This window comes from Sabethes cyaneus, chromosome 3 (assembly GCF_943734655.1).
Source record: "Sabethes cyaneus chromosome 3, idSabCyanKW18_F2, whole genome shotgun sequence".
Taxonomy (NCBI): Eukaryota; Metazoa; Arthropoda; class Insecta; order Diptera; family Culicidae; genus Sabethes; species Sabethes cyaneus.
Window position 1 is genome coordinate 44,731,169 of NC_071355.1, and position 144,179 is coordinate 44,875,347.

A 144,179-nucleotide genomic window follows, 5' to 3' on the forward strand; every position below is an offset into this window, starting at 1 on the left:
TCGCAAATGTAAACAAAACGAGTAAGAGTTATTTTTTGCTGGACCAGCATAGGAAAATCAACCCTCACTCGGTTTGTTTACGCTTGCGACATTCGCCCTTTTGTTAATTCTATCTTCAAATATCCAGCTTTTTACGAGCCATAATGGCGGACGTGTTCGTAATATTTGAACAGCTTTTTTGACATTTCGCTAATACATGATACATCGCACGTTTTCTTTGCGTATACATTTCTTTAGTTTTACCGTGAACACACGGAAAGAAAACGTGCGATGTATTAGGGAAATGTCAAAAATACTGGTCAAATATTATGAACACGTCCGCCATTATGGCTCGCAGAAAGCTGGATAAAATCGGAACTCTATTTTAGGTATCGCGGTTAAAAGCAAATTACCTATTTTTGAGCTGTGCTTTGAGTACCAGCGCCTGAAACCGCTATTAGATAAATTTGAGGGCATATCAATATCAATAACAACGAAAAAATTTTTACGCGAAGAGAATTTTTTAGGTATAATATCCATCGTAATATCAGACGGTCAAAGGGTCATAAATGCTGTTTAAATATTACGATACGAACACGGATTATGTCGTTCGCCATTATTGCTCGAAAAAAGCTGGATAGTATTTTGTGTCATTGAAATTCAAAAATTTTACATGGGAATCCCATGATGGGATGGGTATATATCAAGTATATTTGAATATAATGACAATCACGATTTTATATGTGTCGTGGAACTTTCTTTCACGGCGAGGTTAAAAAAACACAATCTTTTAGCGCGACAATGTAAATTGCTTAAAGCTGTAATAATCAGTTTAATCATTTTTAAGAATACATTAATATAATAAATTCTAAACTCACATTTTAGTGTTCAAAGTGTTTCCGTACTTCGTAGCCGTATATATTTTAATTTTAACTAATTTTAACCAGATTTTAACTGTTGCTGCCACACGTTCAATACGTTTTAACTTGTCGTGACGTTTTGTGCTGTGAGCATGTTACGCTGTACGATTTGTAGAAGCTGGTGCAATAGAGATGCCGAAGCTGATAGAGTGGAGAACACGATTACTGCATCCGCGAGCTGTCATGATTCTGAAGGGTACTCGGATCCTCTTCGTTGTCCCGACATTCTCCGGCCCGTAAGACAGAGTTGTGCACCTCGCCAATCTCGGTTTTACCAAAATTCTCCTGACAGATGTCAATCACAGCGAGCTTTATGGCTGGACGCCGAATGATTCCGTTTTGCGTCTTCACCAACGCCTGCCTTGCAGTACCGTCTTTTCCTAGTAACAATTCGACGACCTGTCCACGTACCCAACTATTCCGCTTCCCTTCATCTACTATAAAGACCAAATCGCCGACTTTCAGCGGTTTACCACCCAAAAACCATTTCGTGCGCCTGGCTATCGTCGGAAGATATTCGCGTATCCATCTTTGCCAAAACCCGTCTAAAATGTATTTCGCTAAATTCCAATTGCTGCGCAGACACTGGAGCGCCTTCGTAGGCTCTTGCGGTGGTTGTCGTATACCATTTGAGCTTCCTAACAAGAAGTGATTTGGCGTTAACGCTTCTTGAACTTCCGATTCGAGCGGTATGTAAGTAAGTGGCCTGGAGTTTATCATACTTTCAGCTTCTAGTATGATAGTTTCGAATGTCTCTTCGTCTGGGACTCGTGGAGCATTTACAAAGGACTCTAGGGCTACCTTTACTGAGCGGACTAGCCGCTCCCAGACTCCGCCCATGTGGGGGGCCGCTGGCGGGTTGAAGTACCATTTGGTAGTGGTATTCGTGAAAGACTCAGCACATTGCTCGTTGATGAGTTGCAGTTGGTCCTGCAATTCGTTTGCTGCTCCTCGGAAATTTGTACCGTTGTCCGAGCAGATTTCGGACGGTGCGCCCCTTCGCGCAATGAATCTGCGAATACACATCTTGCATGATGCAGTAGACAGACTGTGTGCAACCTCCATGTGCACCGCACGCGTGGAGAAGCAGGTAAATAGGGCCACCCAACGCTTTACCTGGCTGCGCCCAACCTTTACCAGCAGAGGTCCAAAGTAGTCCAGTCCAACAATGGTAAATGGCCGTTCAAATGCGATAAGTCTGGTCTTCGGTAGCGGTGCCATTTTGGGATGAGTTGGCTTCGTTGCGTAGACCTTACACCACTGGCATCGTCCAGCTACCTTTCGGATAAGATTTCGTAAGCCTGGGATGTACGCCAGTTGTCGAACTTCGTTGCATACCGTCTCACGGTTTCGATGATTGAAGCGACGATGGTAGAAATCTACGAAGAGAAAGGTTATCGGATGGTTCGCAGCTAGTATAACGGGATACTTAGCTTCGATCGGCAAGTTGGGGGCGGCGCCGATACGACCATCCAAACGAACCACTCCCTCTTCATCGATAATTACTGTTGTTTTAAACTGCGGATAGTATATCGGTACCGCCCCCGAAGGCTTTATAGTTGTATTCTTCAGCAGCTCGGCAACCATGCCCGGGTAGGATTCTCGCTGGATAATTTTCCACAATGCAGTTTCTGCTTGCTGCTGGAACGTGCGTTCTAGTAGTTTAGGAGATCTACCCGAACGACGTTGGGAGATACTGATGAACAGGAACACGTACGCTGACGCTCGTAGCATTCTTTCCCACTTTGAGAATCGGGTGACTTCGATTAACGGTTCTGCGATTATACTATGAACATTCACTACATATGTTTCACTTTCTGGTTTGGAGATCGTCCAATTTTGCTGTGGCCATGACTCTTCAGGTTCCCAGAGGAACTCTGGTCCCCGAAACCATCTACTGCTTGGATCAAAACTTGGGCTTTGCCCCCACTTTGTAGCTTCGTCGGCTACATTTTGTTTTGTTGGAACCCATCGCCATTCACCAGGATTAGTATGGGTCAATATCTCGCCGACGCGACAACCTACGTATTGTGGGTATTTTCGTTGTGTTGAGTGTATCCAATGCATTACTGTGGACGAATCTGTCCACAGATATTTCTGATTAAATGGTAACTTGTGGTGATCGATAATGTACTGCAAAAATCTAGTACCTACAGTCGCCGCTTGCAATTCAAGTCTAGGTACAGAGAGAGGTTTTATTGGGGCCACTTTTGCTTTCGCACCAACTAGGGCGCATCGAGGTTTGCCTTTTCTTATTTCTTATTCTTATTCTTATTAATACCATCACAGCCACAATAAAGGATTCCTGGAAATAATTTTAATTATTTCTAATGATAGAAATATTTCAAATTATTTTCTTGTCTGTATTAACATTTGGAAAACATCCGAGATACATCTCAAATGTTAAATCGGCCAGGCCAACTGTGAAGTATTACCGCAAAGACGATTCTGTGAAATGTATCTTGTGTGAATACGTTATTCATACATACATATATTTCTGAATCAGCAGGGAAAGAAGAAACGGGGACGTCTCGTACCAACCGTTTCTGATAAATTATTAAGCTTTGTTTCGTTGGGAGTATTTAGCTAGTAAAGATTAAATAATAATCCGGACCCTCGAGGATGAACTTATGGCATTTAGGCCAAAAGTCCGGCTGCAATAGGCCAAGGTTATAGCGCCTAATTTCGCACTCTGCAAATAGATGAAAACATCCCAACTACCAAAGATGTAGTAAATAGTATAGATTATTCGTATGACATGAGTTACTTAATAAAATAACAAAAATTACTGTATAATGAAATTGAATCATTTGTTTGAGAAACCCCAAATGTGCTTTTGACACAATTGTAGGAAAACAACGAAAAACTGATTTTCTCGAAATATTTTCAACACCAACAAAAAGGGGTTTGTGGAAGCAATCTTTTACCAGGATTTGGAAGAAGGTGTAGAAATCCCCGAGGATTCAAAACTTTCAAAAACTCATGAAAATTGGCTCATGTCAAATGGCGCTTGTGGGGTTTCTCGAACAAACGGTTCAATTACTGGCTGACGTAAAAGCAGGTAGATAACAGAATGTTTTTGTAGAAAGCAAAATTGCTTAATATTAAGTTATTGTTTTCGTTGAACTTCATGACAAACAGAAAAACCAAAACGATCTCACCGGTATTTCCTGTTTGTTCCATCGTTCGTTCCATTAGTGTGCAGATTCATAAATCCGGTGTTCTCAAAAGCAGTGAACATTTTCCTCACACAAATTAAGGAGCTGAACAGATTATTCTGGTTATCACCGCCACTAGCGCATCCAACAGTACCGCGCTGTAATCTGTTGGTGTATCGACTGGACCAGAATCCGTGTGTATGTAGATTTCCATATCCTTGAACTGGGGACAACTTTGTTAACCTGATGAGGATAATCAGGCTCCACCACTGAATAACTCTTCCGATTGAATTTGACAGTGACACATTGAAGACTCCTCCGAAAGCTGTGTTTCAGGTGTTTCATGGCAGGACGCCTAGTCTGCAAGAGCTGCTTCCGTGTGAACGACTGAATCGCTAGCTTTAAGGCTATCGACATCCGCTAATGGTACTGGTAACTAGTATAATACATATCAGGAATACATGTATAGTTCTAATTGGTCTTTAACCGTTATGTGTGCGATAGGGTACCCGGGTACCTTTTCAGTTTTAAAATAGTTATAACTCATTCAATTTAAAACATACGTCATTGAAATTTTGCGACATCGTAAAACTCGTTGATCTTAAGTAGTTGAGGTTTTTTTGGTGCATATCCATGAAGGGGTTTAGCAATGAGAGTCACTTGATTTTTTTTATTACGTAGGAGGGCGACAAGGGTACCCGGGTACCCATGATTTGCTATCTTCATAACTTTAGTTATGTTGAACCGATTTGGATGAAACCAGTGGCATTTGATTCGTACATTTATCTAGTTTTGATTAGATAAAGCAATTGGCCATCAAATGACAAGTAGTTCCCGGGAATCGGTAATTCCGGAGCAACATCCGGTAAAACGTGGGAAGCCGCATGTTTTGAAAGAATATTAGCTTTCAGTAAACCTATTAGCTTTGAACTTGACACTGTGGACCCTTTTTTCATCTAATTATATAAATTGGTGACTTTAGATCGCATTGGCCACTCCAGAATTTGGTTCCTATAGGGATACAGATGGCGAGTTGGGTGCCTAATCCAATATTAGAATTGGTTTAGCGGATCTTTTAGATGTTTTGAACTGAAATGGTCAGTTTAATACTGATTGATAATTTCGGAACTGGTTCCAAATGTATAACGGATGGTTCTACGTTTTGAACGGTTCTGATAATGCTAAGCATTATCTTGAATCCTGCGGTATCATCTGTGACCCCGTAGAAACCATTTTCGAAATAACCAATCAAAATACATCGAAATGTAAAAAATATCACCTACCGAACTAATTCCAAGAACTTTGATACCCATATTGCTTGATTTTACCTCCAATCCTGGACTGGCCACCCATGACCCCACAGGAACCTACTCCGGAATGGCCAACCTGATTCATCTCATTATATGAAATAGTACATTGTATGAATTTTTAGAGTTTTTATATCCGCATGACTGATTTTCCTGCAATACAATCATTTCTCTTCCTCACAGCGGACACTCTGTCGGAATTCCGGATTTTCGGGCCCCGTATGTATTTTAGTGGCCAAATGGCCAAATGATTCAAAACTAGATAAATAAACGAATCAAATGACACCTATTTCGTCGAAATCGGTTTAAAATTGTTGATGTTATAACAATATCAATTTTGGGTACCCGGGTACCCTTGTCGCCCTGCTAAAGGTGTTTTTTTTGTCGCACACATAACGGTTAAAGGTCCAAAACCTGATTAATTGAATAATTGAATAATTTTCACAACTCAGAAGAAAAATTTTTGCTGCCGACCACCTAGGGCGCATCGAGGTTTGCCTGCTACCATAAACCGGATGTACACGACACTCGCATACGCTTCCGTACTCGCATCCACAAACATGTGCAACTGAAGTGGCTGGCATAGCTCTGGAATACACGAGCCGAAATAGGCTCGAGGAACTGTTACTTCGGTTATCTTAGGCAGAAGGTTAATCCAACGCTTCCAATCTGCATAGACAGAATCATTCACTTCTTCATCCCACTCGCACTTTGTTCTCCAGGTGTCTTGGATGATAATTCTACCGTGTATGAGGTATGCGGCTAGCAAGCCGAGGATATCATAAAGGCTCATTACAATCCGTAACACTTGACGTTTAGTCGGACGGACTTTGTCGCATACGAATTGACGAATATTCGTTATGTCAGCAGAAAAGGTCAACTCGTCTGTTTGCGGTAACCAGCAGTGTTACCAGGTCGATTGCCCATTTTCCCGCTGCCCAGAGCTTGATTTCCCGCTGAAATCCCGCTGGCCAGGATCAATTTCCCGCTAGAAATCCCGCTGAATCGAAAGTCATATTATTCTTTCGTTTCTGGTGCAATATTTCAGTAAGGCTTGCATTTGAAATTAGGATGATCTGCTGAAATTGAGAGGTTGCAATTGAATGAACATTATGCAAATTTACTGCATTCATGTTGACGAAGTTTTGGGATTCAGGAAACAGAAAACGAAATATTCTGTTATCCCTTATATAATGACAGTTTACTGCGAAATTTCGCAAGAATTATAAGATTAAGGAGTCTAAGAACACAGGCGAAAATTTCGAAAGAAGCTTTTAGCACAAATTCTTTTTCTGTGTCTAGCTATGATAAAAATCATGCAAAATTTCAGCAACGCTGGCAAATGGTTATGGTTTTTGGTGACAAAAGAAGATATGTTTCAATCTTTAGAAACACCCAAAAATCAAAAATATCTGTAAAGCGCATCGGCTCTTTGTTCTCGCCTTTATTTTGTTTTAGCACCGATTTGTTTTGGTTTTGTTATCATACAAACCAAATTATGGGCCCTATTCTGTAAGTCACGTCGAGTGTCACTTTGCTCGAATAGTCGACTTTTGCTATTATGTAAGTCACACGACCCAATTTGCTCGAATAGTCGACTTTTGCTATTATGTAAGTCACACGACCCAATTTTGTCGAGTAACACGACTAAGTCCATCGCCAAAAAGCTAGTGACTAAACGGTTAGCAAATGACGCCAGAGTTAGCTTTGTTTTGATCGTGCATTGAGCCGCTATGTTACCCATTCTTCTTGCACTCGACACACGACAGTGACTGAGTCGAGCCGAGTTGCTCGACGTGACTTACAGAATAGGGCCCTATGATGTATATAGATACATAAGTGTTGTTTTGTTTCCAATTCATGAATCAGTTGGATTTTGCCATCCATTGGCAACGAATTAGTGCAAAACGGATTTGTTTGGTGGTCTTCTTTTTCAGTAAGTTCTAATGAGTATTTGTCAGAACTATCCCATTCTAGGTAAAAACCACGGAATTTTATAATCAACAGAATATACTGAACCATCTGCCAATGCATGAGCAGACATTAGAATGTCACTAAACGAAGTGTTTTGCTGTCAACCTCTCTTTCAGCACTCTTTTTGCCTATCAAATATCGCTAAATCGAGATCCCGCTAAAATCCCGCTGAGTTATTTAAGAAAACCGCTAGATTCCCGCTAGCCGCTGTTTGGTTATTAAGTCCCGCTGTCCGACTTGAAATCCCGCTAAATCTAGCGGGAAAACCGCTGATCTGGCAACGCTGGTAACCAGCGTATGCCTAGGACAGACTCCGAACTACCACTCTCCGTCAGGTTCAGCACTTTTACAAGCGAAGGATCTACTTCTCCTAGTTTATCCAAAACTTCCACTGAGTTTGAGACAAAGTTCCGCAAATCAAACCCTCCTAGACTGTGCACTTTTCGTACATCCTCTGCCACGCGAAAGACCTCTTCGTTAGTGTCCCGGCTGTCTAGAAAGTCATCAACATAGTGGCCATTCTCTATGGCCTCTGAAGCATCCGGGTACTTATCAGCAAATTCCTTCGCATTGAGATTTTTAATATATTGGGCGGAGCACGGGGAGCAAGCAGACCCAAAAGTGGCTACATCCATGACAAAGATGGTTGGTCTTTCATTGCAGTTACTCCTCCACAGAAAGCGTTGTGACTGTCGGTCCTCGTTCCTTATTCTTATTTGGTGGAACATTTCCTTGATGTCGGCGCACACTGCTACTGCTCGTTGCCTAAACCGATAAAGCACTGCGGGAAGAGGAGTCACGAGATCTGGACCCTTTAACATCTTCGAATTGAAAGACACCCCGTTGACCTGGGCTGCCGCGTCCCAAATCAGTCTTATTTTACTGGGTTTTTTCGGATTGGTTACTACACCTAAAGGCAAATACCAAACCTTTCGTGGACTCGTTTGAACGATCTCTTCATTCGTAGCGACGTGAGCGTAACCCTTATGCAAGTAGCTAGTGATTTGTTCCCGAACTCGTTCTTCAAGTCGAGGATCCCTGGACAGTTTTTTCTCCAGGCATTTCATACGACTTACGGCCATGCTCCAACTGTCCGGAAACGTGATGCTATCACTTCTCCATAACAGCCCGGTTTCAAACCCACCTGGTACCCTTTTCGTAGTGGACTGCAACAGGGATTGTGCTCTCTCTACCTCTCGGGACACGGGAGTAACGCTTGATGCAACTCCTAAATTTTCTGCAAGAAAATACTGCTTGACCATTTCGTGCAGTTGTAGATCAGAATCGGTAACTACCGGACGGCTAACGTGGTATGCTCGAAAAAAATCTTTATTTGATCGCTCAGGGAGCCCCCCATAAATACACCAACCCAATCGCGTTTTCGTGGCCACAGGATGTCCTCGAGGTCCTTCACGAATTTTTAGCGGCGTGGTCAGATAAATATTTTCAAGTCCAATTAACAGCTGTGGTCTCGCCATATGATATTCTTCGAGTGGTAGACCACGTAAGTACGGATACTGTCGCTCGAGAACTGAAGGGCATACGGACTGTATTGGAAGGTCGAGCTGGTCAACTGTACGAGCGTTGATCAGGTTGAAACGGTGAGCTTTTCCCCTCCCGGAAATATTCACATCTGTAACACGAGAGTCCGCTTCAATGCGAGACACATTTCCAGTCCATTTAAGATGAAGCGGATCAGGCAAACCCTTTAATTCCAGTTCATCCGCTAAACCTTTTTCGATCATTGTTACTTCAGATCCTTCATCTAAAAGCGCAAATGTATTTAAAACCTTTGTTTGATTATACACCGTTACAGGAATTATTCGATACACAGTCGGCTGCCCAACGCTGTGATGATTTTGTCGGTTAACAGACACTTCGGTGTCTTGGGGAGAGTAATGGAGTAGGGGATGGTGTCGTAAACGGCACTCATCGACGGTACAATCTTTGGGTCTTCTGCACGGCCAAGGCGAATGGCTTTTTAAACAGGATCTGCACAAATTATGCTGACGAAGAACTCTCCACCTTTCATCTGGACTAGAATGTATAAACTTACCGCACAGCTCTAAACCGTGACCGGACTTTTCACACACCGGACAAATCTTCTCAAATCGTAAGGATTTCGGGCCATCCCTGTTTCTGTATTCACCGGTCTGATGATTGTAAGAGGATTTGGTCCTATAATTTCCACCATTGGCTTTGTGTTCCTCGCCTTGTGAGACCTTGGAAGACGACGGACAGTACGGAGTAACTTCGCTAGCTTTCCTCATTATTTCCGACATAAACTTCCCGAAGCAGCCTACGTTGGCATATCCTGCCGCTTCTTTATAGTCAACCCACTGCAACTTTATAGTGGATGGCAATTTCTCCACCATTTCCTGTAGCAACGTTGGATTTGCTAGATGATCTTCCATGTTGGCTGCAATAAGGTGATCACAGTAATTTTGAACCGCTAACCCATATGCAATTAGTGTGTCTAATTTTCCTTCTCTCGGCGAAGGAGTATTGCGAATATCATTTAAAAGCAAATTAATCAGCGTTTCTGATCTACCGAATAACATCCGCAATGTATCTATCACGTGGGGTACCGCCGCCGGTAGCAACAGCCTACTTCGCACGGCTGCCAGCGCATCGCCCTTCAAACTTCTTTGGAGGCGGATCAAATTTTCCGCGTTGGAGTATCCACATTCGCTTGTAGAATTCTCCCAGTTGCTATAGAATAGCGGCCAATCAGCTGGGTTACCAGAAAAGGTGGGTAAATCTTTTGGCAAAACCTGGCGTGCTGCCAGTTGTGCTTCCGTCAAAACACGGTGAGCGGCATTAGCGTTCTCGCTCGAATGCTTCCTTTCCTCTTGCGGCGCTGGATTGGGCGTCACCGGGTTTTGTCGTGTCATTCGCGATGCGGCTGATGGCGGTTGATCATCGTCTTTATCACCCGTTGGAAGAGCAGCGGGCTCAAGTGCAGTCGAGTGACGGAAAAAACCTGTACATTTTCGTACTATATCAATTTGTTTACCTTCGCCGGGTTGAATCTTCGGCGGATTCGGAGCCGGTGCATTTTGTTTTTCACTGCACTGCGCGGGTAACACAGGAAGGCCTGCTAGCCAGTCACTAGCCTTTCTTACGCCTGAATCGCGGCTCGATCCCTTTCTACTTCTTTCCTCATCCAAATGCGCGTTCATAATCTGATACTTTTTTTTAATGTACTCTTCCTCCAGTTTTTTTAGGGCTTTTTCACGCAACTGGTTCTCTTCCAAATGCTTTCTGGCCAACGCAGCCTCTTTCTCCCGTTGACGACGTTCTTCTTCAAGACATTTCCGTTCAAACTCCGCTTGCTTCTCTCGCTGCTCGGCTTGCCTTTGAATACGCTGTAACTCAAGCTGCTTTTTTTCCTCTAGCTGCTGCAATTCCAATGCAGCCTTAGCTGCTCGCGTAGTGGACGTACTGGATCTCGATCGTATCTCGTCTTGATCGCCATGTTCCGTTTGGCCGTTCAGGCATTTCGAACAGCTCCAATCTCGGTCCGCCACGGAATCTTCCACGTTGACACATCGAAAATGATACCACACGTGGCAAGCATCACAAGCTACCATCAATTCATTATCCGGATCGGAACAGATTCCGCAACTGTAAGTTGTTTTTTTCGGCATCTTTCCGTACTTCGGGTTACGGCTTCAGTTAGTCGGATTCACTTAAATTTCTGCCGTAAAATCTTTAAGAATGTCGTGGAACTTTCTTTCACGGCGAGGTTAAAAAAACACAATCTTTTAGCGCGACAATGTAAATTGCTTAAAGCTGTAATAATCAGTTTAATCATTTTTAAGAATACATTAATATAATAAATTCTAAACTCACATTTTAGTGTTCAAAGTGTTTCCGTACTTCGTAGCCGTATATATTTTAATTTTAACTAATTTTAACCAGATTTTAACTGTTGCTGCCACACGTTCAATACGTTTTAACTTGTCGTGACGTTTTGTGCTGTGAGCATGTTACGCTGTACGATTTGTAGAAGCTGGTGCAATAGAGATGCCGAAGCTGATAGAGTGGAGAACACGATTACTGCATCCGCGAGCTGTCATGATTCTGAAGGGTACTCGGATCCTCTTCGTTGTCCCGACAATATGGTTTAAATGCGTTTTTTAATTATGCTCGTTTTCAGCACAATAGTAACTCAATTGTAGATTATATCCGGCGTGAAATTAAAATATACGATTTAATATAGTTGAAACAATAGAACTCAGACAGAGGGATAAAACACTCATAATTTAATAAAAATTTCTTATATTCAGCTATTTTTTTTCAGGTTTACGGAAAGACTTCTTTTTGTTCTTTCTTTGTTCGGTCTTTTTTGTTGTTCTTTTTTCCTCGCTTAAATCGTAGTGTTCCTGTACGTTTCAGATTTTCGGGAGTCAAATACTCTTCTACCATTTGATCCTCTGCCTCCAAGGGCTTCGGCATACTGTACACTTTTGCGAGAATCTTGTCTAGCTTCGAAGTAAAGCCTAAATTATTACATTCTCGGGTAATCGGGTTTGTCGAGAAAATCCCATCTTCTGTATCCGATTAAATTACTAGACATGTTTTTAAGGGAGCTAGAACTCGAATTTGCAGCTCACTACCAGTGTCGATTTGCGAATCATTCCGTTCTTTGGAAAGACTCCGTGTGAGTTACCCATTTTGAATTATATGACTGTCGATCGATACCATCGCTTTTTGCAGGAGTGGGGAGAAGTGTTCCATACTGATGTGTTGTTTTGAGTTACTGAACTTCAGGTCGACGACTGTCAGGCACGCTGTTTTCAGCGACTTGAACACTGCAACATCCAATGGCTGTAAAACTCTTGTGCAGTTTGCATACAAGTAGACGAAGCATAACAGCAAGTCTTTTACATTCGTCTGTTGCTTCCCTATAGGCGTGTGTGACGAGTGCCCGTCGATAAAATAAATAACTGGCAGCACATTTACTTTGGCGAGCTGAATATGTGTTTCACATACTTTAAAAAACATTCCTTATTCATCTATCTGCTATCTGTTTTACCTAACCCTCATTCGTCTAGCACACTCTTGGTAATTTCCAAAAGATTCTTTTTGCACTGCAAATTCAGCTAACCACCATTGAGGATTCTTGAATCAGAAAGAATGTCTATCTTTTCTTCATGGAGATTTCCGAAAACCTCCTCAAACCACTTCCTAATGTCGGATTCGGTTACGTTAGTACTGACTTTTTAACTCTCCGGTTTTCATACAGATAGTTTAGATCTGTGACGGTTCAAAAAACAGCAAAATCGTTGGTCGTCTAAAATAATGAGAGTAAATGAATGTAAATAATGAGTCTAGAACAGAATATAAATCTAATCGCAATCGGTTGTATGTACTTGACTTTCCTTTCTTGAATCGATTTTTCTCCGGAAGCTCTTCACACGATTCGTGATAGGGTATTCAGTAACAAAGTATTTTTTGTTAGGGGTAACTTAAACTACTTTGTCCATTGAATTGAATTTTTGTAGTATAGTAGGCAGGATATCCTTCCGAACCATTTTCTTCACCCATTCAACAAGCTCAGGATCGTCGGTATGATCAAATGGTTGAGCAGCTCCCTAACGCTTTCAAAAGGTCCAATGTGCAAACGAGATATTCTCCTTGCGTCTTCTCTCTTACGCTTACGCACTTGAATGCGTCTATTTTTCATGAAATGGTTGCTGGCGTTATTGGCTAGCTAACCCTTGAGAAAAATTGGGTTGAAATACATTTATGCTGCCGTGATGAGCATAAGAGAGGAGACGCAAAGAGAATTTCTCTTTTGCACATTGGACCTTTTGACATGCTGGTCGAGATTTGAGTTTAAAATGGTTAATCTGAGGTTAATTTTAGCGCAGCAGTTTGATGTTAAATCCGTTGAATCCACTTCATCACTCACTTGCTGTATTGTACCTTGCAGCAATTTTACGAGTCCTACGTAATTCGTTTTTTAATAATAATTATCCTAAAAATAATTATACATTGAAAATATGCTTGTCAAGCAAGGAAGGGTGCAGTGGGGAGACAAAAATGAAAAACTGATGGTTCAAATAGCTAAATTGCAAACATGTGTGGTAAACACAGAAAATAACCACGCTTATAATTTTCGCGTCGGACCACAGTACAGAGGTGGAAGTTAAAATCCAAACACGTACATGCTTCTTTCTGCATATACTAGTGAACCTGGTGGTGGCGAGTCACTTTTTTTTTAGACTCTGTTACCAGTTTTGATCGCCGAATCGTTCGGACATCCACTTCTGTTCTGTGGTGGGACTGTAAATTGGTGGAAACTCCGCAATATATTGCTAATCTTCTGCGCTTACCACACATGTTTGCAATTTGAGCCATCAGTTCTTCGTTATTGGCTCCCCACTGCACCCCTCTTTGGTTGACAAGCATATTTTCAATGTATTTAGTAAGTACAGGAAAATTATTATTGCTAATGGCAAGGAAAATTGCCCAATCAATAAGTGCGCAATCGCTTATAAAAGTGCTTTTTTAGCTTAAATCATTTTGGCCTCTTCGGCGCACTTATTGCTTGGAATGTAACGAAAAAGTGCGCCGAAGATACCGAAACGATTTAATGTAAAATAGCACTTTTATGAGTGATATCGCACTTTGGATGGTTCCTTGCAATCCTTCAATTTTTCTTGCAATCAGCAATATTATTTAAGAAATGAATTTGCGTAGCTCGTAAAATTGCTGCAACGTAAATAAATACAATATTTGCATTTTTTTGAGTGTCGTTTTACATGTCACGTAATTTGTAGAGCATCCCACACATCGGGATGATGGGGTTTGCTCTTTTACAGTGGGGCAAAAGGAACAAGAAAATAAAAACAGAAAATCGCAATAAAACTGTCAAAATCGAGAAGGAAAGCCAGAAGAAAATCTTGTATGATTCGCTGTTCTCTCGGGTACATTGCCATTTTCGAATCGTACATAGGAGAAGTTTATATTCGTTTCGCTTGATCATTGGAAGATAAAAGTTTGTTTGGCAAATTTTACCGTTCTCCCATTTTCGTCACAACCATGTCCAAGTAATCCAGTCAGTGGAAACAGCCGTACGATGAATCTGCAAGCTCTGTTCCAGGACTTTAATCCGAGGTAAACTTGATTCCGTGCTCTTCGATATGTACTTTCGCTTTCGTGTCCTCCTGCCTTGTGCCACAGCTTTGGTATTGAATTCTTATGTTTTCAAGGTTTTCCATTAAAATAAATTCTTGAATAAGCTATTGATTTGTTGCCAACGTTAATTTTGTTATATTTTTTCTTAGCAAATTTGTGGTGCACTGCTGTTTGTTTACATTCACGGTTTTGTTCAGTCTTCGATTGGACGATTACATAGGTAAGCTGCCATAGGTGAGTTTATCGTGAATTTAAGATAAAATTAAATGCTTTCATTAATAGATTGGCCATACTGGGTAATATTTGTACCGCTGTGGTTATGGAAATCTGTGGCCACCCTGGGGGCGATCGTAGGTGCAGTAGTATGGTGTCGCTACCCACATTATAGGTATGAGAAATAAAACAATTTACTCTAATTCTTTTAAGTAACGCTATTCTCGTAATCATTTCGCAGGGTCGAAGGAGACTCTTATTCACATTTCAAAGCGATGCTAATATCGCTTTCACTTCATTTGATTCTACTAATGTTCGAGCTATTGGCCTGTGATAGGTTAACATCCGGACGGCATCTTTGGGTTCTGGTGTTTATTCCTTTGATTTTTGGTAGCGTTGCTAGCGTCGGTGCTTGCGTATGGGCTGTTAAGCACGATCGTTCATTTGAGGTAGATAGTGAAAAGAGACGTAACTGACTTTGTAATCGATTCTATTTCGTTTCGGCATGTTTTAGTTGGAGCTCTTCTGTGCAGTGAATGCGCTTCAGTTTGTGTTCCTGCCTCTCAAACTGGATGGATTCGTTTCCTGGAGTTGGGAAGTGGTGTTCGTTCCACTGTGGATTGTTCTTTGCCTAAGCTTGGTGGCGGTGCTGTACAGTATAATTTTCTGTGGCATCCTGCTGAGAACGCCCGAGGTTTCGTCGCAGCAAAAGAAATCCGCCATCAATTCAGCAATCGGCAATTGTGCTACTGTGCTTCCAATCCTTGTGTTTCAGGTGTTGCTGGCAGACAAGCTGGACGAAGATTTGGATTGGCCTTTTATTGCCGTTTGTGGGCCACTGTTGGTAGCACTGTTTGTTCTTATTTTGTTGAGTTTCAACGCCAAAGGTGGCAACAAATGTAAGTTTGATGGTTTCATTCAAAATAGTCGATTGATTATACCTTTTTTATCCACACACAGGGTGGTTTGGCATAAGAAAAAGCTTTTGTCAGTTTCTGCTGGGTGTTTTACCTTGCCTACAGGAATACGGAAACATATCATATCACACAGAAAGTGGGGGTCAAAACGTTCCCCTAGATACCACTGTGCAGTTGGAAGAGTTTGAAAAGTACGGCAGCAAAAAGGGTAAGAAGGCTTTAAGTAAGAAAAGTGACCACCTCAAACCGGTTGTGCCGATTATCAGTATCGATCTACCAGATTAATAAGGTCAAATTACTCAAAACGAGCTCTTAGGATTTTATTTAATTAAAAACCACTACTACAATTTTAGCGCAAATTAATAGGTCAGTAATTTAATAGGAATTTACTGCATTATCATTAGGTACGACCGTATGACATCGGGAGCTTAATAAATGGCGTTTAGATACGATCAACTGTTCAGCTAGCTGAACATTGAACTACAAGTTTACAGAAGGCATGTAACTGCTTAAAATTGTGATTGATAATAACTTCTTCATTTCAAACAAATGAAACTCGCCATATTACTAAATATTTTTTATCTGAACAAAAAAAAAATCTGCGCTATATTATTCATTTCAAATATTTTACTGATTAACCCTTTCTAGTAACTGCTATTACGATATGGTAGTGTAGGCTATTTGATAATTCTATTTATTTGTTCTCTTAGATCAGTTGAACTAAAAAAGCAAAACATCGGCGAATTGCAACATTTGATAATACATACAACAAATTTGTGGTCACTTTCGTAATAGGATTTATTGAATAGGACTCAATTCGTCGCTGTATAAAATGACAATACGCAGTACATACAGTGCAGTTTTTATATGAACTGAAACCAATGTATCGACACATGTATTAGTATTAGGCTTGGCCGTTTTGAATGGCGGGATGATGTTATAAAACATACGAAGCATGCCGCTAAATGTGATGGGAAAAGCGGTGTGTAAATAAACATATTCCTATGAATCGGATACCCGACTGTCTGAATAAAATGAAATTTTTGAAGAAGACCTTTCAACGCTAGTTTTGTAAACTTAGCAACTTTTGATTTAAACGTAGTTTACTATAAATACGACTGACTCTGGTGTGAGTCTAACTCTTTGTTAATAAACCGTCACTGCGTTAACAACTCGTGTTTCTGTACAGGTTATAGACCCAGCACGCTTCCACTGTTGTTCGCCCGTACCCATGCCAAGTAAAAGAAGCCTACCTCATTCAGAAGGTCTCGAAACCTGGGAGCAACTCATCACAGACTATTATAGTGATGCCACTATAATTCTTGATTGTTGCTCACATTTTTTGAATACGGTACAGTCCGGAATAAATTATACTACTGGGTAGGGCTAAATTGAATTTACGAGCGAAAGTGCTCTAGCAAAATTATTTAAGGGAAGAAAGCTTCAAGAAGTCTTACTTCTAAACGGTAAACGGCTTCGTTGGTAAACGGCTAGATAATGCGGAATATAGACCCCATAGTGGTCGTTAGCCTCTTATCCAGCAACTCCGATCCCGACCTCCTCGTGGTACCAGCCGGAATACGAGCAACCTTAGCGGAGATCGGGTAACCAATCCCGGTGGAAACTAAGGTCGTATACTAACCGGGAAGGAGGTAGTGAGTCTCGGCACTATAAGATGGCAGCCCCATCACGAGACTCGGTAGTGTTGCCCCAGTACGGCTACACACCTAAACAACACAAACTAACAACATTCAAGCATATTCGGAGCGGAATATTCGGCATCGACCTAGGCGACGAAATAAGGACGACGAATGGAGACTCGGGACTTGGAACTGCAGATCGCTAAATTTCGCAGGTTGCGAGCGGGTGCTGATTGAACAGCTGGAACCCCGCAAACTCGGCATCGTAGCTCTGCAGGAAATCTGTCGCAAAGGAGAGAAGGTATGGAAGATCCGTGGCGGAAAGGCCCAGTTTTACCAGAGCGGTGGCGCTACCAACGAACTGGGAACGGGCTTTGTAGTGCTGGGCGGAATGCAGGATCGCGTGATAGATTGGAAGGCGATCAACGAGAGAATGTGTTTATTGAGGGTAAAGGGTCGTTTCTTCAATTATAGCATCATTAACGTGCACTGCCCGCACGAAGGTAGACCCGACGATGAGAAAGAAGCGTTCTACGCGAGGCTGGAGGAAACGTACGACAGCTGCTCGTCACGGGACATCAAGATCGTCATCGGGGATATGAACGCCCAGGTCGGTAGGGAAGAAATGTATAGACCGGTGGTAGGACCCCATAGCCTGCACACCGACACAAACGATAACGGCCAACGATGTATAAACTTCGCAGCTTCCCGAGGCCTGGTGATCCGAAGTACCTTTTTCCCGCGCAAGGATATCCACAAAGCCACCTGGAGATCACCTGACCAACGTACAATGAACCAAATTGACCACGTTCTCATAGAGGGCCGGTTCTTCTCTAACATCACGAACGTACGCTCCCGTCGGGGTGCGGATATTGATTCTGACCATTACCTAGTAGCAGTACATGTGCGCTCAAAGCTGTCCACCGTATACCGGACACGTCAAAGCCGCCCTCCTCGGCTGAACATCAGGCAGCTAGATAACCCACAAGCTGCCGAGAACTACGCGCGAGTACTGAATGAGGCACTGCCTTCTTCCGAGGAGTTAGGTGCTTCAAACCTCGAAGACGGTTGGGGCAGAATACGCTCGGCCATCGGAGAGGCCGCTACCGCGGTACTAGGTATTGAGCCTCGGAGTACACAAAATGATTGGTTTGATGGGGAATGCCAACAAGCGGTGGAGGAGAAAAAAAATGCTTGGAGAAATTATCTAAGTATTGCCACTAGAGAGAACCTGGCCAAGTACCGACGAGCTAGGAACCAGTTGACCACGATCCTGAGGAGAAAAAAGCGCCAAAAGGAGGACAGAGATCGTGAAGAATTAGAGCAACTATTCTTAGCTAATGACACGCGCAAGTTTTATGAGAAGGTGAACCAAACTCGGAAGGGCTACACACCGAAACCTGACATGTGTAGGGACGAGGGAGGGAATCTAATTACAAACGAGCGCGAGGTGGTCGACAGGTGGAAGCAGTTCTTCGATGAACACCTCAATGGCGAAGTCGCAGAAGGAGGCGGAACGGAAATTAACCTAGGAGCGCCCATGGAAGATAGTGATGTCCTAGCACCTGATCTCCAAGAAGTCAAACGAGAAATCAGGCTGCTGAAGACCAATAAAGCCGCTGGGAAGGACCACCTACCGGCAGAGCTTTATAAACATGGCGGAGAAACGCTAGCAAAGGCTCTACACTGGGTTATTTCGAGGATTTGGGAGGAGGAAAAGCTACCGGAGGAATGGATGGAAGGAGTGGTTTGTCCCATCTACAAAAAGGGTGATCGGCTAGACTGCTGCAACTATCGTGGTATTACGCTGGTAAACACCGCCTACAAGGTACTCTCCCAGATCCTGTTACGCCGGCTGTCACCGATAGCACAAGGTTTCGTAGGGAATTATCAGGCGGGTTTCATGGGGGCTCGCGCAACTACGGACCAAATGTTTACTATCCGACAGATCTTGCAGAAATGTCGGGAGTACAACGTGCCCACGCATCACATCTTTATCGATTTCAAAGCAGCATACGATACAGTCGATCGAGACAAGCTATGGCAGATAATGCACGAATACGGTTTTCCGGACAAACTGACGCGACTGATCAGAGCTACATTGGATCGAGTGATGTGTTTCGTACGCATCTCTGGGACACTCTCGAGTCCCTTCGAGACGCGACGAGGGTTGAGACAAGGTGACGGTCTATCCTGCATGCTGTTCAACATCGCTCTTGAGGGGGTGATCCGACGAGCGGGCATTGAAACGAGAGGCACGATTTTTACCAAGAGTAGCCAACTTCTAGGCTTTGCAGATGACTTCGATATCATTGCCAGGAACTTTGCGACGGCGGAGGCAATCTACGCCAGACTGAAAGCGGAGTCTAGGAGAATTGGGCTAGAAATAAATGCGTCGAAGACCAAATACATGAAAGGAAGAGGCTCAAAGGAAACAAATGCGCGCCTCCCACGGACGGTAACCGTTGACGGCGACGAACTAGAAGTGGTAGAAGAGTTCGTGTATTTGGGATCGCTGGTGACCGCGGACAACAACACTAGTAAGGAGATCCAGCGGCGCATCCAAGCGGGAAATCGGGCCTACTTTGCCCTTCGTAAAACGCTGCGATCAGGAAGCATACGCCGCCGCACGAAGCTAACAATGTACAAAACCATTATTAGACCGGTAGTTCTTTATGGACTTGAAGCCGTGACGCTGCTTACGGAGGACATACGCGCCCTTGCCGTGTTTGAGCGGAAAGTGCTGCGGACGATATTTGGCGGAGTACAAACTGAAAGCGGAGAGTGGCGGAGGCGTATGAATCACGAGCTACAGGCACTGCTTGGGGAGACTCCCATCGTACATCTAGCGAAAGTTAGCAGGCTACGGTGGGCCGGACACGTCGTAAGGATGCCGGACGACAGTGCGACGAAAACGGTCCTCTTCAACAACCCCACCGGCACCAGGAACAGGGGGGCCCAACGTGCACGATGGCTCGATCAGGTCGAAAGCGATTTGCGACTTCTGAGACGACTAGGAAATTGGCGACGAGTGGCCCAAGACCGAGTTGAATGGAGACGAGTGCTTGAAACAGCACGAGCCACCCCGGCTCTATGCTGCTGAAGAAGAAGAAGAAGTCTTACTTTTTATTTATTACATCTATAATACAAGTACACACTTACGTGGTCTCAATGATGGTTTAACTTCTTTACTAGTGGTCAAGTGTATAAATAGTAATAAATTCACATAAATATAAATAAAACGGGTAGACAAATTAATTGGACCGGCTGAAGAAGCAGTTGAATCGCTCGCGTAGGGTTTGGTGCGATAGATGGAAATCGAATATGGAGGCTACTTTGTCAAACGTCCTCTGGAGACTGGAGGGCCCCGTATTTGCTCGTACGGTGGTGTGACATCCTCAGCATAGCAGTATTTCGATTCCCTCTATAGAAGTTGAGGGCAATCTATTTTCTATTTATATCGGCGACTAGCAGGGCTTTAGATGTATCCCTCCGTGTGAAGAGAGTATCCAGATGGATCAGCAGACATCGATTTTCGAAGCTCGGTAAGTGATACAGATTTCGCCGGATTTCGGCAACCGATGAAGAGCAAAACGTAGAAAGTGGCGCTGGACAAATTCGATTCGTTCAGAACTGTTGTGGTAGTTCGAGTCCCAAACCGCAGAACAGTACTCCAGAGTCGATCTGACCAAGAAGCAGTATAAAGCTTTTATACAGTAGTAGATGTCTGTGAAATCTTTGGTGATCCTAAAAATGAATCCCAGAGTCCTACAAGATTTGTTGACGATAAAATATACATGCTGTCTGAATGTTAACTTTGTATCGAAGATTACACTTAGGTCTTTGATATGATCGACCCGCTCGATGGTAGCGTGTAGTTGAAAATAACAGCATCTTTTTTACATGAGAAGGATATAACAGAGCACTTTGAGGGATTTACAACCATTCTGTTTAAGGTACATCAATTAGCGAAGACATCCAGCTGGCGATGGAGAGCGAGGCAATGTTCAGTTGAGCGGAAATGGGAGAATATTTTTAAATCATCGGCATATGATAACCTTGGTCCGTCAAGCATATGGTTCACGTCGTTGAAATAGCGCAGGAATATGAGCGGGCCGAGATGACTGCCCTGCGGGATACCTGAGGGCTGTAGTCTGAAAGCTTGCTATCCACCTTTTCGCGTGCGTAATGGCGGCTGGGGGTACTACTTTCGGAAAACGTCAGCATGCTTTTGGAAACTTTATTCACGTCAAGTTGATATTTCCACCCTTGATTGTTGTTGTCGAACTTTCAAGCGTACGTGAGCGGAGTTCGTAAAAGCAAAAAACATTTCCGAAAAGTGTACTCACTAGCCGCCATTAAGTGCGCGAAAAAGTGGATAGTGGCGTCTTCCGCCCGATACTGCGCCGTTCTCGAATCTCATCGAACACCAGCTGAACGTACATCATCATCGACAGCGTACACTCATAGGGTGCGGAATTTATCCTTGGCTCTACGGCCTCTTCCTGGTTTTTTGCTGAAAACAATTTTGGTTACCCTTTTGTCAGGCATTCTGGCTACGTGCCCAATCCACCGCAGCCTGCCACATTGTACTATCTTCACTATACCAGAGTATTGGTATACTTGATACAGCTCGCGGTTCATGCGTCTGCGCCACACATCAGTTTCCTTTAGCATCCATGCTACATGTGGGAGAGTTAGTGTGAGCCCAATTATGTTCGAAGTTGCAAACTACGGAACTTCAGCTAGCTAGATAATCCATAGGAAACCCGATTCGCGGCTAGAATACGTTGTTTTACTTCGCGGTTTACGTCGCTGCCACATGTCACTGGCGTACCATGGTATATGGATTCCTCCACTACTAATGGTGAGTCCCATTCTTGCTGCTTCTTATTTAAAAAGATTGTTCCACTACTGTGCGATTGTTTTCGATAGTATCGACGTCTTCCGCAAAACTGAGAAACATGTAAAATCTCGTGATCGTAGTCTCGATTCTTTCCATATTTTGAACTTTTCGTATTGCACCTTCCAAGGTAGTGTTGAATAGTAAGTGAGACTGCGTCAGCTCGCTTCAGTCCATCCAGTGGCAAGAAAGCGGCTGACACCTTACCCGTTATTCTGACGCACGATTTTCTTCCATCTAGCATCGTATCAATCTGCTTAAGTAGTTTCGTCGAAATATCATGTTCTGCCACAGCTTATTTCGTTTGACTGAATCGAACGCAGTTTTAAAGTCAACATACAGATTATGAATTCAGCCGGAACGCCGTTCTTCCCAGCAGCCTGCTTGTTTTTCGGTTCACTATTTACCTTCTTAACCTCCTCCTATGTTGGTAGCTCAACCGCTTGACTATCGCTCACAATTCTTAGCCAGTTTCTGTTATTCTCCATGTTTATCTTTCCACTCAACAGCGTCTGTAAGTGCTCCTTCCACCTGACCGTCACGGCCATTCTGTCAGTAAGCATATTGCTACAATATCATTCACATCACAGATATGGTCAACTTCCTGCTCATCACAGAAAATTAAGAGGATTTTCGTATCCGTTAATCGTCTCTGCTTTTTGTCATGCCCTAGACTGCTGTGCTGTGTGAGCCGTGCCTCACCTTGGCAACAGCTGCTTGAGCTCGCACCTCCAGCTCAGCTGCTCCAGTATGTATATGAAGCATTACTAGGTACGGCCATCGATTGTCATCGTTTGATTTAGATTTGTGAAGAGGCGCTAAGTAGCAGCTTGAGACAACCAGAGTTATGACAGCACCCCGCATTTCTTATGAGTATAAAATATACATTAATAAAATGTGGTACGTGTCGTGACCAGTCAAACTAATTTGCGCTTTCGCAAGCCGCTCACCGAACTGTTCATCTGTACGTCTGTCCAAAAACTGATCGTTCAGTCTTGTAAAGCATTTGGATTTACCTCGCTCTGTCTCGCTTGTCTGCATCACACATACGCACATATTCCTCGCGAATTTGTGTTGGTTCTAAGGTTATTAAAGGCAGCTTGTTACTCTTTCTCTCTCGTTCCTTTTTATTTTCAACCAGACCACACGCACACTCCCGCATATTGACGATAACTCTCCGCGGACCTAAGACGAAACATCATATGTTGTATGCTATACACTCTTCTTACGCTCGAGATACACACAAAGGCAAGGCAGAAGTCGATGTAACGTTAGTTCATTTTTTAGGACACTGCTAACCAAATAGTTATTTCTACCATTGTTATTTTTTTATTTTAACTATCTGGCATATCCTCTACAGTACGTTTCTTACGTATATTATTTACTCACTTTTTCGGTGACAATCCGCTTATCGAATTCATGCCGAATTCAGGACACGTCAACACGATTCTCGGTCTTGGGCTGTCTCCTTCGTCTAATATGCCGTCAAGAGTTGATCGAAGGATCTTACGCTCAAAAATGTCGCGTGTGGCTTACATAATAGCGGACTAATCGACCAAAGTGACACTCGACGTGACTTGCAGAATAGGACCCTATGGTAAGCCCTATCCTCGCAGCTTCCTTCTTAAGATGCGGGTACGTTTCTTCCACATCTCTACGGTAACACCACTGATATCGATGTCGTCCGCATCTGACGCATCTGACGATTTTGTGATGATGGTACTACTTCTCTGCACGCCTGCCCATCGAATAGGAATAGCATCTTCCAATGCAATGTTGAACAGCAAATTCGATAATCCGTCAGCTTAATCAAACCATCTAACGTCACAAATAAGTCCGCTGTCTTACCCGCTATCCTTACGCTTGATTTTGTACCATCAAGGGTGTCACGTATCGGCTTAATCAGTTTTGTTGGAAAATAATGTCCAAGCGTAATCTGCAACCACTCATTTCGTTTAACTGAATCGTACGCCGCCTTAAAGTCTATAAAAAATGGTGAGTCTGCAAGCTGAATTCCCGAAGTTTATCGAGAATCTGTCGCAAGGTGAACATTTGGTCCGTCGTGGAGCGTCCCTCTCGAAAACCGCACTGGTATTCGCCAACAAAGGTTTCCTGCAACGGCCTCAGTCTGAGAAACAGGATGCGGGGGAGAATTTTGTATGCAGAATGGAGGGGAGTAATTGCTGTATTCGAGGCGATGGGCCTTTTTGTAAATAGGGCATATGAGACCTTGGAACCAGTCCGTAGGTGGTTCTTCCCCAGTTCATACCTTTAGTATAATTTGATGAATTGCACAAAACAACCGTTCGCTTCCAACTTTCAAAAGTTCAGCGGGGATGCCGTCCTGCTTTGCTCGTTTTTCAGCTTCCACAGCTTGCCCATCATCTTTAATTGTTATCCTATTTCTGTTAACCGCTCCATCAATGTATCGAAGTTTTGTTTCCAACGCCTAACCACCTCCGATCTTTCGGTAAACAGGATCCCCTCCTTGTGAGCTTTTGCTTGAGTACGTGCCGATTATTCCGTTATACTTCATTTTCTGAATTTTTCCTAAGTAGTATAAGTTTTTTAAGCATGTTGCCTTACTATACCTAAGGAACATTTTTGTTGTATAAATAACAGCTTATCATGCGCTTGTTCCATTGGTTTTAACTATACTTAAATAAAAATGTTTGTTGGGGAGGACTGCGACGCATAGTTTCGCGGACAGGACTACCGTCTTGGGTATACCCCATCACCCCATAGCACATATGAATAACATTATTTATCGCTATTTCTAGAATAAATGGCAATAATATCGATAATTTTATAATTTGGAAACGGGAGTCGACAAAAGAAACAATACACTTTGTTTCTAGCTACCGATACTTTACCAATCCATAATGTTGCTCTAATCGCAGCCATATCGAACACGTCCCTACACAAAATAATTATAGCAAAATAAGTTGATACTTGACCTACATTCAGGCGTATTTATTAAAGATTTCACGAAGTGGAAAAATTCTTTCCGGAAATTCCTCCAATTCCGAAGGGTTGTCTACGCACTAATTGAAGAAAAAAAACACTATTCCTTGGTTTGGCACAGAAAACGACGTCTCGGATCCTCAAGTCTGTGTATTCACAGCTCGGTGTGTTGGGAGGGAAACTTCTTCAAAACGGCATGGTACAGATTGTAGAACGCATACACCGACACCGACAGAATGACTATCAGCGCCCCACCAAAGGCCATCGACAGAAAGTTCCCATCGATGATGCCACTGCAGCTGGATCGAATGGGTGGAGACCAAAGATCGGATGCGCTGCCACTACTATTTTGATTTTGTCTTTCGGCAATCAATCGCTTCATCTGATTCAACCGTTCCCGTAGCACCTCAACTGATTCGGACGACAAATCTTCTATAATGTTGAGAAATCCAAATAAAAGATTTAATGCATTAACAATTTATCAGATCACTAATATAAACTTTCATTGTTTACCATCCCTAGCACTGCTGGTATTTGCTTTTTGCTTTGTTGGCATTGTAACGTTATCGAAGCGAGTTTTTTATTTAATTCAGCGTCACTGCAAACAACTTGATTGATGGGGCTTGCTTTGTAAAAACTAAGATAAGAATCTGCAATCTGTGGATGCTGCAAGCACACGGAGCCGAAAATATCGATTTTTGAGTTGTCAACAAACACTATATAGTTTGCGCGCCGTCGCATTACAGATTATGGTAAGCATAGGTTCGCTTCTTTCGAAATCTGGAAAACTATACTGACTGTTCTATACCAGACACATATTTATTTCGAAATAATTGAACAGACAATAATTGCTGTTCATAGACTTATAATCTAGCACGAAAATTGTTAGATATTAAAAATATTTCATGATTTCTGCCGCAATGAACGGCTTACGTGTAGGTGTTAGCCAGCCGACGCATTCGTCGGGTGTTGCGGTCCTGATCGCGGATCTTTTTCTCCATTTCAGCATCGGTCAGCGTCTCTAGGAAGGGCGCCCATTGGTCTGCATCGCTTGGTGCCCTGAAGGGCACTTCGACCGTCGCCAGCGGAGCCTCACTGTACGCGTAGGTACGCTGATGCCAGGACAATTGACCCCGAATCGAGTAAGAAATGGCGGTTACAAACTCTCCACCCAACCCTAACTCAGCGCACAGCTTTACTGCAAAATCTTCCGGGTTGTTTTCTTTCTCGGCCATATCCCACTCGACTTGATCAACCAGCGATGTGTTTCCCACGTGAATATTAAGCTTAACCAGAACCCGTTGGTCGGAGCCTTCTTCCAAAACCACAGGTTCGCTGGGATAAGCTTCGATCTGTTGACGAATTGCAGCGGCTATAGCCGGTACAAATGGTGTCGGATTCAAGTCCAAATCGTCACACAACACCTCTGCAAACTGTTCCGGAGTAATCATTGATTCGTTTCTGTTCCAAGTAAAAGTATCACGCAACTTTTGACCTTCGATTTCCATATCCAACCTAACCGGAACCAGGATTTCTGTCTGCGAAGCATTTTCAATGTTCAACGTTGGATCCGTGTCGTCAAAACACATCGGAAAAGTTCTAATCTTCTTATTGTGCACCCGGTTTCGATTAATGGGAGTTGCCTGCGGAACCGCGTCCAGATGGCTGGAATTTGGCATAGTTGGAACCCATGGGGGTTGCTTTTTGCTGGACTTACTTTCCCGTGGAGCTGGTGGCTCGGACGTGGTGACCGACACGGCTTTGTATTTTTCATCGTTACCTTCGAGAATATCCTGAACTTCACTAGCTCGTAGTAGCGAAACCGAACTGGCCAGGAATTGATTACTAATTCCAGAATCAAGCAACTTTTTTCGTTCATCCGGACTCAATGTACGTCTTAGCATACCCGGGTACTTTTTGTATAGTAAACCACGAAACAGTCGAAGATAGTTTCCCACCTACAAAAACAAGCAGCAGCCATCATGCAATGAGCGGCCATAACACAACAGTATGAATGATGCTCTACTCACCTCCGAACCGATACAGAAATATTCTCCATTTTCTTCGATTTGGAAACTCACCGGCTTATCGCCGTATGTTTTAAGAGACATAATAAAGGTAAAGGATTCAATGAAAAGTTAAAATTCGTAGACGGACTGCAAATAAACACAATTTCAATCTATAAACGCGTCTCAAGCCTGCAGAAAGCAATCACGGCTGAAAAAAGGCGAAAGTATAAATGTCAGGCAGTGTGGTGTGACACAGCCTGACATTAAAATTTCGCCTGCTGGAATGATTTCGAAAGTCGAAAATATCTGCATCGAAATTGTGGTGTCGCAAGTTTACCCCATAAAAAATCTCTCCTATATTCTCGCCTCTGTTTAGAATGAAGTTACAGTGACTATACAGCAAAGTTTCGTTAATTGGTGGTTCGTTAATTGGGCGGTTCGTTAATCGAGTGTTCGCTAATTGGGCTATGTGACAACTTGAATGTCAAAATTGTATGGAATTTTCGAGTTTAGAAATTTCTAACAACTGTCAGGCGGCCCAATTAGCGAATCAGCTGGAGTGCAATCGTGGCCCAATTAACGAATTCAGGCTGTATACAGATTGCAAGAAAAATCCTCACATTGCGGTTATCTTGACAGTTGAACCACAGATATCTGTGGTTGAACCAAACCACCAAAAGATAGCCGCATGATTTATTATAGTAATTAAGTATTTGAAAATTTACCAAATCAATTATTTTCCATCACAAACACGTTACAAAATTGATATTTTGTCGAATCACAAACCAGAAAACCTAAATTTTAATTTTGCGGTTATCTCCTGAGCGCATTACCACCGTCGCAGCAGGAGGATTTATTATAAGTGCCGCAATATATGTAGGCAAGTATTGGCGCTGGCATCGCTGGTTATTTACAGGTTATGTTCTGTTTTGCTATGTATACTGTACTACAAATGTCAAACTTGTTTACATTTTACTTGCGCAGATCAATAACAATTATACAGCGTTGGTAGGTTAAACACACTTCAAGATTCTTCTTGCGAAAAATGGTGCGGAACTACTATACGAAATCAGCTGCAGACGTGGCTGCTGATTATCTAAACGATAAGCGGGTCCGGCGGCATCGTTTTATAAGTGTGTTCGAAACGGATTGAGTCCCGAGTGGATGCGGACAAAATGCAAGTGCTTTCAATTGTCGAGTCGATAACGTCCTGCGCCACAATTTGCAGCAGATTTTTACTGGTTAGCTGATACATAATTTCAAATATACGACTAAATAATGTGGACTACCGCTAACTTCATGCGCTGTTGTTCTTTTTTCCATCATTCTTGGTTTCCATCATTGGTGAAACTTTCCACAATTGAGCGCTGCATCGTACTTTCATTTTACCACAACCCAATAAACTAAAGGCCCAGACACAATGCATACGGATTTTACTACGTTACGGAAATTTGACAGAAAACCCATGGAAAAACTGTCAAATTGCCGCAACATAGTAAAATCCGTATGCATTGTGTTTGGGGCTTAACTGGGGCAGATATTCGGAAACTTCTCGGTAGTAAACATTAGCACGAAAATAACTGCTGCTTTAGCGACCTATTTCGGCGTGATAGCCGGTAACTCTGCAGGCGGCACAGACTGTACTTATTCCAACATCAGCAGCTGCTCCCGGCACCCTCAGCGATTTCGAAATAGATAGAAATTAAATTTAAGCACGGTCGAGTGTTTGATAAAAGGAATCCGTTTATACGATTTACACTATTCCGCAAACACCGACACCGAACAGCTGTTTTTGGGAAACGTTAACATACTTTTGACACTTGTAGCCAGAGATGCCATATTTTCTGAACAAAAGTCTGGAACTGCTCGAAAACCGAAAATATCGAGCAGTTTTCCGGCTACTCGAATTTTCTGGTTTGAAAATAATCTGCGAAAATCTGCACACTTTTTTAGGAAGTCTGGTGAAAGTTTAAAGAGCTTTGAACAAAAATCTGCACCAAAACAATTGACAAATTTGAGTAAAAACTGCCGGCGTGTCGCTACCTGCTGCGATGGTGAGAAAAACGAAAACAAATGTCAGATGCGGTACATTTCATAAAAAATTTTCAGTAAATTTAATTTTTAATTGGTTTTCGATTGAAAACTTTACTAAATTCTTGTCAGGTTTTGTAAGAAATTTGCTGTTTTACAAGTTATTTTAAAAACACTTTTAAAATAGTGAATTGAAAGAGCATAAATTTGAAGAATACTGTAAAAGTTAGTGTGGCGACTTAACTAATCGAACACATCAGTGATCCTAAAGCGGTTTTTGCATATTATTGGAATGTTTTTCTACTTTACAAGATCCTTATGCTTGTTTTGTCTCGGTTCAAGCACAGAGAACAGACATCCAAGCGAAAGGTCCCCACTTGGATAAAACTTATGTCAAATTAGTTGGGAAACTATAGTGATGATGTCGCTAAAGGCGCATAAAATTCTACACTAAACTCACAACAGCTAGCTTCTGGCGCTAGCATAACGCTTATAGTTCATATATACTAGCGCCAGAGGAGCCAAAGGTTGTCAGTGTGCAAATCAAAAGAATCATTTAGTTAGGGAACTATAGTAGTGGTGACGCTAGCATATTAGGTGATTTCAATTCGAAATTTTATCCAAGAATTCCTGAAAAATTTGTTCCTGAATGGATGTCTGTTCTCTGTGGTTCATGTCAATGTTCTGGAGATTCGAATATCTTTCAGTCTTATCGAACCGTGTTGCTCCGGCACTACATGAAAATATGAATGTTCTCTTTAGTTATCCTGTATCTTGCTTGCAATAGCCTGGTTTATATTAATTTCTCAAAAAACAAGTTTTTTACCACTCAAGCACGTGGATTTTTATAATTTAGCGTGATATGTAACCTGTTTATTGTCGCATAAATATACAAAAGCATTATTTTCTGGTATATACTGTAAACAAACCACTGACAAAGTATATACCAAAAATAAAATACTCAATTTTCTTACATTTTGCAATAATAATTTTACTTGTACATTGTCTCACTACATTAACAAAATTAAAAAAGTGATCTTTTTTCCGATTCTTCAAGCAAACTGTCAACTTTCTCACCGTTCGGCTAGTTCCAAAGACCACCACTGTCAGCGCATAAGTTTCTGTCGAACAGGTCAATACATTTTCGATATCCCACGCATAGAACCATTTCGAAAGTTGCTCTCTTCACTCCTACATGAGAAAGAGATAGCAACACACCATGCCCTTGGTGTGAACTACAGACGGTAGATAATCTACAGACGCGCAAAGAGCGTGGCATAAAACACCAATCGAACCGTCAAATCGAGACACCAAATGAGCAAAGTAAACAAACTTGTGTTTCGTATAGGCAGGGAAGACTAAGTTTTGTAATCTACCTGAAATATTAAAACTTTAACTATTGATTTACTAACAACATATGGATTAGTTACACTCGATATATCATATAATGCTTTGAAAAATTCAATTGGCTTGTTCAATTTGCAAAATATGCGTCGTAATTCGCGAAGTTCCATGGAACATACCTCGCGATTCACGCAACTTACTGCTGATTATAGGGAGATTGATCCAATTCTGACTGGTTGCCAAAACTGTTTAAATAAAATAAACAAAAAAAAGTGTTGCCGAATTGGTAATTTTTCTCTTTGCGCGTCTGTAGATTATCTACCGTCTGTAGTGTGAACCTGCCTAAAAATCTGAAAAATTTCGACCTAAGAGGCGAATCCCTGTTTACATTTGCATTCATTCGCCAATCGCCATTCGTTTTTAATCGGCTAGTCGTGTTATTGTGGTGGATAGTTGTGAGAAGCTTTTTTTAAATATTGTTTCTATTTTTATTAAGAAGTTCGAATTAAGAACATCTCAGTTAAACTATGTCTGATCTCAGTTCGGACCCAGAAAGCAATCCAAGCTTTCAGACAGAATCGGAGTCAGAATACGACTCTACATGGGGAGAGGTACTTTCCGTCGATAGTATGTGCATTGAGCAGACTAATACATAATAGCATTTTATTCCTTCCAGGATAAAGAGCACAAGGAGGTCGATTATACGGCCACTGCTAAAGAAATCATCTGCGAGGACGTAAACATTACAACTGAAAATGCGCTGAAATTAAATAGTGGTTACCATAACATGCTCAAGGTGCTGCGGAACAAGCTAGAAATACTGCTCGCCCATTGTCAGGAACGGCAGGCCGAAATTGAAAAGCAAATCGATGACTACCGGAACAATCGAAAGCCGGTCACTGGAAAGTCGCGAACTTCCGGTTACATTTGCGGACAACCGTTCTTCAAGGACGAAGACCTGTATCCCGGACCGCACAATGACGACTATCTGTATCGTAAGAATGTGCGAAAGGAATTTTTCCCGCTTGATTTGTTTGAGGTAACCGATACGAATTGGACGGTCAAAGATAAGGTTAATATTCTTAAGGGTGTCAAACAGCAGATTATCGAGTTTATCGATATGGAAAATCGATTAAAGATTAAAAAGATTGGTAATGGTTTGGAAGCGGAAAGGTTAAGGCGAGAGATAGTTTCTTTGAAAACTACAGAAATCACAGATCTGTGGGAGAAAGTAAAGAATTTTCCCAAGGAGTATCCTAATCAGAAATTTGAAATCGATTGGATGCGGATTTCGAACGTGAACATCAGCATGCGACATTCGGTGGAGGCTTGTATGGGAATCTGGAACAACTATATGATTCCAGGGTTGGTGCGAGATACTTGGAAAGCGGAAGAAGAAACACTGTTGCTGGAAGCAGTAGAACAACACCAGCGACAGGACTGGGAAGGCATTGCAAAATGCGTTCCTGGGCGGTCGCCCTACCAATGCTTTGTACATTATCAAACTACTTTCTCTGATCTGGCACAAATTAAGCACGAAAAGTGGACAGAGGAAGAGGATGCACTGCTGGTGAAGTTAGTCGATGAAAATCGGATAGGAACTAACATTGTGTGGAATAAGGTGGTGGAAAAAATGCCACTGCGGAACAAAATTCAGTGCTATAATCGGTATATGTTTACGTTGATGCGCCCGACGAAGAACACCAAATTTACACAGGAAGAGGATTGCATAATAATTGCTTATGTCCAGCAGTATGGTGACGATTTTCGTTTCATTCAACCGAATCTGCTACCAGGGCGAACGAATCGTCAGATTTGGGCTCGCTACAACCAGACGTTGAAATACGTGAACAAGCATTCTGGCTGGACTATCGAGGACGATATGCGATTGATGAACTTTATTAAGGAAAACTTAACGGATGAAGGGCCGCGAAAAATATCCTGGGCAGCTTGTTCGAAAGTTTTGGGCAATCATTCCAGACTTAGCTGTCGAACACGGTATTACACAATAGAAAAATTTCTGGAAAAATTCCCAGATGCCACCTTAGATGATGTTCCTCGGAAAGACAAAAAACTATCATCTAGTGTAACGAACGAAAACTGGGTAAAAACTATTATCGATATTCGCAATGATCCTGGTGGAGGCGAAGCTTCAGCTAACCAACCACAAGAGCAACCATCTTCCAGTGGCTCGAAGGAACATAATAAATCGCGAAATCATTCAACGTCGAAAAAGGAACGTCATTTTTCTAGTACTTTGAAGTGTGCCTTCAAAAAACATTTATACGAGAAAATGAAGTACTCGTTTCACTATAGCATGAACGACCAAAGTCATGCTGTGGAAAACCAAAGAGTTTTTAGTAACAATAGGGCAATTTTCATGCTACTGAATTGTTCCGCCACAGCAGACCATGTAGATAATTGTTCACAATGCCTTTCTGCCTCGGAAGCTTCAATGATTCGTAATAGTCTTGCCGTAGAGCTCAACCAAGGTTTAGTTAATTTCTTAAGAAGTGCCATGTATTGCTATTTGTTTCCTCCCAATTATAACACACTGCTGGGTTTGCGAGGAGTGGTTTTGAACGCTACATATCCGGAGGAACCGCTCGTCAAAAGCGCAAAGGAAGTTGCTTGTGAAAGCAATGACAATAATACGGACTATAAGTATGCTTTGGAAACTTTCAAGGAGCGATTTAAGATGCTTTTTACTTGGACCATGTTGCTGGTTACACAGAATCCTCGAGAAGCCGATTTTAAAACTGAAAATTCTAACATTTCTTATTCGCAAATTAAACGGTTTGAAATTGTGAATGAGCCCTTAGAAAAACAAGCGTCTCTAGAGCAGCTTTCCAAACTATATAAAAGTCCAAGATTACCCAGAAGTAAAAGACGTACAAAAAAGTCTGTAGAACGATCCACCGTCTGTTTGGATCAACTCAGTATCGATAATCGTCCTTTTGATGTAAGTGCTGTGCCCACTTCTAGTCAAATTTGTCAACCTCTAGTCCAGGAAGAATTACCTGATGCAAATGCCTCAGGTTCAATTGTTATCCATCAAAGCGAACTAACAGCCCAGGTGCTGGTAACATCTGCCGAAGTGGAAACAGCATATCCACTACAGTACGCCATTCTAGTCAGTCAGCCTTCGTGCTATGATTCCCAGCAAATAAATTGCAGTATTACGAATGTGGAACCGGTATCGGCCACTCTCGAAGAAGTCACATTCACCGACTGTACTTCTACACACGTGAATCCAGTAACAGAATCGACAGAACCTTCTCCTCCGCTATCTGTTGCCATGCCACAAACCGATCACCTTGATCTGGTTGCTCAAATAACCGTGATTGACCCCGACAATCTACCGCCAGCCGCACCTCCGCCGTCATCGTCGTTCGGCTTTGGAGCAGCACAGCAGCATAACAATCTGGAGGGTTGCGAAGAAAAATCGCCGCTATCTTCCCAGAGCATTGCAGAACCTACCCAGCAGGCCGAACCGCTGCTGGATAAATCCGGTGGTGAAACATGTGTCGCAGCTGAAGTTGATTGCTTTCAAGAGAACGATCACGGTCAACTGTCACGACAAGATCAGCAATCGTATTCGCCGCAACTTATTGAGGAACCGGAGCAGGATCATGATATCGACGAAGGTGAGTTGATAGTAAAAATAATAATTAATAATGGTGGTGCATTGTAATGCCTTTTTAATCAGCGTATTCCTACTTGTCACAAACGTACTTATGTGCTTACTTCATTGGCTTCAATTCTCATGACCAATGTATAGAGTTAAAAGGATCGTTGCACTAGCCCCGTAATTGTCCTGTACTGTCACAGCCTGCTGCGAAGTTTGTCGATAAAGAATGTCATGTTTAATGACGGTTTAAGCTCAAGGCTTTGCTAGAAAGTACGATTCGCGGCTGCAATTCGTCGCTTCATTTTGCGGCTTACATCGTTGTCACGAAGGTATATGAATTCCTCCACTACTTCATATCGGTTTTAATCCTGCCCCAGCTCGAGACGAACACCGTTTGGACTCGCACGATTCCATGTACTATGTTTTGGTAGTATTAATAGAGAGTCCCAATCTCGATGCTTCCAATAAATAAAGCCTCTTTCCCTGCTCTACGGTTGATCCCGACGATATCGACGTCATCCGCAAACCCTAGAAGCTTGTACGATTTCGTGATGATAGTCTCGTTTCGTTTCACTTTTGCTCTTCGTGTCTTCGTGCTCCAGTCCATCCGATGTCACGAAAGTGGCTAGAGTTTCACCCGCTATTCTGATACATGATGCACATGATTTGACCCATCTAGCGTCGTACGAATCAGCTTAACTAATTTCTTCGGAAAATCACTTGATTTTCCTACGACTACTTGAGCTTACAACCTGATTCTTATAGTGGTTATGAAAACATTCTGAGGACTGGGCCACTTGGTCAGAAATCAGTTTTGCGGTCATCAGAAAGTTCTAGTGGAGCTCATAGTTTTATTAGCGGTTTTATGGAATTGGTCATTAAAACCACTATACGAACGTAATAAAACTTGAAATTATTACTTGGGCGATAGGCTACGGTGGGCCGGACGCGTCGTAAGGATGCCGAACGACAATGCGACGAGAACAGTTCTTTTCAACCCTACCGACATCAGGAACAGGACGCAGAGAGCGCTCTTGGTGCACCACTCAATACTTAAGATAGACTAAGACTAAGATAACTAAGACGACGTAAATACTTAAGATAGAGCAATACTTAGTTCAGCAATCTTGTGGATAATAATTGACTCTATAAATGACCCAAACATAATATTTTCGAATTTTGCTTGACTGAGGTGTTACAGTTAAATAAGCAAGATAGGTGCACTGAGTGCAGGACAGCCCTGTTTACTGGTAACGGCGGACAATGTTACCAACCGTGAGATTCGGAGGTGTATTATCAGCGGAAGTCATGCTTAACTGTAGGCTTTACAAGCAATTGCGATCGAACAGACTGAGCCCCCGTACAAAGTGTGCTCTGTACAAGATGCTTATTAGACCGGTTGTTCTATACGGGCATGAAACATGGGCAATGCTCGATCAGGACCTGCGAGTGCTCGGAGTTTTCGAAAGACGAGTGTTAAGAACGACCTTCGGTAGCGTGCAGGAGAACGGAGTATGGAGGCAGATGATAAACCATGAACCCGCACAGCTCTATGGTGAACACAGTGTCAAAAAGGACTAAAGGCCCGCGAAAATTAGTATTAGTTTGCCTCAAATCCGGTAGGAACAAGACGACAGATGGTTAGCGCAGAGAGCAAAATGGTTAGTCCAGGTGGAGCGGGAAATTGGAGAGCGGTAGTCAACAACTGAGTTTATTGGAGAAACTTTGTTCAATAGGCTTTGTCGAAGAACGGCAAGCCAGTTAAGTTAGTGAGTAAGTAAGATATGACTGGGAAATTGGCGACGAATGACCCAACATCGAGTTGAATGGAGACAACTGCTTGAAGCAGCACGAGCCACCACGGCTCTAGGGTCTAGGCTGTTGACGACGACGACGATGACGACGCATCTCGCCTCTCACAAAAAACTTGTAGGATATGAAATACCCATTCCTGTAATATGTGCGTACGATCGTCCTCTTCCCCTTGCGACTCTTCACTTCTACGAAGGTCACACGGGTACTTCTTAGGAAATTCAGAAACCGACAGTTACATCTTATATGTTTCGAGTTTCAGTTCCAAAATTTGTTTTCATCGCACGGGCTTTTGCCGATTTTTCCGATCCAAATTGCTTCTTGCGTTGTTCATTGCTTGAGTTTTTAGTGGTACTGGTTTGCAAGACTGCCGACTAGGACTAGGACTTAGCGTGAAAACTCCCTTTCCGCAGTCCTACCGGGATCGACTACCCGATCTTCGCGTAGGTTATTCTCATCTCAGTTGGTTCGCACCATGGAGATGTAGGGGTTCGATAACTGTAAGGCTAAGAATCTAATCTAACCATTCGCCAGCCTTCATAATGTTTAGTGTAACTTTCGTATTATAAAAACTCTTTTTTAAATGGTTCAAAGCATGTTATGAGTTATAGTCCGTTTTTGTTTGTTTTCCTTTCAGATAATGTTGATACAACGGTATCGGAAACTTGCAGTTTAGCCTCAGAAAGTTGTTCCGGTAAAATCTTCGAAACCGGTATCGCTTATGTAACCACCGACGAAAATATCGTCATTGAAGAGTTGGACATAAAAAATGCCTGCAGCAGCCCTAAGCCAGATTTTACAGAAAACTATTCAATACAGTCCACCACTCTGGAGTTGGATGAACCATTAGATCTTCATATCTCTAAAGTTACAGAAGCTTGTGACATAAACTCGTCACAAATAACAGAATCTCAGGAACAGACGGTCGAGCTTGGTACGGATCCGTCGCTTTCGAGTGCCTCTGTAGTAGAAGCTGTAGATCAAAATGTGAATGTGGAACCTGCGTTAATAGAGGTTCCCAAAAAAACATATAGCCGAACGAGTAAAGTAAAATTACCAGCACCAGCAGCTAATAGTACTGAGCGATTTTGGCGATGGACACATTTGAGTGAAACAGATGAGGAAGAAATCGAATTGCATCGAGAATTGTGGGAAAAAAGTGATCCCATTCGGCTACGCTTTCAACCAACGCAATGCGATGAGGTTACTGAACATAAAAGTGAAATTATTGTGATTGACGACGATGAAATCGTCATCAAAGAAGAACTACCAGAAGTGGAAGCAGATGCGGAAATTGAAAACAAGGTGGAAAGTGTTGAAGCAGCCCTAACGGATGAGGCTTACCTCCAGCAAATCATTGAGAGAGCCGATAATATTGCACGCATCACAGAAGCTTATAAAAGGAATGAACACAACGTTGAGGTCGCTAATCATCCATTGAATTCCTCTTCCCTTCCAGATGATTGTTTAAATTCAAACGTAATGGACCACCCTAGCTCGCTTATCGTTCAAACACCATCGCAAATTTTCGACGAAGAAAACAATTGCTTCTACTATGTAGATGAGATAGAGGAAGATACCGCACACGATTACAACATACCGGTGGTTGAGATTCCACAAATGTCCATCGCATATCCGCGTGATTCGACGCTGGAAGATATTGTGCGTCACTCTTTGCAAAAAACTTATTCAGTGATTCCTGAATTTCAACCTCCTCGACCTTACTCGAGTCCAAATCGGGATATTGAGGACCAGTTGAACAAGCACTTCGTACCGACTGTGTCAATGCAAACAGCTGATAAAGGTTCCAAGCTAACAGTAAGAAACATCACAGGTAGCGCAATAATCTATTGTTTTTATATTTGTAATTACAATTTAATTTTCATTTAACAGGGTTACTGTCTAAAGCTCAGAAAGCTGAGCAATGCATACTGGATGTTCCTTCGCCTAGTGTGCCAAGAATCAGAGCACCAAAACGTCCACCTCGAAATGAAGTCAAACCCACACAGCCGAAGGATAAGAAGAAAGCTCTTTGCTTGCTAAACGATCTCTACAAAAGACCCCGTCTACCGCCTAGTAAGATTCCAGTATCGACAACAACAAACGTAAATTACAGAGAAGCAGCAAGCAGCTCCGCAACTGTTCATCAACTCCCCGTACTAACCCGTACTGAAAGTGACTCTACCCCACCGACCAAAAGACGTCCATCACCGCAGCGATTATCAGGGGAAGTAAGCTCAAAGAAAACCAAAACGAGTAGTTCGTTTGAGCGTACTTCCAGTGAAATTATACTAGAACCACAACATGACGAAATCTTGCAACTGGGCGGGGAAACCTGTAACGCCGTCGATATCATTGACGCACTGCACAACATGCGCGAACGAATGAAGCATGAAGTTTTTGAAGAAGACGAGTTTCCCCTTTCCGATGAGGAGGAAACCCAATTAGCTCGTGCAGCTAGCAGTTCTAGCAGCGTTGCGTCTTCTTCACAATTGCGCAGCAAACCATCCACCAGCACTGCAACCCACCGGAAGATCAATACCATTATCAAAAACACCTCCGGTCGGCCCGCTATGGATGTGTTCTTTAAAGTGGGTGGTCTTACCATTAAGAAGATACCGCATCATAAGTGAAAGTATTTTTTTAATTTTCATGTTCTGTGTGAATGTGTTAATCTTAATAATAACAGCATCTGATGACTAGTTTTCTCGAGTCTCTTAGGTTGCAATGTACGAATTGTACCGTTATCTAGACGAAGAAAAGTATAAACCTGAAGGGTATTTGTCAAGCTAAGATTACTCTATATGTAGACCATGTAACGGTTTCAAACTGTACAGCCATGTAACTCAAAAATTGTACAGTATTCAATGTCTGATTTGTGATATTACTAACAAAAAATACCTTTTGTTGCCAATCTCTATTGTAGCGTTTGACGAGAGAAAAGAAATCCCTTTGTCCATTCTAAATTTTGTTGATTAATCCACAATATGTATGTTGTATTTAAGGGGTCTGATCACAAACGAGCGCGAGGTGATCGACAATTGAAAGCAGTTCTTCGATGATCATCAAAGGCGAATTTGCAAAAGAAGGTCGGACGGAACATAACCTATGAATACCCATATTGTTGTTGCAGTTGAAACCGTAATAATCGACATGCGACATTCGGTTTTATTCTTGTTCTGTGTGTCGCAACTACGTCGCACGTGGTGCGCTGTGTTCGTACATTGATGCGCTATACAGCGCACCACCTGCGACGTAGTTGCGACACACAGAACAAGAATAAAACCGAATGTCGCACGTCGATTATTACGGTTTTCAACTGCAACAACAATAGTAATGCCCCAGTACCTGATGTTCAGCAGGTCATACAAGATATCGGGTTGCTTAAGACTAACAAAGCCGCCGATAAAGACCGCGTGTACGTAATACGCTACTGCACGACACTGGATGTTTCTGACAACCGGAGGAGCTTACAGGGAAGCAAACTACGCTGTTTGTTTGCCCATTTTATTTTGCTAGCGAAATGAAGAATACCGATCTGTCGGAATACAAACGTCTCTTCGGCAGCTTTAGCATCTCGGTATCTCTGTATGCTCTGGCTTGTCATAAGTGCAACCAACATGCAAAATCTGGCTCAATTCTTCTCATCAGTGACTGCCACTTTGCGTCGAACAACTCACTCACTCATTAGGCCGTATGAATAAAAGAGTTAGAGCAAATGCTCCCATACGATTTAAACGGGAAAAGCAAAGTCAACTGTTTTATTCATATGGCCTATTGTCTCTCTCAACCAGAAAAATCCTATCACAAAGAAAAGCCAAAAAATGCCCACAACGCTCTGTTGGAAGTGCGGTCAACAGCGCTATGTCCGTCCGCTTCTTCACACCTTCTCCAGATGCAAGCAACAAGCACACAAGGAAGACCATTGCTCCAGCAGCAAGCAAACCCGGCCCATCGAAGCAGTTGAAGCCTCGAATAAGTTGGCGTCTGACATCACCATCATTTCTAATTGAAGTTGCATCAGCATCGGACAATCACCCGCGGAACCGATTATAAAGCCTGCAGTAACAGCTTCCGGAGTTAACCTAAATATTCTTTCTGCGTTCCAGACCGAGATCACCATCGGCGACGCTATCAAAACAGGTGGTATCTTCATCTCGAACCACGTTGAACTCAACGTTCTGGGAATCGTATCTATGCATCTTTTGGATCCGCGGTCAGTGGATTTGCAGCCTGGTCAACGTCAACGCCTTCCAACAAACGCAAGATTAGTTCATCAACCATTTCAAGCACCAGTTCCTGGGAGTATTCCAAAGCACGCTGGGTAGCCCAACGGACGTCCTGTCTACTGTCAAGACTTGCATACGCTGCACTGCCAAAAGTAGACGCTGTGCTTGAAAGTTCCAGAAAAACGATATCATTTCTCCGGTTGAATGTATCAGTCCGTCTGTGCGGAGATTATTCGACGGGGTTGAACAACGCACTGGAATGTGACCGGCATTCTCTGCCAAACCCAGTCGACATATTGGCGGAACTGGCTGGAGGTCGTTATTTCACGCAGGTAGTGGTTGAAGAAGAATTCGCAAGTTACTCACCGTAAATGTACTGGGATGCTACATACATTTCTGTGCTTTTTGTTAGAAAAATCTGGCCATCTGTACAGCGAGGAAAAATATCTGTGCAAAAATCTGTCCCCCTGGAGTCGAGTCAGCACCAGGTCAGCATCCCTGGAATCAAGCCTTACTTGCACGATATCCGCATCGCTGCTCGCACGTGGCAGGAGCACGATTACTCCCTTAGATCGAGTTCCTGGAACACATCATGGACAAGGATGGTATTTGACTTGATCTTTAGAAAACACCAAGACGCAACCTCCAAAGGATGTCAAGCAGCTTCGTGCTATCAACTACCATGGTAGATTCGTCAAGTGAACTGAGGGCTCCCCTGGACAATCTGGTCAAGAAGGAGGTTCGTTGGAGCTGGATCAAAGACTGCCAGAAGTCATTCGACCAATTTAATTCTTCTGTCCGATCTGCTGGTGGCTGGTAAATGACTGGGTAATGCGTAACATCGGTACCTCGCGTACCTGCGTACCACAAACGACAATGGCCTGAGGCTCATCAACTTCGCTGCAGCCAGAGGAATGGTTATCTGTAGTACCCATTTTGCACGATGGAACATTGGGAAGCACACCTGGAAACACCCTAATAGAGAGGCCTGCTCTCAGATCGACCACGTTCTGGTTGATGGCCGGCACTTTTCTGATGTCGCCGACGTGCGATCCTTCCGGGGAACGTTGACTCGGACCACTATCTCGTAGTAAGCAAGATCCGCGCCCGGTTGTCCAACGTATTCAAATCGAAGCCAACGAGCAAGATAAGACTGAACATTCGGCGGTTATCAGCGGAGGGAGTTGCTGCAGAGTACTCTCGGAAGACTGATGAGCGGATCGGTGATATCTCGGAGAGAACCTGAACGAACAGTGGAGGCACATCCACGACGCGATCAGTACTACAGCGCGGAAAGTGTTGGGTACTACTGCTGCAACCATTTCCAGTGAGTGGTTTGACTCATCATCTGTTTATAGACTTCAAGGCGGCGTACGATTCAGTTAAACGAAACGAGCTGTGGCAGATTATGCTTGAACATGGTTTTCCAACAAAACTGATTAGGCTGATACGTGCTACCCTTGATGGTTCAAAATCAAGCGTCAGGATAGCGGACATGAGACATCGGACTCGTTTGTGACGTTAGATGGTTTGAGGCAACGTGACGGACTATCGAACTTGCTGTTCAACATTGCATTGGAAGGTGCTATTCGAAGGGCCGGCGTGCAAAGAAGCGGTACCATCCTCACGAAATCTCATATGCTCCTAGGGTTCGCGGACGACATCGATATCATCGGTGTTAACCGTAGAGCAGTGGAAGAAGCGTACACGCATCTTAAGGAGGAAGCTGCGAGGATAGGGCTTATCATAAATTCTACCAAAACAAAGTATATGGTGGCTGGTAGAGAGCGTGGTAGCCCTTCGGGTGTTGGAACTGCGGTGGTGATAGATGCAGATACTTTTGAAGTGGTCGACGAATTCGTTTACCTTGGTACGTTAGTGACATGTGACAACGATGAGAGCCGTGAAGTAACAAAGCGAATAGCGGCTGCCAACAGGGCCTTCTACGGATTACGTAGCCAGCTGAGGTCCCGTAGCCTACAACTCCGTACAAAACTCGCGCTCTATAAGACGCTAATTCTCCCGGTGGTACTCTACGGTCACGAAGCGAAGACGTTGAAAGAGAGCGACCGACGAGCTCTTGGCGTTTTCGAGCGTAAGATCCTGCGATCAATTCTTGGCGGCATATTAGACGAAGGAATGTGGCGCAGGCGCATGAATCATGAAATATACCAAGTATACAAAGATGCGGATATTGTAAAGCGACTAAAATACGGCAGGCTACAGTGGGCTGGTCACGTGGCAAGGATACCGGATGAGACCAGCGAAAACAATATTTAGCAGAGAACCCGACAAAGGCCGTCGACTTCGAGGCAGACCTCGTACCCGTTGGATGAGCGCTGTTGACGAGGATGCTAGAACAGCGGGTGTTAGGGGCGGCTGGAGAGTGGCAGGCCAAGACCGAGTAATGTGGAGACGGCTCCTCAATTCGGCATGGATTCGATAAGCGGGTTGTCGTCGAAAAAGTAAAGTAAAGTAAGTCCAATCTGCTGCTGATAACAGTAGCGCGACAAAACCATTGCTATCAATCGGAAGTCAATCAAAATAAACTTAGCTAAATACTTTCCGAGTTGGTAAATCGATTTATTTAGTTTAGCATTTTACTGGACTTTATTTCAATTGGATTCAATTGGACGCCTTGTGATGCTGAACACACCTATTCATACTTTAGATAGAAATTCAAGCCATGTGTAATCCATTTGAAGTAAATGTTTAGAATGGTTATTTTTTCGGGTAAATTTTCAGACGACTTATCACTAGTTTAATTGGATTTGCGCGCGCAGGAAGTTTAAATATCTTACCGTTTGATTAATCGCGTTCCCGTTCGACAAACTTTACCTTATCTTTGCTCCCTATGATTCGATTACTCTGTTACCATTGCTGTGGACTCAGTCGACGATTCACTCTCTTTGGACCCGTTTTGCTGCAGATGGCCGTAATGATTCGGATAGTGCTGCTTCAACTGGTCCAGTTTCAGTACCTTTTCGATGTCACAGACATCCAAGGTGGGATCGGCGAGACGAAGTTGTCGCACAATCTCCGACAGACCGAACGAAAGAGCGACGAGCAGTCGATCGCGTGACAAATCCGGTAGTTTAACGATTAGCTTCACCAGTGATCGGACTATAGCGGCTCGCTGTTCAGCCGGGTTTACCGCCGGCAGCTGTTCGATTGTTGTCTCGTGTGTGGCGGTGGGGGTCACATTTGTTGCTTCCGTCGCAAGCAACGGTGGTAGAAGGTGTTTCTTTTGGGGGAGGAAAACGTTTTGAATGGGTTTAGGTTTGAAATAACGGATAACTTTACCTGGATTATGTTGAGATAATTGGAAAGGCAACTCTTGAGACACTCATAGTGTCGCTCTTGTTCCGTCAAAAGCACCAAAATAATGAGCACTGCATCGCTGATATGTGGCAGTAAAAGTGGATCCCTTGCTAACCTTTCTGCTTCAGCGCTTGTGCACTGGACCAGCGTCTGTAAAAATGTGAAACGTCATTAAATTTGGAACCGTTTCCCAAAGTTTGGTCACCATTTACCTTAGACAGAAATAGTCGAACGTGCACTTTTGGCGTGTTCTCGTCTATATCACCCTGATAAAGGAATTTGGCAAAATCTTGTACGGTTTTGCCGGCAGAAAGGTCCGCGAAGGTCCGTTGAAAGTAAAACTTAGTGATGGGAGCAAAGCGCAACGTTTGCTCTTTGAAACGAAGTTTAGCTGCAAAACCAGAAAAGAAAAAAATAGTACAGGTTAGTTGCTTACCGTGATGTGACGTAAAACGACTACTCACATTCCTCTTTCAAAGCTCGTAGCATTCGCACCGGCCCCACGATTATCTTGAGCATTTTGTCCAATAGAAAGATACGTTCCACACCCTGCGGGTGCTCAGGCTGCAACTGGGTGACGTCGAAGCGCAGCTTCTCCGACAGTTCGGCCAGCTTGAGGACCACCTGTTTTAACGTGTCTAACTTGAACCCGTTGAGATTCTTCTCCACGACGAGCTGCATGATGCTGAGAACCTCCACCAGGGCCTTGAAGTTCGATTTGAGGAAGGCTTCGTCGGCGCCCTGTAACAAATAGCCCTGCAGGAAGTGGTTCCGCTCGAATAGGTCTCGTTCGTACAGTTTGAGAATGAACACGGTTAGCGAAGCGGACTTCGTTACATCGAACTCGTTTGACAGCAGCGTGCGCACCTGGGCGTTAAGGTAGGGCACCGACAGTGGTTTTGTGCTGCTGATTACTCGCGTAATGGCATAAATGTAATTGGCATTATTGAAACTAGACTCGTGAAGAGATCGTGTGAGACGATCGTAGAACAACGAGGGGCATTGGAATATTAATCGCATTGGGATAAGCGAATCGTCCTCACCTAGCTGATGAGAAATCGAGCTGAATCTATTCGTGAATTCGACGATCTGTCCGATTAAATCCGGGGTTCGATATTGATTGTACTCTAATCCGTAGGTAGCAATCATAAACTTAATCAAGGTAATCGCTTCTTCCGGTAGCAAATTATCTACGGCCTGTAGTATCAAAAGCTTTAATTTTAAGGTCTCTTCCGATGGATCGTCTTCTTCCATTTCGTCTTCCTCCGTCGGTCGATTATCATACTCAACCATCTTTCGCACATTGTCTCCCGAAACTAGATCCAAATTTTGCTCAATCAAGTTCAAACATTCGGCATTGCCGAACACCTGGTCTCCTCTTCGGATGAACTCAGTGAAGAATAATCTCCGCTCGAAAATATCCTTCGTTGTTTCGATTTTCTCCATCAAGACACGCATCGGCAGTTCCATAGCCTTTTCCGCCTGCGACTTGGGACGCAGTGCAATCGAAGGCAACTGCTTCAGTACGTTGTGCTGGAACAATTTATTATCCTTAAGCGTTTCCATCAGTTTAAAAGCCGACTCTCCAACCAACTGCTGTAAACTGCATTTCTCTCCTGCTTCCGTGACGATATCAATCTCAACCCAATACATGAAACTGTCGATTGTGACCTCCATTACGCAAGTTTGCAACGTGTTCAGCAAACAGTTGTTGATCTTCATAAGGTAAGAATCCGTCCCGTGTGAATACGCTTCAGGAATCTCTTTTTTCGCAGTGTGCTTCTCACCCATAATTTGATAAATGCTCATATTTTCATCCACCTCGAAGAGGCCCCGATTAAGGTACAGATCGAAACAATGCAGCACAACGCTGAACATGTGCTTCAAAGCAAACCCATAGTACCGATGCATTCGCAGTCTGGACCATCGCTCGAACTTGCTCATATCCGGTGTGTTGAAAAACCTTAACAGTTCCATCAAGAAATCAAACAGCTTCGCAAGGATCCGTTGCTGTTCGACGAATCGATTCCGATCCACGGACTTCCAATCATAATCCGTCCTACAGATGCTGTAATAGATTGCATTAACCATTGCTTCAACTCGCTCTAGGATTTCGAAGGGTTTGGAGAATTTCAAGCTGGTTACTGCCTGATCAATGAACTGCATCATGAACCATTGCGGACTGTACCGGATTATTTCGTAGAAATACGCATCCAAACTTGCACCCCAAATACAATTTATGAGCAAACACTTGGTTAACTGAGGAATAGTGTTCAAAACATGACAAATCTTGGTGTCTTTAGACAAATCGAACTTGTAGCTAACATCCGTGTTCAACACCATAAACAGGGTAATTTTACGCAACTGATTGTCACATTCTCGGATCGGTTTGTTATCCTCATTCAGATATCGCCGAATACGTAAATACTTCACCAACCGGGCAACAATTTCGATGATGTACGGCTCATTTCCTATTTCAAAAGATCCAAAAATTAATACTCAATCGTACATTGTGCATGATTGCCAGTAACACTTACCGCCGTGATACACGATCCGATCAAACGTACGAACGAATTGATTTGCGTGGTTGAATATGGTCTGCTGTTTGGCGAAATCTTCACAGAACTCCATTTTGTCCTCGTTCTCGGTACACTGTTTAATCTCGCGCAGTAGATCGGACAACTCTTTCATTCTCGTTTCCCACAAACCTACCGAAATAAAAATCCTGCCCCACCTAGCACAGATTCAGGATGCCTTGCCCCCAAAGCAGGCGAAGGGCGGAACGCTATATGCGATGATGTCCCGACGCAGCTCTGCCACTGTTTTCACCTTTAGCTTGTGTACACGCGTGCTGCGCGTATAACAAAACCTTTTGTTTACAACGCCGCAGCACACAGCACAAATTCACAGGAGTTTCCGCTAGCCCAGCGGAAACTACTTCAGAGGACAATCGAACACCGATAATCAGATGTCTTTTAACCAATAACCAGAGCTAGCTAATCTACTATTGCTCCAAAAAAAAGAAACTAACAAATTTTCAGTAAAATTTTCAGATAGCGCGGAACTTTACACTTGCAGAAAATGCTTTTCTCTGTTTGTCTTCTGTCGTCACACGTCAGACGACCAGTGTCGGCTGCAGAGATGCCATATTTTCTAAAAAAATGTCTTAACTGCTCGAATACCGAAACAATCGAGCAGTTTTCCGGCTACTCGAATTTTCTGGTTTAAAAATAAAGGCCCATACACAATGCATACGGATTTTACCACGTTGCGGAAATTTGGCAGTTTTTCCATGTGTTTTCTGTCAAATTTCCGCATCAACGTAGTAAAATCCGTACGCATTGTGTCTGGGCCTTAACCCGCTTGGCGCGTCCGGCAGAAATCGAACAAAAATCTGACAGTGAAAAACTTTTTCTGCCAGACATTCTGTCGGATTTCTGGCCGCCGTCGCCCGTGAAAACGTCAAAAGCGGAGCCAAACGTTTTTCAAAATTCGAATTGTGGAACTAATGTTATTGCAAATTGCATCAAAAACGCGAAATGCAAAAATCTTGCAAACAGTTTACAAGTAAAATGCTAGCAGCGAGCTGTCAAATATTTATGTCAACTTATTGCAAGTGTCAATCCCAATAAATTGACATGAATAATTGACGGCTCACCGCTGGAATTTTGCTTGCAAAATGTTTGCAAGTTTCTTGCATTTCGCGTTTTTGATGCAATTTGCAATAATAAAGACACTTTATTTTCATAGGGCTTTTGCTACACACACATGCAAGACATCTGTTGGGCACACATTGCATATTTTCCTATTAGATGCAGCAAAAACGTGCTGGATAGAATTATCATTTTTTTCGGAAATTATTCATCATTTTAAAGCAATTAATAGTTAATGTAACCGACAAATGAAATATATGCTGACTGTTGGTAACTAGGGTTTCGGTGAATTCGCGGTAAACCGGTGTCCCAAATATACTGTTTTTCGAAGCAGTATACGGCATAGGCCAAGTTGAAAGTAACGGAATATTAAATTGGTTTTAGCATAATAAATTGCTTTCTTAGCCGAAAGCAACTGCTGGCTTTTAATATTTGTTTAGTTTTATCCCGCTAACATAGTTCATAGTTACATTTTTGATCATTGCTACCGCGTCTTAGCTTATTTGTTGAAAATATTTTTTTTATTTAGTAAACAGATATATTACCTTGCCATATGTATGAAGCAATTTGTAATGTCTGTTTTAAATTAAGAAAATAAATCATTTAAAAAATTTTGCTCTTCCCAGCCCGTGTTCTTTATATGGAGCTGTCACTTTTGCCTGCCCAACAGATCACCAATACATATGCACTCTGCAAACACCCTATAGAACTAGTCAGTTTCAACACCCACTGGCGATTTCCGTAAAAACCTGCACATTTCTCCATAATTTCAAATTTAATTTCAAAAATCAGAGTCTTACGAGCTAGACAAACATATAGTTACTATATATGTCGACCAACATTTGAAAGGGGCGGATAAGCCAACTGTCAAGCAGAACGAGTGAGAGTTATTTCTTGCTGGAGCAGCATAGGAAAACGAACTCTCACTCGTTCTGTTTGACAGTAGGCTTATCCGCCCCTTTCAAATGTTGGTCGACATATATAGTAACTATATGTTTGTCTAGCTCGTAAGCTATTTGGATTTGCGGCGCTTATAATAAATCCTCCTGCTGTGGCGCTGGCAACGCGCTCAGGAGATAACCGCTATACAACCGCAAAATTAAAACTTAGGTTTTCTGGTTTGTGGTTTGATAAAATATCAGTTTTGTAGCGTGTTCATGGCGGAAAATAATTGATTTGGTGAATTTTCATATACTAAATTACTATAATAAATCATGCGGTTATTTTTTGGTGGTTTTGTTCAGCTGTCAAGGTAACCGCAAGGTGAGGATTTTTCTTGCAATCTGCAATATTGCTTTACTTGACAAAATAAACGATATTTGCCCCCGCGACGATTCTGGCGACGGTTTCGCCCGCGACGGTTATAATTCATCGCGTACGAAAGGGTGGGAAATTGATAATATTTATGTTTAAAAGATTAGATCGAGAAAATAAAATACTTCGGAGAAAACGGTAGGGTCCCAAATTTATGCATGCACAAATATCTGTATTTATGGCAGCTCTGGTCCTGTCTGTAGACTGAGTTTGTTTATGTCTCAGAAAATGACAGCTGCTAAAACTTGCAACTGCAAGACCGCCGGCCGGAGTAGAAATTCATATTAATAACTGTAGCGGCCTTAGGTTGGACACACTATTGAGGTGGTTATACTATACGTAGATCATTTTAATTTTTTGCCTATATCAAATATGTTACGGATTTGTGCATTGAATGAAGAATCAGACGATAGCTGCAGCAGTGATGATTCCCAAACCGCAGAATCGAAACCCGATGAGGTATGATATTGCACGCATTGCACGACAATGCTAGATGCATTTCTGTTAAATAATTTGCTAAAATCAATTTGGTACTTCATAGGAAACTAGCGTCATGACTGAGTACCTGGATGCGCTAAGATTTAAAGACCAAAATCAGCTGGAACATGCCTTGGCTATATTTTTGAAATTACTCGATGTCGAAATGCTAAAAAACGTAAGTAATCATTTCACTTAATCCATAAGGTTTGTGAAACAAATTTAGTCATCTCTTTTGCCAGATAAGTGACTCCGGCAGCAAGCTATACATGATAAAATATAACAGTCACCGTAATATCGGATTAATCTATAAGGACAAAGGAGATTCAAATTTGGCAATCGAACATCTGAGTAAAGCAGTGGAGATGGACGAAACAGACGTTCATACTGTGTATTGCCTGGGAAAGCTGGCTTTTGGTTCCGGACGGGTACACATAGCAAAAATATGCTACGAAAAATGTGTTGAACGAAATCCAGATCATTGGCCGAGCATAGAAGGGTTGCTTCAGGTGTTCTGTGTCACTGGTAACGTTATAGAGGCTTTCTCCTGGGCCATGCATTGCTACAAGAAGGACAGCACGTACCCGGGAGCTCTCAACGTGCTAGCGGAAATCAAGACACATTTCTTCTCTACGGTGCCTTTTTTGGAGGAACTGTTCGACGTTGTAGTGCGAAAGGATGAAATGTTTAGCAAATGTGCGGTATCTTCAAAAAGGAGTTATTTTCATTCTAGAATGATGGATATTTCATAATTAGACAATGATGTAAACAAGGCTTTTTTACGCTCATATAAATAAGTTAAATTAAGCTATTTAAATTATTAGTTTTGGAAAATCAATAAAATTGAAGGCTGCTTCTGCAAATTGGCAATATTTTTTCTCTGCAAAGTGAATATTTTATAGTTTGCCGTACCATGTTTGGAGTTTTGAATTACATTTTACCTTTATAGTCTGGAAAAGAAATGTGATCATGAATGTGACCGGAATTTAACTAATTGCGTGAGTCACTTCTTAACTTACAGATTAGGAAACCACTGTACCTATATGCATTACAAAAATTTATTAGAATGGAGAATATTGTTTGCTGACGGCCATTATCAGACCATGTACGTTTTTTTTTCATATTTAGTATGCCATATGAGTTATTAGTAAAGTTGTCCAGCAAGATTACCACCTTTTGAAAACTGTACCGATCTGATCCCTTGCGTGTCTATCCGTAAACTGCCGATTCTCTGCTCGGCTGTCAAACGCTCTTTCTCTCGATAACCATCACATAAGAGATACGCTGCACCTAATCCAATGTATTGTATCTAACGGTGCAAGGTGTGTTGTATCTCGCAGATGACTCCAGTACATCCCTCCCCAAATTAAGAACTGTACTCAGTCTTCGATAACATTCGATACTATATACTTGAAGAGCATTCTCCATAGTATTGTTATTGCACAAAGAAAGTAATTATTGATTCAGTTCGGAATCTTTATATTTTCCCGGAGCGCTCCGCCGTCTTCGGGGCGATTTACGTTTCCTGCAGAAACTCCTTGAACATGAGCGAACTCTGGCTCTAAATCTGTCCCCTTTCGATCCTCGGCCATGTCAGCGCTGGGGAGCCAGCAGTGATTCGCCAGTTGCTTTAAAGTCGAACATCTGTACCACGTAGCATGTTCGGAACAAACCTTTTGGCGTGCGTTCCATTCCATGCATACTCCCTCCTAGTTTCCATTGAGTTGGCAGCAATCTCACTCGCTTGCATACTGGCAACTTCCAACTCTTTCCCTTGAAAGTTTGGTTGTGTTGATCCCAGCTCTAAGCTTCGCATTAATACCGTGTCGCCAATATAAAAGTTACCATCTTTTGCATTTCTTGCACTTGCGTGCAGCTTTTTTCGCTCCTTGCCTAAGGAGTTACCTCTACAGCCCCTTCATGAAACATTCGGTGTACAGTACGGACAATACGGTGCTGTCAGGTTAAAATGGATACTGTAGGAATCAGAACTTCCTCAGCTCCATGGTGTGGAAATGCCACCATTACCATTAAACATGTAGGATGTTTCATTGGTTTGAGCATGGTATATCGGGTTGCATAGTAAACCACAACTAACATCGCGTAGTCGATAGGTAAACCTTCAATAAAATACACTGCCAAATCTTACCATGGCAGTGCTGATAATACTTGCGTCACAGGGTATGGTGGATCAGGTTTTGACATCAATTTCATATTCTTTACATTTTTAGGACCTTCTCGGTTGAGTCGTCTAATTAGAAAACCACAATCTCGATCTTTATGTGTTTCATAACAGCTACTCCTTGGTGACAAATGTGCTATATGTGTTACTCTCAGTTGCGAAGCCGGGCGATTCAATCGCCTCATAGAATTATTTACTTGTATGGCAAAGTTTCTCTTTAATCATCATCCTGTACTGAGCTGGAACATAAGCTCAAACACATGACGATATCGCCTCATGAATCGCCTTCAAATGAACAGTGTTGGTTTCCGCGTCTTCACGGTGTATAGCGTGTCTCAAAATGAAAACTCTGGAGATGCAGCATTCACCTTTCTAATCGACCGAAGTGCCTTGATCACACTCGCTCGAATAAGTAGACAAGAGATTTACAGTCTTTGATGGATGATTCGACAATTTCGATGTTCGACTATCTTTTTCGGTTTACGTACATTTTTTTCTCGCTTTGTCTATAGACAAGAGTACCAGTTCACCCTTTCGAACAGACATCAGTCATGGACACCCAACCGGTCGTGTCCCTGACCATCTCTATGACTTTCCGAGCAAACTTTCTTTACATCTGTCATTCCACGTCTACGAGACGAAAAGATCAATATACAAAGCAAAGCAAAGCCTAGGTGCTACACTCCGCTATCGAAACCTGACCCTCGGTTCTTATACGACAGACTTCGCAGCCAGCTGTTAGAGTGTAGAGCCAGTTTCTGCGATCCTATTGACTCTTTCTAATAGATCAATGTACATCCATAGTTGAACTTCCAATTCCGTTGGAAATGGAGCAGACGTATCCAGCTTAGGACCCGAAATCGCCCTGATTCTACAATCAATCCCAAGGATACCAGGGGCGAATACAGTAGACCATGATTTGTCCGTCCGCCCGGCGACACGAGGACACAAGCGAAAATTCCGTGATCCCCTCCTGCTATTCGCATCTACTTCAAAAGCTCTGCTAAATAGCATAGTATCTGACGAGTCATCGCCCTGGGACCGTCCACCCCATTGAATAGCCTCTCCTTAGCTGACGATCCTGGCGCCCGACCGTTGCAGCTCTCCCACTCAACTTGGTGGTCAATCAGCGAGCCTCCAAAATCAGATCATGACACTGGATCACTCTCTCCGACGCCCATACAACACAACCGCCTTCTGAATATCAGGTTCGGCCCCTTCAGAGGTTCCTCAACGCTTGGACAGCAAATCTTTAACCGATTCATCCTCTGCGAACCCACTAGAGTAGAGTAGTAGAGCACGTTTGCAATACAGGCATTGTTGGTCGTGGGATATGTAACCTATCCGATCGCATTTGAAACGTTCACTCGACTCCGTGACCGCTTGCATACGTCGCACGGAGTTTATTGTTATACATTTCGAACTCGTATAAGCCCCACTTTGAACAATTATATTATCTATTTCAAAGGTCTTTTATTCAGCTTTTGTTTGGGGGGAACAACCTGCAACAATCCGATCTACCCCAGCATCATTCTAGTCAACAAACTTGTTCTCGTAACCAGTTATCAACATCGTCAAACAGTTCATTCTTGTCTGGTCCAATGCTGTTCAAGTGTCCTTCGCTTGCCCGTTTTTGGGGCATAACAATTATTAACCTAAAAGGTAATTAAAGCGTACTCGTCCACTCAGTGGCTCCCGCTTCCATCTTTACCCGACAACCTAGTAGTGAACCTACTTTCCATACTGATCTTGCAAATCGATACGTCCTAGAACCAATCTACCATTCCGGGAGGATCTTCCACCATCCTCCTTTTCTGCGTTCCAGCTCAAACTCAAATAATATTCCTAAACGCGTCTCCACTTAATCCAACCATCGGGCGCCATGACCTGGTCCGAAAGGTCAAATACTGACGTTCGTAAACGCAAAATATGTTATAAATAAATCTCTTTATTTCCCACATGTCGTTCTACAACCACACGGTAGTTTATCTGTATGTGCTTCTCACAAATGCAGTGCTACGCAAACATGAACCATCCTCCAATGTCTACATTGACATGAAGCGACCCTACGGTGGCTTAGCCGTATGTACTACCCACATACATGCATCGGTGTGGTCCTCCAATGTCTACATTGACATGAACCCTACGGTGACTTATCCGTATGTGCTTCCCACAATGATCAGTCATGTAGTCCCCACATGCCTTACCTGTATGTGCTACCCACATACACCGGCCATGTGCTCCCCACATGCCTTATCTGTATGTGCTACCGACATACACCGGCCATGTGCTCCCCACATGCCTTACCTGTATGTGCTACCCACATATACCGGCCATGTGCTCCCCACATGCCTTACCTGTATGTGCTACCCACATACACCGGCCATGTGCTCCCCACATGCCTTATCTGTATGTGCTACCCACATACACCGGCCATGTGCTCCCCACATGCCTTATCTGTATGTGCTACCCACATACACCGGCCATGTGCTCCCCACATGCCTTATCTGTATGTGCTACCGACATACACCGGCCATGTGCTCCCCACATGCCTTACCTGTATGTGCTACCCACATACACCGGCCATGTGCTCCCCACATGCCTTATCTGTATGTGCTACCCACATACACCGGCCATGTGCTACCCACATGCCTTATCTGTATGTGCTACACCCACATACACCGGCCATGTGCTACCCACATGCCTTATCTGTATGTGCTACCCACATACACCGGCCATGTACTCCCCACATACCTTAGCTGTATGTGCTACCCATACACCTCACATGTCTAAATGTATTACTCACACAAACTATTCCATTAACAGTTCTTGCACCATCTAATTTAGGTATCTGATGACTTGATATATGCTGCCCATATCACACCACTCAAAAATTAGACGCTCCACAGGATTACCTCGTTTACATCCGGACAATCCCTACACTTCAACACCACACGGGAACAATCTAATACCGTTTTTATTTTTAGCAAGGTCCAACCTAGGTTCGCACTAGTTCCAATCAAGCGGTTGTTAAAACGTTTGTTTCTTTTTCCACTCCTGCTGAACTTTAGTTTCGTTCTGGGATGCACTCGACGTTTGTTCACTCTTCCGAAAATGCCTGTTCATTCGGTGGTCGGACTGGCACCAACCCATGTAAAAAAAAACAAAAACACTACAAGTGCACTCCATCCCCAACAGGCAAGCAAGCCACATTCGGAACGCCCGAACAATGGTTGTCGAAAGAACAAAAAAAATATCAACATCAACTTCAACTGAAGCTGAAATCAAACACGAAGTGCGTCGCAGCAGACCACTTCGAACAGAAATCAAGCTTTCCTCTACGAAAGCAAAAGCTCGCACTGATCCGTATCAGTAATTCACATTCCATGTTGAATTATTTGACCTGTTTTCACTGGACTTACCCATTTTTATTCTCGCCGCCATTTGTACCGATCTGATCCCTTGCGTGTCTATCCGTAAACTGCCGATTCTCTGCTCGGCTGTCAAACGCTCTTTCTCTCGATAACCATCACATAAGAGATACGCTGCACCTAATCCAATGTATTGTATCTAACGGTGCAAGGTGTGTTGTATCTCGCAGATGACTCCAGTACAAAAACTAACGCCAGAAATATCAGCAACTTTGTAGTCGCGGATATCCATTAGCCATTACCTAACAGCCATTAGGCAGATTAACGGATGTGCGTCGAAAATAATTTGGAACGTATTTATTAGATACAACACAATGAAGAGCAGACAGTATCCTAGATCCTGGATAAAAACTATAAAATATAGTAGAAACGTTGGAGAAAGCATAACCTCTGTTCTTATTTGACCAACATGACCTAACACCTAACAGCCGGTACCGGTAGGTCGTAGGTAAAAGAAAGCAAATTTCACCAATTTCTGTCTGTTAAACACCATGTTAAAATCAGTATGTCTGGCATTACTGGGTTGTACCGTACCGTTCCACTGATTTCAGTTTCAGGTACTTTGGTTCATTTTTCATTAGTTCCAGTTGGTTGTTTGGCAAGGTTGCCGTTATACTTCGAAATTATCATATTTATTGAGAACGACAAACTTATTCCCGCGCGCGACTGAAAAACTAAAAGCGAATTTAAAGGCGGCTTGCGCTTACATGAAGTTTCGTTATAAACTGTTAAAACTTGCATAAATTTAAAAACAAAAATACTTCAATCGTTTTATTTCTCGCATAAAAAACAAACAAAATTTTATTTCAGAAAATCTCAAGTCACGCGTACGTGAAGAACTTTCTGAAAATACTTGTAGGTAAAAAATACTAGCAACCTTGCCCATCCGTCTAGAACCATCTGGAACGCGGTGAAAATTGTATATAATCATTCGCGGCCGTGCCGCACGTTCACATTCACTGAACAGCATTTTTCGAGTAAACGCGTAACGCGAGTTCCTGTAGTGGAAAGTGATCATCTCCCGTTCGAGATAGAGGAAGTAAGAGAAGCAGTCAGTCAGTTCTAGAAAAGTTCTTTTGCAGTTAAGTGTTCTGTTTTCACGACAAATTAGTTAATCACACAAAGGTAAGCAACGGAGTGCCATTTTTTTAAAATTATCTAGTGATTAGATTTATGAATGTACAGCCTGTGAATCGAGTAGGGTTAGGGCGTGTAAATTATGGATGATTCATCGCTAACTCCCACATGGAAACAAAATGGCTTTCCGGTGGTGCGGTTTTTCTGTTAAATTTCGGTATTTTGTGCAGCTGGTAGTGTTTTGCCAGCAAAAAGCGGGAAACCGTGTGCGAATTGATAAAGCAGCCGGTTTCGTTTGGAGTTTAAATTCGGTTGTAAAAAAGGCGGAAGTAACCGCGTGCTTCCAGGCGTGTTCTAGAATGTGCTGGAATCGATTTTTTACGATGCTTACGCTACTTAACCTCAATGTGTGGAAATGGTGTGACCTAAATTCTCTAGAAAAAAGTTTTACGTAAGATTAATTTTTTGAATGAATAATCCTAGTTTGGAATTTCCATGTGCGAGGAAGCGTCTTCCGTAGACGAAGGTTTTCTGCCACTTAACCTTGAATATCCGTTCGATTATTAACGAACGAGACTGATGCTGTCGGGCCTTGTATGGAATCACTAAGGTTTTTCATGAGGAACTTATGCATAAACTATCAAGTCAGTTATTAAAATTGCGCAATTGAATAACGACGAAAACTTAGGAAGACAACCCTTTTTTCAGTACGATATGGACTTTGGTCATTTTTCATGTGTGTGCTATGCACTAAAAGTGCGCTCTTGCAGCGTTGTTGCGTTGAAGCTGCAGCTGTTGAGTGTTAATACGTGTGTGTGATGCATTCACTCTATGACAAACACTAGTACTTAATGCACTTATTCATTGCCATGAAGGTTCGCTGTAGTCAAATGTAGGTTAAAGCAGGAATAAAAATTGCATGTTATGAACTCAATCTCGCTTGTTTAACAGCGTGTTCCAACAACTTGTTTATACAAGCAGCTGCACATGCCACTGAACTAAATTACGGAATGTATGCGTCTTGGTTTTGTGTGATGTGCGATTAAATAAAAATTATTGATGAATTAGGCTGTACTCAGCTGCAGATTATATGACTGAAATACTAATCTATCTTCTTTGTTCCAGATGGCCAAAGCACCAGCAGTCGGTATCGATCTTGGAACCACCTACAGTTGCGTGGGAGTTTTCCAGCACGGCAAGGTAGAAATCATCGCCAACGATCAGGGTAACCGAACGACGCCGTCCTATGTGGCGTTCACCGATACCGAGCGTCTGATCGGCGATGCCGCCAAGAACCAGGTCGCCATGAATCCCACAAACACCATCTTTGACGCTAAGCGATTGATCGGTCGTAAGTTCGACGATGCCACCGTACAGGCCGATATGAAGCATTGGCCGTTCGAGGTCGTGTCGATCGAGGGCAAACCAAAGATTCAGGTCGAGTACAAGGGAGAGACAAAGAACTTCTTCCCGGAGGAGATCAGCTCAATGGTTCTGACCAAAATGAAGGAGACTGCCGAAGCTTATCTGGGCAAGACGGTAACCAATGCCGTCATCACCGTTCCTGCTTACTTCAACGATTCTCAGCGTCAGGCGACCAAAGATGCCGGAACGATCGCCGGTTTGAATGTGTTGCGTATCATCAACGAACCGACAGCTGCCGCTATCGCCTATGGTCTGGATAAGAAGACTGCCGGTGAACGCAACGTACTTATCTTCGATCTTGGAGGCGGTACCTTCGATGTTTCGATTCTGTCGATCGACGATGGTATTTTCGAGGTCAAGTCCACCGCTGGTGACACCCATCTTGGTGGAGAGGACTTCGACAACCGGCTGGTGAATCATTTCGCCCAGGAATTCAAGCGTAAGCACAAGAAAGATCTGTCGACAAACAAGCGTGCCCTGCGTCGTCTCCGTACGGCATGCGAACGCGCGAAGCGTACTTTGTCGTCGTCGACTCAGGCTAGCATTGAGATCGACTCGCTGTTCGAGGGCACAGACTTCTATACCTCAATCACCCGTGCCCGTTTCGAGGAGTTGAACTCCGATCTGTTCCGCTCAACCATGGAACCGGTCGAAAAGGCCATCCGTGATGCTAAAATGGACAAAGCTAGCATTCACGATATCGTCTTGGTAGGTGGCTCAACCCGTATTCCAAAGGTGCAGAAGCTGTTGCAGGACTTCTTCAACGGTAAGGAGCTTAACAAATCGATCAACCCTGATGAGGCTGTTGCTTATGGTGCTGCTGTTCAGGCCGCCATCCTGCACGGAGACAAGTCCGAGGAGGTGCAGGATTTGCTACTGCTTGACGTCACTCCTTTGTCGCTCGGTATCGAGACCGCTGGAGGAGTAATGAGCGTTCTTATCAAGCGTAACACCACCATCCCAACGAAGCAGACTCAGACTTTCACCACATACTCGGACAACCAACCTGGTGTGTTGATCCAGGTGTTCGAAGGTGAGCGCGCCATGACCAAGGACAATAATCTGCTCGGAAAATTCGAACTGTCTGGAATTCCACCAGCGCCCCGTGGTGTGCCACAGATCGAAGTCACTTTCGATATTGATGCCAACGGTATCCTGAACGTAACTGCCTTGGAGAAGTCGACCAACAAGGAAAACAAGATTACTATTACCAACGACAAGGGTCGTCTCAGCAAGGAGGACATCGAACGTATGGTAAATGAAGCCGAAAAGTACCGTTCGGAAGACGAAAAGCAAAAGGAAACCATTTCCGCTAAGAATGCTTTGGAGTCGTACTGCTTCAACATGAAGGCTACCATGGAAGACGACAAATTGAAGGATAAGATCAGCGACAGTGACAAGACTCTGATTATGGACAAGTGTAACGACACCATCAAGTGGCTGGACGCCAATCAGTTGGCCGAGAAGGAAGAATACGAACACCGTCAGAAGGAGCTGGAATCCGTCTGCAGTCCCATCATCACCAAGTTGTACCAGAGCGCTGGCGGTGCCCCAGGAGGCATGCCTGGATTCCCAGGTGGTGCCCCGGGAGCTGGAGCTGGTGGCGCTGCACCTGGTGCCGGGACCGGTTCTGGGCCTACCATCGAGGAGGTCGATTAAATGCAGCAATTAGAAAATACATTTTTAACTCAACAATAGCTGAAATTTCAGCAGTATTTTTGCTAGAAAAGGTAAACAATTTTTACAAACGTAATTTGTCACGTCATTCCGCTTTTGAATCGAATGCGAACGGTTGCATTTTAAAAGCATCGAGTTCAGTTTTGATTTTGTAAGTTTAATGCTACCATTTTTCAATTGCCAGAGAGAATAAAAAACAGTCCACAATAGAAAAAAATAAACTGTTCAAAATGAGTTAAGAATTAATACCAAATTGTTTGACTAGCTATCCGAAATTTTTGTACCTTATCAATCTTTTTCTGTCGTTTGTGTTTAGAAGCGTGATTCACCAATCTACTAACTTCTCCGAATGTTGACTGGACCGAAACTCTTACGATTCTGCATTCCGATCAGAAACGTCCCGATCGACGTGTGTTATAGCATACGATGTATTCCGATCGAAGCGCCATTTCTGATCGGATCCGGCTCCGGAATAGAGGCGATTATTTCGTAATCAACACGATCTGAGCATTGCCGTTAGATACAAGCACAACATGATTCATTTTTTCGATTAGTCCTCATTCTTACGCAATATCAAAAGAGCGCTGGACTCGGATGAAAGCTGTTTGTTTTGGACTTTTAGTTAAGCTGTGCATTTATGTTCAAAATTAGTTTAGCTATCTATGCAATTTTTTCTGCGAAATGGAAATGTTATTTTTGTCAAAACAAGGAAAATAACGGATTTAGGAAATTTATCAGGACATTTCGGAGTAAAATTCAATTCCCTATAGAATGTACAAATAGTAGACGAATTTACTGTCGTGAAATACCCAGTGAGGGATAAATTAAATATCATTGTAGCCCTCCTTAAGGGGCTCATCTAAATTTAGCTCCAATCAGTACCCTTCGTCGGACGTCTCAATCTGATATCCGGTGTATTTCGTCAGCAGAATGCGCCTCGATTCTTGATGGTCCGCCTTGCCGTACCCTTGAGAGTAGCCGTACACTTTGATTAGTTTCTCGTCCGGCCGGTGCTCGATCCGTCCTCCACCGAGGCATTCCGTTTCCAGTCCCAGACCGGCTAGCGATCCGCTTACCTCCTCATAGATGTCCGAGTGCCACTGTGCTCGGGCAAAACCACGTACAATATTCTTGCTCGGTTCGCTTCCGTCAGCTTTTTCTTTGCCGTAAACTTTTATCAGAATGTACTTAAAAATACCTTCGTCGATTTCAACCGGTGGTACAGCTTCCAACTTGGCATCAACCATTATGCAACGGTAACGAGTTCTTTCTATGCCGGCACCTAGAACCATTGAGAGATGCTATATTTAAATTATTTTTATTTTCATTTCATTACTACCTCGCAAAATTACACTTTTATTGCTAAAAATATGCCGTAACGCAATTGCGGATGTGACAAACGTGAGCATAACCAAAATAAAACAGCCGCTAACAAATAGAAAAAAAAATAAAATAAAATTTGGCAGCGAACTTGACGAAAACACAGTAAAAAATTTGGAAAACGAATTCGTAGTACTAGATTTTTCTTGATGGTGACCTGTCATATTTTTACAGTGTATTTCATACTTAACGAAATGTTGACATTCTCGGTGACTAATGGATTGCCACATTGGGACGACGATAATATTTAATTAATTTTTTGTTATAAACAGTTTGCAAATGTTAGATGAAAAAATCAACAAATTTGAGGAAAAATGGCTATTATAAAAGTTGAGAATGCTCCAGTGGTTTGGAGATTTTTGAATGGTGTAATAAATGTTTACAAACCAGCCTGTCTCACCGTACAACAAGTTCGGCAAACGATTATTGGAAATCTTTGCAGAGGTAAGCATTAACGAAATAGATATACATATATCTATTTATTGCTAAGTCGTAGTCCATAAACTAGAGATGGTCGGGTAGCGGAAAATTTGCCCGAAACCCGCCGGGTTCGGGTATTGAAAAAAAATAATTTGCGGGTTCGGGTCGGGTACGGGCTCTTAATTTTTGTTTTTGAAACCGGGTACGGGTCGGGTCGGGTATCTCTATCGACCACATTTAACACTAAAGATGGTCGGGTACCCGGGCCCGTCTCGTACCCGACGGGTTGCGGTCGGGTTCGGGTATTAAAAATAATAAATTTGCGGGTTCGGGTCGGGTACGGGTTTTTAATTTTTTCCTTAATCGGGCACAGGTCGGGTTCGGGTATTCAAATTTTCATACCCGACCATCTCTACCATAAACCTGTGACCGTTTCTGTTTTAGATCTCAACCAAATGAAGGTAAGGCCACCCTTGCAGCGAATTGCAATTGAATCGGTGGCGAATTCGAAGTACATTGTACGGCAGACCGAAGATCTGTCTGACAACGTGCTGGTTGCTGGTCCCCGATATCAACCCGAAGATGTTAAGGTCCGCATGAGTGCCAACCACGGTCGTTTGACTAGCGGTGTACTAGGTTGGTATAATTAGCAAACAGTTTTCTCCTATGAGTTGACGTTGTCCCTTTGAAAAACGCAGTTATAGGAATCAACAAAGGTATTAGCATGGCTCAACGAATTCAGGAGAATCGTCCCTTGCGAGTGTATAGGATAACTGGATTTCTAGGGAAGGCAACAGAAAGCCACTTCGAACGCTCAAGAGTGATAGCAAAAGCCACGGTTAAGCACATTGGATCGGACAAGATTGGACGTTTGCTGGCAGCAATGCAAGCCTCACATCAGAAAAAGATGTTCGAACTGTGCGGAATTGATATCCAGTCGCAGGCGGCATACGATATGGCAGTGAAAGGAACAATTCGACCGGCGGACAATACGCAGCCTATGATCTATGGCATTAAATTAGTTGAGTTTCGCAGACCGTTTTTCACTATTGGTAAGTTAATATCAGTTACGGAATATTACAGATTGAAAATTCAATCCATTTTTTTGTAGAAATTCACGCAATCAATGAAACAGAAGCCTACATAGGAATATTGATTCACGAAATTGGATTGGGCCTAAAATCAGTAGCTCATTGCGTTGGAATTCGCTGTATTCGGCATGGCCATTTTGATTTGGAGCATTCACTGCTAAGAAATAACTGGAATTTACAGTCTATTTTGGCTAGCATGGCTCACACTAACCAGCTAATTAAACAACATCCCGAGATTTTGAATCAGTCAATTTCCCACCTTACTAATCTTGATCCAAACCAAAGCAGTGAATCAAAAACTATCGGCGATAACATAAGTTAAGCTCGAGCTCGCTTTGCCAAATTTGGTAAATATATTAAGAATGTTGATTGTCTAACATCACAGAACTTTTAGATTATAGATCAATGTTCGGGTAGTTATATTTAGTTTTTCTTTTCTTTGTCCAGAACATCAGTCGTAATCGTTGCTTCGTCAGCCTTCTTCAAATCTCCAAAAATGTTCCTCAACTTGCGAAGAAAGGTATCGATTTCTTGGCGGCTGATGCCGATGGCAGCACTAGCCGTCAGATACGGTTCTGAGGCGAGATCGCTGTGGGCACCCCATGCTTGAAAAGTACGTCCAACTATAGTTTTACAATCCTTTGAATTCACTACCCGACATCCCGTAACTCCTTTAAGATGCAGCATAGCACCGAGCATATCGACATTGGACTTGAAATGATTCAAAGTCAATGCCATTGAAATAGGATTTTTACCAAATACCAGCGATTCTCCGTAATGTACAGCAATCTGGTGCAACTGCTCCGATAGGTACCGATGAAGCTCCTTACGCTCGGCGGTCAACTTCAAGTAACCGTTTTTCCCCAACGAGAGTAAAGTTATGAGTACATCTATGGTTTGTGAACCCGACGCCCTTCCGGGGTATGATGCTGAAATTTGATCAAGGAATGCTTTCTCAAATCCCGCTATAATTGCCCCACCGACTGGCACTAGCAGATTCTTATCAGTGCTCTGGATGAATGCATCTACACGACCAAGTCGACCGGCTTGTTCTATCTGATGCGTCAGATATGTGCTCTGCAGACCGTAAGCATTATTTACTATGTGTGGAATGTCATGTTCCTTGCAAAGCTGGGCCAGCTCGATGATGTTATCGCAAGTTCGAGGTGCAAAACAACTGGTTGTAGACAGGACACAACAAATGTTACTGGCTCCAAGCTCTTCAACTTTAGAGCGAAATTCGCTAACGTTAGTTCCGAATATGTCATGGCCATTTTCATGTCGAGGGACAGTATCGATAACAACCGGAGTCAGACCGGCTGTTGTTATACTTTTCAAGCATGATTTTTGATCGATTCGAGACCACAGCACATATCTAGATTCTGGTCGATTTGTTTTCAACGATAATAAAGTTAGCATTGCCGTCATTCCAGTCGCCAGCGGAATAAGAATAGCCACCTTACAACTTTTTATACCCATTTCTCGTATCAAATCGAGCAGTAAGCAATTAGTAAGATTGCTCATCAGTGTAGAACCGGCTGCTTTCGGTTGCGGCTCAGTTAAATTACCCGATCGGCCTATCCCGTGAGCAAAGTTGTAGTGTCGTCTACGAACCAGTTCTACAAAAATCATCATTGTTGTGAGTTGCGACAAACGTCTTTTTTACCAGGCTGGGATACTTACCCGAAATAATTCTACCTTCACGCTCTCCAATTCCGCAGGGTTTTATGAAATTATTACTATCCATCAAGGATAGTTCACTGATAAAATATTCTATGGAGGCGTTATCCCATCCATTTTCCGGAAGCTTTTTCTGAAATTTACAACTATCGATTAGATACAGACTAAGTAAGGCACTCAACAAATATATACCTTTTCCAGTAACGTTTTGATTTGTTTATCCCGGTGAACACGGGCGCCGTTCGCAACTGAAAGGTAGTTGGCTGGTACCAAATCTGGAGCAATTGTTTTAAGTGTAAACTCGTTCATGTTTGTAACGCAATTTACGCCGGCATTTTTTAAGTTACTAGACAGGTTGTTTTATATAGACTGTTTGCACCGTAACTTTGTCCTAATTCGCGCTTTTATATCAAATTATATTGTTAAATAATGTGACATGTAAGAAGTAAAAACGCAATCAGCACAATAAAGAATATTTCGCTACGGGCTATGATGGACTATACGACTGCGACCGATTCTGCCTGGCCGAATTTCTGAGCCCACGAGCACGACAGAAAAATTAAAGATTACAAATTTAAATTTTTGTTTACATGCTTTTGCCTTCTGCTTGGCAGCTTGGCACGCAGTTTAAGTTTCGGCTAGAGTGACTATATACAGAGTGGCGACAATGTCAAAATTGGAATGATAATTATCTGTCAGTGTCATTCCAATCGAGCAGACGACCTATCCAACGCGTATGCAGGCAAGAGAAAGAAAAACCTTGGAAAAGCCGCATTGCATACATTTGGGATGACTTGTCGCCACTCTGTATATAGTCACTCTAGTTTCGGCAACTTCTCGTAGTAACCAGTACGCGGCCATTATTGATGCATCGTTAAGTTCGATACCGATGTACCGTCAACGGCGTCAACGAGACATCACCGAAACAGAACGCACAGAACGTATTTTCAATCCACGTAAGATAAAGCAAAGGTTGCTCCCACGGGTTGCCCAAAGAATTTGATTGAATGATAAATAGATTATTCAACATTTGTATGGCTAATTACCGGGTAACAAGCGCACATGAATTACCGTGGACCCTCGTTCGTTTGACCGTTTTTAATCTGAACACTTTTTAATTTGAACCCTGCTGGTTTGCACGACGTGCAAATTAAAAATGGTTCAAATGTCATTCTCAACATGACATCATTTGCTTATGCAATGCACATGCATATGCACAATGCACATAAACACGATTTGTTTGTACTGTTCTAGCGTGTTTAATCTGTTTCACATTGCGTTTTCCCAACGATTATGATAGAAATCCGATCAGAGAATGAAATATTCGCTGCTAACAGCGTAAGATGTAAGGTGTGTCCGACCCACTTCCACGTTCCACCTACTTTCACAAATTCACAAATTGTGGCTATCGGCCGCTAACAACATCGACGATGGAACTCCTCGTTGGATATCCACTTGCTCACTACTATCCAGTGTTCACTACTATAGACTTAGTTTTTGCAACACTGACTGTGAGCCTGGGAGCTCTCGGAGAGGTCATCTAATTTGCTCTGCATATCGTTTCGGCGTTATGCGAGCAAGACAATGTCGTCGGCTAGGTCGAACTCATTTAGCTGCTCCATCGTTAGAGGATTGTAAGGCAATTCTTGATTTGTTCTACTGTGAATCGATCCAACTTGGCTGGCAAAGGCTGGCAACATGTGCATTCCATAACCTCTGTTCATTAACTCCTATTCCTACCTCCACGACGTGCCGGCTGTGGTACGCAACTTCGGTTGTCGTACGCTAACAGGAAAGGGGGCACAGTGGCTGCCGCCCACATTAAGATGGCAGCCCCATCAGCGGGATAAGGACCTTAGGTTAACAGCCTACTGTACCGGAACACTAAAAAGTTACCGAAAATGAAGAAGAAATCTCTCTGGATTATTGGCAACGACCTTTAGCATGAAAACACGGACACGAATCGGAACATGGAATATACTGACCCTTACCCAGCAGGGCAAGCTGGCTCAACTTGCAAGGGAAGCTAGCCGCCTGAAGCTTGAAATCCTGGGGCTGAGCGAGGTCCGCTGGCAGGGTACTGACGAACACAGGACGTCATCCGGGCAAGTCTTGCTCTACTCTGGAATACGAGGTGAAAATGCTACTCGAGAAAGAGGAGTTAGATTCCTACTGAGCCCAGGGGCACATGCGGCCCTGATGAAGTGGGAACCGATAAACGAGCGAATAATTGTTGCCAGATTCAGAACACGGGTTAGGAACCTTACAGCAATCCAGTGCTCTGCGCCAACAGATGCTGCCGACCTGCATGAGAAAGAGAGTTTTTACAGCCAGCTGAACAGCGTGGTTGAGAAAATCCCGAAGGGGGACATCCAATTTCACATGGGCGACTTCAACGCGAAGATTGGCTCAAACAACGCGGACCTTGAATGCGTCATGGGACGCCATGGCCTAGAAGAGATGAGCGAAAACGGGGAGCTGTTTACAGAATTCTGTGGTAATAACAATATGGTGATTGGAGGATCGCTCTTCCCCCATAGACCAGTACATAAAGTCACGTGGGTTTCCCGCGACGGCCGAACAGAAAACTAAATCGACCACATCTGCATCAGCCGGAAATGGCGAAGAAGCCTTCTTGATGGACGCAATAAACGCAGCGCTGATATTGCATCCGACCATCATCTTGTTATCGCTGAGATACGTCTGCGCGTCGCACGTGTCCAAGGACGGGAGGAGAAAGTTGGTTGCCGCTACGACCTCCGCCGATTGGTAGAATCCTAAGGTGAAAAGGGCCTTTGTCGAACAACTTGAATCTCGAGCTGCCACCTGGTGGAACCGTCGACGAGCAATGGACCGGCATCAAGAACGCCTTCATCACGACCAGTGATGAAACCCTCGGCAAAGCGCACAGCGGGCGGAGTGAATTTCGGATGAAACTTGGAGGAAGATCGACGAGCGGAGAGAGGCGAAAGCCGGCATTGAGCGAGCGCGGACCAGATCGGCTAAGACAGCTGCCCGTCAACGATACGCCGAACTGGAGAGGGCTGTTAAACGTACTTGTAGGCGGGACAAGAGAGCCTGTACTAACTCCCTAGCCGAACAAGGAGAAAGCGCCGCCACCAATGGTGATATCCGTTTGTTGTATAATATTTCTCGCCGCCTTAGTGATGCCAGGATGAATGCAAAGATGCCACTAAAGGACAGAGCTGGTCAGCTGTTGACTGACCGTGCAGAACAGCTTAAGCGATGGACTGAACATTTTGAACAACTCTTCCGAGTTTCAAATGTCGGAGACCAACAAAATCAGCAGCGTACGACGCCTACAGTTCGTCGAATAAATCGCGTGAACTCGGAGGCGCCATCGCTGGATGAAATTGTAGCAGCCATCAAGAGTATGAAATCCAATAGAGCGCCAGGGATAGATCGTATTTCAGCCGAAATGCTCAAAGCTGACCCATCTTTGTCAGCCCAGATGATGCATCAGCTTTTCAGCAATATTTGGGAAACCACAACTTTTCCGGTGGACTGGATTCAGGGCATATTGGTCAAAGTCCCTAAGAAAGGAGACCTAACTGAATGCGGTAACTGGCGTGGCATCACGTTGCTCTGTATTACTCTCAAAGTACGCTGTAAGGTAATCCTCAACCGCATCCAGGAGAAGATCGACGCTACTCTCCGGCGGCAGCAAGCTGGATTCCATGCTGGTCGATTATGTGTAGACCATATCACAACGCTCCGCATTATATTGGAGCAGATCAACGAATTCCAGATTGAGACCAGGCGTTAAGGAGAAAGACTCAAATACAGCCAAAGCAGCACGAACAGATCAACCGTGTTGCATTAGAAAAGCTAGCAGACCATAAGTTCCGATAGGCAGGGATGGCACAATCACTTTGACTCAAATGCATTCATTTGACTGTACCGTCTCAGCCAAGCAGAATTTGAAAAAGTTTCATGTGGGACGATTGAAGAACTAGTTACCTACAACTTTTCTGAATAAAGTTGGGCTGTATTTTTTATATTTATGGTGCTACAATGGTAGTAGCTCGTTAGTAGCTAAGTGAAAGTTCACTTAGCTACTAATGTGCAACTAGTATTTTGCACTGTAACTCAAGAAATACAGCAAAACTTTATTCAGATGAATTGTATATAATAACTAGTTCTACAAATGACCCATATATAATTTTGTCAACTTTTGCTTGGCTGAGACGGTACTGTCGAAAGAATGAGAATCAGGTAAAAGTGATCGTACCATCACTGTTCATAGCCTCTCAAACCATATTTCTTAAGGACTTTTATCTGTTTTATATCCTTGAAAATGTCTGCCACCAGCAATCTTACATCGTTAGCACCGTCCTGTATAGCTTGTGGGTTAGTGTTTTGTTTGTCTTGTGTCTTATCGCTATCTTCTTATATGTCGACAATCCGGCTCGTTTTTTAGCTGCACAATTTTAGACAAAACTCTCTACTTCGTGCGTGGCTACTTAATTCCCTAATAATGTGATCCACAGTTATTCGTGGCATTTCGTGTAAGTGTTAGCAGGACTCCCAGCTAATCTCGAGATAGGACACTGGTCTAATAAGCCAGTAGTCGTATATCCGAATCTCAACTGGGAGAAGCAGTAAGGGTCAATAGGATCGTAGCACTACTGCCGCAATTATCCTGCACTTTATCAGCCGACTGCGAAGTCAGTGAATAAAAACAGAAGGTTAAGTTTCAAATGCGGAATGTAGCACCAAGGCTTTCATTTGCTTTGTAAGCAGGTTTTAAAATTTGATAAGGTCGGGTCATCACATATTTACTCAGAGCACCAAAATACTTGCTAACAGTTTAACAATTAGGTATCCTAGGCAGAACATTGATTTTCTGAGACTGTGGTTATTTTGCTCTCCTCTTTCCAGAAAATTAAAACATATAAACGGATGTACCTACCTACCTGCCCAAAAACCGAATTGAATAAAAATTTGATGAACATTAATTCCACACATTTTTTCCCAAACCAATTTGTCGCCTACTTTGGGAACGGTGGGAAAAGCAGTTAGCGCTCATTGTAAATCCAACAGGATACAAATTACGATTCATTTTTCATTGACCTGACCCTTTTAACCAGCAGCGTTGCAGTCAGTTCGTTTTTTCGGGTTAAAATTAGCCTACGACACAGAACCGTTGGGAATAAGTTAATAAATTTCACCCCTCTTTGGCGAGCGCTGAAAAATTATCTGGACTGTCGCTTTCAACTGGTTACTTTAGTGTTCGACATCGGAACGAAAATTGAAGTCCGGGTTCCGGTCCGGTCCGGTCCGGTAAAAAATCGGAACGAAATTTTTAGGTCCGATTTCGTTCCGGTCCGATTTAGCTTTGTTCCGGTTCCGGTCCGATTCCGGTCCGGAAGTCCGAAATTGTCCGGATGCAAAATTTACCAATTTTTAAAAAATAGGTAAGTGTCAAAGGTAAAGCTTTGAATGTGTAGAACCTTCTGTAACTTCTAAACGCTAACCGGCCTGAAATGGATCATTTAAAAAAATTGAAAAATGCGGCACCATTAACTGGTGCTTGGTAGCTTACCCATCATGGAATGGTGCACTTTCAGACATAAAAGTCAGATTTTAATTAAAAAATTGTCTTTCAACCGTCAGTTTATGCTCATTTTAATGAAAATTAATTTAAATTCGCGATTTTTTATTTTCCCCGGAAATTTTAAATCAAATTTTCCAGTTTTCTCGGACATCACTTGCTTCAAAAGTTTATAGCTCTTGAACAATTTGTTTTATGAAACGGCGAACAAAATCTCAGCCATTTAGCAAAGCATATCAGCATATTTTTCAAAATTTTCCACGGTGGTGGAAAACTCCTGTAGAAAAATAAAATCACTGCAGTGAAATTTTTGACACTAACACTAAGAAAAAAATACAGTGGACTCTTGGAAAAGTTAACTCTCTGAAAAGTTAATTGTTCAGAAAAGTTAAGCGAATATTAGCTCCCATGCAACACTCTAAAAAGTTAATGTTTGCCTTAACTTTTCTGAGAGTTTAAATTTTTTGGTTATCCAAAGCGTTCATTCACACACCTGTGTTTTCCTTCAATCTTTATTTCTCATTTTTGAATTCCTAACGCATTTTCACAGTTTAATACAGGGTCTCATCATAACTGGGATTAAATTAAACTCTTGTAGCGGACAGTTATAGCAACAGTTCAATATGGGCACATACTTATCTTAGGATTTTTGGAAAAGCGCAAACTTAGATTGAATTTTAAATGCAAAAGAAGCAATAGCAGGGACGAAACCGACTATTTTAAATTTACTGAAAGGAACTAAGTATTATTTTATAAAGATGTTTTTTTCGTTTTGTTTTCTTTTTTTCGGGTTATCCAACTGGTCGCTTAATCTCTATACCTATAAAAATGGATTTCTGTCTGTCGGTATGTTCCTTACAGAATCGAAAACTACTGAACCGTTCGGCTTGAAAATTTACATGTAGGGGTTTTTGGGGCCGAGGAAGGTCTTATGATGGTTAGAGACCCTTTCCCTCACTAAGAGGGAGGGCTCCCATACAAATGAAACACAAATTTCTGCATAACTCGAGAACTAATCAAGCAAACGGAACCAAATTCGGCATGTGAAGGTTTTGGGAGCATGAGCATGAGCATGAACGACCACACACATCGTAGTTGCACCTCCGTGATTGATCTGAGCTAATGAAGTTGCACAGGGAACCACACAGATAGCATTTCGGGAAAGTTGACTATCGTCAATGTGTAACAATTCAGTAGCAGTAGCAGTAGTATAAAGTTGTATATAGATCAATAACGGCGTCGGCCACGTCCTTGTGATCGTTAGGAAAGGAAAGGATTGTTAGTTCAACATTCGCTGTTATGAGTCCGAGTTTACCTCTGCATCTCCACGAATGTCACGGGAAGAAGGATTGTGTTAGTATGAGTATGATCAGATCTGGATTCACTGTGGTAAGTGATGCGATCAGGTGATTTATTAAAAGTACTTCAAACAGCAAATAGAAACGAAACCCATGGCTTCCGGCCACTGGTAAAATAATCCGCGTAACGGCATGTGAAGGTTTTGGGAGGCAAGATTTTTTTTCTATGGTGAATTAGGACTCCTCCCCACTTTAGGAGGGGAATTAGGGCCCCTCCCCACTTCTCCTACACAAATGAAATACAAATTTCCTTTTAACTCGAGAACTAATTAAGCAAATGGAACCAAAGTTGGCATGTGAAGGTTTTTGGAGTCAAGAATTTTTTTATATGATGAATTAGGACCCCTTCCCACTTTAGGAGAAGGCTCCTATACAAATGTAATACATATTTCCTCATAACTCGAGAACTGATCAGGCAAATGAAACAAACTTTGGCATATGGGTATTTTTGGAGATAAGAGTTTTTTATGGTGCATTGAAACCCTTCCTTTCTTTAGGAGGGGAATTATGACCCCTCCCCCCTTTAGGAGGGGGGGCTCCCATACAAAGGAAATACAAATTTCCTCATAACTCAAGAACTAATCAAGCAAATGGAACCAAATTTGGCATGTGGGGGATTTTGCAGGCAGGATTTTTTTATGATGGTTTGAGACCCCTCGCCCCTATGGTAGGGGAATAAGAACTGTCATACAAACTCAGCTAATCGAACTCGAGAAATTTTAGACTCTTCCTTAAAACATAACAGACAATAACAAGACCACCAAAAATTTTCTGCAGCCGCCCGCAGAAATCAGCTATGCCCAGGTTTATTTGTTTTCCTAGGTCTACTGACCTCTATTACTTTCCTTCAGTTGGGTCCGGACGAGCGACAACGAGTAAGGAGAGGATCACCCCGAGGATCGAAATGGTACTTTTCATGAAAAGGTTTCCCGTGAAATGGTACATTCCGCGTAAAGTTTTTCACGAAATGGTATTCGGCAAAATGTTATACAATCACGGCGAATATTTAAGTGCTATCCGCTTTATTTTATCTGGCTAAGTAACAGGGGGATTGTTTTCTACTTTATTGTGAGGAAAAATTGAAAATTTGTAAATTAAATGCAAATGTAAATAGTGACGTTACTGCCAAAATGAGTTATCTTAGGTTGAGCACCTCAGAAACTTGCTAAACTCGAGATTGTGACAGATTCACGATTTATGTACAACACATTTTAATTTGTGGCAATACGAAGTTTGCCGGGTCAGCTAGTAGCGTTTAAAACTCTGCGCTGGGTCCATTTGTAATGTTAACGAAGTGTCAGGGAGACCTCAAACATCAGTTCTACTTGACGAGACAGGCAATGTCGCCCACTAAAACACAGGTAGAACCCCAAGCATAGTCGTCACCCCTATGCCCGCAGGCGGAGGCGTTCCGGCCCTGCGCGGACTCCACAAACTGACTCTAAGTTCTCTCTGCCAAAGGCCGGAATGCCATACTTTAAATATAATGATGATGATGATGATGATGATGATGATGAGAAGAAAAATGATAGATCGAATTTGTTAATGTGCTTTGGACTTTTTGTACTACTTGAGTTAGACTAATCTCATGTTTTTAGTCTTGACCTTGAAATGCGGTCATACTTGAGTTGTAAAATGTAGTATAGTGAAGAAGTGGAGGATTCGTCAGCCCCGTCTGACACCGATTCTCAACCGCGCGCCCGCTTTCAATTTTCTAACTCAAACAACCACAAATGATCTAATAGGAAAGACAAATTTCGGAGCATTAGCGGTTATCAACTTATCAGGGCAAATTGAATCTTTCATTCCCCCAGCATTTATGTACTGTCCCAAGATACAAAGTAAATTGAGCGCAGCACAACCCGGACGTTCGCGGTAGTCGAGAGGAGTTGTAGCTTATAAAGCTTTATAGAGACGCACTCGTCTTCCAACCCTCGAGAACAAAGAGCTAATGCAGTAAAGCTGTGGGCTTTAACGTCTCTCTAAGACTCAACCCCTCCCCATCGACAGACCCCGCGGCCGGCCACAGAGCACAGGACAGCCACGAGACCAGTGCGAAAATCCAGCAGCATCGCCCAGCCGAGACTCGAACACACGACACGAATTGACCTAATTTTCCCATCTGCTACCTAAGTACTTCTATTATTATACCAGTAATCATTGTAGAGTTGTCCTTCGGCATTCAACCGGATCTGGTAACCCGCTTACATCCCCTTACTAACCCTAAGTCCCCGATCGACCCAATCAATCCAACATTTTGCGGAGATATTTGTGACAGCTGTGATAAATAGAGATGAATCCCAGAAACATTCATCTATTTATTATCAAAGATTCCCATACTGGACACATTTGGTAAATTTTTACCCCGAGTCCCACTTGAAATTACAAAAGTATTTTGACATATACCCACATTCAGAAGTAAACGTGACCGCTGCTCATTTACTGATTAGTTAAAAAGCCCTACATCACGACAAGGTTCAGTTTTATCGTGGGGAAGCATTATTTCATAAAGATCTTGCTACATATTTCTTTGCGTTACAACTTCCAGATACCTAAAAATAAGTATCCTGCATCCGAGAATATATTTTTCGATTTTGTGTTTATCATTTTCAATGACTCTTAGGACTACTCAGAAAAGGTAATATTTCGAAAAAGCTAGCCGACCCATTCATTAACTTTTCCGAAAGTCCACTGTATTTCGAAATTTCTTAAGACTTAGATCATGGGTTTTCCAACATTTCCTTAAAATTTTTCACCGTCATAGAAAATCATGTGGAAAACTTGTTCCAACTAATATTTTTCCTGGATTGCTGAGAAAATTTTATTACATTTTCATAAAAAAATTGTTCTGCAATGCTTGATTTTAAAACTATAAACTTTCGAAATAAGCGATGTTCGAAAAAATCGAAAAATTTCTAGTGGAGTTTTCTGGGAAAATAGGATAACATATTGTTTTCATTAAAAAGTTAACATCCTATACTCGTAAGCAAAATTTCATGAAAATCTGAGCCTCTTCGGCCCAAACCTATACGATAATTTTGAAAAATCTGATGAAACTTATGATGAGTTATCTTTCATATTGGACCATAAGCGTCGGACCATAATATCGGTTACCTATGGCATTACCGAGAAGATGAAGTGCCATAATTACATAACTTTTAAAATTAGTTCTTTGAAATTAAATTTTGAGGGATCATAAGGCACGAGCGCACGAGCCGATGCTGCGAAACGTTCGGTTTTAAGACCCACAGATATTCGCTAATTTTTAAAAAATAAATCGATTAGTTGGACTTGTTTTGGAGCCTTAAATAGAAAGTGTATTACTGCTAGCGAAATTATGTCTTTCCTCAATACTGAGGAAGTTAAAGGAAATTAGTTTTAAACATATAAAGTAAGTCCTAGTCATCGTTTCCACTGCGGTCAGTTTTACGATTAAAAGTGCTCCGGACTTTTCCGGACTTTCAACGGAAGACCTGGTCCGGTCCGGTTCCGGAACGCTTCGTTCCGGTTCCGGTCCGATAAAAAATCGGACTCTAAAATTTCGTTCCGATCGGACTTCGGACCGGACATCGGACCGGACTTTCCGGACTTTACCCGGTCCGATGTCGATCACTAGTTACTATCTCTCGTATCAATCTATTACAACTCTTACTGAAGAATTAAGCTACGTAGCGTCATACATCGGTCAGTCAATGAATGTTATATTATTTCCAATGTTTTAGCAAAAGCTTGAATGTTTAGCCTCCGTAGAGCATTTTTAGTGTATATTCTAACAGGTTGCAGGAATACTGAATATTCTAGAGGCAATTGTTTCAATCATTTCCGATTCCGAAACGCATGAAAATCACAATATTATTGTTTCCTGACAGTGTCGAAACGTACCTATTGTGTGGACCCGGTTATAAATAAATAGTTAGCTTACAGCATTGAAACGCAATAAAAGCAATAATGCGTTATAAAAATCCTATCAAACCACTCCGTTAGGCTGAAAACAGGTCAAGATTTCCGCAATAAAATTCTGCACCCTAAGTTTTTATTGATCAGCCGGTGAAAAGCGAGCTGCCACTGACACTGGTATCGGTGAATGCCGGTTTTCTGGAACAATTAAACTTTTTCGACAAACATTGAATTGACTGCGACCGATTGCAGGGCGACATTGCAGGCTGAATTAATTTGGCAAGGGTGCTTCATATTCATTATAGTTCAGTCACAGTTTTGCCGGTTTTCGTGACATGTTAAGAAAGTTCTTAGTTAATATGGTTAAAAAGGCACTTAATGCTTGTCCAAAAAAATATTAGTAAAAAAAAAGATAATACTTATCTTATACCTCGAAACAAATAGTGATGAGGCAGTGGCTATTTTCCGTTTCATCCAAGATTTTTGAGTATCAATTTAATAAATCTCTTTTGAATTGCCTCAACGCACTGAATGCGTGTTATGTACTGTGGGCGCCAAAAGAAGAGCAAGTGAGTCCTAAGTGACTATCTTGTGGTACTCATGGATGCACAGTAAACGAGCAAGATTTTTTGCCACGGATTTTTACAAATCGTTCAAGCGATTGATTCTTTGTAAGCGATTTTGCAGGCACTGGCGTTCCCGGGTAGGAGCATATTAGGGTACGTGTCCGACCTTCTCTGTAAAATTTTATGTAAAAGATAATAAGCGATAATTAGTAATTGCATAAAAATAGTTCCAGTTTCAAGTCCAATTTCAATTCCAGATTTCAAGTTCAAAGCTCAATTTTAAGTTCAAATTCAATTCTAATTTCATGCTCAAATTCATGTCCAATTTTAACCCTCTAACGGGCAACACCGTAAAAACGATGCCATCAAGCTAATGACTATTTTATCATGAAAGTACACACAAAAAAACCTTACGTTCTGATTTTCATGCAAAAATAATTATCTGGAGGAGCGCCAGGTAAGAAAAAGTCCAATTTCTCCTTTTCTTTTTTCATGTCTAACACTCTGCCCAGATATTTTTTCAATTCAGATATATTACAAAATTAAAATACTGCATGAAATTTACTCATAGAAAAATTGTTTAGGTCAATCCTTTTGTTCTAGATGTCCTTTTCCTTCAAAAGTAAAAAAGGGAATATTCGCGCATTAATTATTTTCGGAATTTTTCGGAATTTTTGTTTTTGAAAAATGATAACTTTTGAATGCATGGTCAGAATGTTATTATATTAGTATCAAAATGTCAAGAAATCTGTTCTGAACACATTGACTGAATACAACATACATGCATATTGCCAATTAAAAACAAATTTCGTATGCGGCTCTGGAGCTCCAAAAGCGAAGGCCGTCTCTAGACGGTCTTACCCGTTAGAGGGTTAAGTATAGAGATTGCTGCCAGCTACTGTACACACACTTTGCCGTGTATACGTACACGGAATAATCTTTTAATGATAGAATATTCGTGATAACATTTGTTGTTGTTCCTGAATTATAGCTAAGTTATAGCTCGGTTTTCATGAATATTTACCTAATTCAGAAAATACATATTTAAGAACAGAAAAAGAGAAAAAACGGGAAAGAAAATAATGTGAAGTAAAAAACGGAAACCGAAAATAAAAGGAAAAGGACTTAGGAAAAGAGCGAGAGAAGAGAAGGAGTAAGGGAGAGAAGAGTAAGGTAACAGAGAAAGAGGAATCAGCGGGTAGAAAAAAGAAAAATGAGAGAGAAAGAGTGGAAAACGAGAAATGAAAGGGAATAAGGAACAGAAAGCAAGAAAAACCAACAAAAAAGATCGACAAAAACGGGAAAAAGTGGTGAAATGGGATATAAAAGGAGAAATATGGAACAAAACGGAAAAATAAAGGAAAAGAAGGAAACAAAAACAGGAAAAAAGGACTTATCAAAAAGCTAAAATGGGAGAGAAAAAGACGAAAAACAGGAGACAGAAATGGAGAATCGGAGTGGAAAGGGGTAAAGGTAAAAGGGAGCCAAAAATAGAATAAAAAGACAGAGAAGATGGAAAAACGAGGCATCAGAAAGGGGAAAAAGGAAAAGACTGAAAACGGGAAAAAATAACGAAAAACAAGTCGAAAGGATGAGGAAAAACACTACCGAAAATAAGAAAAAATGTAACAGAAATCGAAGACGAGTCAAGTTAGGAAGGTTTTCCGTTTTATTCTACTAAAAATTATACTACACAATGTTCACCTTAAGGATAATTACAAAATTTCACTATACTGTAATTACACTATAACTATAACATAGCCAAACCAGCCATCCCTAACGTAAACAATCCGCAGATACGTATTTCGACTGTTACATACACCTTCTTCAGTGCTTTTTAGTAGAATAAAACGGAAAACCTTTCTAACTTGACTCCCCGAGCAGGAGCGAAGAGCAAAATAATACATAAACAATATCAAACTGTGTTATAATTGTATATTTTGTTATTGAATAGATATGAAGATACATTGATAACACATTTTGTTATTGAGTAGATATTTAAAACAGTGGTTGTAAGATGAGTATAATAACTGATTTTGTTATCATATCTTATTCTAGCCTTAAAATGACATTCGATTTATTTCATACAATTTTTTTTATTGATTAAAGAAATTTTAGATTATAAATATTTTATAAAAGGATTTTTTAATATCTCATATACTACTGCATTTGTTATTCAAGACCTTAATAATACTAAAATATATTATTCTAAACTTTGAATACAGTCATGTTATTGCTTTGTTATTCAAATAACACAAGTAGTTATTCTTTTAGCCTTAAAGGAGTAAAATTTTGATATTATTTTTTGTTATTTTACCAACTATGTCAGCCAAAACAAGACCAAATTTTGATATGAGTTATTCGATTTCCAATGACACATTTTGATATTATTTTGCTATTCGCTCCTGCTCGGGTCGTATTCGAGATTCTGCTAAGACGCTCAACATAATAACTTTTAATTAGAAATCGAAGGTAAACGAAAGTATTAGACAGGAAACACGAAGGGACAGAAAAAAGAAAAACGAGTGAAAACAAGGGAAAAACAGATGGAAAGTGAGATCAAAAACCAAAGAAACGGTACAGAAATGGAAAAAACGGACCAAAAAAAGGAAAAACAGGACTAAAAAAAAGCGAAACAGAAAAGTGAGAGATTAAGATGAACAGTATCAATTTCAATTTCAAGTTAAACTTTGTGTTAAAGTCGAAATTTCATGTTCAACCCGATCATTTGATTCTAACAAAAATAATACAGAATTGTAGCTCCAGTAGATATTTCTATTAAAGTGTGTTATAAATGTGATAGCAAAACTTGCGACTGTACCAATAATGGTACTTGTTGTACCAATAATCTACCTTGTTCTGCTACTTATAACACGATTTGTTACAGTTTGGTTATAAAGCAAGGCAGAATCAGAATGGTTTTTGTAACACATGTTGAAATAAACTTGATCAAACTATATCATAATTTGATATGATTGTGATATGCCTAGTGTGAATTATGTTACAATTTTTGTTATTTTAACTACTAACGAGACCAAGTTTATAACAATACGCAAAGAACATCTTGTTATAAAATACTTGTTATTTAGAACTCATCCTGTTATAAATTTGTTATTTCCATTTGATCGGAAAATTAGTCTAAATTTAAGCCAAATTTAATGTCCAATGTCAAGTCTAATTTAATTCCAATTTTACGTTTAATTATAAGTCAAATTTAATGATTTCATGCACAATTTCAAGTATAATTTGAACTCCAATTTTAAGTGTAATTTCAAGTACAATTTCAATTCCATCTTAATTTCTATTTCCATCGTAATTTGAAATTAAATTTTAAGTCAAATTTTAACTTTAATTTAAAATCTAATTCCAAGTCTAATTTAAGTCCAAATTCAAATAAAATCTTCGAATTCGCATTTAAGTTCGATTTCATGTCTAATTACCAGTGAAACTTCCAGTTCAAATTACTTCAGGTTTAAGTCTAATTTCCAATCCAATTTTAAGTCAAATTTCCAGTCCAGTTTGAAGTAAAGCTTCAAACTAATCGGCTCGTATTTTTCGGTTGGATACAATCTTATATGATTCTACCCGTAAATAGGTCGGATTTAGCTAAAGCTAGGTTGAAACAACTCAAAATGCCCTTACTTTTAGGAAGCTATCTGTAGCCGCATGCAACTAGAGACTCTATTCGTTGCTGTAATTCCCTTATTTATAAAAACCACCTAGACTAAATCTTTCGTCCGTCAGTGTCCATTCGGGTTGTAATCGAGCCATAAACGCACCCGTTAGCCAGCGACATCCCTCGAGGGCAAATCAATTCGCCTGTCCCGAATTAAAATTTATGATTGTCAACAGTGGCAGATTTGCCGCAGTCTTACCAGAAGTAGGGGAGCGCAGTTGTTCAATGAAGGAAAACCTAGAAGGGAGAATTTCCTCCACGAAACGAACGAACGGTAGTTTAATTGAGGGGACATTATCATTCGCTGTGGCTGGTGAGTAAGATTATGTCCTTAGGACAAACCGTCACTCATACATCGCCACTTAATGCCTCGGGGATATCGATTGTAGTGGACTCTACCTAAGACTGAACTTTCGATTTGAATGCTCTTTTCCAGGTTTTATGTGAATTTTTATTGCGAATGATTAACACGTGGAACTTTTCGGTGCAGAACCCGTAGCGTAATAAATAATCTTTATTGCAACAAACTGGTTTGTAAATCATTTAACTAACCGTCCGATCGTGTTTCCTGTACGATTATTGTTCGAATATTTTCAAGAAGCCCGGTGGCACCCGAGCACCAACCGGAAAGCTCGAAAACGTGTTCAACATAAACAGCTGCCTAGTGAAATTTTTGAGCAAACGCTTAAATTGAGTCCATGAGGGATTAACCGAACGGCAGCCAAGAATAGCAATGTTTTGAAATCAGATTAAACAACATCGATAGGCCAGCTTCCTTTCAATGCCGTACCTGGTTGGTTGAGGCATGACTGATCCCGGCCAGGCTCGGCATCAGGCAGGACACCAAAATCGATGTATGTAATTTTATACCAGCTGATGGGTCGACCCGCCCTTTTCTCTTTCAGCATCCTCGCTAATCCTGTTTATCTGTATACGCTCCTACAATCACGCACGATCGATGGTCCGACCATCTGGTGTATCATTTTGGGTTCGATCCAATAGCAGTTGTTGTTCAAATGATCGAGTGCTGCTACTTGTGTGATTGAATCTGCCTTAGAGTAATTGAACTTTTTCCGTACTTAGTATGTCCAAATGGTTGAGAGATTCTCAACCATCCTCGCATATCGGTTCGAAAACAACAGTAAATTTAAGAATAAAGAATTAACGAACGAGAGAAAAAAAACCTTCTCAAGTTTCCAGGTGTTTCCTTTCTTCGGATTTATTCTTTGTTCCCACTTAATGTATGTGTACCTGAATACTGGATTGTGCTCCTTTTCAATCCTCATCTCCAGCCAGCAGCAGCAGCAGCGGTAGGCAGAGGCATCCTGTTGGTTGAAGTATTTGAACAAAGAAGAGGATTTTTTTCGGATGCTGTAGCTCTGTAGCTTAACAGAGTTACGAAGTAGAAATTACCAGAAACCTGGGTTAAATGTTCGAACCTGAATGATGGTACAATTATCCTAGTATTTCGAAACGTGGTCAATTTTCAAATTTATTCTGAAGTTTTTGAAAATTGCTTGTAGCGTTTTTTGAACGAAATTATGCGACAATTATCCGACTCTAACCGTAGGGATAGGAAATTATCCGGAAAAGAGGAAAATTGCTCCCTTTTTGATTTATTATCTGCTTGTGTATGCGTGAGGTTCTCGTGGGATTGTGAAGGATTTCAGAAGGAAACATTTATGCGGCGATGTAGCGATGTGTGAACCTGGATGATTTAAGGGGCAACTTCGGATGTTTGTACGATTGTTACGGTTGTTTGCTGGAAGCACCGCCTGGCAAAATTGCCTTCAAAAGAGGGTAGTTTTTCAAGGACACACCTTTTCTTTCACAGTCATGTTGCTAGGCAGACTTGGAGATTGCAAAATGAGCGAAAATGAGTATGACAGCTATCGGTCATTTGATGTGCCAAACTTTTGCAATGCGCAGTAGCTCTGTTTCGCTAATTATATTTATACAATATAGCTTCAATGTGGATTTAATTTCAATGACTTAAACATATTCTCAACTTTCTAATGGTTTCAATATTCTTTTGTATTCACTTAGTTTTACCGCTTCAATGTGAAATCGACCTCTGTTAAGGCTAACAGAAAAGTTTTAAAACTTGGAAAAATGTTGCTATATGAAACTATATTGTGACAAAGTTCAAACAAAATCTCAAATCAAAATTAGGCAAAACTGAAATGAAATTAGGCACAATCGAATCCGAAGTTGACCCAAACTGAGCTACAGTATTATTACGCAGTTGACGAAAACTTAACCTTAATCTGAAGCGAAACAAAGTTGTGTCAAGATTAATTTTAATTTGCCAAAATTAACTTCAACGAATCGAATGAGTAAAAACTAATGCCATGTTGTATTTGTGCCATTTTGGAGTCCTTTTAAAATTAGTATTGTATCTTTTCGTCTCTGTTTAATTTTTTTTGAAATTTTTTGCATTTTATGTCATTTTGTGTTTTTTGTATCATTTTTGTGTAGTTTTTGTGTCCTAGTTGATAATATTTTTATCATTTATTGTCATTTTTGTATCGTATCAGTCTACGAGTTGGCACAATTATTTAAAAGCACTGTCAGCAGTTCAGTAGTCATGTCCATGAGCTTACAGATAAATGAATATTACCAGGAGTAAAACTGTCTGCGCTGAACGCGTTTTATGGTCACGCGTTTATGGCGCTGGTTAAAATACACATTAGTTTTGAAGGCTGTTTTCTTCTGCTTTCCAGCCTCCCATATCTCAAGGCCATATGATGCTGGCTTAATAAGCCAGTCGTCGTATGTTCGAATCTCGGCTGGAAGACGCTGTTAGAGTTAATAGGATCGTAGCAACTGACCCTGCAATTGTCCTGTACTCTAACAGCTGCCTACGAAGTCTGTCGTATAAAAACAGAAGGTCAAGTTTTGAAAACGGAATGTAGTACCTAGGCTTTGCTTTTATTAGGTATCTTCTAAGATTCTAAACGATTGGGATTATGGGCTCATTTTTACTCATTGCGCATTTATTTAACAAGCTAGTCGTCGTATTTTCGGTAGGGAGAGGCTACTAGAGTCAAATGGATCGTGGCACTAGCCCCGCATATGTATACCTATAAAAATGGATTTCTGTCTGTCCGTATGTTCCTTATAGAATCGAAAACTACTTAACCGATCGGCGGGAAAACTTGCATATAGGGGTTTTTGGGGCCAGGGAACGTTCTTATGATGGTTAGAGACCCCTCCCCCACTACGAGGGGGGGGGGGCTCCCACACAAATGAAACACAAATTTTTGCATACCTCGACAACTAATCAAGGAAATGGAACAAAATTTGACATGTGGGTGTTTTTGGAGACAAGAATTTTTTCTATGGTGAATTGAGATCCCTCCCCTCTTTAGAAGGGGAATTATGACCCCTCTCCCCTTTAAGAGGGGGGGCTTCCATTCAAATTTCCTCATAACTCGAGAACTAATCAAGTAAATGGAACCAAATTTGGCATGTGGGGGGTTTTGGAGCCCCCTCGCCACTGTGGTAGGGGGATAAGGACTCTCATACAAATAAAACAGAAATTTTTGTGTAACTCAAAAACTAATCGAACTCGAGAAAGTTTAGACTCTTTCATAAAACATTAGTCTATAACAAGACCATCAAAAACTATAAATAGTAACATTAGATAATTCAGTGCGAGACGGCCACAGGCCGCGAGTGTTGCCGGTGACCTGCCATCGAAAGCATCACTGCGGGGGGGGGGGGGGGGGGGATGGAGGGGCAGCTCTCCGTAGAGATCACTTCTATCTAGGTTTATTCATTTTCCTAGATCTACTGACCTCTATTACTTTCCTTCAGTTTCCGGGTAAGCTTACTAGACTTATCATGGCTACGATGGATGGGATCCAGTGCTGTGTGAGAATCTCGGGTGGATTGTCGGACCTATTCGAATCTCGCAGGGGGCTTCGACAAGGAGATGGTCTTTCCTGCCTGCTATTCAACATTGCGCTTGAAGGTGTGATAAGACGAGCGGCGATCGGAATGCGGGGCACGATTTTCAATAAATTCAGTCAATGTATCTACTTTGCTGACGACGTGGATGTTGTCGGCAGAACATTTGAGGCAGTAGAAGATCAGTTCACCAGACTACGACGCGAAGCAGAGAAGATTGGATTGAAGATAAATACGTCTAAAACGAAGTATATGCTGGCGTGCGGGACCGAACACGACAGGGTCCGCTTGGGCAGTACCGTGGTAATCGACGGGGATGAGTTCGAGGTAGTCGACGAGTTCGTATACCTTGGCGCACTGGCAACAGAGGACAACATTACCAGCCGTGAGATTAATCAGCGGAAGTCGGGCCTACTACGGACTCGACAAACACTTGCGGTCGAACATTCTGAGCTCCCGTACAAAGTGCACACTGTACAAAACGCTAATTAGATCGGTTGTCCTCTACGGGCACGAAACGTGGTCACTGCTAGAAGAAGACCTACGAGCACTCGGAGTTTTCGAACGGCGGGTGCTAAGAACCATTTTTGGCGGAGTGCAAGAGAACGGTGTATGGAGGCGAAGAATGAACCACGAGCTCGCACGTCTCTACGGCGAACCAAGTATTCAGAAAGTGGTTAAAGCTGGACGGATACGTTGGGCAGGACACGTTACTAGAATACCGGACAACTATCATGCAAAAATGGTTTTCGCATCGAATCCGGTTGGAACATGACGGAGATGGGCACAGCGAGCGAGGTGACAGGATCAGGTGGAGCGAGATCTGGCGAGCACTGGGTGCTCGCGGAACTGGAGACCAGTTGCCATGGACCGAAACAGATGGAGAAATTATACCCAAGTAGCACACTTTAGGTCCATTTAGTTGAAGCAACCGGATTACGACTGAAATTAGTCATATTTCGGTTACCACAACAACTTTATAACAACCGTGCTAGTAGGGTACGTCGCAGGCCTTGTCGTAAGACGTTAACCCAATTAAGTAAGTAAGTAAGAATGAGACAAAATAAATAAAATAAATAAAATAAATAAAATACGAAATAAGGTCATAATAAAAGATAGAACGGATCAGACAAAAACAAAAAATAGAAAAGGAGCTAAATAAATGAGACTGGAAAAAGGAAAAGTGGGCTTAAAAATGGAAGAGAAAAGAAAAAAACGAATACAAAAGTTAAAAACAAGGGGGAAATCAAGACTGAAAAAGGCGAAAACCAGGACAGGAAAAGAAGAGAAAGAGAATAGCGGGCAGAAAAAAGGGAAAGCGAGAGAGAAGGAGGGAAAACGAGACATAGAGGGAAAATGGGAGAGAAAAAGAAAGGAAAAATGGAACAAAAACAAAAGAAATCCAAAAAACAAGGTAAAAGAGTTCAAAGGAGAAAATATGACTAAGTGGGAACGCGAAATGAGAATGGGATAGGAAATGCATGCCGAAAAATAAAAATGAATAATGGAACAGAAAAGAAGACCAAAAAAACGGATCAATGGAAAACGTAAAACTGGAGAGAGCAAAAGACAAAAAGGAAAAACGGAACAGACGAAGACGAAAAACGAGAAGGAGGAGAGATAGAAAAACATAACCGGATTTGAACCCACAATCTATAATCTCTGATTACAGCTTGGTTCGACCCATGCACCTTCCAGCATTGGACAAAAGATAGGAGTCACAACGACAACTTGTTAAGCATAGCTACCTATTACCCCCCCCCCCCCCTTCCTTTCCACCCTTCCCCTTCATTCCCGAAAAAAAAATCCTTCTTCATTACTTTCTCTTACCGTCCCTTCATCAATTGTAGAATCATCGTTTCAAAAAAATATTAATAAATGCCTGACCGCATTTCAAGGTCATGACTAAAGTCACGAGTTTGGTCAAGAGAAAAAGAGCCAAACGGAAACAAAAAGAGAAAAAGGTAAGAGCAAAAACCAAGAAAACGGTACAGAAAACAAGAAAAACGAAATAGAAAGGGCAGAAATGGGACTGCAAAAATCGCGGGACGGGACGAAAAATGGACGAGGACTGAAAATAAGAAAAAATGAGGCAAAACGGAAGGATAAAAAAGAAAAGTGAGAGCAAAAACCAAGAAAATGGTACAGTAAAGAAGAAAAACGAAACATAAAGGGGAAACCGGGACTGCAAAAGAGAATAAAAGGAGCAAACAAGAGATGGAACGTGTGAACCAGATAACGACGAAATTAGTCAGTCCTATTTTCGAGCAAAATTTCATGTCGATGTCTAAATACAAGTCTAATTTATTGTCCAATGCCAAACTCAATTTCAAGCCCAATGGATGGATGTCTGATTTTAAGACCAATTCAAGTCTAATTTAGGTTTTAATTTTAAATCAAATCTACAAGAGTTTAAATTCAAGTCAAGTCCAATTTATAGTAAAATTCGATTGCCAAATTTCAAATGCAGTTCTAAATCTTATCTCAATTTCAATTTACATCTAATTTTAAGCTCAATTTAAAGTCCAATTTCCATTTCAATTTAAAACAAAGCTTTAAACCCAAATCAGACCGAATTCAAGACTAATTTAATGTCCTATATCAAGTCCGATTTCATCTAAGGTCTAGTTTACTTCCAAGTCTAATCTCCAGTTCAATTTCAATTTTGATTTTGAATCCAATTGATTCCGGAGTTTTTAACCTAATTGGCTGGTATTTTTGTGATAAGTAATAATACATTAGCCATCCTACGATTACCAGATTTTCCAGGCCGAAAAATTCTTCTAGAAAACCTTTTGTTTTAGTCAGGGTCCTTAAATTTATTATTCAAAGAGACAGATGAGGCTAATTATTTACATTTAATTATTTATGATACTTACAGATAAAGGACTTCACTTTCACTCCTGTCGACCAATTTGAAATTCAAGAGCGCTCGAAAACATTAATATTTCGAAAAAGTCGGGCAAATTATTTTGCGTTAGACGCTTCTTTTCAATAATTCGATCTATACATTAATAAACACATGTATCAAAATCGCATCATCATTGTTAGAGTGTGTTTTATATTTAATAGCATTCGTCATTTGGTTGTAGGTCTGCTATTCGCTTTCCATACTTCGGCATTCATTAGCAAACCTTCCGTGCTTTTGCTTCATGCTTGGTGGATCACTTTATGCGAAGATCTCTCGGAAAATTTGAGCATTATGCACGAAATTCGGATGAAATAGCCATCGTATAGGTATTTTTTGGCCGCCATACGGACATAAATTGCAATGAATTTCCGTTGGGGAAACGTCGAGCAAAACTAGCCAACCGGTAAGGAAAAAAGCAGGAGGATGATCAGTTGGTGAAAAAAAAAGAATTATATTCCATCCATCTACTACAGGGAGCTTCTTTGGAGTTACCGGATTATTTTATCCCTTAAATGAATCAATTATGTGCGGGGTTATTGAGTAAAAATTTCGCCCTGTAGAAATTATAGGTCTTTATATAACGCTCATTTACGATCATAAAAATAGAAAGAAGGGTAAATTGTTCTCAGTAAACACGGCACATAAAGAGTTAAAACTGCTATTAAACCAAAAAACGGACGAAACATAACAACCTCCCAAAACTCACAAGTCCACCTTTCTTCAGCCTTTGAGCTGGCAGACGCTGAACATCAAACATAAAAACGAACAATAAGGAGCTAAAAGGAAGCAAAAAAACGCATCTTTATGGGGGCAGATGTTGAGCGTATCAGCGTTATTTAGTTTACCTGACCGGCTGCTTCTGTCCTGTTTCTCCATTTCAGAGACGTATGACTTGAATGCTTGCGGTTGCAGACCCCCAAAAACAACGAACCGAATACAACCACTGAAACATCCGAATGGGAAGAAAAATTTGATCATTTTTGGATTGCCTTTTTTTTGCTCCACCGCAAATCGTGGTAAAGTTTCACATGGTTCCAGTGGAGCAATCAACCTCCAAGAGAGAGAGATCCTCAACCACTAGAACGCACTTCCTGTGCGAAGAAATTTAAAACACATTTTATAGACGTGTCAGCTGGCAGCTGAAACGATCGTTTCAGGGTCTCTCTGGATAATACTGGTACAATTGATTGGGGTATATTACTCAAACATACCTTTTTCCGAAGTTTCGTTTTTCGCCGGATTAACAAATTGACTATCCTTCAGCGCTGTCGATAGTGAGTAGTAAAATAATATCTTCTATGTTTTTATTAAAATATACTACTAAACATACATTTTCTTATGGTCCTTAAAATATTTAGTCAGTTAGCTAGAAATATTTCAGCAAAATTTATGGCTGTAAATCAATAAACCACCGCTAAGTTAAGAACATATTTGTTTAGCAAACCTTTTTCTGCTATTCAGTAATAAATTTTACCTGGTTTACATAAATTGTACGAGCGAAGGCAATTATTTCGAACTTCAAATCTACTTTAAAACTCACCATAAAAAGGCAGTAAAAGTCAAAAGCATTCTCCTCCCAAGTTCAGCCTGAACTAAACAAGCATCAATAGCCTGAATTCGTAAAATATTTTCAAGTAGTAAAATTTATTACTTTTCCCTTACCTGAGCTTGGTCCATTGGACAGGCAAGACCTATGCAATTGACTTTGCTAATTGCACCCGCAATTTTCTCACTTTCTGCCCGAACTGTAAAACATGCACCGAAATGGATTTTAGGGGCGTAACGAAATTTTTCAAGGTTGTAAAGCTTGTTCGATTTTATAGGGACGCCTTTGGATGCTTTCGGAGAAAATGTTAATAAGCTTTTACAGCCCTGCACCCTGCATACTCCCCCGTTGTCGACTTACATGGAACCGCACCAAAAAAAAGTCAGTAATCATATACGCTGACCATTGCATCGTCCCGGATGACGTATATTTGAGGTCCACCCGGGAAGGAAGACATTTCCCGCGACGATGGAAATGCATCGAAATTATTATCATTATCACGAAGCGCAGCACAGCACTCCCTCAGCACTCTGCAGCAGGCAGCAGCGCAGGCTATGGTGAGTGTGGTAGGTACCTATGCTTTGTTTCATTTGCGCAAGGGTCATTAAAGGCAATTTAGAGGTTCGCTGCCGCTTGTTGAGGTTACTTCAGCAACGGAAGCGAGAAGGTGTTGCAACATTGTATTTTGACCGATGCGATGTCAAGTAAATGTGTGGCCGGTAAGAATCGCCGTCATACATCAGAATCAGAATATTTTGGCTTGAACCTTCATACATCTTACTCTATGACATAAAATCTATCATGCAGATTATTTCACGCTGTATCGGTTTCAAAACATTATTGTCATTTTCTAGTTTTAATTTTCGAGCTACCTATCTTACCAACTATATAGTATTTGAGCAATTATTTTACATTTTGAAACTCAGGATATGATTGTTCATTGAAGTGCAAATAAAATGTGGTATATATATTTCAAGTATTGATTGCCTTGTTCTACTAGAAACTAAAGGGTTTCCAACATCAAACTGCATCATGGGAAAACGCTGTAGAAAATTACCCATTGGGTATTTTTTATTGAAAATTTGGGTAGAAATAGTTTAGAGTGTTACATTCTGTTTTTATCGCGATTAGGGATGGGAACTATCATTAAAAATCGTCACTGATAACTATCAGTACGTCCAGTACGTTACTGATAACTATCAGTAAATATAAGCAATTTTACCTGTTGACAGAAAAATTTACCGTGCAAAAGTTTTACTAATCGTTGTTTAACGTGCAGCACAGTCCTATGCTGTGTCTTGACAGTTCACTTTAATGATTTTATTTTGTTGATATGAGAGTTGAGGGTACTAATTACTGCGTAGAAAACGATTTCTGCACGTTCACTTGAAAAAAAGACCGTTGATAAGTGCGGAAATAAATTATAAAAATACAGTCCATTGCTTTTATTTGATTGACCCCCGAATTCCAGAGAGATCATTACCCATCACGGCATTGAAACAAAAAATAGGAATTTGTAATTTTATAACTGCGTTATTCGTTGCAAGTTTAATTTGAATTCACCAAGCAAGCTGCCCACGTATCAGATCTTTATTGATTTCAAAGCAGCATACGATATAGTCGATCGAGACCCGCTATGGCACATAATGCACGAGACCAGTTTTCGGGATAAACCGACGCGACTGATCAGAGCTACATTGGAACGAGTGATGTGTTTCTCGCGTTTCAAAAACACACTAGAATCCCTTCGAGACGCAGCAGAGGGTTGAGACAACGTGATAGCTTATCCAGCATCCCTCAACATCGCCCTTAAGGCGGTGATCCGACGAGCTGGCATAAAAACGATAGGCATGATTCTCATCAAGCGTACCCAACTTCTAAGCTTTGCAGATGACTTTAAGTCATAGCCAGAAACCTTGCGATGGCGAAGGCAATACCTTCTCCAGACTGAAAGCAGAGTCTAGTAGGATTTGGCTAAAAATAAATGCATCGAAGACAAAATACGTGAAAGGAAGTGGCTTCACGGAAACTAACGCGTACCTCCCACAGATGGTAGCCGTTGACGGCGACGAATTAGAAGTGGTAGATGAATTCGTGTGTTTGGAATCGTTGGTGAGCGCGGACAACAACACTATTATAGAGATCAAGCGGGAAATCGGGCCTACGTTTCCATTCGCTAAACGCTGCGATCAAGAAGCATACGCTGCCGTATAAAGCTGGCAATGTGCAAAAACCGTATTAAACCAGTAGTTCTTTCTGGACTTGAAGCTGTATTGGAAAAAATGACGTCACCCGAAAAGCAACGTCGCGAATTTATTTTGCGCAAACACCTGGAAGATCCTCAACTCTCTCATCATGAAGACGGAAAAGAAGGCTTAAATTTCCAACATATCACGTAGAAAAACCGTTCTTTTAACAACGAAACATATGTTCATGATGATTTGAGGAATTTTCGCTCACTGGTATTCAATTCAATTCGATTGATTTTAATTGTTCGCTTCATATTAAATAATTTTTAACCGATCATTTCTCGCGCTTCTGTTTGCTTGTTGCTGCCGGTTGAGTTGGCAGTCTCGGAAGGTACCAAAGCAGTCAACAAATATACCAGCTTCAAGTAAATGTGTTTGGTCAAGCGTCAAAATGCATTGAAAACTATGGATTGAAATTGTTTTAGTAACATCTTTTGCATCTTCATATAAGAATTTGTTCATTCTTAAAAGAACGGTTTTCGGTAATTGATGAAACTTAGGAAACTTGGAACTTGGGGCTTTTCACTAGGTTTTCTTTATCAACACAAATGTATCCATTACCAATGCTACACTAATACGTAGCGTAATTATTCTTTGGCAGCAAAAGGTGAACGGCTCACTGGTAACTTTGCTCTTTTGTCTGAAATTGAAATGCTCCATTTTCTTCAACGTAGATGATGGAATGACGGACCATGAAAAATAGGCGGAACCGATTCTTGTCGCTTGCTCTGGTACATAACAGGAGGTAAGCCGGTGAACAGCATTATTCAAACGCTAGCTGAGCTACTGCCAACATCTTACTGGCATGTCTGGACGCGACAAAGGACAAAGCATCAAGGGCAAGCGAAAGTCACCCTCGAGTCGTGCACGTCTGCAGTTCCCGGTCAGTCGTATTCATCGGCTGCTGAGGAAAGGAAACTATTGAAGCTGAAGCTGGCTGCCGTGATGGAATAATTAGCTGCGGAAGTGCTGCTCAAGACAACAAAAAGACCAGAATTGTCCCACATCGCTTGCAACTGGCCACCTGGACTGGTATTTCATCGTGACTCATGACTATACACGAACGGCTTCGTCGATCGCATAGCTGCTGTGGCTTTCCGGTTGGTTCGTTGCAACAAGCTGTTTACCGAAAAGAAAATTACGTTAAGTGAGTGCGTTAGTACAAGTTTATTGCAAGCTGGAGTTATGATAATCAAACAATCGGTTCTTTTAAGGACCACACAACAAGTGAAGAGTTTATTATATTTTCTTGTCCAGTTAATACTGTAATAACACAGGCAACGAGGGAAAAGTTGAATTTTTCGCTGTGGCGGACGACCAACAAATGGCGGGAATAAGATTTCTTGTCACGGATGACATTTTCTACCACTTCCATAACATCTGCAGCTTGTATATCAGTGTTCTTCATTTTTAAGCCGCAGAAAAGTTTTGCGTAAAATTTTCAGCTTTTTGAAAACTAGCGCGTACCGTGTACCGATTACCAGAGGAAAAGCACTATTCAACGTCGAAACAGATCATGAAAATTGATTTACTGTTTGGTTGAGTGTGACTGATTCCCCAACAAACATCTTTGATAAATAACAGCTTGTCAAACGCTTGTTACTTAGTTATTAGCTGTACAATGGTTGAACAAGCTACTAGTCAAAAAAATTGTTTGTTGGGTCGTTTTAATAAAATAGATTCAATCAATTCATAAAAATAACTCCTAAACTACCGTGAATCGCATAATAGTCACATTTTCTATGGAGTTTCCTATATAAATGGGACCGTTATGCGATTCACGGCAGTAAATCTGTTGAGGATTGAACGTATACAATGTTCCTACTTGGACAAACGCTACGTACAACGCATGTAGCATGTATAGGGGAATGTCGTCGTGGTTGGGCCATCTTTTGGTCCACAAATCTCATATCAAAAGAAACCTTGGAAATTTAACAAAGGTCTAAATACAAAGGTCTAAATACGAACTATTAATAATACCTTTGTTAAATTTCCAAAGTTTCTTTTGAAATGAGATTTGTGGACCCAAAGATGGCCCAACCACGACGACATTCCCCTACATGAAGAATTGTATTATTACATACATCATGTATGATACATGGATATATCCTACTATCGCTACAAATAGACTTACGTAGTCATCGTCACCATGCGGTCGTGTCTTGTGCACAACCCCTCTGATTTTTTTTGTCCAGAATAATTCCGAGGAGTTTGACTTCATTACTGAAGCTCAGCCTGACACCAATCAATAAGTATAGGATGAATACTACTAGTATGTTTTACCTAGTGGATGGCATAACGACTGTTCTTATCCGGTTTATTTTAAATGGCGTCACCTGAAAAGCAATGTCGCGAATAGATTTTGCGCAAGCGCCTAGAAAATCTTCAATGGTGAGTCGTGTCACTAAACGTTACTACTAAACCCTGCGCATCAAACGGAATAAGAATTGCGGACAGAATGGATGCTCTATTAGTGATCAAAATCGTTTCGAAGCGTTTAAGTTATGCGGAATCCCGATGCTTCGGTCAGCGATGTGGCCAAAAAGCTGAATCTGTCCAAATCCAGTCTTCAGAGACCGGGAGGGACTGCATACGTACAACTTCCGGCAGCTCCGGCGAGGCTCATATGGTAAACGGAGTGCGTCGTTCGTGACTACCGGGACTGTAAACGGGCAGATCTACCTCAAAAAGTGTCTACAGAAGCGTCTGCTTCCTCTGTTGAAGCAATACGAGGTCCGTAAGATCTTCTGGCCGGATCTAGCATCGTGCCTCTATTCAACGGATGTCCTGGAGTGGTACGAAGTTAACGGGGTCACTGTCGTACCCAAGAACATGAAACCCCCAACGCACCGGAACTAAGGCCGATCGAAAAAATACTGGGCTATTATGAAGCAGGCACTACGAAAGCATCTCAAGGAAGTCAAATCTAAGGAAGACATGGAGTAAAAGTGGGTTTCCATACAGAAGAAGCTGCAGCCAGCTGTTGTACAGAATCTTACGAGTGGAGTTAGGTGTAAGGTGCTAGCGTTATATTTTATTGTCTGGAAGTTTGAAAAGGATCGGTCAACTAGGAAATATTCTACACCGTTTTTTCCGTGATACAATTTGATGTGAGACATCCTTTTATTATATGATTTCAACCATTTTTGTGCAATCATTCGTTCATGACCTAATGAAACTATGGATTATGTTGGATTGAAGAAGATGATTGGAAAGGCATTAAGACCGCCATCGGTAGTACTGCTCTAGCGGCACTAGGTACAATGAATCCGAACCGAAGAAACGATTGGTTCGACAGCGCATGCGAGCAATTAGTGCAGGAGAGGAATGCAGCACGTGCGAGAATGCTGCAACACCGTACGAGGGCGAATGTGGAGTGATATAAACAAGCACGGAACAGACAAAACTCGGTCTTCCGGAGGAAAAAGCGCCAACAGGAAGAACGAGATCACGAGGCGATGGAAGAACTGTACCGTGCTAACGATAAACGGAAGTTCTACGAGAAGTTAAACCGTTCGCGCAAAGGCTATGTGCCGCAGGCCGATATATGTCGGGACTCAGACGGTAATCTTCTCACGAACGAACGTAAGGTGATGGAGGGGTGAAAGCAGTCTTATGACGAGCACTCTAACAGCGATGTAGCTGAACATGAAGGTGACGATATGGCAACGATATGGAGCACGTGCAGAAGACGACAGAATACCAGTCCTCGACCTCCAGGAGGTAGTAGAAGAGATCGGTCGGCTGAAGAACAAGAAAGCGGCTGGGGCTGATCAGCTACCCGGCGAGCTGCTGAAATACGGTGGTGATGCACTGGCTAGAGCGCTGCACTGGGTCATTGTCAAGATTTGGGAGGAGGAACTACTACCGAAGGAGTGGACGGAAGGTATCGTGTGTCCGATCTACAAAAAGGGCGACAAGTTGGTTTGTTGTAATTACCGCGCAATCACACTGTTGAACGCCGCCTACAAGGTACTCTCCCAACTTTTCTGTCGTCGATTTTTACCATTTGCAAATAAATTCGAGGGGCAATATCAAGCGGGATTCATGGGTGCCCGTGCCACCACGGATCAGATTTTCGCGCTTCGGCAAGTGTTGCAGAAATGTCGCGAAAACAACGTGCCCATGCATCATTTATTCATTGACTTCAAATCGGCGTACGACACGATTGATCGAGATCAGCTACGGCAGATTATGCACTACTACGGATTTCCGGATATACTAACGCGATTGGTCAAGGCGACGATGGATCGAGTAATGTGTGTTGTTAGAGTATCAGGGGCAGTCTCAACTCCCTTTGAATCTCGAAGAGGGTTACGGCAAGGTGATGGGCTTTCATGTTTAGACGCGAGTGGCACGATATTCACGAAGTCCGACCAGCTTTTTGGTTTCGCTGATGACGTTGACATCATTACACGTACCTTTGAGAGGATGGCGGAAACGTACATCGGACTGAAAGCTGAAGCCAAACGGATTGGACTTGTCATTAATGTATCGAAAACAAAGTACATGAAAGGAAGTGGTTCTAGAGAAGTGAATGCTGACCTCCCTCCCCGGATTCATTTAGGCGGTGATGAAATCGAGGTGGTAGAAGAGTTCGTGTATCTGGGCTCACTGGTTACCGCAGACAACGACACCAGCAGAGAAATACAAAGACGCATTATGGCAGGAAATCGTGCCTATTTTGGACTCCGTAGGACGCTGCGGTCGAACAAAATTCGCCATCACACGAAGTTAACAATCTACAAGACGCTGATTAGACCGGTAATCCTTTACGGCCATGAGACCTGGACTATGCTTGTGGAGGACTATCGCGCCCTTAGTGTTTTCGAACGGAAGGTGTTGCGCACCATCTGCGGCGGAGTGCAGATGGAAGACGGAACGTGGAGGAGGCGAACGAACCATGAATTGCATTAGCTGCTTAGGGAACCACCCATCGCTCACATCGCAAAAATCGGTCGCCTGCGATGGGCTGGGCATGTCGTGAGGGTGTCGGACGACAGCCCGGTTAAAAAAGTTCTCAAAAACGATCCGACTGGAACGAGACGGCGGGGCGCGCAGCGCGCAAGATGGATCGATCAAGTGGAAGGCGACCTGCGGACCTTCGTAGTCTACGTGGCTGGCGAATCGCGGCCATGGACCGAGTGGAATGGAGACGACTTCTTTGTACAGCAGAGGAAAACACGGCCTGAAGCTGATTAAGTAGGTAAGTAAGAAGGGAATCCCTCCTTTGCGTTTATGGTCGCGGACGGTCAAGGGACCACTCGCTGGTCTTTTACGGGTAAGGTGTAGACAACCGTCAAGTTGCCTAGACCGAAACGAGTGCAGGGTGTCTTCGGTTGCTCGCAAGCTTCCGGAACGCGATCGCCGATCGCTAAACAAAACGGTATTCGACAGGTATACAAAATTACATAAAAAAGTCCTATAAAAGGGTGAAGATTTTTCCCTTTTAGTAGTCGTTCGGCTTTTCGATATTTGCCTTGTAGTAGGGGAGTGACGTCGTGGTTGGACCATGTTTTTGAATTCACCCATAACTTTCGTTTCAAAAGGAAATCTAAATACATCGTTGCAAAGGTCTAAGAATAAAGTATATTTCCGGGAAGTTTTGAACTGATTACTTGAAAAATAAAAAAGTTATAGGCATTTACGTGAAGACAAAAAATGTTGTCATAGTCGGGCCATGTTGTACAGGTTGGGCCACTTTTTTAGTCACTGAATTCAGTACGGATGTTTTGAATACACGTTTGAAACTCACAATATTGTGAAAAGTTATCTATCACAGTAAGAAGTTTTACAATGGTTGTATCATAGATATCATGAGTTACTAAAACTTTAAAATCGTGATGGCCCGACCATAACAGTGGCCCGACAATAACGACAATACCCTACCTGAATGCTTGGGTTAGGGATTTTCAAGGGCTCCGAAATTGGCACTTTGGCGCAATTAAAAATACCTTTTGAAATTTTATACTTCCACTGCACTAGTTCGCCTGATTCGAAATGGCCGTTGGCACATTATTGAGAACGGCCCAAAGGTGCTTTTCAATTGATTGGGCGGTTTATCGACCGCATTGTGTTTTGTGCCGTTACCCATTTACCCATTGGTGTTGTGATGTATGTTTGAAATACAAGAGTTTTAGGTATAAGATTCAAAAAAGGTGGGCGTTTATCTGAACGTGATTAACAAATAACAAATTATCTAATCCTACTATAACGATCAGTTACAGATTACAAGCTCTGGTTTATTATAGCTTAGTTCATTAAGACTGATGAGTCAGATGAATCTTATATATAAAAATGGATTTCTGTCGGGATGTTCCTTATAGAATCAAAAACTACTGAACCAATCGGCGTGAAAATTTTCATGTAGAGGTTTTTGCGGCCAGAAAAAGTTTTAGTGATGGTTAGAGACCCCTCCCTCCACTAAGAGGGGGGGGGGCTCCCATACAAATGAAACACAAATTTCTGCATAACTCGAGAACTAATCAAGCAAATAGAACAAAATTTGGCATGTGGGTGTTTTTGGTGACAAGAATTTATTTTATGGTAAATTAAGACCCCTCCCCTCTTTAGAAGGGGAATTGTGACTCCTCTCCCCTTTAAGAGGGGGGCTTCCATACAAATGAAATACAACTATCCTCATAACTTGAGAACTAATCAAGCAAATGGAACCAAATTTGGCATGTGAAAGTTTTCGAGGGCAAGAATATTCTCTACGGTGAATTAGGACCCCTACCAACTTTAAGAGAGGGGGCTCCTATACAAACGAAATACAAATTTCCTCATAACTCGAGAACTAATCAAGCAAATAAAACAAAATTTGGCATGTGGAAGTTTTTGGAGGCAAAAATATTTTCTATGGTGAATTAGGACCCCTCCCCACTTTAAGAGGGTGGGCTTCCATACAAATGAAATGCAAATTTCCTCTTATTTCGAGAATTAATCAAGCAAATGGAACTAAATTTGGCATGTGGGAGTTTTAGATGGCAGAAATTTTTTCTATGGTGAATTACGACCCCTCCCCTGTTTAGGAGCAGGGGCTCCCATGTAAATGAAATTCAAATTTCCTTATAACTTGAGAACTAATCAAGCAAATGGAACCAAATTTGGCGAATTTATTTTATGATAGTTAGAGACCTCTCACCCCTGTGGTAGGGGGATATGGACTCTCATTCAAATAAAACAGAATTTTTTGCGAAACTTAAAAACTAATCGAACTCGAGAAATATGAGACTCTCCATAAAACATTAGTCAATTACAATACCACAAAAACTATCTATAGTAACACTAGATCATTCAGGACGAGACGGCCTTGAGTGTTGCCGGCGACCCGCCGTTGGAAGCGCCGCCCACTGGGGGGAGACAATTCCTCGCAGAAATCACTACTGTCTAGGTTTATTTGTTTTCCTAGGTCTACCTGGGTTTCCTGGAACGAGCAACAGCGAGTAAGGAGAAGATCGCGAAATGGTACTTCCCACAAAATTTTTTTCCATGAAATGGTACATTCCGCTTAAGGTTTTTCGCAAAATGATATTCGGCGAAATGTTGTACAATCATGGCGAATATTACTATTCACTTTCTGGCTATGCAATGACAGAACAGGGGAGTTGTTTTCTACTTTAGTGTGAGGGAAAATTGCAAATTTGTATATTAAACTCCCCATTCCTGGTAACTAATAAGCATTAACATAAGCAGCAAATCAGCGTATCTGGCATTTTATAATGCACGTTGTTGTATATTAGCTTTTTGACTGCATAGGTGTTGTAAATTGGCATCCAAAATTTCAAATTCTTCGTGTCGGTAATTAGCTGTAAATTAGCATTGTCAGCACTATAAGAAGGTTATCAGTAAAGTAGCTGTATATTTTGCCAAAAAAGCATTTAAGTAGCATTTAAGGCGACTTAAATGCTTATTGGCCTACATTTGAATGGCATTGGTGATGCTTATTGTTTACCTGGGATGCTGTCATAGTTACGTAACTTCCAAAATGAATCATCTAAGGTAGAACTCCTCAGAAACTTGCAAAACTCGAGATTGTGACAAAGATCATCCGAGATTCATGATTTATGTATAACACAGGTTAATTTGTGGCAATACGAAATTTGTCGGATCAGCTAGTTGCAAAAAAAGAAAGAAAATAAAGAATGCTCCCGCAACGGGCCAAGCAGCACATCGCCATTTCCAGAGAAGCTTTGATCAGTCACATCAGTTTATCCGGAAAGTTGCTCTCGTGCATTATCTTTAATAGCGTTCGTGCTCGACTGTATCGTATGCCGCCCTGAAATCTACGAAAATATGATGCATGGGCCCGTTGCACAGTGGAGAAACGCTGGCCATTAGCCAAAAAATGAAAGTCTATTTTGACTCGCCATTGTATATTTGTATTATTGTATTGTAATATTGCTCGAGGTAAAGGTACATATTTATTTTTTCATGCGTGTGGCAAACTACTTTTGAAGGGCGCCACCGGCACATTTTACACACAAAAAATCGATTAGTTTCTTCGAGCCTATTAGTCTGCTCTCTGTGGTTATAATCAATTTCATTAAATGTAAAATATTAAACTTTCATTGAAGCTTAATTAAAAACAGGCATTTTTATGCTTTTTTACAAAAGTAGATCATATTCACGATAAAAATACCACTGGATTCCTTCGCAGAGCGCTCTTTTTTGCGAGATATTCCAACGTAGACATGATGAAACTAAACATCCAGCGTTCTTTAATAGCGACAGGTGTTGCAATAATCACGCAAATAATATTTCGAATTGAATTGCAGCCTTCCTCTTGCTGTATTTTTGTATACGAACCGCATTGCATTGCGACGACCGACGACCAAACATTACAGCCAAAGGGTCCGGTTTTCCCTTCCAGCAAGCAGCAGCATTGGCAGATTTCGATCAAGCGTATGTTCTGGTCGAAACTACGAGAAAAAAAAACAACAAAACTGAAATGGCTGTTCCCTACCAAAGCAGCGCACCTTGTGTCTTCAGGTTTTATGAATTTATTTCAATCCTCGCCCAGGACGGACCATACGCAGCTGGTATCTACTTTGGTCTGCTCTGCTACGAGTGATACTGTAGGCCGGCCAGCTTAAATTCGTGACAGCTTTTACATGATTATAGAGAAAAACGCACAAAAGCAAACTAGTCGGCTAGTGAGTGTATTCAGTTGTGGTTTAACGGTAAAGTTAAGAAATGTACACTGATCTTATAGATCATTCCCTTATCAACATTTTTTTACTTAACTAATGCTATTGATAAGAAATCAGAAGTCGTTCCATTCGTCGGATTATATGTTACAAGTCGAACTCGATTATCCGAGTGAACAAAAAAATTTTTTTTACTGGTAAACACGTTTTCAATGTACCTAATTACATTTCAAAAAAGCCATTTAAATTTTTTTTCACCCGGATAATCGAGTCCGACCTGTATATGAAATTCGGTCCAGTGGGCTCGACTCCATTTCACAATTTTCGATTTAAATTTATACATTTAAGTTATCTTTTAAAAAATAATAACTGTCTCTAAAACTTCTCTTTAATCTGTGTTTTATTGTTTCCATTTCAATTCGAATCTAATTATAGATCTTCTACCGATAGTATATGGAGGATAATGATGACCCATTTAACATCTGTTCCCTGCGTAGCCCAGTGGACAAGCTGATTTCTTCCACCTTCCGCGAGTCAAAAGAATCGTGCTTTTGGCGCTTAGAGCTGGTTGGGCAACGCACTGAAACTTCTAGGATTTTTTTCAGCTTAAGTACCGCCACCGGGCCGGATCCTTTGTTCTGCCGGCTGGCTATATGCTAGCCACTTTTGGGGAAAAATTGTGCGCACATGGCAACTGTCGATTCGCTTTTATTTTTCACTTCGAAGGGCTGTACGCAACGTACACAGTAAGAAAGTTTATAAAACGGCCATGACATTCGAGAATTAAAAATTCAATTATTTTCTCACTGTGTACTTTTCAAACCGTCATTCATGCTATCCACCAGGCACACAGTGTTGTTTTTCTTTGCTCACAAAGTAGTTTTCCAGGTAAAATTGATTTCGATTTTGTTCTTCGGTTCCCTTCGTGTGCCTACTGTCAGACAACTGTCGGCGGAATTGTTCTGCGCGACCACATTGTCATCAATCTTCATTACGCCAAACGAAATGCAGAAATCCATCATCATCTTCCGCACCTTTCGGCCAGCGTTGCATCGCAGTTGCATCGGCGACGACGAAATTACTGGAACCGACATGACGCCGGTTTGCGAGTATGAAGCAGCATGAATCGGTCGGACTTGGAAACTGCACACACCGTTGCACTATTGCACTTTTTCGAGGTTGTCTTTCGTCCATGTAGGTAGGTAGGTACTCGTGAAATTTTTGCAAATGGGTATGCTTCCCAAATCTGCTTTAATGCAGCTGTTCTGCATGATTGCAGCAGAGTTTTGGCATCGCCGGTACCAGCTAGGACCATGCAGTAACACCTTTCTGCAATTATTCACCGATTGGGATGAAATCATGCGTAACAGTTTAATTGCATGTTGTTGGATGTGGAGTCTGTTAATTTATGCAGTTTAAATGAGGGTGCGACTTGTTCTCAGTTTATTTTATGTGGCTTATAAATTCTAGAAATATTAAAAATAATTTAATTTTGATGATTGAACGTACATAACAATGGCACACTAATTGTAGATCATTTACGAAGTCTTGATACAAATAAAATGCAACAAGTATCCGAAATTACTACTGCTATTGAAAATGCGAATTTCAAAGGATTCAGCAATCACCCTCACTGTTGACCAACCGCACTGCACCGCACTGAATTGTGTCCGCAAAGATATGTTTTGTGTTTGGTAAACCAACAACTTAAAGCGAATGGTAACAGGATTTAATTTATAGAAGGTTTAGACTGGAGGGGAAATGGTGGCAGACATTTTTAAGAATATAAATCTGTCAAACTTCGCTAAGAAATATCTGGATAGATTGGCTGGCTGTCTGCACTTGTTGCTTGAAAAGTGACTGCTGCTGCACGATTGTTCCATGCTATTCTGGCCGGATTTGGCATTCTACCATTACGGAACACAGGTCAAAGAGGGATATGCCCTCAACAACTTGCAGTTGGTGCCCAGAGACAAGGACCTTCCCAAAATATCGCAGCTTCACTCAATCGACAAATATTCGGCCATCGGCAAGCAAAACCAGAAAAATACCCGAAAACTATTGGATCCGAAAAGGGACAAGCTGTCGTTCTCCGGCGAACAATGCGGCGAGGTTGCTGCACAGAATCTGATAACATGACGAAACAAAGTTCTCGCAATTCGGATTCGGCCAACAGTCTAGCTGATTTTTTCCAGTAGTTGATACTAATTCATCTATTATAAAAGGAACAATAACTTGATAAAAAGATTTAAAACATAGTAAATTTAATATAATCTATACACATTTTTGTTTGACCAAATTTTAATCGTAATACTTTTTGCTGTGAAAAATTCGTTACGTTTTTATAAAAATCAGTACCTTCCTTTCTCCTTTATGACACAGACCTTTTGATCCATAAATGAAATCAGTACCTATTACGAACTTGATAAAGAAAGTCGGAGGCCTAACACACATCTGTCAAAATAATGTATAAATTACTCACTTTCCTTTAGTGGCGATGGTCCGTTATCCATGCTGCGTCGAACGAGTTATGGTCCTCTAGTACTGTTAGTCCTGGGCTGACGTTCTCCAATCTCCTCGAATACCAGCAGAACGTGCATCGTCCTCGACAGCACACATCCGTCGGGTGCGGGGTCCGTCGTAATCCGTAGAATGCCAGATTCGCGACTTCAATTTGTCGCTTCACTTCGCGGTTTACATCGTTGTCACATGTCACGCGTGTCCCAAGCTATATGAATTCCTCCACTACTGCATATCGCTCCGCATAAAGCTCCACCACGGCACCAACACCATTATTGGACTGCCACATTCCCTGCCAGCAACCATGTACGTTTTGGAAATGTCAATTTTAAATCTCAATCTCAATGCTTCCCATTTAAAAGGGCTTAATGCCTCTTTCACTACTCGACGGTTGATTCCGATCATATCGACGTCATCCGCAAAACGGAATGCATGTGAGATTTTGTGATGATATTCCAGTTCCTTTCCACGTTTGCTCTTTGTATTGCACTTTTTAAGACAATGCTGAATAGTGGGATAGAGATTGCATTCTCTTACTTCAGTTCATCTACGTCACAAAAGCGGCTGAAGTTTCACTCGCATTTCTGATGACGTATGATTTTGACCCATCCAGCGTCGCATGAATCAGCGTAACTAGTTTCGTCGAAAAACGATGTTCTAGCATTATCTGTCACAGCTGATTGCGTTTGACTGAAGCCTACAAGCAGATGATGATTCTGCAAATTGTGCTCTTGGAACTTGTCTAGTAATTGACGCAGGATAAACATTTGATCCGTCGTGGAGCGACCCTCATGAAAACCAGTTTGAAGCTCGCCGACGAACGACTTCGCTAATGATTCCAGTCTACAGAATACAGTAATGCACCTTATAGGCAGAATTGAGCAATCCTTTTTTAACCCTCCGTTACTCGCGCTGTTGTATTTTGTACAACGCGTGTAAACCGTTAACTTTACATATCTCGGTATATCTCAAAATTTCAGCAATAAAGAAAATTACTGTTTTCATCAAAGTTGATCCGCAGACCAAAATCTTTCAAACGGTGGAAAAAGTTTCATAAGTTTTTTACCAAGTGGCATTAATATTCAAGTGAATTTTGTTTGACTTTAGCATGCCTATAAATCAAAGTTGGCGTGAGTAACGAAAGATTAAAAAGATGGTAAATGAGGTGGCCTCTCAGTGCGAGTCTTCGTCGCGCTTGACAACCTTGCACGAATCTTACACACGACGAGATATTGGTCAGAGTCGATATTTGGTCTTTGATAAGACCGCACGCAGAAAAATAATTTGCAAAAGTATTCTGTATAAATTCAACAAGAAAGTATTGTAGACTCAGGGTTTTCCCAGATATTGTCTAATACTAGCTGTTTGACCTTTTAGTTGAACAATAAGCTTTGTCCCGACGACGTTGTACTTATTGTCAGAGTAAATTTTGACGCAGTATTGTCAAGTCGCTTACAAGGAGCTCTAAACACCACCTCTTGTGAGCACCATAACATGGTGGTGTTTAGAGCTCCTTTAGACTTAATGTTAACCCCACCAAGACAGTCGTTATACCAATCACTAGGCGAAGGAAACATACTATTACTCCCCCTATACTGAATGGTGTCAGACTGGGCTTCAGTAATGAAGTCAAACACCTCGGAATAATTGTCGACAAAAAACTGAACTGGGCTGCACACCTAGATTATGCTGTTAAGAAAGCAACTTCGGCTATCTGGGCATGCAGCTCACAGTTTGGTAAAACCTGGGGATTGAAACCCCAACTAGCCTTTTAGTCACATACTACTAATGCACGGCCTAGGATAACCCAAGGTGACTAACTTTGGGATAACCTACGCTGCAAGTCGCCAAAGGTGAATGAGGTGACAGCCCAAGCCAAACTAAACAAAGTTCAGCGCCTGGCCTGTATTTCAGTTACCAGTGCCATGCCCACAACACCATGGCAGCAATGGAGTCAATGCTATGCTTACTGCCTTTGCATCTTCATGTGAAGAAGGAAAGCTATAGCTATAAAGCTATACTCGAAGATGACCAGATCGGCCATCTACGCATACTTTTTTTTATATTGTTTATGCAGGGAGAAAATCTTCATAGACAGCACCTTCACGGTGCCGAATAGGATTCGCAAGGTGCCAACATGCGCCTACCTACTAAAAACTCTCCTGCTCTCCATTTCCTGATTTCCTCACGGAACTACCGTTAGGTTTTACTTCAGAAGGGAGGACGTGCATAAGCACTCCGTCGTATCCGTTGCTAGTGTGGGTTCACACAACGCCCTTGTCACTTCATACCGCCACTACCCTTCACCTGGGGCTCGGACTGCCCACTCAGCCCATTACCCTAGGTAAACTATATCAGGCCCTGTCGTTGCAAACGTTCTAGCCGTTGCAACTCTGTTATCACGTCCGTTGCCGCCGTATCGACGGCATTCCATGCGCAATCCCATTCCGCCTGTCAACGCCTAATAGAGTCCAGCCTAACTCTATCCCTAGCGCTTCTGACATTCCTCTGCCTATGACACTCGATGTCCTCACCTAGAAGTATGCATATGGGAATCATGGCTGCAATGACCCCGATCGCATCCAACGATTTGGTACGGTAGCCGCACGCAACGCGCAATGCCAACAGCCTGAACACCTTGTTCAGACATGCCTGATTGTGCCGGGGCCCATGCCAATGCACCATACCGTTGCACCGACGTGGCAACGCTGGCCATCAGGCGTCTCTTACTGCTACTAGGACCATAGCCGTTCGGCATAATCTTGGACCGCGCAGTAACCGCTGTTGACGCTTTACCACAAGCATAATCTACATGGCTGGTGAAGTTCAGTCTCTTGTCCGCCATAACACCCAGGTATTTCACACTTCGTTTGGAGACAATCACTTGTCCTCCAACGATGATTTTAGCTTCTAAGGCCGACTTGCGGTTACTGATCATCACCGCTTCCGTCTTATGATTGTCCAATCATAGATTGACGCCCGCCATCCAACCCTCTATTATGCTTATGGCGTCCGATGCCAGCATTTCCACCCCCTCTAGAAACTCGCCTACCACTGTAAGGACAATATCATTGGCGAAGCCAGTGATCTCGACCCCAGTGGGTAGTTCGAGCCTCAGTACCTCATCGTACATGGCATTCCAGAGCGTGGGGCCCTCCAGAAAATCGAGCCCTGTGGAATACCCGCTGTCACTCTGTACTTCTTCGCCCCATCCGCCGTGTTGTACACTAGCGTCCGGTTCTCGAAGTAGCTTTTAAGCAACTTGCATAGATGATCTCCTGCATAGGTACTCTCATCCTATGCAGCGCTAGCGCGATTGCATCCCAGTTAACGCTGTTAAAGGCGTTTTTGACGTTTTCCGTCTCATAGGCTTCTCGGCCCTCTCTACCACGGACTGTATGGCGTCTACAGTAGACTTCACTTTACGGAAGCCAAACTGCGTGCTTGCCAGCTTGCCATCACTCTCCACCACAGGCGTCAGCCTGTTTAGGATTACCCGCTCTAGCAATTTGCCTAACGTGTTTAATAGGCAAATTGGGCTGGGATCACCAGGTGGTTTCGCTTCGGCTTCGGGCTTCGGCAGCAGTACCAATCTTTGGACTTACCATTCGTCTGGAAATTCGCATACCTCTAGGCAGTTTTGAAGCGTCTCTCTAAACATATCAGGATATGCTTGGATCGCCGCTTTGAGTGCTTCGTTCGGAATCCCGTCAAGACCGGGCGCTTTCTTCGTTTTTAAACACCTGGTAATTGCGATGAGTTCCTCATTCGTGACCGGAATGAGGACATCATTCGATTGACCGTACGGGGTCGGAGGCCACCAAACTGGATCGTGTTGCGGAAAGAGCCGTTCCACGATGACTTTCAGCTTATGAGGGCAGGTTTCCTGCGGAGCGGATGCACCCATCATCTTTTTCATCACCACCTGGTATGCACCACCCCAGGGTTCGAGTCCGCATTGCGGATAGCTCCTGAAAACAGATTTTATTGCTCGCTCTGTGGCATCTGGAGCGGAGCTGAGCAATAGTCTCTCTCCACCACTATACCGAGCGAAGACCGTTCGCTGGATGCCCCGTCCTGGGCATAGTGGTATCACATGCCCGTATTAGGATGTTGGTCAGCTCACGGACACTCAGGTGGTTGCTGTCTGCGCTGAGCGCTTTAACGAACAGGTCTTTATCTAAAGCCTTCACTTTCCACCTCCTCCCAGTCGACTTTAACCCGCGTGACCGTGGCATCCGTCGTTCAATCGTGTACCGTATAGCTTGGTGGTCGCTATGCGTGTACACATCGGACACCGTCCAACCCATGGTGGCTAACGCGTTGGCGTTGGGCTGCAGAAGGTGATATCGATGATCGATTGTTGTACCCCCCTACGAAAGGTACTGACAGATCCCACGTTTGCCAGACTTACGTCCATCTTGGACAGAGCTTCCAGTAAGCTTTGTCCCCTAGGGGTAGTGCACCTACTACCCCATTCGACAGTCCAGGCATTGAAGTCTTCTCCAATGACAACCGGCTTACGGCCCGTGAGCTCGTTGGTAAGCACGTCTAACATTCGGTCGAACTGCTCCGGCGACTACCTAGGTGGAGAGTAGAAACTACAGATGCAGACGCCATCGACCACAACAATCACGAATCCTTCTTGGTCGGACGAAACCACCTCGCAACCAGCAATCGTTGCCATCCGACCCTTATCGATTACCCAGTTAGCTCCGCCCCGGTTATCGGGAACTCGGTAGGGATCCGCGATAATGGCAATATCGCACCCCGTTTCGGCTGCCGTTTGCCAAAGGTATCAGCATCGTTGGCTCGAGCAGCACGTTCCTCACAATCATGTGGAAGATTTGTGCCTTGCCCATCTTGCCCGTGTCATCATTTACCTGATGAGGACGGGAAGGAAAACAGGAGGAATAGGAAGGGGTGGATGAGGAATTTGGACAAATACAAACATAAATATACCGAGAGATTTTTGTACCCCCGAGGGGATACTGCAATCCTTGGTAGTTAACTTATCAAAAGTACACCCCCTGGGGGGTATACTCATGATAAATAAGAGCTTATAGCTCAATACCGCTTTCGGTAAGAAACATCAAAATGTCTCGTAATTTTAGTTTCCTAAAATCCGATTCATTTAAGACGTAGGATCCAAAGATCCTATGACGTAATTGTGCTACTGCAGGACAGTTGCAAATTACGTGATATGGTGTACCGTAGTCGGATTCACATAAATTACAATGAAACGATTCAGCTCTCTGAATCGTAGCCATGTGATAATTTAGTCTGCAGTGACCAGTCAGTGATCTGACAAGAATACTGCAATTTACCTTTGAGTGTTGCAAAAGAAATTTCGCAACCTTCTCACAAGGCTTAACAATGAAACTTTTCGTTTGACGACAAGTTTCAAGATTTTCCCAATAACGTACATGTTCAGATGAAAACCAAGATCGAATCTTTTGTTTTATCCAACATGCCGCAATTGGTAAAGCAGGTTCCGGTCCGAAAACCGACGTTTCTGCTCCAGATCTTGCTAGTTCATCAGCCCATTCATTTCCGGTTATACCAGAATGGCCAGGAACCCAAACCAGACGAACGGCATTTAGAATGCTTAGTTCTTCTAATTGGGTGTGGCAGGCGATGACTGTTTTAGATTTAGAATTAGCCGCACAAAGGGCTTTTATAGCGGCTTAACTGTCAGAACAGAAGTAGATAATCTTGCCCATCAGTTCTTTCTGAAGTGCAAACTGAGCCCCGCACATAATTGCAAAGATTTCAGCTTGAAAAACGGTGCAGTAACTACCCAACGAATAGGATTCCTCCAATTCCAGCTCACGGCAGTAAACACCAGCACCCGCACGACCTTCGTACAAGGAACCATCGGTATAACAGACCACATAGTCGGAAATTTTCCTTTCCATGTAGCCTGACATCCAATCCTCTCTAGGAGGAAAGTCACTTGAGAAAGTCCTATACGGGAAAGTACGCATGAGCGTTACATCGCAGGAGCAAGGGCAAACTTGTCCTCAGCAATCGCGTGTAGTCGATAAGCACATATTAGTGCCTCTTGCTTCAGGTGGAAGTGTAGAGGTTTAATATTGAAAATAGCTTCTAGGGCGGCAGTAGGAGTTGTAGTAAATGCACCAGACATTGCCATTAAACACATCCTTTGAAGATGGTTTAGCTTTGTCTGGACAGTCACAACCTGCCCTCTCTGCCACCATACAAGACAACCATACGCCAGTATTGGTCTGACGACGACCGTGTATAACCAGTGTATGTATTTGGGTTTAAGCCCCCAAGAGTTGCCAATTGCTCGTCTACATTGCCCAAAGGCCATGCACGCTTTTTTAATTCGGAAATCAATATTTGTGGACCAGTCAAGCTTGGAGTTGAGAATCAACCCCACGTACTTCACTTCGTTCACAACATCAACATCCGAATCGTAAAAGCGTAGAGCGCGAGCTCCATTGGTATTTCTACGTCTTGAAAATAAGACGATAGATGTTTTGCTCGGATTTACCGAAAGTGCAGTTTCTCGGTACCACGTTTCTACGACACGTAGTGCCTGCTGCATTAAGTCAAATAATGTGCCTATGCACTTTCCAACTACTAGGATGAGATAGTCATCCGCAAAACCATATGACGGATAGCCTAGACCATTGAGTTTCCTCAGTAGGCCATCCGCCACAAGGTTCCATAAAAGAGGCGAGAGAACGCCACCTTGTGGACATCCACAAACACTTTGCTTCCAAATGCTTGCTTGCCGTAAGGACGAAAAAAGCAATCGGTTACTAAGCATTTGTTCTATCCACTTTATGATTATTGAAGGCACATTATGATAACGAGCAGCCTCCAAAATGGAAGCGAAAGATACGTTATCAAACGCGCCTTTAATATCCAAAAAAGTTCCTAAGCAAGATTCCTTTTGTGAAAAAGCAACCTCAATTTTATCCACCACATCATGTAATAAAGTGGTTGTAGATTTGCCACTTTGATAAGCATGTTGTGCTGAATGAAGAGGAACTTCTACTAAGCTTGTTTCGCGGATGTGGTGATCAACAATTCGCTCAAGTGATTTAAGCAAGAAAGACGTTAGACTGATTCGTCTAAAACTTTTTGCTAGCTCGTATGTCGCGCGTCCACCTTTAGGAATAAACTTAATGGTTATTTCACGCCATTGAGTTGGGATGTACCCAATAGCAATACTACACACAAACATCCTTCTCAGAATGTATTTGAAGTACTTGAATCCTTTCTGCAGTAGAATAGGGTATATTCCATCTGTTCCAGGAGATTTGTATGGAGAGAAGCTGTTCACGGCCCACTCAATCGCTTCAGTTGTGACAAGTCTCCAAGCAAAAGCCCATGAGTCTAAGCCACCTAAAACGATTTCTGGATCGTTTCGAACTTCAGGTTCCACACAGCCCGGAAAGTGATTATAAAAGAGACATTCCAGGATTTCATTGTCATTCGAACAGTATTCACCGTTCGAACTTCGAATGTTATTAACCTGATAATCTTTCGATTTTGACAGTATTTTATTAAGTCGACTTGCCTCGCCGAAACTTCGGCTGCCGTTTGTCAAAGCACCTCCTGTGCCGTATCACAGTGGTTCAGGTTAATTTGTAGAACCTGCACCATTATCGTTGCAAGGTCCTCCTGCGAGAGCCCGAGCTGTATTTGACATTTCTTCCAGGTAACTCTCCCCATTTCATAACCTTTTTGGACTTGATAATAAACATGAAATAGGACTTAAAATTACTAGAAATTTTACTTAAAACTGGACTAGAAGGTTTACGTGAAATTGAACTTGATATTAGACATAAACTATTTTTTTTTTTGAAATTGGATTCGAAATGGGACTTAAGCTATGACTAATTTAGCTTAGAAACTTCACTTCAAATTAAACTAGAAATCGCATGCAAAGTTGAACTCGAAATTGGAGTTAAAGTGGTCATGAAAATGGATTTGAAATTTAGCATGAAATTGGATTTGAATTTGGACTGGAAATTCGACGTAAATGTGACTCTACTTTTTTGTATGGGAAATTCGACCTAAAATGGAACTTGAACATTTTTTTTGTTAGGGGGGACTTAGACTACCTACTTTGTCCATTGAACATAACATTGTAATTAAAATTTTACTTGAATTAGGACCTAAATCTTGATTTGAGGTTATTTTTACGCAGTTAGTTCATTTATTTGGGATTTATTTTTTACATTAAATTTTATAGAGAAGGTTAGGCACGTTTGCCAGCGTGCCCCAGCCTGGGCACGTCAGTGGATATAGTTAACCAGACTCCGAAACATAAAGATACTCTGAAATATGAGTCAGAACGGTACACATCCACATGAGGTGTACGAAATGGTGAATATTTTGTGTTCCTGAATTTGAATTATACGCCATGAAAAAAAACCTTTTACCTCTCTTTAAGATTCTACTAAGACGTTCAAAAATACCTTTTGGTCATCGTGTCGGTATTTTTTTTTGTTTGATTATAGTCACTGTTTGTTGGGCCATTCATGACTTCTGCGGGGTTGAGATTTGAACCCGGGCGTGAGAGGCGTGAATGCTAACCACTACACCAGGACTGACCCCATATAGGATTGTGTCGGTATGGCGATTTGGTTCGGTCTGACTTAACACCAATTTCAGCATTTTTAAACTTCGGTGTTAGTTCAGCATATCTTGCCTTACCTCCAGCCGGGGGGTAAGGAGGACAAAGCAATTTTACTTTATTTTTGGCATTTTTTATGAGTGAGTAAAACTAGAGAATTTTACTAACAATTAATAGAAGTTTTTAGAAGCAAAAATGTTCTCGTATACGTTGAATCGATATAAATTGTTGAATTTATAACATAGACATCTAATATCTTAACCAGGTTGATCTGCACTAATCTTTTTTTGATAGAACGTTCAATTCGTAAGTTTATAAATCAAATAGAGTAAACATAAGGTTTGCAATCAAGGTTAATCAAGAGATTAACACACCTTGGTTTGCAATATTTCGCATACAAAAATGAAACCGTTAAGTGTGTTTTTTTGCGGCAGACTTAATTTGATTCGCCTGGATATTTCAAGATCAGGCTTGTTTTTATAAAACAAGCAAAAATGCAAAGTATCTAATTCAAAACTACCCACCGGACCAGTTTCAGGTTTCATATGTATCGGCCTGAACCGGAAACCATTTTCAACTCAATAGGAAGAACTCGTTACAATTTCCGTTTACTTCCCATTTGCTCTTTGGGTGAATCATAGTTGCTTGCTTGGATGGTACAAAAAATCAACCCCTTTTCTTAAATATGCTTCATGCATAAATTTGCAAATCAAACATGCTGTATGCTTAGGAAACTGCGCAATAAATTTCCCCTTCACGTTCGTTGATGAGGCCAGGTTTTCGATTTGCGATTGGGTTGATGTTCTAGTTATGAAACGAAACCACGATAAACAAGTTTTTTTTCCTATTTAAGATACTTTTATGGCTACAATTATCCCCGTCAAAGCGATATTGTTCCCAATCAGCTGAGTACGAGCGATTTCATCTTGCTTGAATCTTGAGTCTCCCGTTATACCTATCTAATCATTGTGCTATTATTTATACGCGTTCTATTCTTTCGTGCTCGAGTGTAGCTATGCTATGCTATGCGCTGCTATTTGGTCACCATTTTCAGCAGATGGGGCGCACCCAATTCCATTCTGAACTAGTAGACTCTTTTGAAATTCCATTTTCAATACAATTCATGATTCCACTCCACTGGATGAATGGATAGATGTTGGTGACCAAACAGCGAAAACATTAACGGCAATATACAGGCAGAGGCAGATGGTTCTATCTTCGTTACGGATGGCAAGTTTCTTTGTATTTATACAATTTTTTTGCTTTAATAATCAAAGTCTATGGATTTAGACAACGATGCACTCGAATGAGTGTGCAAATGCATATGATTTATGTGAGACAGTTTGAATTGATCAGTAGCTTTTATGATCGGTTCCTCCAATCTTTCGATGGTATTCAATTTTTGTTGAACAGAAATTTCGGAAAGCAGAAAGGTCTAACTTAACTTCCTTCTGATAAAATTGAACTAGCAAGCACTAATAATAATTCAACAAATTACTTTTCTCGCTATAACCTCAAAAGGAAATGATCCAACATTGCCCTTCAAATGTTCGAGAAACACGTGGTATTCTGTACGTGTTTTTTCAAGACAGTCCGAATCAAACTAGTTTACCAACTGTCCATTCTGAATGCGGCACCCTTCTGTTTCTTGATTTCAAATCTCATGTGCCCCTGCCCAGCATAAGAAGCATAAGCATGAATCCAACTGAAAAAAGGGGATGACGCAGTAAAACCGAAGGGGTGAACCTAGTTCCCCGTACTGTCTGCCATCTGTGATGTCTGTAACTGGGGACTAGGGTTTGCAATCGATCTTCGAATAAGAACGTCTCCACGGCGCGTACCGTCGCGTCGGAACCGAAGAAAGAGCATTAGATTTATCCGATCAACATCAAGGGTAGAACTTGTTTTTTCTTGATTTCAATTAGTCACATTGGTGAAAAGCCTGAGGGTAATCCGTACAGTGGAAATGAGAAAAGATGCACGAGGCAGCAGTGAAGTGAAGGAAACAAGGGTGCCAAAAAACGAAGAAATAATTCGACAAAAGGTAGGTAACTTTTCTGTGATGATGATGGCGACGTCGATGGCAGCTGCAAGTTAAACTGAACCGAGAGCACACACCATAGCATGGCACCGGTTGGCTCTTAATCGATTGACCACGTGCTATCGTTTCGAGAAAACATGCATTTAATACGGGGCCATCGGCAAACGGAACAGCAGAGCCTACAATGGCCGGTTGGCCATCATTGTAAGCGATTGGGATCTTGTTTGCTGTGTGAAAGCTGACAGGGACAGCTGAACCTTTATTTTTTTTTCAGAGTTTAATGGGAATCATTTTCGGCACGCGGTCAGCTGTTACCTACTTCTGGAATATGCATCGTAATGTTGTAATTAATGACGAAAGATACCGGCGAATGCTTCTGATTGCATGTATTTAGTACCAATTTTGGAAAATTTCAACATTCCATAGTTATTAAACATTCCATAGTTATTAATTTATTCACGGATAAAGTTGTCAGTTTTTGATTGCAAGAGTTTAATTCTCATTATTTTTTGTTTTTCATCATTACAGCTGATGCAAACAATGCAAAGCTCACCAAATGACTTTTATAGCACATATATACGGCTAAATTTCATGGTAAATAACTTCTAGTAGAGCAGTTTCTGCTCAAGCCGCGAAAAATAGCATATTTTCACCGCATGTGTGCTGCACGCGCTTGATCTAGATCAGCCGAAACTGCAAAATAACATCGCGGAGAGTCAAGTTATTTCAAGTGTGCCATTCCTTGTGATCTTATTCAGATAATGATCAACCACGTAGCCGGTAGCATTCAATACAGATCAATTAAGGTAAAGTAAAAAGAGGTATCAGTTCGACACCTGCTGCTACTACAGGCCGAGCAATCTGTGATCTTATTCACAAGTGTCTCAAGAAGTAGTTGATGTTGGGGGGAAAGTATCGATCTGGATCGAGCGAGTTGGCTGCTGCGATATTTCTTATTCAGATAGTGGCTTTGGCACTTAAGAATGCTGTAAGTAACAGTGGAAATTCGTACTTGTGAAGTATTCGTGTTAGTGGATAATTAGAATAGGTACGTTATAGTTAGAGCGATTATTCGCTATGCGAATATTGTAAAGGTTTTTGGTTACATAGCAGAATAAAACGGAAAACTTTTTCTTTAAACTCGCATTCGAAATTCTGCTAAGATGGCCAACGTAATAACTTTTAATTCGAGAGATTAGATTATAATGAAAAGATGTTTGTAAAAAAGTTTTTGTTAACATAAGCAAATTTCAAGGACTTAGAAGTAGTTTTTAAAGCATGCCAAATGGAACTAAAATATTAATAATGAATAGGATCAAACATCGACATCCTTGAAGAAGAGACCGAATAGAAGAGGTTCTAAATTACTTCCTTGAGGAACACCTCACTGCTGAGTGAATGTTGTCGATTCAGCCGATCCTATCTTTACATTGCAATGCTCATATGCTGCAAACCAACCAATTATTCTATGGGATATTTTATTATGGTCGCTTTAAACCAAATCGACCAGGATGATTGACAGTAAAACTTTAACTTTTTTGTTTTTGGATGATAGCTTCAAGTTAACAAAACTGACGGACTGATTTACCTTTTTACCAGAGCAAGCTGAGTGCTTTATAGCTTTGTAGCGAAAAGCTTCAATTAATTATGGCGGTAGCTGTCAAGCGACGAAAACAGCAGCGTTTTCTGCAGAGTGCAGACTACTTGAGCTTGTAACCTAATTCTTAAATAGGTTATAAAAACCCCCAAAAGAGGAAGCCCCTTGGTCGGAACGCAGTTTTCTATCGGTTATCTGGAAGTTCACGAGGAAGCTCATAGTGTTATTAGCGGTTTTCTTAAATTGGTCATGAAAACCACTATAGGAACGTAATAAAACATAGAATTGTTACATGGGTTGCAACCGTGTGGTATTTTAAAGAAAATGAAGTCACTCGGAATAAAAGAAAGATGAATCTTTCGATGGTCAAGCAACTGGGAATTTCGCAGTCAATAATGAAGAATATTTTGAAAAATGATCTTCGATTGATGCCATCCGAAAAAACAACGGGTGCTCGGTTTGATTGAAAAGCAGAAGATACCAAGTCTATGACTCCAGATTATAGTTAAACTTGAATTAAAAATGGGTTAATCACGGATGTGTCTGCATATTTCAACACAGCTTGCAATATTGTGTTGAGTTTTCATTCGTTTCATTTTTCGACCGTGTGAGGTTGAAGTCAGTTGAAGTCACGCGGAATAAATGAAAAATTCATCTTTCGTACCATCAAGCCGTACAAGGAAACTGGTTCTTGGAAATTACGAGTGGCAAACTAAAATTTTGGAAGTTTCTTCTCAAGCTGTCAAAAAAAGACAAAGATACATGAGAAGATCTGATTTACCGAAATTAAAGATACATTATCCATTGTTGGAAAAAAAATTAGTGTACATTTGAAGACGGTCCGTAATCGGCTGTTCGGCGAAGCTTTCATTTGACGTCGAAACAGCGTTGTACGGCCGTCATGTCAACTTTGCGGTTGCATCTCTTGTTTCTACAAATCAACTGTTTGCAATTCGTGGCTCTCCAGTTATTTTTGTACACTAAGGAACTCAAAATCCCGAAGAAATCTTCGGTTGGACGCACTGAGACACAATTTTCGGGTCGTGCTTTTTGGGATCGAATGGGTATTCAGGAACGATTGTGTTTTTTGGCGTAATGCGATGATGCTCTATCCGGCCAAAACACATATTGTCCATCTGCATGATGTTTTTGTAGAATCGGGATCAAAATTTGCTTCAAATATTCGTCTGGTGCATCTTAATTGATAGCCAAACCAGAGCAGAGGGCTTGTTGTTGAAGAAACGAGAAAGAGAACGATGTCCTTCTGCGTCCATAATTTTGGCTGGTCTTCCACTACCTTGGTTGCGAATAGTTGTTGGGCATCTCAGGATATAGTAAACAGTCGAAGCTGCAACACAATTGCTTTTTAAATGTTGTACCGTATACTTTTTGCCGGAATTTCTGTTGCAGTTCGTAGAAGCGTACAACGCGCTCCCGAAATGCTTCTTGTTTCGACGCCATTTTTAGCAAAACTGAGGAAGCATAAACAAAACAAAAAATGTTAACTAAAAGAGGAGAGAGAGAGCTAACACATACATACTCTCATTTCTTTCTGAGCTCGTTTGTTGTTACGCATAAGAGCCGCGAAAAAATTCCAAAATTTTAGTTGACACCCGTTACTCCCCAAACCTGGCCGTAAACGCACTGTAAGGAGGCCATCAAACGATTAAGAGAGCGAATATCAAGAGGCGGTACTTTGGGGTTTCCTTGATATTGAAGGCGCTTTCGATAACATGTCCTTCACTTCAATTTTTACGGCTCTCCTTTAAAACGGAGTCGACTAAAATAAGCTAGATTTCTAGCAATGCTTTCAAACAGTAAAATTATAGCCTCGTTGGAAGATGCATCACTTAAGATTTTCGGCAATGAGAGGAAGTCCACAAGAAGCTCTCTCAACATTGCTTTTGTCATTGATGGCCTACACATTCCTTCACAAGCTGCGCATCTTGGTTATGAGACTATTGCTTACGTCGAGGACATAGTACTTATCATCTGAGGAAAGTTTAGGATAAATAACTGAACTTAGCCTAGACTATGCTATTAAGATAGTATCTCGTTGGAATCAAATGCAGGGTTGTAGTTTAAACAGTTAAATAGTAAGCTACGTACAATTAGGGGACTTCTAACTGGATAGAGTCCCGCTCTTTATCACTCAAACACTGGTAACGAATGATACCGACACCTTTCGCTTTTTAAACTCTGTACTTGAAAGTTCAGCGCATCTGCTCTGCAATTGCGGGGCTCTTGCTTCATTTACGCATAACTTCTTCGGAAGTTTCCTGCTTACTCCATACCGAGTATATAACCCAAATCGCAAAAGGTAATTGATTTTATTAAACATGTATTACCGAATCATGGTACAGAATTACAACTATATAGCTCAACTTCATCAATGGGTATGAGCAGTCCGGGAACTGTGTACAGCAATCGAAGTCTGCCCCAAAAGACGATCATTAAGACTGTCACAGTGGCCTGCCAATCATATGCCCTTCTGGCATACAAAAAAGGGCCTCGCTACTTAATCTGCACAGGGCCCCGCGCGGTAACGCCGGCTCTATGGGGATGTTTCTCCAAAAATGTGAGGTTCCAATCCAAGTAACATTTTCGTTGTATTTTAGCTTTCACTATATAGCAGTAAATGCTTCATAAGCTAAAACGAAAAAAATAATTAAAATAACTTATATTATGCTTACCTATTAACAAGATCGTGTGGCTCCGCCGTCTGCCCAAAACCTCGATTATGAGATCAGGCAACCGGGAACCACACAGTATCGCACCTCCTAGCTTGGCTACTCAATAGAGCATTATCGGGTATGGCCACGTGGAGGCGCTAGGTAGGGGCTTGGGATAGTTACGTATCTGTCAAGAATAAATATACATCATAGAATTAAATTGGTTAAGTTTTCTTTTCATTTAATTCCAGGCTATTTACTTTACTAACAGTTATTACTACTCACAGCTATTACTACAAGGCACGTTTGCAGGTTGACATCAAACTGATATTTAGCTGCAATTTTTTCTGATTTTTTCTACCTTTGCATTGCTTATCTAATTTTATTTCACATAGGAATCAAAGATATAGCAATTCTAGATTAGGTAGGGGTATTAGGGGCATAATGAGCACCCTAACTTGTTGGCTGATTTAAGCACCCAAAATGACTGAATTTTTAAAGTGTCGTCATTGCAAAACATACATTCACTATCGATAATCAAAGGCATACTGTTATCAAACTGAAAAATAATTGGCATGATGACGAAAATTGCAATTACATTACATACATACACAAACATAAATCGTGCAAAAACGTCGAAAAAACTATTGACCGCTAGTCGCTTAAAGCCAATTGAGCCGCGGAGGTTGCCTCTGGAGCATACAAGGAATGCTTCGGATGACGCTTAAGCTGGCTGTGTTTTTGTGTTGAAGACATAGGCTTTTCCGTTTCCCTCTGCCGGGTAATAATACCGTAGCATCGAATCTCCATATACAAAATATGGACCACCAGCTCTTGTTCTGCAGCGGGAATGAAAACAGTTTTGAAGGAATCAATTTGGTCCATCTCCTGCCCTGAGATTGCCGTTTCGCATGGCCCCACATACCGAGCTAACGTCTGCCGCAGAATGCCGTGGTACTTGGCGACTTGTTTTGTGGATATTGCGTCTCACCTTATAGTGGTCAAGGCCGCTTGCAAGACCTTTTTTGACCAAATATGACTTCCGGATTCCCTTGGCATATTCATACCATCACTGTAAACAAGCATTGATGCGATAAGCATAAGCATAAGCATAAGCATAGGATACCGCCCGTGTGCTGCTACTCCGTTATTGACCAGGACCGATGAAAATTGCAAAATGATGGCTGGAATGAGCATACTTGGGACAGCACGCTATTCCTCATTGTGCAACCTTTCCTCATTGTGCAACCTTTGTAAACAAGCATTGATGAGATAAACAAAGAAACTGACACGTTAGTTAATGCGACATAGTGCTCATTTCACCCCACCTAAGGCTGCCCATTTCGCCCCCAGTGAAGTAGTTAAAGTAAAAATGGGTTTTTACACTAATTATAGTATAAAATCAAAACTTCAATGAAGGTGAAATTTGAGATACAATGTATACATCATGTTGCAGTGTGCACTTGATAGATTAAGATATTCAAATGATCGTAAAAGCTTATTTGGTAGTGCACCAAAATTATAATTTTTTAGCGTCTGAGAACCTAGTTAAGTTTTTTAATATAACTCCGTGTTTTAAAAGTAGAGATCACTCATTTTTTGATAAATTGATGCTGTAGTACCTACAGCAGTGTTTCGCATGCCATATGATGTTACAAAATGCGTACTTTCGTAGAAAAGAAGGGTGCCCATTTCGCCCCGTGTGCTCATTATGCCCCACGGTGTTCAAAATACCGTTACTAAAAAATAAAATAGGCCATTTAAACGGCAAATGCCAGTTGGTTTGTATGGCTATCCTACACATCTGAGCCAATTTTTTAAAAACTCGATCGACGAATTTTTGAGTTACGCCCTTTTGAAGTTTCAAAGGGCAGATTGCTCATATAAAGTAAGTAAAAATCTTCAATGACACTTCCAAAATAAACGTAAATCACAGCCAGTATTGATTTTTTATACAACATATGCCCACTGGCGACCATTTGAAGTGTTTTACGCTGTATTGAGACTAACCGGAAATGTTCCGGATTAAGTTATCGCTGTGGAAAATGATCAGTATCGAACATGAGCAATGACTTATCATGCGACACCTCAAATTACGCCAGAATTTAAAAACTAGGTCAATCGAAGTCAGACCAACTACCTAGCGCCACTTTGGTCAACTTCCGGAAACTTCCGGGACAACCCAGACAAGTGGCCAGTTTCGTCCATGAACAAAAACTTATCATGCGACACCTTAAATCACACTAGAATTCAATAACTAGATCAATGAAAGCGAAATCTGCTATCTTGGGCCAGGTACGGTCATATCTGGACATGTTTGAGGGACTCGGGGAACCCTTATGGAAGTCAATAACACAATGTGGTACTTTTTTGATAATAAAGACATGTTCGGAATTGGCCATTGCGGTTCTAGGTGCTCAATTTGGCTTACTTGGATCTATTTTAAAAGTTTTAGTGTGTTTTAAGGTGTCGTACGATGAGTTTTTGTTCATGTTCGAAGCGGGTCATTTCCTAGAGGTTTCCGGACTCCCCCAAACATGTCCAGATATGACCAAACTTGACCCTAGATAGCAGATTTGGCTTCCATTGATCTAGCTATAGAATTCTAGTGTGATTTAAGGTGTCGCACGATAAGTTTTTGTTCATGGACGAAATTGGCCACTTGTCTGGGTTGTTCCGGAAGACCCCGGAAATTGTCCAGATATAACCAAAGTGGCGCTAGATAGTTGGTCTGACTTCGATTGACCTAGTTTTTAAATTCTGGCGTAATTTGAGGTGTCGCATGATAAGTCATTGCTCATGTTCGATACTGATCATTTTCCACAGCGATAACTTAATCCGGAACATTTCCGGTTAGTCTCAATACAGCGTAAAACACTTCAAATGGTCGCCAGTGGGCATATGTTGTATAAAAAATCAATACTGGCTGTGATTTACGTTTATTTTGGAAGTGTCATTGAAGATTTTTACTTACTTTATATGAGCAATCTGCCCTTTGAAACTTCAAAAGGGCGTAACTCAAAAATTCGTCGATCGAGTTTTTAAAAAATTGGCTCAGATGTGTAGGATAGCCATACAAACCAACTGGCATTTGCCGTTTAAATGGCCTATTTTATTTTTTAATAACGGTATTTTGGACACCGTGGCCCCTAATCCCCCTAGGTATATTTCGCTGATTACTTTACTGTCTGATTATAGAGGACACGACACAGTTTCAAAAAATGAGGTTTTTTCTTCCAAATCTTTTATTGTCTTTAAAAATCTTATATTATTTATTAAAAACATTTGCAACTGCACTTTAATGAACTCATCTCGATTCTCTTTGTTAAAATGGTTGAATCATTTGACAGGTCTCATTTGTTTACCTTTTGAAACAAAGACGTCATAATTGGGACACCATGAAATCTTGCAATTTACTATCGTTCCATTCTTTCCAAATTTTTATCAATCTTTGTTTTTGAGAAAACTTACTTAGTGTCCGAACTTCTTAGCTGCCTGGCCATAGAGGCATTCCCCCTATAGAATTAATTCAGAAAAACTTTGCATTTATTCTACTACATTGTAGCCTCAAAAATACAATCACCAATTTTTTTGTATACGGGTAAGTGTCAACTGTAAAAGAGCAATGTCAACGAGGGCCTTGAAATTAGCCATGCCATCATTCAACTTTGTGCCTTCCTTAATTTGGAATAAACGTCCAAAGTGACCAGTAACTACACTACAAGTTATATTGCCTTGGCCATCTGCCAGCTTATTTCAGTTTGTTATATGTTATTAATTTAGTCGATTTTGTTTATGTCTTTTTACAAAGCGCAACAATAGTTTGCCGTCAATTGCAGTCAAAAGGAAGAAGTATGGAGGCATAAAATTCTGGCTGATTTCAATAATGATGTTTGTGCTAATGAATCATTAATTTTATAACCATTTACCGTTATACACACGTTTTATTTTCATTAACGTTTTTGGGTGAAATTTGTCCGCTGTAGCTTGTGCTTCAAAATGCCATCTAATAGAGGTCGAAAATACAGCTTGTGGTGGACGCTCATGATTGAAATGGTTCAGCGCGACGCGGATCGGTTATGCTGTATAAGCGTAAACGGACTGTACCGCGTCGAACGGTGACAATTATACGCTGACACAGCGCATAGCGTAAAACGTACGACACATAGCATAGGAAGAAATATTTCAGTACAAGATAGTCGAGAACGACACGTTACGAGGACCACATCTAGTATTCTTACTCCAAACCGAACCGCCATATCCCAAGAATATTGCATGGCGATCCTCGCCAGTATGCAGTGAAAGCGAGTTTCGATACGGTTAAATTTTCTGATTCACGCGTTGGAGATGCCCAAGTAAAAAAAAAAAAAAAAAAAAAAAAAAAGTGGTCGAGTTTTGTTCCGGAAGTTATAGTTTCAGAAATTGCGCAATGAAAAACGTCCTTGTTGGTTGCAAAGCGAAAAAGCACGCTTCGAACAGTGTTCTGGAAGAGACCACGTAATACGTGAATCGTAGAGTGAAAAAAAAAAATTACAATGGGATGGTTTAGTGCGGATGAAATCATCGCACCGGCCGCATCAAATAGCGTCATTGAACAGAACCATACCGCACAAACAATTGCACTGTGCGTGATAGCAGCGTTGGCTGTAGGATACACTGTAGTGCGGATAGTAGCAAAACTGCACCGCCAACAGACAGAAAGTGTCGCCCAAAGAGCTATTAGTATGGCAAATTTGCCAAACGTGTAAGAAACTACCAAATGTTGTGATTCAAAATAAAAACAATTAAAACAATAAACAATTGCTTTAAAAAACAAACGTATAAAAAAAAAAAAAAAAAAAAAGTGTAGTGCTGTCCCAAGTAGCTTCCACGTTGCCTTCGTACATCGACATACATTCTACGGATAAAAGTGCTGATTCAGTTGTACAACTGGAAATGATTTCAATCAACCAGACGATGACTGCGAGAGAAAATTTCGTTCGATGATTCCAGCTTCGGATGGATGGAAAATTTCACACTAGCGAGATATGGGAAATTTCGGCTGCTGCGGGGAAAAAATGTCAAATGTGATGACCATAGAACATCTCAAATATAACCAGAGAAATAATTGGGAAGTATCCATTAGTTAAAAAAGAAGAATATAAATTACTTTACAAAAAAAAAAAAAAAATTTTGTTTTAGGCACTATCACTGGAATGGAAGAATTTTTCAAAGCAGGAGATGCGTTAGGGAAATTACATGCTAATTTAAAAAAACATGCCAATTATAAACCAGGCACTAAGGTAAGGAAAATAAAGGAAATCCAAACCATATTAGAAGAGCTAAAAAGGGCCGTAAACAAATGTAAAGCAATAGAGACTAAAGCCCAATTTAAAAGAAGATATCTACAACTGAAGTCTGTTGCTAGGCAGTGCTATAAGCTGCTTGGCTCAGTACCTGCTAACCTAGACGACACCTTAGCCCCTGAAGGCACTAAAGGGGGTGAGGGTGAAAATTCGAAAATACAAGATAACGAAGAAGACTCAGAGGAATCAAACGACGACGAGGAAGTTCTTCAAGAAGAATTTTCAGACTTCGAAGAAGAAGAACGCTACGAAATGGCGACCAAACTAGACCTTAGCTTGGCCATGAAGGTAGTCGACAGATATAATGGCGAACCATCGAAACTGTCCATATTTATTGAAACCGTCGAATTGCTGGAGGAATACTCCAACGGAGTTCCACCAGCAGACGTCCTGAAATTTTTAAAAACAAGACTAGTAGGCGCAGCCCACGGGGCAATCGATAATGCCCGAACAACCGCCGAGGCGTTTGATGCACTGAAAAGAAAATTTTCGGTGAAGATTACACCGAGAGCGGTGGAAAAGGAGATGGCATTGAAAAAACAACATTCTAAACAAATCGCAGAGTTCGGCGCGGACATAGAAAACCTGTCCGCTAAATTGGCAGCCGCACACGTTTCAATGGGAACTTTCCCAAGTGAGGCGGCAGCCCTAAATATTGTCGAACCTGTAGCGGTTCAGGCATTTGTCGAGGGATTGAAAGATCCCTCAACACAATTTTTCGTAAAAGCACGGAATCCGACATCGCTAAATAAAGCGATATCGGATGCGTTGGAGTGCCAAAGTACTCCAAAAACTGAAAATAGTTTAGAAAATATGATGGCACTATGGTGCACATCAGGAAGAACGCCCTATAGGGGCAACGATCGAAATAATTGGAGAAGCCGAGGAAGCTCTAGAGGTCGTGGTGGTTACCGAGGAAACACTAGGTACCGTGGTAGGGGTACACAACACAATAACAACTATGGTTATAACAATAACCACCAAACCAACCAAACCTACCGAGGAAATAACAGTCGCGGGAGGAACAACGGACATGTGGCACATATGGCCGAACCTCAGCAACGACAACAACAGCAACAACAAACACAACAACAGCAACAACAACAACCTGTAGAAGAGGCACATTTAATCGATCTTTTTCGTTAATTTTAGTGCGAAGAAGGCTCTCAGAGCAAAATTTAAATTATTTGGCAGAGTAATAGAACTCATAATTGACAGTGGAGCATCTTGTTGTATTCTGGACAAAAGATGTCTTCCCGAATTTATCAATATCAATAATTCACACACATTAGAAATCAGTGGTGTAAACGGAATAACCCGTACTCTGGGATCCGTTGACACTTTTGTGGGGTACAAGTCTGTGGAATATCCCATTAAATTTAATATTATAGAGAGCTTGCCGGATGCAGTTAACGGCTTGATTGGCACAGATTTTTTGAGAGAATTTGGAGCCATTGTTGATTTTGTGGGTATGGAGATGAGATTGCAACAACCAAAAACTGAAACATGCTACATTATACCGGCTCGTACTGAGGTGGTAAGGTACGTTGATACCGGTGTGACGGGTACTTGTGTGGTACTACAACAAGAAATAATGCCACATGTTTTCATAGCAAATTCAATATCAGTTCCAAAAGAAGGGAAATTACCCGTAAGAATTATTAATATAGCAAATAAGGAAATTTGCATTGAAACAAAAAATATTGAAACAAAGGATCTAAGGGATTACAATGTGGTAGGAAAAATTAAACTGCCAAAATACGATACTAATAGAGCAAGTAAACTTTTAAATGAGTTGAACTTGAAACATTTGACAAAACAAGATCAGGCAGAGATGCAGAGGCTATGCTTAAAATACGCTGATGTGTTTTGCTTGAAAGACGATAAATTAACAGTAACGGATAAGTACACATCCAGTATTAAAATAAAGGATGGCACAACTCCAATATTTTCTAAACAATATCGCCTTCCCCTGGCGCAAAAAAGGGAAATAAATGACCAGATTGATAGGATGATGTCAGATGGAGTCATTGAAAAGACTAGTTCCGAATGGAATAGCCCAATTTTACTAGTGCCAAAAAAGTCGGCGAATGACAAAAAGAAATGGAGGTTGGTTGTTGATTATCGGAAACTTAACAATGTTCTTGAGAACGATACATTTCCACTCCCAAATATAGAGGAGGTCATAGACTCATTGGCAGGAGCGAAGTACTTTTCGCATTTAGACTTGTCCCAAGGGTACTACCAATGCAATTTGAAGCAAGAGGATAGGCCACTAACAGCTTTCTCGACGTCGTCTGGACAATATCAGATGACAAGGCTTCCAATGGGACTAAAAATAAGCCCAGCATCATTTTCAAGACTAATGACCATAGCGATGGCAGGTCTTAATGGAGAGAAGTGTTTAGTATATTTGGATGATCTCATCATATTTGGTAGAAATCTAGAAGAGCATAACAAAAATCTCTCGAACGTTTTCCGAAGATTGCGAGAGGTAAATTTAAAACTAAACCCCGAAAAATGCAATTTTTTGCAAGAAAATTTAGTATACCTGGGACATTACATATCTGCTGAAGGCATCAGGCCTGATCCTGCTAAAATCGAAGCAGTGAAAAAATGGCCGATCCCTTCCACTGCGGATGAAGTCAAGCGATTCGTTGCTTTCGCAAATTACTATCGGAAGCACATAAAAGACTTTGCTAGGCTTTGCACACCGTTAAACAAGTTGACCAGAAAGGGTGTAAAGTTTGAATGGAGTAGCGAATGCCACAACTCATTCGAGAATTTAAAACAATGTTTTATAAATCCACCAGTACTGGATTACCCGGATCTAACGGAGACCAACAAATTCAACTTACATACGGATGCGTCTGGATATGCGATTGGTGCTGTGCTATCTAATAGCAACGGCAAACCGGTTGCATATGCCAGCAAGACTCTGAATAAAGCCGAATCAAATTACAGTACGATAGAAAAGGAGTTATTGGCTATGGTGTGGGCTATCAAGCATTTTCGACCATACCTGTATGGAAGAAGATTTGAAGTCTACAGTGACCATAGACCATTAGTTTACCTTTTTACTTTAGCTGACCCCTCCAGCAGATTAACAAAATTCAGGTTAGCTTTAGAAGAATATGATTTTGAAGTAACTTTCAGGAAAGGAAGCGAGAATGTGATAGCGGACGCGTTGTCACGCATTTCGATTCAAGACCTGAAAACACTTCATGGAAAAACTGTTCTAGTCGTTACCAGAGCTTCGAAACTTAAAGGCGAAAAAGCGAATGACGATAGGACTGATCAACCTTCGTCTAAACAAGACAAATACGTTAAAATGGTAATGAAAGATAACATAAAAAGCATGCAAATCTCCACAGATGTAATTGAAATTCCCCTCAAAAGGACACAAATTGACCTACGGGCAATGTTGTCGAAGGTGGCGGAATATTCAAAAATTAATAATATAAAATATATAATCATCAAAAATAATAAGGAGACATATGACGTCATTAAAAAATATGAAGAACTACAGATATATGGTCGACCATCATCAGTAAAAACATTACCAATTTTAATAAAAATCGGAGAGCAAATAGAAGAAGTAACAGACGAAAGGTCAAAGCTTTTAATACTAAACGACTACCATATATTACCGACAGCGGGACATGCGGGTATTAGACGCACACTTGCAACTATAAGCAAAAGATATTTTTGGAAAAACATGAAATGCGATGTAGAGAATTTCATTAAAAAATGCAAGCAATGCCAGATATCAAAAGTTGGAAGATGCGGAAAAACTCCAATGATCATTACGACAACAGCAAGCACAGCATTTGAAAAAATCTACGTAGATTTGGTTGGTCCTTTGATACCTACCAATGGATACGAATATATACTAACAACGCAATGCGAGTTAACAAAATTTATAACCGCAACACCGATACCTAACAAGTCAACAGAGACAGTAGCTAAAGCATTCGTGGAGCATGTTATTTTAAAATATGGTGTTCCACAACGAATTGCGTCGGATAGAGGAACAGAGTTTATGTCGAGTTTGTTTACATCCATTGCCAAATTATTGAATATTCAAAAACTAAATTCTACAGCTTACCATCATGAAACTATAGGTTCTTTGGAGAACACACACAAATGTTTAGGAAACTTTTTACGCATCTATTGTAACGAAAAATTATTTTCTTGGGTACATTGGATACCATTTTACACATTCGCATATAACAATACCGTTCACACTAACACTGGATACACACCTTTTTATTTAGTATTCGGAAAAAATAGTAACATGCCTTCAAATTTAACAAATGATAATCCAGTGCCTATTTATGACATAGACAACTATAGCAAGCAATTGACGTTAAAGTTACAAGTATGCCATCAAGAAATAAGAGAAAACCTTCTTTCTAGCAAGATGAAAAGAACAATGAAAAATAACTTAAACATTGTACCAAAATGTTATAACAAAGATGACTTAGTCCTAATTAAAAATGAAATAGGTAAAAAATTGGACAATAAATTTATAGGTCCATACAGAGTAGTAGAGGACATAGACTCAAATATAAGGGTAGAGATCAATGGTAAAGAGGATATAATACATAAAAATAGAATAAAAAGTTATAAGGAATGAAAATAATAATACATATAATTTGAAACAATAGGACGTGTGGTGGACGATTGTTTCATAATGAGTTCTTTCAAATTACATGGGAATAATACGCATTATATAAATCCTAGTTCATATTTCCTTGTTTAGTTTAAAAATTCTTAACTATAGATAACAATTTTTAAAAAATGTAAATAGGGCGTGTGGTGGACGCTCATGATTGAAATGGTTCAGCGCGACGCGGATCGGTTATGCTGTATAAGCGTAAACGGACTGTACCGCGTCGAACGGTGACAATTATACGCTGACACAGCGCATAGCGTAAAACGTACGACACATAGCATAGGAAGAAATATTTCAGTACAAGATAGTCGAGAACGACACGTTACGAGGACCACATCTAGTATTCTTACTCCAAACCGAACCGCCATATCCCAAGAATATTGCAAGCTGTTCTAAAGTAGGAAAACAGGACTTTTCTTTATCAATCTGTTCAATCGGAGATCAAATCAAAGAATCCTATGTTGAAAGTATACATCTACGGAACGGATCCAGGTCGATGGTAACGGCAAAACTCCAAAAGTCTTGTTTTAGTCTTAATCCAACGTAGTTTGGATCCCGTATTTTCCGTATGACCCGTATTCTCCGTTAATAGTGTTTGATAGTGAAAGACATCAACAAGTTTATGATAAATTCAGTTACACAATAGAATTTAACTGAATTCGGCGAATTGTTTTTCCACCAAAATGTCTAAACGTTGAAACGTGTTTTATGACCTGAGACAGTTTTGCATAAAACCTAGCCAGCCACTTTTGTCTAATTGAAAAACCTAATCGGAGGCTTCGTCCGTCGTATCCGTTGTGGTGCGGAGAGCCCATTTTGTAAAGCCAAAAAGCTATGCGTGGTAAAAAGGTAACAAAATAATGCAGGTGTAAAATTTAAATTATTTCCCATTTCTGGTGCGTATTTCACCGGTTGTTTCTTTTCACCTTTAAGCCATATCTTTGCCTGTTTGCCTGCGTACCTACCCTATATCTTCCGATCTCCGCTGGTGGCTGGTCTGGTCAGATGGGCTGCTCTCTGCGGGCCCATGCCTATACGCCTACCGGCCGTCTAAGACGACCCATCGCGGGGGTACATTTCGAACAGTGAGCAATTGGTGTGCATTAATCGGTATTTTGTTTAACATGTTAAATAAAACAAATGCCAGTGTTATAATAATTTTAATTTTCAGTTATTCAAAATTGTGGACAGCTGATCTGAGTATAATCCGCGTGCAATCTGTCTAAAGAACATGAATAATATTTTTTCGGACCATTTTCCTCCACTTTTCTCTCAATATGCTTCAGGGCAGTTAAATAGCTTAATACTATTTTTGGGAACGACGAAAGACTTTGCCGATGTTTGAACAAAGTACGAGAGGACGAACGACCGGTATTATGCTACTATTCTGCATATCGGGCAAGGGCAACCACCCGTGGAGGGGTTTCGGATTTGAGGAGGAAAAGTAATTACCTTTTTAGTGGTAAAACTAAACGAAATGTCGAAAGGAAATAAGCGTACCATCAATGCAGCCAGCGGGGCTGGAGAGAAAAGCAATGAAATTCTTCGGATTGTATATCTGATTTAAGCCGAAAACGCACCTTTCCTTATTTGTTTTCTCCATTACGGACTGGACTAATCGGGCTCACGGGAAGGTAGCCTACCTAGTGCGAAGAAATGAAATGGGAGCAATAAACCACGGCCAGGCAGGGTCTTGCATGGTGTAAGCTTTAAATTTTACGCTAGAGCTTTCTCTTGCAAAGTGTACTTCCAGGAATTATCCAAATGAGGTGATTTATACAGCTAGGTAATGCTAAAAATCATTCTGAAAATTAAAGAGCTTGTAAAATCTGGCTTTTGTACCGTATAAAACTGCAAAGAAGATACACGAACATTTAAATACGGTACCTGAGGCTTAAGGCTGTTGAAATTTTGCAATTTAAAGGTTACATACTATAGTACAGAATAGCTATATTTCTTGTCAGAGCCACTGATATTTCGCAGTTTTCAAGTCTATGTGCCATTTTGAGCATAATCATAAAACAGATTAAGTGTGTGGTAATTAATTCACTTCGAAATGTATGCGATGGAGAATTATTAAAAAATACTGATTTCATTCAATTATGCGAACCATAATTATTAGAGCGGAATAGGTTTTTAAATCAGGTCGTTCACCAGCAGAATAAGGCGTTTGTTCATAAAATTTTAAATCATCATCCCTTTTACATTTAGTTACTTTCTTTCGCAGTGACAGTAATTAATACTGCTATTTTTAAATCATACAAATTATTCGTTTAAATCGAACAAAAATATTACCGAAGCAAATTAAACTAAAGCACGTGTTTGTGTTTGCATCACTGTTGAATCGTTCTTTGATTAGTATGATCAAACAAAGCAGCATCCTTTGTGAGCAAGCATCTTAGACAAAACAAAGATTTTATAGAGCGGAAGTTTCCCTCTTGTTGCTGGTAGGTAGGATGCAATGCAAAAAGAAAAAATAAACTTTTTTTTGAGTTCACCCAAGGTGCGATTATTTCACTCGTTTCGTTGTCACACTAACTCACCGAACAATTAAACTAAATTTAAGGGTGTCAAATTTATTACCGAAATCCCCGCCAGATTACCGTCGGTTTTCCGCCAGCGAATCCTATCTTCTTTTCAGAAAACCAACTGAATTTAATCAGAGAACTATTATTTGCGCTTGATCCTTACATCGCACCGCACCGCACCGGTACGGTAGGGCTATAATCGCCACGGATGGATGGGTAAATAATAAGCCCCGGAGTGGTTTCAAACAAACTGCCACCGCTGCTATTGGATGAAAAAATCTATTGCTCCGATTCACCTTAGCGCTTGGAGACCCGGCAACCATGGGCAATCCTATGCCTCCTCGCTTTGTTCACCAGTGTGTGATGGTTCCGAAAGAATATCACAAAGAAATGTAAATTTTTCATTCATATGATAAATTGGGACCCTTTGCCTTTCGCGTTCGGTTTCTGAATGATTGAATCAGTATCGTTGCATGTTGGGATATGTTTTCTCACGCTACGGAAAACGAAAGCCGCTCTGGTGGGAAAATTTGGAATTTTTGGAGCAACCACTGTGATACGATGTCTGACTGTACTTTGCTAAACGTGAGTAAAAACAAAACTTTGATAACATATACTTTGTTAGATAGTTCAAATTTAGTGTATGAAAATATGTGTGTGTACCTATTATTTTGCATATTAGTATGGTTGGCTTGCGAAGTTTTTTACTTTACTGATCCTGAAGAAAAATGCTAATATTTTCAATGTTTTACAAACATAAAATACCTGAGCTTCAATTTGATACCTTTGCTGGAAAGCTCATTGAAATACCTTTCATTTAGTAATCCTCAAGATCGGTTTAGTGGTTCAAAAAAGAATTGTTTTTAAAGGAAGGTCTCAAGGCGGAAATAGTACATGTCTTGGACCAGCCTAACACAGGAGGGGCCATCCAGTCGCAAATTTAAAAAATACTCCATCAGAGGTCAAGAAAGACCAAAAGTTGCAATGATCCCGAATTAGGTTAAAAGCGGCTGTTAAAGTTTCTTAAGAGTGAAAGATGCTAAAACAGAAAATGACTCATAATTTAGCACAAAATGACCAAAAATTCATCTTCTTCTTCAATAAATATTTAAAAGTGAACGTTAGTATGTATGGATGTTCCATCATAACTCTGGAATGCTTGGACCGTTCTGCACCAGATTTGGCATACATGCTCTTTGAGATAAGGGAGTAACAATAATTGCTTATTTACTTCAAGCAGTACAGAGTTGGGATGGCTTTTGTCGTATCAAGAATTCCTCATGTAATTGGACTCTGATCGACGCGTCTTGTGGAGGAAGGCTCGACATCCAGCTTGAATCGGCGGCGGCGGTGTCGGAGGGATCGCAAATCTAGTAATTTATCAACCACTTGTAACGAAATACGAACGTACCTAAGTAGCATACTTAACGCACTTCTGGTTGCAGCAACTTATTCACTACTGAAACTAGTTATATACCGGTTGGAGCAACCGGTTACCGGTTTGCAACAACTGTGTTAGTAGGGTAGTACAACACTCGCTCCAGGGTAACTTTGATCCACCGTGTCAGTTTGCCCGGAAAATCGTTCTCGTGCATTATCTGCCATAGTTGTTCGCGTACGACTGTATCGTACCTCTTGAAATTCACGAAAATATGATGCGTGAACATGTTGTACTCCCGACATTTCTGGAGGATTGGTAGGAAAGTAAAAAGCATGGGCCCAGTCAGCTTCGGGGTACGATGTTGACTTAACAAGCCAGTCCACAGTAGTCCAGAATCGCAAAAAAGCGGGCATTAGCAACTCGGTAAAAAATGCGTAATTTTTCAAGGGTGGTGTCTTTGGACAAGTTTATTAATAAAATATAGCGCACCTTTCTGCACTATTGGGGTGATCGTAAAATCACGTGTTAGGGTTATACAAACTTTTAAATAATAAAAAAAATATTTTTCACTTTTTTTCCATCCAGCCTAGTAGCTTTGAGAAACTTAATTAAACATAATTCAAACTAAAAACAGAATATCTTTTAAGTCTATTGATAAAATAGCCTGCTATAGTTCATCGAATTCGAACAATTCTTTGGTCACGCTAAAAGTGTGGACATTGGATCGGCTCATTTAGGTGGTAGCGATGAAAGTTGTGCTGTAGTAACTCCGTTGAACTAGTCGATCTGTGCTGTGCTGGAAAAATTAATGACGTTAGCAGCCATGGTGCATCAAGTTCTCCATTGGGTAATTTTGCTAGAAGGTTGCTTGTGGAATCTTGGGCGTGTTTCAAGCGTATTCAAGTTCAACAACCGGCAGCGAACGCCATACGGTGGCAGATTTTCGGGGTCTTTCCATGATAGGTTCCTGAGAGCGAGACGAATAAATCATTTTTGTACGCGTTTTAGGTATATAGTCCAAGATAGATAATGAGGATACTACACCAATGAAGCATTTTCGAAGATTGGTTGGCACAATACAGTCACAAAGCCTGTTGAACAAGGTTTCTCCAATCAATTCGGTTGTGGGCTACCGCTCTCCAATTTCTTAGACACCGCGTACTCTTCACCAGATCTCGCTCCGCCTGGTCTAATCATCCCAAGAAACAATGTGAGTTTTATTGTACTCTTATGGTGGTCTTCAAGACCAATTTTGGTCTTGAATGACATCATAAGAGTGTGATAAAACCCAAATTGTTACTTGCGATCTTGCTCTCTGCGCTCCTGGTCGTCTTGTTCCTATCGGATTTGAGACAAACACTATGTTTGCAGAATAATTGTCCGGCATTCTCGCAACATGCCCTGCCCATCGTATCAGTCCGGATTTAGCCACCTTTTGGAGACTGGGTTCGCCATAGAGCTGTGCGAGTTCATGATTCATCCTCCACCTCCATACTCCGTTCCGATTTAAGGCAGTAAGGCTCTGTAAAGTCTGTAGAAATAAACCCTAGTTGCCGATTCGCTTTGGCAACTATCGACCGATGCCATTTTTGGTCCAAAACGATGCCAAGGTCACTTACTTGGTCTGCCCTTTGTAGTACAACTCCATCGGTTCTATCGTCGAATATAATAGGGAAATGATTGCGGTTGTACGTCACGACGACACATTTTGGAATGCTAATCGTAAGTCAATTTCGCCTGCACCAGTCAACGAAGTTATCCAGAAGTCCTTGTAGGTGCGTGCAATCAGTAGGTGAACGAATTTCATAAAACATCTTCAAATCATCCACGTATGCTAGCTTGCAACCTGAGACAAACATTAAGTAGAATTTCGTTGACAAAGCAAAGAAAAGCAAAGCCTAGGTGCTACATTCCGTTATCGAAACTTAACCTTCTGTTTTTTATACGACTGACTTCGCAGCCAACTATTAGAATACCTACAGGACAGTTGCAGGGCCAGTTGCTACGATCCTATTGATTCCAACAGCCTCTCCTAACCGAGATTCGAACATATGACGACTGGCTTATTAGGTCAGCATCACAGAACAGAAGTTCGGCGATCAAAACTGGTAATCGAGTCTTTTTTGTTTTTATTTTTCTTTGGGAAGGTTTTCACATAGAAGCGAATAACAGCAATATAAGCAGAACGCTCGCTACCAATCGCATAGCAGCTTTTACATGCTTTCGTGTGCATTCGTATGCGTTCGTGTGTTTTCGTGGAAAAAAGTGAGTAGCGTGTGTAGTAGCGGGCCCAAGTTGCTACCCTGTGTTACATCAGATGCATTGGCGAATGGTTCCGATGTGTCTGAATCCAATCGTATACGAAGTGTTCCACCGACTAGAAAGATCGCAGCCAATGAATGGGTCATATCATCAGACACTTTTAAGTGTTTCAATTTACACAATAGGATTACATGATCAATTCGGTCGAATGCAGCTTTCAGATCGCTGTATATGACGGTTACCTGGGCTTTGTTCTCGAAGTGTGTAGTGCAAGTCGATGTAAATTCCAGCAAGTTGGTGGAAACTGAGCGGCCTGGCATAAATCAATGTTGTTCTAGAGAAATATAGTTTTTAATTTGACTATGCAGACTCCAGATGAACTGGATATCGCAGCTACTGACCTGCATTGTAGGATCACGGACGCGTATTACACAAACTGTCTAGTAAATACGCGAGCAGTTTGCCGTAATGTACCCTGGTGAAATGAGACGCTTAGCAACCTCCGCCGGAAGGCTAGGCGTCTGTTCAATAGGGCTAAAATTACGACTAACTTCCCTCACCAAATACAACGCTGAGCTACGCAAAGCCAAACGGAAATGAGGAGTTAAATTTTGCGAAATCATACAAACTTTGCCAGAGTCTACGCGTCTGCAGAAAGCGATGTTCAAGGACCACAGCAATGGTCTAGAACTCTAGAACAATTGAAAAAAGCGGATGGGAGTCTCACTGTTACCACCAGGGAAACTCTTGAAGTTCTAATACACACGCACTTCCTTGTCATGACACAGTGACCATTGGACAAGACATAGGTGCCTGAAATTAAATAAAAAGAAAACTTATCCAATTTAATTCTACTAGGTATGTAAATTTATTCTTGACAGATACGTATTTTGCCTACGACTTGCAGGCTTCCTCAGTGTCTGTTTTCGAATTAAAACATGCAATTATGTATATGTAAAACGCGTAAACCGTAAAACACGAATTATTGACATGCAGGGCTTGTTCGTTCACTTTGACTCAATGTTAATTCATTTGACAGTATCGTCTCAGTCGAGCAAAATTTGACAAAGTTATATATGGAATATTTGTAGAACCAGTTATTATCTACAATTTTGCTGAATAAAGTTTTACTGTATCTTTTGTATTTATGGTGCTACAATGCTAGTACCTTATTAGTGACTAAATGAATGCTCATTTAGTTACTGATGACGTACTAGCATTGTAGCATCGTAACTACAACAGACATTTTTTTTTGTCGGAAGATTTGACCACTGCGACCATTATTTTGATCTATTATGGTATACAGATATAGATATAGTACAACAGATATAGCAAAACTTTTCTTCAACTAGTTCTATAAATGTCCCATATACAAATTTGTCAAATTTTGCTCGGCTGAGACGGTACTATCAAATGAATCAAAATTGAGTCAATATGAACGAACAAGCCCTGCTGACATGAGAAAAGTTAGGAATAGTATCCCGTTGGAATCAAACACAGGGTTCTAGATAAGCTCAACAGTTTACCTACCCAAATCCTGCAGTACAGTACTGGACAAAATAAAGTACGCATTTACCACATCTTGAAACTTTCATGCTTTTCTCATTATTTATAGTAGATAACTATTCACAGCGATCGAACAAAAATTAGCTTTATAGATGTACTTACAGAGGCTTTATATTCCAGAGGTTTGTCGATATATTTTTGAGCAAATTTAAGACGTTTGATCCTATACAAATTAATATTACTTAAAAACAAATATTGAATATGAAATAAACAAACCTGTTAACATTTCGGATAAATGGCCTTAGTTGAGCAAATCCATTTTTAAATCCCATTTCCTTCAGTCTTCTACGAACAGTTCGTTCGGAAATATTTAAGTTCGTATTTTCTCGGATTACACGGCTGGTAGAGAACGGATCTTTAGCCACTTCTCGACGAATCAGGCGATCATCACTGGTTGTAGTCCTCCGCTTTCTTCCTCTTTCAGTCCGGTCTTTCACGCTTCCAAGTTCCTCATATTTTTTCATCGTACTCCTGCCTCACTAATTTCATATCTTCGAGCAATTTCTCTATTCGAGAAACCATTCTTACGATTTTTAACGATAAGTTTACGGATATCTTCATAAATTCGCTTTTTTGCCATCGTACCAGATAAAAACGCGCACCAGTAATGAAAAATCAATCACAAACAATTTGTTTTGACACTTCGCTGCAATATGATGGCGAGGAAACTATTCGTATGCAGTAGGCGGCGTTGTGCAGACATTATATTAGTAGTGCGTACTTTATTATGACCAACTAAAAATTGACTTTTTCTAGAACTATACAATAGCTTGATCAAAATAGCTAATGTTTATATTGAACGATACATAAATCGTTTAAAGCATTGAAAATGCTACAATTTGTCCAAATATACCGAGTTCATATGTTTGACATAAAAAAAGATACCGCGTGTTATATAGTATGAGAGCGGGTGCGTACTTTATATTGTCCAGTACTGTAGTTAAAAAATTACTCAATTTAACTCGTAGTGAACTACGCACAATCACGGGACTTCTCTTCCGAATCAAACGAAAAACTGAAAAGCTGGCAACACAGTTAAGAAAAACTTTGCTATATATTGTATAAATGCTTTCCCGATATGGCAAAGTAGTTTTACATTGCGTAGAGAATCACTGCTTAAAAAAAAGTTATTATGCTTATAGTTTTAGAAAAAAATGGGGTATTGCTTGATTTAAAACGCTGTATCTCGGGATCAGCAAAGAATATCTCGGGGCGATGAGTGATTCTTATGTAAAATAATCTGCGGAACACGATGAAGTTGAAATTCGTGAGTTAAAATTGTCTTCATTGAGAGAAAATGTAAATTTAGTTTTCAAATTGAATTTAAAAATATTTGGCATCACTGGAGCTCAAAGATAATATCTTTTTCGAATTCATTGGGTGATTTCCTTTGAAAATGTGAAAATAGTGTCTTTCCTAACTTAATATTTCCGGAGATATAAGCAAAAGGAAAAAAAATACATAAAAATGGGGTATCGCTTGCTTTAAAACGCTGTATCTCGGGATTGGCAAAGAATACCTCAAGGCGATCGGTGATTCTTATGTCAAAAAAAATCTGCAAAACACGATGAAGTTGGAATTTTTAAGATCAAATTGTCTTCATTGAGAGAAAAATGAAAATTTAGTTTTCAAATTGAGTTTAAAAATATTTGGCAGCACTGGTGCTTAACCCTTTGTCTATACACTGGGGAGAATTTGACCCCAAGCCATTCTGAAAAGTTATAACTTTTTTATTTTTCAATGAAATAATCTACTTCTTTCGCGACTAGGTGTGTCAATCGGAGATCTTTTATTATAGAAGTTATTCGATCAAAAAATTTCGAAAACTTACGTTTTGCGACAATTTTTTTTGAAAAACTTACGTTGTCTGTACATTGGGGTCCATTTGACCCTAAAATTCAAACTACTATATTTTAGCGAAAAATTGACGGATTTTCGAATTTTTAGATCCCTAATGTACAGACAACTTGCTAGTTAGAGTCAGTAGGATTGTTGCACTGGCCCCGTAATTTTCCTGTACTCTAACAGCCGGCTGCGAAGTCTGTCGATAAAGAAGGGTAATGTCTAAAGACGGTATAAACCCATGGCTTTGCTTTTTATGTACAGACAACTTAGGTAAATATGTTTTTGTACAGACAGAGGGTTAAAATAATATTTTTTTTTCGAATTTCTTAGGTAATTTCCTTTAAAAATGTGAAAATAGTGTCTTTCTAAACCCAATACTTCCGGAGATATAAGCAAAAGACAATAAGAGGTTTTGACAAAAAAGGGTTCATTAAAAATAGAGGTGCTCCCATTAATCGAGGGAATGTCCGATCGGCACCAAATTTTCGATTTTTGCTTTCTGACCGAAAACGAACAATCTGGCGAAATTAGGTTTAAATTCGTGAAGGTCGATTACACGCGGCTCGGACACTTCGCGTGGAATGACTCAGTTATAAGTTACCATCTTTTCGATGTTATTTCCTGTGAAAAAATACAAGAGACTTAGATAAACAGTGGGATTTTGAATTTGGCATGGTTCGATTTTGGCATGCCTCGATTTTGGCAACAAAAGTATCCGTTATTGGCAACACAAAATATTTTACTTCCAAAAATATGCTTAAATACCAGTAAGTTTCCACATACATGACGAAAAAATATTGCCCTAAGTGTGTTCGTGAAAAAAAGTTTGCGGTTATAGCATGTTTCGAACAATAACATTTTTATTGCCGTAGGACTACGTCTTACCGCAGGTCGCCAAAAACTTACTTGCTCCGCACGGATAGCCTTTGGTGGATTTTGTAAACATAAAATGGTTGCAATCGTTGATAAATAACATTTAGTCAATTTCTAATGCACTTACATTCCATTTGTTCATATTAAAAAAGGGTCTCGATTTTAACACGGTTTCGATTTTGGCAACATAGGTGACACGCATTTGTTGCCAAATTCGAACTCCTACTGTACCTACATGAAACCATTATGCTATCTTTAATTCAAAACAAAAATAATCAAAGCTTTCCGTCATTTTAAACCTAGGATCAATAACATTCCATCTCAAATCTAAAAACAAAATCATTCATGTTCAATTCATCGTTCTAGGCCTAAAATCAGGTTTCGCATCACACTGAGTTCAGTAGTAAACAGTGTTCGATCGAAAACTTGTTGTTTTTCAGTCGATCTATATACCTACCCTTGTTTATAGTATGACGAAGGTAAAATTGAAACATGTCGTTACACAACGCTTCGAATTGTGATGGCTAAACTTGACCTTGAAGTCGAAACCAACAGAAGGGTAACGTGGGTATACAAAATAAAGGATAAACCGAAATTTGCTGTGCACAACTGTTTCGTTATAAAATTCAAACCTGTAATCGAACGCATTTGGTTGAAGGTAGGTAAGTTCGTTTGAAATTGTTGCTTCCCCTCGCATTTCACGCTTATTTACGATTTTATATTGCTCGTACACAGGAAAAAACGTGTTCGATTGTTCAACCCCTATCTGATGCAAATCGTGGAATTTTCTTCAAAAAGCCGACAGAAATTTTCTGAGCTCTAACTGATACGTTTGAGAGCCCCCTTTAGAACATAAATGCGTGTTTTAATGTGCTACCAGTTCTTGCAACTGTCGAGCCGCTTTCGCTTTCCTCCCATCAGTTCTGCCTGCGCCAAGTGCCGGCCACCGTTTAGGAATCGGTTGCATTTGGGGAAACCTGTCCTTTCGAAGTGAGAGCACCATATCAAATGCTCACATGGTACGTTCATAACAACCAACTGTTTGACAACTGCCCAAGATCAGCCGTCTTTACGACGTAAAATTATATTATTCAACCGTCTTGTTCGGTTCCTTCGTTCCTCGGTTCCTCGCCACTGGCACTACGGCTAGCGTGTATTGTGGAACAGCGTTGATATTTCTAGATGGCAGATGTTCTTATACCAACCCCTTCCGCTCCTGGTGAAACAGGTCACCCGGCAGCTTTCATTGTGCGGGCCGGACCGCTGTTTTATTCTACTCGGTCGTTTTTTTTGCTATTCAAAGGAAATATCACTGACAGTCGCGCGTGCAAATAATATTCCAGCACAGAAAAGCCAAAAAAAAAAAACTTAAAAAACTTTTGCGAATTGCTTTTCAAAATCGATCAACATATCATATCATTCAGATTATTAATGTAAATATCTAAACATTGAAATGTGTGAAAAAAATGTAACCAAATAAAACCGAAATCAACAGCATCGTACAAACCACGTGCTCCTGATCGGCAAAACGCGTCTGCGTACAGCTTCCTCTGCAATGATGAGTCACACTTCCTTCCTGTTTTTGACGCCTAAAGGAAACTTACAACTACTCGTATAGCGTGGCGTTGTAAACATCTTCCGCTACCGAAACAAAGAAGAAAAACTCTAAACTGACAAGCCACCATGCGTTTGCAAATCTCCTTGGTTTAGCATTGACTTTTTTTTCAGACAATGCCAAAGACTCGCATTGCCATACACATTCCCGTTTCGTTCGCTGCCAAGATGGAACGGAACGAGCAACAACAATGAAAAACGTGGTTCTGATTTTGGCACAAAAGAGAGCGGTTCAAAACATATTTCAGTTCATGATTTATGTTGGATCGCTTTCCCCCTTTGCTGGTCGAATATTTGAAAAATAATAATCGTGGTGGTACAAAAGGAAAATAACATCTCCCAATACGGAACGGCAAAATTTAAAGCTGGTTCCTCCGGTGAGGACGTGGGGTTTTCGGTTGTGTGTGCGCGCGCGTGATTATTGAAATTTCAGAAAAAACTGGAACTTGTGCACAACTTTAGCCAACCAAATAGAACCCCAAACTATCGGGCACAATGCTGCTATGCTGCGGCGGGACCCACTCTGAAGTGGATGGGACGGTTGCTTTTCTCTGTCTCTCTTTACGGTAAACCGCTTGACGGGATGACGACGACGACGACGACGACGACGACGACGATGGCGAGCGGGAGACAAAGGAAAAGCCCGCTGCAGCATACATTTTTATGCTGTCCAGACGCACCAATACCAGTGTGCTCAGTCAGGTTCGTTGCGCACAGCTCGGAAGTAAATACATACGTGCGTAAATTGGTTCCCTCTGTGCCTGTATGGATGTGCTGTTTTAGGGGGAGATTAGGGATCGCACGGCAAAAGTGAAGCGAACAACCACTTGATGATCATCATGCCACTATATGGACTACGGACTACGGGCGCATGATGGGGCTGACTGTTGCTCGGCGCGGTGCTACGACGCGGAATCGAGGGTGACGCAGATAGGGAAAAGACCATCGATTTTTGGGATGAAATGCGAAGAAAAGTATTGCGTTTTTGGAAAATCCCCTGATTTTTTAATTGAAAATATAGCATTTACTATTTATGATACATATACATATGATTAGGTTGGATTGTCAGTAAAATAAATTCTCATTAAATCAAAACAACAACTCAAAATCATAAATTTTTTCGCTATTTTTCGGTTAACCCGGTAAGTCCTACACTTTTTCCAGCAGATATTAAAAGCTGAATCTTTCAGGAAAGTTTTGCTTTAGGTCAGTTAAGAAAAAACCGCAAAGATGTATTGTTAATTTTGTCCAGGATGTTGGCTAGCTTAGTGCAAATATTTCAGGGGGTGATAGAGGACCACATTTGACGAAAAAAATCCTTCTACGCATATGGCCAAATTTCAATCGTTACAGAGTTATTGAACATTTTTAGTTTTCGGTTCTATTTACCTTAAATTAGCTCTGGTACAAAAACTATGCTAGCTAGCTCAATTCTGTTACTTTCATTCGGACGCTGAGAAAATTTTGTACTGAAAATTCATCTTAAACCTCCGCATTAGATTTAGTAACTTTTTAGAGCAAAAAGTTTTGAAATAAGTGTTTCTCAAGTCATTTTTATTGAATTTCTCCTAAAAATGTGTGATAAAACTGATTGCACCAATTTGAAGCTCTAGTACCGCTCTACAATTCGTTCTTTGATGTAAAACTTCTGTCTCTTTTAGTTTCGTTGCAATTTTGTTTTAAACGTATAGTTTTGGGTGTTGAATTAGTATCTGAAAACTGCAAGAATTCATACATCACGCATATCACACTAGATTACCGCGTGCGATGAACACATTCTGACACGTATGAAACACAACAACAATGTTTTTTCATAAATTGAGGGTTCACCGCCACATTTTCGTGCATAATCCTGCAAAACTCAAGCTGCTTAGGTTCATTCGCTAGCAGCAGCTCTTGAACATGCAGTGTGGAACGGATGCTTTTTACTCGGTACAATACCTCCATGGTGACAAGGGACTGTGCCGCAATTCGTCTCGTGCTTGTCTTGAAATTATTTCCCACAATTCGCAAAATTTTATGGTCAATTGCTGACGCCACTTGCTGATGAGGCTGAGGCTTCCCTCAAAGCTTCGTTGAAAACAACGTTCCTTCTCGGAAGCAACGGCACGTTGTCATAGACGTCCCTGAATTAAAATCATTGCGCAACAAAACGAACACTTCTGGATTTGTGTACACTTACTTGCATTAGGTAGCCGACGATCAGAAAATCTACAACCATACTCCTGCTGGGCTGTCGTAGCTAAACAATTAGCGAAGCCATCACAAAGGTGCATGTCCGCGAGTTCTTCCGGAGAATACATTTTAATACTGCAATCGTTTTCAGAAACGTCCCAGAGAGACCCGAGAAGTCAGTTTCGAAACTGTTTTCCGCATGTGTTTAATCGTGTCCGTTGCACGCGTTGATCTAGTGTGCTATGCGTGATGTATGAGTTCGAACAGTTTTCAGATACTAATACAACACCCAAAACCATACCACCCAACCATTAAAAATGAAAGTGCAACGAAACTAAAATAGATAGATGTTTTGCGTCAAAGAGTGAATTGTAGAACGGTACTAGAGCTTTAAATTGATGAATAACAGCAATCAGTTTTTTCACACATTTTTAGGAGAAACTCGATAAAAATTCCTTGTGAAACACTTATTTCAAAGCTTTTTACTTCTAAAAAGATTTTAAATATCATGAAGTAGGAGGTTTAAGACCTATTTTCATTACAAAATTTTCTCAGCTTTAGAATGAAAGTAACAGAATTGAGCTAGCTAGCATAGGTAAACATAACTGAAAACTAAAAAAGTTTAATAACTCTGTATACTAAGCTAGCTAACACCCTGTATAATAGAATTTGAATGATAACAAGGTCATCTGCAACAACTGCCGACAACTTCGATGTATTCAGCTTCTAGGCTCGTAGGATCGTTTACAATTAAAGACCACAAAAGTGGTGAAAGAACTCCTCATTGTGGACATGCCTTAGGTATAAATGTTTTCAAAACTTGATCCTTTTCTATCGACACTTATTGCGTTGCCGGTTATTAGAATACAGGACATTTATCGAGTTGGTGCAACGATCTCCTTGGCTCCAAAAGCACCTCCCAGCTGAGATTCGAACATACGATGACTGGTTTGTTAGACCTGCATCGTACCTCGAAGTTAACTGAGCACATACCGCGTCAAATATGATCCCAACCACATGACGTTCGAAAACGACCAGTGCTTGCAAGTCCCCGGCGAGTATTGCTCACGTCTCGCATCCGTAGTGGACTACCAATCTTATTAGTGTTTAGTACATGATACGGCCTCGAGGTAAGACGCTGGGCTAATAAGCCAGTCGTCGTATGTTCGAATCTCGGCTGGGAGAGGCTGTTAGAGTCAATAGGATCGTAGCACTGACCCCGCACTGTCTTGTATTCTAATAGTCTGTCGTATTAAAAATAGAAGGTCAAATTTCGTTAACGGAATTAGCACCCAGGTTTTTCTTTGCTTTTACATGATACGGCGATGAAGCTTACCCGATCTTGAGGTCTTGTAGGGTCCATAGTAAGCACGTATTCGGACAGAAAAACGTCTATCCAATGAGGAACTCCATCGTCGGTGTCATCAACGGCCGCTAACCACAGAAATTCGTGAACGTAGGTGGAAGTGGATCGGACACACCTTGAGGAAAGGAGCGAACGAGGTTTGCAGAGAAGCACTCGACTGGAATCTACAAGGACAGTGAGCGTAGAGGAGGCAGACCCCGAGGCTCATGACGACGCAGCTTAGCCAACTACATCCGGGCTGTAGACGAGAACCTGTCCTGGCGACAGGTAAAAGCTATGGCGGGTAACCGTCTGCAGTGGAGATCTCGGATTTCATCCATTTGTTCTGCCGGACATGGGCACAAGAAAGTAAGTAAGTAAGTTGTTATTCGACATCACAAACGACCCGCGGTGTCCAATTCGCATCGATTACAACACTATTGCCAATAAAATCTCGCGTAACTTTTCAAAAGGACCTAAGTAACATTGAGAGACTCTCTTTGGTGTCCCTCTCTTCTGATTATTACGGCGACATGAATGCATTCCAACAAAAAATTTCTTCACGTTTAGCTAGATAATGACGCTAGCAACCGATTCATGCAAAGCTGGTGTTTTCAAGTGCATTTGCATTACCGTGGGAGGTGAAAGAGAAGAGGCACGAAGAAAATCTCTCATTGTTACTTAAGTCCTTTTGAAAAGTGACGCGAGAAATCATACAAATGTGTTTTATTGAACTGAGATTGGGTTTTGAAGTATTCGGATTTTTTGACGTAGGACTACGTCTTAAGGCAAGGTTTGGCTGGGTAGAGTGTCATTTCAAAAAATCTTTATCGAAAATCGGTCAGGTTTTGATCGCTTTTAGCTTAGAACATCTTCTAAGAATTGGCAGCACTGGATCCGTGTAAGTTTGTTTCAAAAATTTTTCTCGAATATGATTACACGCATTCCACTGATATGTGGATCGATCTTGCAGCACATCTTAGCAGGAGAAGTGATGCACTAGAAGCAGAGTATGTATCGTGTTAGTTGTAGCAGCTCTTTTGAAGCTATGTCAATCAAGTTAATAGTATGGTGACTGTCGATTTTTGTTTATTTTGTTAATTTAAAAAAAAGTTATGCTCGCACATTTTTTCCATAAAGTAAAGATTAGTGTGACAACAGTTACTCTTCTAGTATTTCGCTTCTACTATAGTCACATCCATGTGAAGCGCGTAAAACGTGTTGGTCCCATGCCTGCAAAATGTACGGCAGCATAATTTGACAACTTCGTTGTTGGATGTATGAGACGCAGACGAGAACGAGGAAGGCTGGCATACGTATGTTTGTACTAGTTTACGTCTCTTTGGTTGTTCCACTTGTAGTGCTGTCCTGTTCTTGTTCATGCCAAAGATTGGTAATGATCCAACGATATGCAGAGGGAAACCAGTGGATAAATGACAGAGAGAGTGAGAGAGAAAGGAGCAGCACAAAGGGGCCCGCTGCTGTTGTTGTCGATGTATAGTCGTTGTCAGACAGGGGTCCGTATAGTCCGTGTAGAGTTCGGAGCCGGTGGAAGAGCATTTTCGTTTACCGCTCGGCTAAAGCTGTCTCATTAGTGCGCGCGCAGTTGTCGAAGCTGGACGCTTTTACGGAGCATCTCAGCTACAGTCCCCTGTTAGGAACATAAGGCAGGGCTGATCCTTCCATCGACCAATAGAATAGTAGAACGCTTCTGTGTTTCAGAACTATTGTGCGCGCGTGTTTGGGGACAGTTTTTTTCTCGCAGTGGAGCTTAAAGTGAAAAACTGCAGAAGTGCGTTAAGTAGGATTGTGTTCAGTGTGCACCGCACCCCTTCTCGATAGGACTACGACTTTGTGCAGTAGTGTTTAAGTGAGAAATTGTCGAACCGAGACGACGTTAAATAAAGCAAAAAATGAATAACAGCGAGCCGGGAGAAGCCGCAAAATAATACAACCGCGAGCTCTCACAAAGCAGATATTACAGGGCACACAGAAGAAGCTTCTCAAGTTCTCAACTCGATCGGTGTCTGTGTGTTTGGCCAGTGTAAGGGAACCGGTGTCGACGATTATCTTGGACTTGGTTCACTAACTTTTCATCGACCGACCGACCGTCCGGTGGTCCACCAACCAGTTATACCGTGAAAAAAGAAGTGCAAGAACCAAATGAGTAGGAAACCACGAACTGCTTCATACCAAAGATTGACGATCCTTGTTCGAAGAGAATCAGCTGAAGGTACATAGCGTAGCGCATACATCTGCTCCATTAGTGAACGAAACGATGTTAATCAAACAGCAGCAAAAAGACTACATACATTTCAAGATTGATAATTTGTGATTTCAGCGCATAGTTAAAAACATAAATAGTCTAACCGTACTAAATTATCATTTACCGTATAAGTATAGTAAGTAACGCACACCCAAAAATTAAACAAGTATTTCAATAGCTCTAAGAGTGCACTGCAATCGTAACTTAAACGTAGCAATTAAAAATCAGAAACCAGACGGTAACAGTAATACAAAAAAATGCATTTTAATCGTAAGCCTTCAATGAATGATCAATAAAAACGAAACGAATAATTATTTTCCTAATCAAAAACACGTTGCATAAGTGAAAAGCTACTAAGCCAAATAACAGTAAAGAAACACTACCTTTTATTAACTGTGCATTTCACGTGGCCTGCTGCGAAAGACCTTTCGTTTCTGACCGGTTTCCCAGTGGCGTGGACGCGACGGCGGCAACAGCAGCAGATTCGTAACAAGGAGCAATCGAGATACGCTTTACACAAGGTAGGTAGGCAGTTCCACGGGCCTCTTCGAGGCACGATTTTGTTCTCATTTTTAATGTGTCTAGTAGCGTACCTATACCTACCTACCACGGCAGCAGGAAGAACTTTCTAGTGTTCCAAACTGGAGTGGAGTGGAAAAATAATAGAACGGAGTTGCAGCCGTTTGTGCCGATTGTGGGTTCGTTTC

General features: G+C 41.4%; 10 protein-coding genes across 10 annotated transcripts; 5 read left to right on the top strand and 5 right to left on the bottom strand.

Moving 5' to 3' along the window:
• Positions 1 to 14,278: 14,278 nt before the first annotated feature.
• LOC128744213 (transmembrane protein 185B) lies at positions 14,279 to 16,624 on the top strand. Its single transcript, XM_053841055.1, has 6 exons — positions 14,279 to 14,466; positions 14,637 to 14,707; positions 14,770 to 14,875; positions 14,942 to 15,149; positions 15,215 to 15,599; positions 15,661 to 16,624. Exons 1-6 carry the CDS (start codon positions 14,429 to 14,431, stop codon positions 15,900 to 15,902), a joined length of 1,050 nt encoding a protein of 349 aa, XP_053697030.1. The 5' UTR covers positions 14,279 to 14,428; the 3' UTR covers positions 15,903 to 16,624.
• An 8,584-nt stretch (positions 16,625 to 25,208) lies between these two features.
• LOC128739539 (uncharacterized) lies at positions 25,209 to 25,680 on the bottom strand. The gene is made up of 2 exons (XM_053835033.1): positions 25,638 to 25,680; positions 25,209 to 25,556 (listed from the first exon to the last, which is right to left on the bottom strand). The coding sequence occupies exons 1-2, from the start codon at positions 25,678 to 25,680 to the stop codon at positions 25,279 to 25,281; spliced, it is 321 nt and encodes a 106-aa protein (XP_053691008.1). The 3' UTR covers positions 25,209 to 25,278.
• Positions 25,681 to 25,938: 258 nt separating this feature from the next.
• LOC128744211 (SWI/SNF-related matrix-associated actin-dependent regulator of chromatin subfamily B member 1) lies at positions 25,939 to 27,345 on the bottom strand. The gene is made up of 2 exons (XM_053841053.1): positions 27,155 to 27,345; positions 25,939 to 27,082 (listed from the first exon to the last, which is right to left on the bottom strand). Exons 1-2 carry the CDS (start codon positions 27,233 to 27,235, stop codon positions 26,054 to 26,056), a joined length of 1,110 nt encoding a protein of 369 aa, XP_053697028.1. The 5' UTR covers positions 27,236 to 27,345; the 3' UTR covers positions 25,939 to 26,053.
• A 3,649-nt stretch (positions 27,346 to 30,994) lies between these two features.
• Positions 30,995 to 38,584, top strand: LOC128739540 (uncharacterized). The gene is made up of 4 exons (XM_053835034.1): positions 30,995 to 31,119; positions 31,185 to 34,155; positions 36,589 to 37,785; positions 37,845 to 38,584. Exons 1-4 carry the CDS (start codon positions 31,036 to 31,038, stop codon positions 38,582 to 38,584), a joined length of 4,992 nt encoding a protein of 1,663 aa, XP_053691009.1. The 5' UTR covers positions 30,995 to 31,035.
• A 4,167-nt stretch (positions 38,585 to 42,751) lies between these two features.
• Positions 42,752 to 46,564, bottom strand: LOC128744203 (uncharacterized). The gene is made up of 5 exons (XM_053841036.1): positions 46,039 to 46,564; positions 43,966 to 45,972; positions 43,714 to 43,892; positions 43,484 to 43,651; positions 42,752 to 43,424 (listed from the first exon to the last, which is right to left on the bottom strand). Exons 1-5 carry the CDS (start codon positions 46,190 to 46,192, stop codon positions 43,044 to 43,046), a joined length of 2,889 nt encoding a protein of 962 aa, XP_053697011.1. The 5' UTR covers positions 46,193 to 46,564; the 3' UTR covers positions 42,752 to 43,043.
• A 2,194-nt stretch (positions 46,565 to 48,758) lies between these two features.
• On the top strand, positions 48,759 to 49,795 carry LOC128744217 (calcineurin-binding protein cabin-1-like). Its single transcript, XM_053841061.1, has 3 exons — positions 48,759 to 48,927; positions 49,010 to 49,123; positions 49,188 to 49,795. Exons 1-3 carry the CDS (start codon positions 48,841 to 48,843, stop codon positions 49,695 to 49,697), a joined length of 711 nt encoding a protein of 236 aa, XP_053697036.1. The 5' UTR covers positions 48,759 to 48,840; the 3' UTR covers positions 49,698 to 49,795.
• Positions 49,796 to 55,525: 5,730 nt separating this feature from the next.
• On the top strand, positions 55,526 to 58,977 carry LOC128744207 (heat shock 70 kDa protein cognate 4). The gene is made up of 2 exons (XM_053841042.1): positions 55,526 to 55,683; positions 56,761 to 58,977. Exon 2 carries the CDS (start codon positions 56,761 to 56,763, stop codon positions 58,717 to 58,719), a length of 1,959 nt encoding a protein of 652 aa, XP_053697017.1. The 5' UTR covers positions 55,526 to 55,683; the 3' UTR covers positions 58,720 to 58,977.
• A 535-nt stretch (positions 58,978 to 59,512) lies between these two features.
• Positions 59,513 to 60,176, bottom strand: LOC128744218 (sex-regulated protein janus-A-like). The gene is made up of 2 exons (XM_053841062.1): positions 60,077 to 60,176; positions 59,513 to 60,019 (listed from the first exon to the last, which is right to left on the bottom strand). The coding sequence occupies exons 1-2, from the start codon at positions 60,144 to 60,146 to the stop codon at positions 59,613 to 59,615; spliced, it is 477 nt and encodes a 158-aa protein (XP_053697037.1). The 5' UTR covers positions 60,147 to 60,176; the 3' UTR covers positions 59,513 to 59,612.
• A 192-nt stretch (positions 60,177 to 60,368) lies between these two features.
• Positions 60,369 to 62,039, top strand: LOC128744215 (pseudouridylate synthase TRUB2, mitochondrial). Its single transcript, XM_053841059.1, has 4 exons — positions 60,369 to 60,561; positions 60,982 to 61,173; positions 61,236 to 61,589; positions 61,649 to 62,039. Exons 1-4 carry the CDS (start codon positions 60,432 to 60,434, stop codon positions 61,948 to 61,950), a joined length of 978 nt encoding a protein of 325 aa, XP_053697034.1. The 5' UTR covers positions 60,369 to 60,431; the 3' UTR covers positions 61,951 to 62,039.
• Positions 61,962 to 63,793, bottom strand: LOC128744208 (O-phosphoseryl-tRNA(Sec) selenium transferase). The gene is made up of 3 exons (XM_053841043.1): positions 63,501 to 63,793; positions 63,312 to 63,441; positions 61,962 to 63,247 (listed from the first exon to the last, which is right to left on the bottom strand). The coding sequence occupies exons 1-3, from the start codon at positions 63,615 to 63,617 to the stop codon at positions 62,052 to 62,054; spliced, it is 1,443 nt and encodes a 480-aa protein (XP_053697018.1). The 5' UTR covers positions 63,618 to 63,793; the 3' UTR covers positions 61,962 to 62,051.
• Positions 63,794 to 144,179: the final 80,386 nt, after the last annotated feature.

Excerpts from the sequence above, each read along its gene's own strand:
- LOC128744213 (XM_053841055.1), top strand. The coding sequence starts at position 14,429 with ATGAATCTGCAAGCTCTGTTCCAGGACTTTAATCCGAG. Across the intron at positions 14,708-14,769 it reads TCGATTGGACGATTACATAG|ATTGGCCATACTGGGTAATA; the intron begins GTAAGCTGCCAT and ends TTTCATTAATAG. Across the intron at positions 15,600-15,660 it reads CGCCAAAGGTGGCAACAAAT|GGTGGTTTGGCATAAGAAAA; the intron begins GTAAGTTTGATG and ends ATCCACACACAG.
- LOC128739539 (XM_053835033.1), bottom strand. The coding sequence starts at position 25,680 with ATGCCAACAAAGCAAAAAGCAAATACCAGCAGTGCTAGGGATG. Across the intron at positions 25,557-25,637 it reads TACCAGCAGTGCTAGGGATG|AAGATTTGTCGTCCGAATCA; the intron begins GTAAACAATGAA and ends TCAACATTATAG.
- LOC128744211 (XM_053841053.1), bottom strand. The coding sequence starts at position 27,235 with ATGTCTCTTAAAACATACGGCGATAAGCCGGTGAGTTTCCAAATCGAA. Across the intron at positions 27,083-27,154 it reads ATTTCTGTATCGGTTCGGAG|GTGGGAAACTATCTTCGACT; the intron begins GTGAGTAGAGCA and ends TTGTTTTTGTAG.
- LOC128739540 (XM_053835034.1), top strand. The coding sequence starts at position 31,036 with ATGTCTGATCTCAGTTCGGACCCAGAAAGCAATCCAAGCTTTCAGACA. Across the intron at positions 31,120-31,184 it reads ACGACTCTACATGGGGAGAG|GATAAAGAGCACAAGGAGGT; the intron begins GTACTTTCCGTC and ends TATTCCTTCCAG. Across the intron at positions 37,786-37,844 it reads AACAGTAAGAAACATCACAG|GGTTACTGTCTAAAGCTCAG; the intron begins GTAGCGCAATAA and ends TTCATTTAACAG.
- LOC128744203 (XM_053841036.1), bottom strand. The coding sequence starts at position 46,192 with ATGAAAGAGTTGTCCGATCTACTGCGCGAGATTAAACAGTGTACCGAG. Across the intron at positions 43,893-43,965 it reads ACGAGCTTTGAAAGAGGAAT|CTAAACTTCGTTTCAAAGAG; the intron begins GTGAGTAGTCGT and ends CTGGTTTTGCAG. Across the intron at positions 43,652-43,713 it reads TTCGACTATTTCTGTCTAAG|ACGCTGGTCCAGTGCACAAG; the intron begins GTAAATGGTGAC and ends ACATTTTTACAG.
- LOC128744217 (XM_053841061.1), top strand. The coding sequence starts at position 48,841 with ATGTTACGGATTTGTGCATTGAATGAAGAATCAGACGATAGCTGCAGC. Across the intron at positions 48,928-49,009 it reads CAGAATCGAAACCCGATGAG|GAAACTAGCGTCATGACTGA; the intron begins GTATGATATTGC and ends GGTACTTCATAG. Across the intron at positions 49,124-49,187 it reads ATGTCGAAATGCTAAAAAAC|ATAAGTGACTCCGGCAGCAA; the intron begins GTAAGTAATCAT and ends CTCTTTTGCCAG.
- LOC128744207 (XM_053841042.1), top strand. The coding sequence starts at position 56,761 with ATGGCCAAAGCACCAGCAGTCGGTATCGATCTTGGAACCACCTACAGT.
- LOC128744218 (XM_053841062.1), bottom strand. The coding sequence starts at position 60,146 with ATGCTCACGTTTGTCACATCCGCAATTGCGTTACGGCATATTTTTAGC. Across the intron at positions 60,020-60,076 it reads TAAAAGTGTAATTTTGCGAG|GTGCCGGCATAGAAAGAACT; the intron begins GTAGTAATGAAA and ends CAATGGTTCTAG.
- LOC128744215 (XM_053841059.1), top strand. The coding sequence starts at position 60,432 with ATGGCTATTATAAAAGTTGAGAATGCTCCAGTGGTTTGGAGATTTTTG. Across the intron at positions 61,174-61,235 it reads TTTGACTAGCGGTGTACTAG|TTATAGGAATCAACAAAGGT; the intron begins GTTGGTATAATT and ends TGAAAAACGCAG. Across the intron at positions 61,590-61,648 it reads CAGACCGTTTTTCACTATTG|AAATTCACGCAATCAATGAA; the intron begins GTAAGTTAATAT and ends ATTTTTTTGTAG.
- LOC128744208 (XM_053841043.1), bottom strand. The coding sequence starts at position 63,617 with ATGAACGAGTTTACACTTAAAACAATTGCTCCAGATTTGGTACCAGCC. Across the intron at positions 63,442-63,500 it reads TCAAAACGTTACTGGAAAAG|AAAAAGCTTCCGGAAAATGG; the intron begins GTATATATTTGT and ends TGTAAATTTCAG. Across the intron at positions 63,248-63,311 it reads TGAAGGTAGAATTATTTCGG|AACTGGTTCGTAGACGACAC; the intron begins GTAAGTATCCCA and ends TGATTTTTGTAG.